Below are 121896 nucleotides of genomic sequence, written 5' to 3'. Positions count from 1 at the left end.
GTTTCTCCCATTCTTCTCTGCAGATGCTCTCAAGCTCTGTCAGGTTGGATGGGGAGCGTTGCTGCACAGCTATTTTCAGGTCTCTCCAGAGATGTTTGATCGGGCTCTGGCTGGGCCACTCAAGTACATTCAGAGACTTGTCCCGAAGCCACTTCTGAGTTGTCTTGGCTGTGTGCTTTAGGGTCGTTGTCCTGTTGGAAGGTGAACCTTCACCAGAGTCTGAGGTCCTGAGAGCTCTGGAGCAGATTTTTTAAAAGGTTTTTATGATCTCTCTGTAATTTGCTTTGTTATTCTCTGCCTCGGTCCTGACTAGTCTCCCAGTCCTGGAAGCTGAAGAACATCCCCACAGCATGATGCTACCACCACCATGCTTCACAGTAGGGATGGTGCCAGGTTTCCTCCAGACGTGACGCTTGGCATTCAGGCCAAAGGCTTCAATCTTGTTTTTTAGGTGCCTTCTGACTAACTCCAAGAGGGCTGCCTTTTACTGAGGAGTGGCTTCTGTCTGGCCACTCTACCATAAAGGCCTGATTGGTTTAGTGCTGCAGAAAAGGTTGTCCTTCTGGAAGGTTCCCCCATCTCCATAGAGGAACTCTTGAGCTCTGTCAGAGTGACCAAAGGGTTCTTGGTCACCTCCCTGACCAAGGCCTGATTGCTCAGTTTAGCTGGGCGGCCAGCTCTAGGAAGAGTCTTTGTGGTTCTAAACTTCTTCCATTTAAGAATGATGGAGGCCACTGTGTTCTTTGGGACCGTCAATGCTTCAGAAATATTTTGGTACCCTTCCCCAGATCTGTGCCTCGACACAATCCTGTCTCTGCGCTCTGCGGACAATTCCTTTGACCTCATCGCTTGGTCTTTGCTCTGACATCCACTGTCAACTGTGGGACCTTAATAGACATGTGTGTGCCTTTCCAAATTATGTCCAATCAATTGAATTTACCACAGGTGGACTCCAATCAAGTTGCAGACACATCTCAAGGATGATCAATTGAAACAGGATGCACCTGAGCTCAATTTCGAAGTCTCACAGCAAAGGGTCTGAATTGTTGTGTAAATAAGGTATTTATTTTGTCATTATCGGGTATTGTGTGTAGATTGCTGAAGAAAGTACATATTGAATAGATTTTTCGAACAAGGCTGTAACCTAACAAAATGTGGGAAAAGTCAAGGGGTCTGAATACTTTCTGAAGGCAGTGTGTATGTGTATGCTCAGGGAAGCCATTGTGAGCTGGTGTGTGGTGTATCAGTGGGTACCGATTCAAGGCTTGTGGTTGATAAGACTCAGTGGCTTAAATCACTGGTACATCAGAAGTTAGGAAGAAGGCTTCTTCCCTATGCATGCAAAGCAAACACCCTCCCTATATCCAGGGCTTACTCACTGCAATGCAGATATGAATCTACCCACAACATAAATTGAACTCAAAGTCGCACAATTTAAAAGTAGTCTCATATTATCTAGGCCTCTTCGTTTAAATTCAACCTACCACAGTCTAAAGTCAATTTAGGTGGATCAAGAGATAACCCTAAATGTATCTTTCAAATCGGTGTGCTTATACAGTCTTCCTATGCTAGTGAGTCTACAAAAATAGGCCAACCTACCACGCAGATATTTTCTTTCACTGAAACAATATATCACTATTTTACCTTTAACACCACAAGTGAATTCCACTGTATCAAAAACAATAGAGTAGGTTACAAACATATCCTGTATTAATGCAACTAACAAATTAATACACTTTGCTTTTACCAATCATTACAGAATAAAAACGTAATTACACCTTCGTAAAGATTTTAATATAGCTAATACATGTTTAATGAATGATTAAAAAAAAAAAAAATGCCATGGTGTTGTAGCGAACGCATGGAACGGGAAGCTAACTGGGTCTCTGGAAAGGCAAAACACCGTATGCATCGCACCAATAGGGTAAACTCACTTTGTGGAATTTTAATATGGCTCATTAAACGAGGGCTACACTGCCCCATTCGAAAAGGAAGGTACGTACCCGTGCTTCAACTAACTTCAGCCTCACGGTGCAATCCCATGGCCCCACTTCTGACACCGATATAGCTAATTTTGAGCGTGGGAAGCGAACCCGGGTCTCTGTGAAAGGTATACACCCTACGCATCTTGCCAATATGTTAACTCGGTGGGAATCGTATAGCGTGGGTCGCTACAGTATATTACTTATAATTACCTAGGGCAATTAGAAGTTAGACTAGTTCATCTAGGCTATTTGTTTGAGATGTATCTGATTCCTCTGTCTGTAACTGCATGCATTCCAAACGGCTTCTATCTACGACGTGCGTAAGCAGGTTTGAGAACCTGTCTGAATTGAATCCAAATGATAACACATTGATAGTCAATATGTTGGCGAATATACAAGTGTTGGGCCAACATGTCATGTCGTCGTGTATGTCAACCGAATATTTGATTTAGTATAGTATCAAGAACTTTGTGCTGATGGAGACAATAGTAAATAGTTCATTTAATGCGGGAGAGACCATCCACAGGCACTGAAAGGTGTATCCATGAAACGACCGAGGCGCAAACGTCTTGGTTTTGCTCCTAATGGAACACAGTCCAGGAAATAGGCTCTACTTAGGAGTTAAAGAAGCAATTGGAGGCTTTGCTTATCGTCATCGCTCGAGAGGAATCAAGCTCTTAGTGCATTGAATACTTGGGAGACCGATGACTATCCCCGTGTCACAGTGGTTTCGACTCACTCAATCATATGCACTTCAACATACAGCGCATGCTTTCACCTTTTGCGTTCGCCTATTCTTCGGGAGTGCTTCCAGGATATGTTTTGATCACACACTTGCACACAGGTACGTAACAATATTAGATTACATTGATGTTTTGCTTCCGTGTGTTTGGTGAGGGTTCTGAATGGCAGCCGAGTCGAAGAGTAGGAGTTGGAGCAAATACGAACCTATTAATTTAACCTACGTGAGACTATATCAAACAAACACAACAAACATTCCATTATCAATAGTCTGGATCTATAACAACATGCGTACGTGGTTTATATCGTATGGGTTGGATAGAGCTGCCCTAATATAGGCTACCTTTGCTTTGTCATATTCTTGAAATGTGAAGTTGAAAAGGTTGTTCTGTAATCATGCAACATCAAAACCCAAAGGGATTAATCCGATTGGAGGAACGTTATTGGAAGTGCATGGTTGACTAGATTCATGTTTGTTGTTTTTATAATCGTAGTCAATTATTAAATGGATATTTAATCGACTTTGTTGTTTGTTCCTTAAAACAGGCAGAGACAGATGAAAGCACATCCATATTAGGAAGTCGAATGTCCTACACATAGGTCTAATGGACATGCCATAGCTGTCATTTAGTGAGAGGAACATGACACACATTTCATGCGTTCATAATAACTGATTTTGAGCTCGCCGACTCAAAAGTCGCCAACATGTTAAATAGCCTACCAACAAAATTAATTGGAGCTCATTACAAATTCGAGTCTATGGTGGGGGGGATGCAAAACATGTGGCGGGGGTGTGGAGTCGAAAGATGCTGGGTGGGGGGTGTCGGAATCAGATGGAGCACAACTTTTGAACTATGTGTCTTATTGTCCTTTATAAACTTCAATGCGCCATTGTAGACGAAGGTCCTATGCTCTATATGGGGAAGCCTAAACAAACAACTATTCTCCCGTTCCCCTATGCATGGAGATGTGTGTGACATTGTGGAAGGAAAGAAAGCAGGAGGGCTGTGACGTCACAATCACAAAGTAGTGTCCACGTAGGGCAAGGGAGCAAATCACACGTCTGCGCACAGATGTCTGGTAGAAACAATTAGGATACGCTTAGCCTATTCAAACCTCATATATTTAAAATATATATATATATTTTTTAACATGTATTTACTTATTTGACTGGTTTTATTTACCTTCAGACTACAAAGATTAACATTCGGTAAAGGCTATAGGCACAATACCCAAATCTATTGCCGTATAGGCTAACAAATGAAATATGAAGTTCCAAGCCATTTAAGCCAGCTGTAGGCTAGTATGCGATGCATAACGTTGCAGGGACGTCACGCCGGGGCTCTACATTCTTAGCGCAAGTGACACGAGAGAGGAAGAGAGCCGGTGACAGAGGGTGACAGACAAACAGACAGGGACAGAGAGCATTGAACCTGTACAGTCCTACGGCAACGAGACCACCGCGAGTAAAATACGCCAGAAACGTGCCATGCAATGTAAATAAGTCATTAATAGAATCAAAAGATGAGTGGAACCGGCACTCTCAAAATATAGTGCCCCAAGTAGCCTTAGGCCTATCTGGAGTCATTCCCTCATATTGCATAACCATACCTCTCCTAAGGGGAAAACGGTTGTCCGTCTTACTGGGAAAGGAGTCGTTAAATACATATGATTGTTGCTGGTTGCAGGTCGGAATGGTATTATAGCCTCAGACAAACGTATTTGACTCCGTGTGAATACAGTGTTACTTGATGAGGAATGGGAGTGGTCATTCAATTAGGCTACTATTTTGTTTTATTTGCCTGTGCCCTGATTTGAAGAATGTCATAACATCAAAACATGGCTGTTTTGTTTCGAGGACATTGCAACAACGTATAAGTATAGCAGTGAATTTGTCTGGCTACATTTCGTTGGCAATGTAGCGTAAAATCAGAGTTGATTGTTTTGAATGACCCTGCGTGCTGAAAAAAAAGTTACGATATAGTTAGAAACTTGAAAGGTGGAAAATAATTTGACGTAGTTGATACAAAGCAGGCTAATAACGGTGCAGAATGCAGCATTGGGGGACAGTGCCCTTAGACTTCCCACGTGTTTTACAGGAGGCAGTTGTTGTCTCTGGCGGCGTCAGGTTTCAGACGTATAGGAAAATTGTATTCACCTTTCAAAAGTCCGCTGATGAAAATAGTTTTTTTTTCTTTTAGATACACAAAATCATCCGTGACTTTTGGACATGATCGTAACACACGACGTAGCCTAATTGTATTCTCCCTCAGAACTGAGTAGCCAACGAAATTAGAATGATAATCCACTGGAGTCCACCAGTCGTAATAGGCCTACATATTATTTTCAAATTCATTACAGTTAAAAACGTTTCAATCCAACCTTTTAATGCGAGTAAAAAAACATGTCATGACAGGCCTGATGGAAACGTCACATTTGTTGGTAAGCTTTCCAAATGTTAACTAAACAAATACACTAAGGCATGGTGGGATCTTTTTGTGTTGGCACAATTAGTGATGCGAGAAATGGCTCTGGGAACGCTTTTGTGCGCAAATATTGGTATAATAACCTTTATATCGAAGTACATTTGGAGTCACGAAATGACATGTTATTTGATGCTCCCACTACGATTCGGCAACGCATGCAGTTTCTTAGGCTACAGATGAAATAACAGATTGGTGAAAGTGCAAGGTGGCAAGCTTGATGCACTTTTCCAATAAATATCGAGGGTCTTATTCTGGTGACATGATGATCAATACTTGGCTGCAGTTTGACAAATAAAACTATTTGGTAAACTCGCTCTTTTGTCTGTACTAATCTCATCATGTGGACCATACCTGCCCTGTTGACTTTTTTTTTTTTTTTTAAGTAGGGAGGTCAGTTAAAGAACCAATTCCTATTTTCAATTAAGGTTTAAGAACAAGGAACACCGGCAGAATGACAGATTTTTGCCATGTCAGCTCGGGGCTTCGATCTTGCAACCTTACGCTTACTAGTCCAACGCTCTAACCACTAGGATACCTGCCGCCCCTACACGCAAGATGTTGGCTAGAGCACATGTGAGTGTGCCAATACCGGAGTGGGCACATTAGCTAAATAAAGCAACAACAAAGAATGTGACAAAACCATCAGTAGAGTTGAAAATGCGATGGAAACCCATTTCATTTGTATTTTTTATTAGGTACATGGGAATTTAACTGCAAAAGTTGTTCTTATGTGCACTACTTTTATGTGCACAAACACTTTTATGGTTACTACATGATTCCATGTGTGTTATTTCATAGTTTTGATGTCTTCGCTATTATTCTGCAACGTAGAAAATAGTAACAAAATAAAGAAAAACCCCTTGAATGAGTAGGTGTGTCCAAACCCCTGACTGGTACTGTATATAAATGTTCAGAGATTTGTGATGACATGCATGTGGCATCTCCAAATCTCACAAATATAAGTTTAAATATATGAAAATAGGAACACGGTGGCCATGTTTAACATGCTTTTCTCCATCGTGATTAAATATCTATTTATTTAAAGATCAACGTTGTAGCAACATACTGTACCGTGATCCACAGCTGATCATGTTGGGGCTACAAAAATGCACAGCTTCACAGAAGAAAGCCACTGGTGGAAAAGCCCTGTTTGCAATGAAGTCACACAGTAGCACATACATGACCCAACAGAGATTGTATTTGATTGGGAAAGAGGGATACCTAGTCAGTTGCTCAACTGAATGCGTTCAACCGAAATGTGTCTTCCGCATTTAACCCAAACCCTCATAATCAGAGATGTGCGGGGGGGCTGCCTTTAAAAACAACCACGTCATGGGCATCCAGGGAGCAGTTGTTATTGTCTTGCTCAAGGGCAGAATGGCAGATTTGTCCAACTCGCTGGCTCAGGGAGTTACTGGCCCAATGCTTTTAACCACCAGGCTACCTGCCTTTTACCGTCATGCTTTTTAAAAAAGATCTTGACTCCAAATGAATGACGAATAAATTGAAATGTTAGTCTTCCTAAAGTAGATTGTGTGCTTACTTTACTTTCCATCTCTTGGCCTATCACACTTAAACGTTACACACTGTGCCATGAAATGTCTTTCAAAGACGTTTTGTCATAGTTCCCCCTCCCGTTCTCTATCTGTAGGAGTCAAATTAGTGATTTCATTTTTTGAGCCGAATGTGTTCTATCGGCCTATGTGAAACAATGAGGACAAGGCAGGCCTTTGTGGTGGCTGCAATGCATTTTTTTACCCATGTGAATGGTGCCTCACATTCCACAGCAGCAGGCCCTAGCTGAATGGCACCAGTAACTCCCTCTGTTTTCATTACTGATTACTCCTATTGGGCTTTTTGAACAACACACACACACACACATACACACACACACATCTTACTATGTTTTATATCATCACATTATGGAAGATCCATAGAACCCCATTTGGTTATGCATCTTCATTTCCTGTGTATCCCTTCTCTTTGTCCGGATAACCTGAGGTGCAACACTCAACAGTTGTGTGTCTTTTGTTTCCTCAATTTTTGTCTACCATGGCAACACCTTAATGGGCTAGGCTGATGTGGTAAACACACCACACCTCTACTACATTCTAAGAGATTTAAGATACGTAATGTTGTTGCATAACCTGTATCCAGAGTAGAAAATACTTCCTATAGTCTTTTATCCATACACACAGTGTTGACTCAATTTTTTTGTGTGGCTCACTTGGTTTGGGTAAAACCGCTAAAACAGCTATTTGTTTTTATTAAATTAATTTACTGTAATGGAATCTGTACCTGGCGGCTGTCTACAGACAATCCCATAATTAGTTTATCGGCAGACTGATAGGTAGTGGTACCTGGCTGTGTTAGTTTGTGGCCATGGCATTGATTTCAGCTGCACAGTAAGACTCCTCCTGTGAAAGGGCAGTCTCTCTCTGCCAGTTCAGAAAGACTGTGGCTCCTGGATTAAATTATAAATGAGCCCCTCCATAGGAAACTCATTGCTTATGTCCTCAGTATAATCAAAAGGAATGTATTTGGCAAAAAGACTGACTGCAGACCCTTTAAGGCACTGCTGTATCTTCTCTCATCATCACTACACACACACACACACACACACGTGTTTTCTCCTAATTCTGAGCAAAGGGTAACAGGTGGGTGTGTAATCCCCATATTTGGGTCACACCTGCAACCCCATGGCTGGATCAATGAAATGCCATGCTACGTAAGCATGGGCTTGATAGTAAGCTATCTAGCAAGATATCTGGCCAAATTAGACCCGAAGAAAATGATTTAGTCATCGTGGGATTAGGGGTTAGAGGAGAGGAGCGGGGTTGGAATGAGGTCGGGGGGAGGCTGGGGCCGAGGGATTTAACATGGCACATTTGAGACTGCATGGTTAGCTAGTCAAGAGGCTGTGCTATTGTGATGGGGTAACATGTAATATGGTGTATTGGTAACCCTTGATAACACACCTTCATGAATAAGCATTAAAAGTCACATTTTCATGATTTATTAGAAGCATTGTCAAAAAGTGTTACCGTTGTGTTTCAGGGACTGTTGTAGTGAGACTGATTTTGGAATGCTGAATCTGAGATTGAATGAGGAGTTTCAACGGAACATTTGATTGAGTGATTTCGAGACTACCTAGTGTGTGTTTAGTGTCCTTCTGACACATAAATGCTTCCCTTCCAATTAACACATCATGCCTATTATTGGCCATTCGTCTCACATAAGAGAGTGAGAGAGAATGCTTGAACAACACCATGTTGATTGTGCATCAGCCCCACTCCTGGCGAGTCAATAACCCCCACAGCAGATCACAAATACATTCATAAAACACTCCTGTGATTAATACTCACAGTAATTATTTGAATCCCCATCGGTTGTGGTATGCTGTAGTAAAGGAGCATATGTCTAATAGATTGTTTGCCTGCTCTGTGAACCAATGGTGGCATTGTTGCTCTGATTGCTAAGGGATTAAAGAAGACAAATACGATTAGGGAGAAGTAGCCCTGAGTCACGTGGATGCAATCAGGGATTGGAAAGAGACTCTGTGTCGTGTGAGTGTGTGTGTGTGTGCGCGCTGGGGCGAGCTCATTGTCCAGCGCAGATGTCACTAGCGACTAGCTCACTGGTATTATCGATCCCCTTTTTTTATAGACCCACTGCTCAATAGAATAATGGCATTATAAGCAGACGTTGAGTTGAATAAAACCAACATGATACAGTTAAAAAATGACTGTGATGAAACGCTCGCTAATAGAATCATATTTTGTCTTTGATCAGTTACCTTCTTCCATTGCCTTTTTTAATTCAAATGACAAAGGTCATCAAATGAAATTGATTGAATTAGGCCTTTAGCTTTTGAACATGACTTTTCCATCAACAAAGAAAACTTTTTGGTAAAAAGTCCCAGGCGATCAAATGAAAATCATTAAATCAATAATAAGTGGGATATGAAGGAGGTCATTGCTCCTGTTTTGTCTACATGAACAGGTAATATGTCCTCGATATGTTTCTTTTAGCCTTTGGTATCTCTCTATGCAGATAGAGATAAAAACATAGGTTGTCTGTCATCCCATCTGGTAGGGACTGTCTTGACCGCATCGAATCGATGTACAGAAGCTAGCCAAGCTAGCAAGCTAGGCTAATTGACGCTATTCTGTTGCACTTCCCCATCCTTGTCCACCACAACTCCATTCAGATGAAACAGCAGCCTACCCGGGTGCTGCTCGTTGTAGCCTACTCCTTCTCATTTAACTAACTTCATTCTGTCATTTTAATTCAATTTTTTTGCATTGATTAGAGATCTCTCACGTCGGCTGCTACACATGGAGCCACTGACGGTACCACTTTGATTTGCCAACAATAACAACGAACGTGTGACATCTCTGTAGGTTTCGCAAGTGTTCAAACGCTAATGTCCGTTCGGTTGTTCAAATAACCGTGCCCATCTCTACCTAACACTAGTAGTGGCCTGACACTATTCATCCTGACACTGCCTTCCACTGGCCATGCCTCTGCGTCTGTCTCTGCTGTGTGACGGAGGCTGTGGCCTTCCTCACGACCTTGTTCATATTTGATGAGCCACCGCGAGTCGCTAAGCCCCAGCCAGCTCTAAACACCCAAGCGTAAGGTCTGAAGAGAGGAGAGGTGGAGGGTGGGAGGGGTAAAGGGGTAGAGAGGTGGAGGGATAGAAGGGTGACGGGGTGGAGAGATGAGGACACTACGAACTTAATCCAAACCCTGTGTTCTGAAGGTCAACAAAGTGGGGTGGGGGGTTGGGGCAACGATGGCTTCAGCCTATATCTCATTCGAATCTCGAGAGGCGACCCCCTTTTTTAAAAACAACGCTGGTTTAAAAACACATGCTACTGTTTTTCTGCCACGAAAGTGGTGCTTCGATTTTCCTTTGAATCCCAGTCGGGTACTAGAGCTCTTATACTTGTAAGCAAACACGTCATTTAGCTGAGATTTATGTACAGTGGGACAACTAGCTGGCATGTTATTTCTGCTGGTCCATGAAGTGAACAGCAGGAGACGTGGTCCTGCTGTGAGTGAGGCTGCTTCGTGGTGGTTAGTGAATGCTCTTATTAGATTAGATTAGCACGGCATCGTAGGCTGGACAGGCTCACACAAAGACCACACCCAATAGTCACAGTCACACATACAAACAGCCCAGCAGACTCATTGAAGCATATTTAAAGTGGCTATACAGAACTTTTGCCTCGGGGTTGCTCTTGAGCCAAAAGGGGTCACGTAAAACAGACGGAAATATTGTCAAGAAAATACCTCATTTGAAAGAAAGGGGCATATATTTCCACACCCGTGAGCCAAAACATATGTTGTTTACCTAAAACAAAGGATCTGCTTTGTCATCCCTAATAATTGTGGATGACAAGTAACTCGAAATAGAACAGAGTTATGTCTCTGCTTTCCACTTAACTTGAGTTCTACGAGGATGATCTAGTTTCTAGACGAGGACACTGGGTAGATGTGTGCTTTTGAGAGTGGAACAGGATGGATGTAGGCCTAGTTATTGTGCTCTTTGAAGCCTGGTGATGTTTGATGTCTGAATGACTTAGGGAAACAAGCTGGAAATGTCTCTGGGCTACAGCTGATCATTCACTAAAGAGGACCTGATCGTTAGCCACTGATGTCAACCCAACCTTGCATGACGGAGGGCGATATTTATGTTCATATTTGTATGGGTGTGTATTGGGTTGTGTGTGTGTGTGTGTACATGCGTGTGTGTGTGCGTTCATGCTTGTGTGTGTGTGTGAGGGAGGGGTCCCCCAGTAACCAGGCCCAGCTGTGTTTAAACACATTGCTTCACTAGAAGTGTGTTTCTGTGTGCCTACGTACGCAAGTGTGTAATAAAGTAATAAAGTGATAATCAATGTTGCTTTCATGCACATTATAGTATCCCCCCCAAAAAAAAACAAAACCTGAAATGTTCGTTATGGTTGTGTTCTCTCTTAGTAAGCATCTCTCTCACAAAGCTACTCATGTGGAAAAGCCAGACGGAGGGAGAGATAGTCTAGGATGGTTATTTGATTTCTCTGTCTCTGTCAGCAGCTGTGTCTGCATTCTCAGAATGAGGGAGAGAGATGGAGGTAGGGAGAGGGAGAGAGAGAGAGAGAGAGAGAGGGAGAGGGAGAGAGAGGGAGAGAGAAAATCCATATTTATGCTTATTTATTTTAACTTTTGTACTTGAACTATTTCTACAACTTACACCACTATATATAGACATATGACACTTTTATTGATTATTTCACTTTTGTTTATTATCTATTTCACTTGTTTTGGCAATGTAAACATATATTTCCCATGCCAATAAACCCCCTTAAATTGAAATTCAGAGAGAGAGCGAGCTGTGGAGAAGGGAGACAGGGGCAGACTGGTTTTGAGGTCACTGAGGATGGTGGTGAGGATGATGACTGCCAGGGGCTAATGAACTTGCCCCATAGCCACGTGTGGAGCTGAATGTAAAGCTGGACAGAGGTAGCTACCACATGATCCACTGCCTTTGCTGGCCTCTCTCCACTACATCAGCCAAGGCAATGAAACAAAATGAAAGATCGCTGCTTCCTGAGTGGCTGTTCTCTTCCACCCCCCCATCCTCTCTCTTTGTCTCTGTCCCTGTCCCTCCCTTTCTCTCTCTCTCTCTCTCTGTCTCTCTCTCATTGCTGAAAGGCTGCACTATTGTCCCAAACTAGGCTTAATCTGAGTCTGGGAAACCGACCCTCTATGTTTTCCACCTTCCTCTAATCCAGATTCTGTCTTCTACCCTCTGCCTTCCATGGGCTACTGCAGCCAGCGGCCAGTGTTATCCACTGGGGATGCACGTTTCCCAGCTGCTGCCTCTATACCTCTTGCCCTGGGTGTAGCTTGTTGGTGTAGTAGCGGTTCAGAGAGGGGAAACCAAAGTCAGGGAGCTCTTAGCAATGACCCCCAACCCCCCCACTCGCCCCTCCTCATTGGTCCTTGGTGTTTTGTAAAGACCTAGATCTCCTTGCACTCCCCCATACGCTCCCCTACCCCGCTGACCTCGGTGTCCTGTTCCCACATTATATCCAGATGTGTGTGTGTGTGTGTGTGTGTGTGTGTGGGGAGGGAGGGGCCCCCCAGTAGCCAGGCCCAGACTCAGATTATCTGAAGCTGCTATTAAACACACTCATTCACTAGACTTCTCTGTTGACCCTACTACTGAGAGAACGGAAGTCAGATGTCATCATGGTGAACTGACTACCATGCCCTCTTACACCACTTTCAATTTACATGTATTTACATGTATTTCCATTTAAATAAACACTTTACATTTTCCAGGGTCAAGAAGGAACCTGCCAGTAAGCATTTCGTTGGAAGTTGTATACCATGTATGTGTGTGTATATATACTGTATATAAAAAGCGTACTTCCTTCCTCCCTTCATTGTAGTAATCACTTATCTGGCATGACAAGTGGTGAATGGAATTCTTGCTGTCACAATTAATGTCAGACCAGTGATAACTTCAAGGGTGGGAGAAAGGGTATATATTTTTTAAGTATTCAAACAGGGCCCTGGAGATATCTAACCTAGCTTCTCTTAGCTCTACCGGGTTATAACACTTTAGGAATCACAATAAACACTTTGTCGTGATTTGTTTTGTTTCTGTGATGCACAGTAACTGAACTAACTTCAAATAACATAATAATAATTATCTATTTTTTAAATAGAAAAAGAATAAATGAGGTATAAATAGAAGTATAACAACACATGGAATAAATACACAATGAATAACTTGGCTATATACACAGGTTACCAGTACTGAGTTGATGTGCGGGGGTACGAGGTAATTGAGGTAAATATGTACATATAGGTAGGGATAAAGTTACTAGGCATTGGGATAGATAATAAACAGTAACAGCAGCATATTTGATGAGTCAAAACAGATTAGTGCAAAAAAGGGTCACTGCAAATATTCTGGGTAGTTTATTGGTTAACTATTTAACCAACTATTTAGCAGTCTTATAGCTTGGGTGTAGACGCTCTTTGGGGTCCTGTTGGTTCCAGACTTGTGGACTTACCACTTTCCGTGCGGTAGCAGAGAGAACAGTCTATGACTTGGGTGGCTGGATTCTTTGACAATTTTTAGGGCCTGCCTGGTATAGAGGTCCTGGATGGCAGGAAGCTTGGTCCCAGTGATGTACTGGGCCGCACGCACTACCTTCTGCAGCACCTTGCAGTCAGATGCCAAACAGTTGCCCTACCAAGCGGCGATGTAGCCAGTCAAGATGCTCTCAATGGTACAGCTGTGGAACTTTTTGAGGATCTGAGGGCCTGTGCTGAATCTTTTCAGCCTGCTGAGGGGGAAGAGTCTTTGTCGTGGCCTCTTCACGACTGTGTTGATGTCTGTGGACCATGATAGTTCCTTAGTAATGTGGACACAAGAAATTGAAGCTCTCGACCTGTTCCACAAAATCCCCATCGATGTTGATGGGGGCGTGTTCGGCCCTCTGATTCCACATCCGACGAGTCGGTGTAGTATGACTCGATCTTGGCCCTGTATTGACACGTTGCCTTTTTGATGGTTTGTCGGAGGGCGTAGCAGGATTTCTTATAAGAGTCTGGATTAGTGTCCCGCTCATTGAAAGTGGCAGCTCTAGCTTTTATCTCAGTGCGGATGTGGCCTGTAATCCATGGCTCCTGGTTGGGATATGTACTGTATCTATGGTCACTGTGGAAACAATGTCATTGATACAGTAATTAATGAAGCCGGTGACTGATGTGGTAAACTCCTCAATGCCATCGGATGAATCCCAGAACATATTCCAGCCTGTTTTAGCGAAACAGTCCTGTAGCTTAGTATCCGCTTCATCAGACCACTTTCGTATTGAGCGGGTCACTTGTACTTCTTGTTTCAGTTTTTGCATGTAAGCAGGTATCAGGAGGATAGTTATGATCAGATTTGCCAAAAGGAGGGCGAGGGAGAGCTTGTATGCGTCTTTGTGTGTACAGTGAAGGTGATCTAGAGTTCTTTTCGCCTCTAATTGGACAGGTCATGTGCTGGTAAAAATGAGGTAAAACGGATTTCAGTTTTCCTGCATTAAAGTCACCGGCCACTAGGAGCACCGCCTCTGGGTGAGCATTTTCTTGTTTGCTTATGGCCCTATACAGCTCGTTGAGTGTGGTCTTAGTGCCAGCATCGGTTTGTGGTGGTAAATAGACATGTACGACAAATATTTCCATGAGAATCGTAGAAATTCAGTTGTTTGGTCTCCAGCATTGCTTCAAGTTGGACCTATGTCACCACAGGAAAACCGTGCCATGCAAAAAAACTACATTTTGTTTTTGCTGAGCCCACATATGAATGGAATCTAATAGACCTCGGAGAATCAGGGCTTGTTGTCAGAATATTATTGATTAGAGGTGACACACACACACACACACACAGACTCTCTCTAATACCACTATCTTGCTCGGGAATAATTGTTGTCATGGTATTCCCATAACAAAGTCAACGAGACAGAGGCTCTTTGCTCTTGAGGCTCCTGGCCGTGATAATCTAATCCCTGGCCACAGAACTCTATTTAAAGAGCAAACTAATCCCATCAGATTATACCTTGCCGACGACCACAAAATCACCCAATTCATGCCCCATGACCGTGGGTGGAGAAATCTGTTCACCGCCATAACCGAGAGAAGCTACAGGAGGGCCGTGTTCATTTGAGCATGAAGCATAAAATGTTTTAAAACATTCCGTAACAAAAAACAAAAAATGTCTGTTTCTTATTGGACAAGTCGAGGTAGTCCCTCCCTGGTTCAGTCTGTCTTCTCCTGTTCGGTGCCTAATGAACACGACCCTTGCTGTTAAGGCAGAAAGGGAGTCAGTTTACAGAGGGCTGCAGACAGGTGTCATTGGCCCAGATAATGCTAGCGGACAATTGTGACGTGAACACTTCTATTGTCTGCAGCCTGTTCTGTTGTGCTGCTGTTAGAGTGCTTCTTTGTCTCTGTGGATCTTTACAGTCAGTGTACCACCACTACCTTATACTGTATGTCTTCAACTGTCTTCAGCTGTGCTAATATGTTATTCTCTCCTCGGTGCTCATCTATTCTGGTCTAAATCACCTAATTCTGTGCAGTGCAGACATCACTGACATGAGTTCTGTGTAGGCTAGTGTATTGCTCTGTGCAGGGTGCTGTAGTACAGAGCTGCTCTGTGTGTTGCGTTCCACTGTGCAGTCCCATGCTGCTGATTTTACACAGAATACACACCCACACGACGCCCTTCTCTGTGCTTATGGACGCACACACTACCGGTCCAAAGTTTTAGAACACCTACTCATTCCACGCTTTTTCTTTCTTTTTGACCATTTTCTACATCGTAGAATAATAGTGAAGACATCAACACAATGAAATAACACATATGGAATCATGTAGTAACCAAAAAAGTGTTCAACAAATCTAAATATATCTTATATTTGATATTCTTCAAATAGCCAGAAGATAGCTTATTTGGTCTTCACTATTATTCTACAATGTAGAAAATAGTATAACATTAAGATAAACCTTTGAATGAGTAGGTGTTCTAAAACTTTTGACCGGTAGTGTACATAAGACAAACACACAGACATACAGATGTTTCTCATAGCAGAAAAATAATTCTGCAGCAACAGGCAATGTGAATTATTGTGTGGATTATTACACACAATAATTCACATGATACATTTTTTTGTTAAGAGATATCAAGTCGGACATTATATATATATATACAGTGGGGCAAAAAAGTATTTAGTCAGTCACCAATTGGGCAAGGTCTCCCACTTAAAAAGATGAGAGAGGCCTGTAATTTTCATCATAGGTACACTTCAACTATGACAGACAAAATGAGGGGGAAAAATCCAGAAAATCACATTGTAGAATTTTTTATGAATTTATTTGCAAATTATGGTGGAAAATAAGTATTTGGTCACTTACAAACAAGCAAGATTTCTGGCTCTCACAGACCTGTAACTTCTTCTTTAAGAGGCTCCTCCGTCCTCCACTCGTTACCTGTATTAATGGCACCTGTTTGAACTTGTTATCAGTATAAAAGACACCTGTCCACAACCTCAAACAGTCACACTCCAAACTCCACTGTGGCCAAGACCAAAGAGCTGTCAAAGGACACCAGAAACAAAATTGTAGACCTGCACCAGGCTGGGAAGACTGAATCTGCAATAGGTAAGCAGCTTGGTTTGAAGAAATCAACTGTGGGAGCAATTATTAGGAAATGGAAGACATACAAGACCACTGATAATCTCCCTCGATCTGGGGCTCCTGCAAGATCTCACTCCATGGGGTCAAAATGATCACAAGAACGGTGAGCAAAAATCCCAGAACCACACGGGGGGACCTAGTGAGTGACCTGCAGAGAGCTGGGACCAAAGTAAGAAGCATTTCAAGGTCCTGGAGTGGCCTAGCCAGTCTCCAGATCTCCAGAGTTGAAAGTCTGTGTTGCCCAGCAACAGCCCCGAAACATCACTGCTCTAGAGGAGATCTGCATGGAGGAATGGGCCAAAATACCAGCAACAGTGTGTGAAAACTTTGTCTGTCATAGTTGAAGTGAAAATTACAGGCCTCTCATCTTTTTAAGTGGGAGAACTTGCACAATTGGTGGCTGACTAAATACTTTTTTGCCCCACTATATATACACACACACACACACACACACACACTTTTTTTCCTCCCCAATTTCATGATATCCAATTACGATCTTGTTTCATCACTGCAACTCCCCAACGGGCTCGGGAGAGGCGACGGTTGAGTCATGCGTCCTCCATACCCCCATACCGTGCTCTAGCGACAAGGAGCGCAATGAGCCAAGTAAAGCCACTCCGGCAAACCCTCCTCTAACCCGGATGACACTGGGACAATTGTGCACCTCCCCATGGGACGCCTGGTCACTGCTGGGATTGAACCCAGGCCTGTAGTGACGTCTTAGACCGCTGCGCCACTCGGGAGGCCCCAAGTTTGACATTTTGTAAGTGGGGGAAAAAAACGTGGAAATTGCTAACTTTAGAAGCAGTTTTAAACCTTGGATACACTACACCCCTCAAATGCAAATATGGACCTCGAAGCCAGTGCCATTGCGTTTTTTTCATTATTCCCGTGTAATCAGGGACTGATTTACACCTGGGACACCAGGTGGATGCAATTTATTATCAGGTACAAAAGAAAACCAGCATTCTCCAGACCTCGTAGGGTAAGAGTTTAATACCGTTGCACTACATGTTTGCATTTCCTGCAACAACCGTGGGATCAAATTTGAGAACGTACACCTGTACAGGTCTTGTTGATGTCTCCATCAGTAATGCATCCTCACACAGCTACGGTATATACAGTTGAAGTCTGAAGTTTACATACACTTAGGTTGGAGTCATTTAAACAAATTTTTCAACCACTCCACAAATTTCTTGTCAACAAATTATAGTTTTGGCAAGTCGGTTAGGACATCTACTTTGTGCATGACACAAGTCATTTTTCCAACAATTGTTTACAGACAGATTATTTCACTTATAATTCACTGTATCACAATTCCAGTGGGTCCAGAAAATTATGTTATGGCTTCTGATAGGCTAATTGACATCATTTGAGTCAATTGGACGTGTACCTGTGGATGTATTTCAAGGCCTACCTTCAAACTCAGTGCCTCTTTTCTTTACATCATGGGAAAATCAAAAGAAATCAGCCAAGACCTCAGAAAAAAATTGTAGACCTCCAAAAGTCTGGTTCATCCTTGGGAGCAATTTCCTGAAGGTACCACGTTCATCTGTACAAACAATTAGTACGTAAGTATAAACACCATGTAGCCGTCATACCGCTCAGGAAGGAGACGCGTTCTGTCTCCTAGAGATGAACATACTTTGGTGTGAAAGTGCAAATCAATCACAGAATAACTGCAATGAAACTGGTGAAGATGCTGGAGGAAACAGGTACAAAAGTATCTATATCCACAGTAAAACGAGTCCTATATCAACATAACCTGAAAGGCCGCTCAGCAAGGAAGAAGCCACTGCTCCAAAACCACCATAAAAAGCCAGACTAAGGTTTGCAACTGCACATGGGGACAAAGATCATGCTTTTTGGAGAAATGTCCTCTGGTCTGATGAAACAAAAATTGAACTGTTTGGCCATAATGACCATTGTTATGTTTGGAGGAAAAGGGGGAGGCTTGCAATCCGAAGAACACCATCCCAACTGTGAAGCACAGGGGTGGCAGCATCATGTTGCTGGGGTGCTTTGCTGCAGGAGGGACTAGTGCACTTCACAAAATAGATGACATCATGAGGATGGATAATTATGTGGATATATTGAAGCAACATCTCAAGACATCAGTCAGGAAGTTAAAGCTTGGTCACAAATGGGTCTTCCAAATGGACAATGATCCCAAACATACAGTACTTACAAAGTTGTGGCAAAGTGGCTTGAGGACAACAAAGTCAAGGTATTGGAGTGGCCATCACAAAGCCCTGACCTCAATCCTATAGAAAATTTGTGTGCAGAACTGAAAAAGCGTGTGCGAGCAAGGAGGCCTACTAACCTGACTCAGTTACACCAGCTCTGTCATGGGGAATGGGTCAAAATTCACCCAACTTATTGTGGGAAGCATGTGGACGGCTACCTGAAACGTTTGACCCAAGTTAAACAATTTAAAGGCAATGCTACCAGATACTATTTGAGTGTATGTAAACTTCTGACCCACTGGGAATGTGATGAAAGGAATACAAGCTGAAATAAGTCATTCTCTCTACTGTTTTTCTGAAATTTCACATTCTTAAAATAAAGTGGTGATCCTAACTGGCCTAAGACAGGGAATTTTTACTAGGATGAAATATCAGCAATTGTGAGAAACTGAGTTTAAACGTATTTGGCTAAGGTGTATGTAAACGTCCAACTTCAACTGTACAGTAACGGTCGTTGTTGGTGGAAGAAGGTGAGGACCAAAGCGCAGCGTGGTAAGTGTTCATGATGTTAATATTTAATGAATCAAACTGAACACTGAAATGCAAAACAACAAAGTGAAAGAACGAAATGACAAGGAAACAGTCCTGTCTGGTGAAGACACACAACAGAACATAATCACCCACAACTCAAGGGTGAAAACAGGCTACCTAAGTATGGTTCTCAATCAGGGAGAACGATTGACAGCTGCCTCTGATTGAGAACCATACCAGGCCAAACACAGAAATTCCAAATCATAGAAAAAAGAACATAGACTGCCCACCCCAACTCACACCCTGACCATACTAAAACAAAGACAAAAACAACGGAACTAAGGTCACAACGTGATATGTACGTGAAACCATGCTAGACATCTAGCCTAAATGCTGCAAAAGCACACTCCCACTCACACACACACATATACACACAGACAGAGTGTGTTGTGTAAAGCAGGGCAGAAGCTCGGCCCGATGTGAAAATAATAAAAGGAGTAGCAAATCCTTTCGCTTATTTGTTGTGTAACAGGACTGAGGGTTTATCATCGCTTGGGCAGACCGAGAGAGAGAGACACGCACAGCCCAGGTCTCTGTCGTCACGGCAACCTGGCGGCCCGCCTGCCAGGTGAATCCCGTTGGAATCGCTGAGCTCCGTCACTGACTGTCTTGAGTTCTCCAGAGAACCTGTAGACGTGCCGTAATCACCGCTGTTTACCTGTATGGTAATGTGCAGCTGCGTGTGTTCAGCTTCAGTGTGCATAGTAGTCCGCTCAACCCTCCGATGACATCATTGTCTATGTTACTTTACCTTACTCATCGTTTACCTCCATTACCATACTAAAAACCATTGCAGAAATCTCATTATCTCACCCCAGGTATATTTATAATATACCCCACCAGGACATTCTGTTATAGGTGACTGATGCACTGTTAAAAGCAAGTGTTTTGTAACACTAAAACTAGTTGCAACTAAGCTGCCACCATTGTTTTAAGGAGACGAAACCTTAACTTTCCTCGAGTTTTGAAACGCATGGGTGTAAGGGGGTAATGATACAGATTTACGGTGTTCTGAAACATTCATCCTGAGGTGTTCGGAAACATGACATAGTGTGTTGTAACACCACTTAATCAAGAGTTGGGCAACATCTTGCAAGAGACTGGGAAAAAGTTGAGTACACTATTATCGTGTTTCGAGTCCTGTCTAGTGCAGAATAAGATCCCTTCTTCTGAAGTTTCCAAATACTTTAAATGGGAGTCCCTCCTCTTGTTGTATATTCCTTGCTCTTATACGGTGTGCTGATAAACGCCTCTTTGGTCATTCCCAAAGGTCAAATGTACAGTATTATGCTCAAACAAAAGATGCACGAAAATATAGTTTTGTGAAAATACAAATGATTAACGTTTGTCCAGGATAATAACTCATGAGCACAAAATGTGTTTTTCAGGACATGATTTTGAAGCTTCAAATGCTTCCTTTTCTTTGCAGATGTATGTGTTCTGCTACCTCGTTTTACCTCTGCTATGACTTTACATAGCCCTAAATATTTTGGATTGTAGCATCATTTATAATCTCACAATGGGCCTGGCAACTGTAGCCTGTAATTAGTGCCATTGTCTACGCTAGGAAAAATATTCAATTCCCAGTGTCTTCTTTAAAATGTTAATTAAAGAGTCAATATGTACGCTATAAACTATTAGCATTTCAAACCATGTGATTGTATTGGGACAGTTTGCCAAAATCTGCTTTTTGTGTTTTGATGTGGCCTTTTACATGCATTGAAACACTAACAATGGTTTTCACAAGACGGCCTTTAAAACATTCCTATTTCTGCGTTTCAGAGTACTTCCGTTCTGTTTTCAAATACATTCAGTGGTATTATAACACTTACATTGGGTTTACATTCAAACACCGTCCGTAGATTTACAACCAATTATCTCAAAACGACCCCTTTGCCCCCCATACATCAGCGTTTCCCAAACTCGGTCCTGGGGACCCCAAGGGGTACACATCTAGTTTTTTTGCCCTAGCACCATACATCTGATTCATATAATTAACGAATCAGTGGTAGTGTTTGGGCAAAAACCGAAACGTGCAACCCTTGGGATCCCCAGGATCGAGTTTAGGAAACGCTGACGTATGTCTAAGCAATGTAGTGAACTTTCCACCAAGCTTATCGAAGGGCAAGATGGATTTAGAACCATATCACCCTCGTCAATTAAATCCTCTCTGATCGTCACAGTTAATTGTACCTTTTAATGCAACAGGGAGTCCCATTGAGACTGAGGTCTTTTTCACAAGGGAGGCCCAACATTTTACAATTTCTACAAATTTTAGAAAATAAAAGAGAATTAAAAAAATACAAGTGCACAGGTCATAGGTCGATTTTTGGATTGAGCGATGGTATTCCAGAAGCACTGGTAGTCGTTGTAGGAGACGCTATGGCTCTAGTGTTCTCTGGCGCAGGCAGGTTGTGGCTCCAGACTCAAGTCAATCCACCAGCCCAGGTTCCTCTCTCTCTCTCTCTCTCTCTCTTAGAGAACAAAGCAGGGTGGAGACCTCGAGGGGCTCGAGGCAGACCAATGTATCGTGCTGGTCTTTTTGGATCAGACACGTCCTCTGAAACCACCTGTGACAGCCATCACTACGTCCTTACTTCTGCTTGTTTTTAACCTCGTATATCTGAACGTTGACCTTTTAGCATTTCAAGTAGAAGGGGCCTCCAAATCAAACCATTTGAATGTATCTGTATTAGCAAATCCCACGCAACACGAGGAGACATTTGGGTAGATGCAGTATCAAACTATGCAGAGTCATGATGTTATATACTAACACACAGTGACTCTGGTGTTATTCTGTGTTGCCTTTGGGATGCAGAAAGAGACTCCTGTCTTCAACATGCATGTAGCACCCATAAGCCATAAGCTGACAGAAAGAGGAAGCCTAATCCTATCAGATTCTACCCCATAGGAGCTTTCTGGGCTAGGAGTGTTTGGCGATTGGAGAGCATGTAGCATTTCCTTGCTGTGGTTGGAGCCTGTAGTTCAACCTCTCTCTATCTCTCTTGCTCAACCATTCACATAATCTCTTGTTTTGTCTTTATCTCGTTTCTCATACTATTTTTATCTATATATATATATATATATCTCACTCACTCACGCTCTCTCTCTTTTCAGAGGGAGCTTTCATTCTTAGTTTATACTTTCCACTTGGGGAGTTAACAACCAAGGCTGATGTTCACTAGCGGGAATCAGTCAGCCCTGTAAAGACATGACACAGATGTCCATGGTTCTGCTATCAATCACATCATTGTAATGTCTCAGAGGCAGTTTGAAGGAACTATTTTACATGTTGATTCCTTGTAAACAGACCTGGGTTCAAATACTATTTTAAATCATTTCAAATACTTTATCTGAGCTTGATTGATCTTGGCTGGTCCAATCAACCAATAGAATAGTTCCAAACCTTGCCAATCCGGCACTCCTGGAAGGCAAGAGCAAACGCTCAAGGTAGTTGAAAGATTTCAAGTAATATTTGAACCCAGGTCTGCTTGTGAACTCCTTGTAAAGTCCTGTGTGAAACTGTGAAATATCAAACACCTAAAGTAGTGGTTTTCCTGTGTGCTGGTTCTGAGGCCCCGGGCAGATGTTTCTCTCTGTTCCCAGACCAATAGTGAAGTGGACTCCGTGTCACAGTAACAAGGTGTTTGTTGCGAAGAAATTGGATTTCACCCACTGGTTATTTTATTTAGGTTGTGCTATTGTATTTGTTTTGAACAGTTTGAACCAAGTTAGTGTTTGAGCATCCACAGTCTCCATTGAGAGAGAGAGAGAGAGAGAGAGAGAGAGAGAGAGAGAGAGAGAGAGAGAGAGAGAGAGAGAGAGAGAGAGAGAGAGAGAGAGAGAGAGAGAGAGAGAGAGAGAGAGAGAGAGAGAGAGAGAGAGAGAGAGAGAGAGAGAGAGAGAGAGAGAGAGAGAGAGAGAGAGAGAGAGAGAGAGAGAGAGAGAGAGAGAGACTTCTTTTTCTATAACGTGTACATGCTATGTTTGGCACAGCTATACATTGATAATGTCCTTCTTTCCATCCATTCTTTTTGTTCCTGTTTTGTTTGTGGCCACGTGTGTGGGGCTGGCTGGAAGTGTCTCTCGTGGGCCTGCGCTGTGGAGGGGGAATGTACGGGGAGTTCAGTGACCTAATTGCATTCCAGAGAGGCTCATTTAAGTTGCTGTTCCAGGGGTTATTCTGGGCTGCCTACACAGGGGGTCGTAGGGAGAGAAGACCCTGGGACAGACCCTGGGATGGAGGTTTCATATGGGAGTCTCATCGCAGCCTACTACGCTCTCCCTCACCTCGGTCACAACTAGTCCACAAGAAACCTGTTAGAACTGGTTTGGCAAAGAGCTCAACACGAAAGTGTGTTTCCAGTTCCAACATCTTCTATTTTTGTTTTCATTTATCTGTAAAACCAGATGTCTTGTCTTGGGAGCTTAAACCTTGTCTCGGGAGCTTAAACCTTGTCTCGGGAATTGCCAGGGACCTCGCAATACGATATTATCACGATACATAGGTGCTGATACGATATGTATTGCGATTCTCACGATTGCAAGTCGATATTGCGATTTGATGTCCCGAACGAATTGTTCACAGTATCTGCTGCACAGAGACAAAAGATAGAATGAGAAAACTAGTTTTGATCAGTCAAAGTATTGAAAACATGTTGGCTCACTATTCTTTAAGGAAGACGGTGAACAAGCTATGGGATGGACCAGAGTTTGGCTCAAGTGCAGTCGACTAGCGCTAGCTAACAATAGCAAAAACAAAAAAAAGAATAACCATCCGATTAGCAAAAAAATAAATATAGATACAAATGTTCTCCTCTGCTCCTGACTGCATGTGCTGCCATTCAAGTCAGTGATGGCATAATGGGTGGACTGGCGGCCATTGTGAGTGTATCTATAGGGCCAAAGCAGGAAATAAAAGCAGGAAGTGTACCCATCAATATTTGTTGATTCAACTCATCTGACGTTACAAAAAATACATTCCATTACATGAGCCATATCAGTTTACGAGGGTGCGTACGTACATTTGCTCTGGCTATCTACTCCAATTTCAGAGCACTCTCATCTGAGTGAGGTGTTTTCTCATTTGTGTCTGGAAGTAGCTAGAAAGATAGCCAAAGTTAGCTTGGGTGCTTGACTACCATTGTGTGATCAGAACACTCTGATCAACCCTACTCCTCGGCCAGAGGGTCCACTCTGAGCACTCCGAGAGCAAAACACTCTGAATTTCCGAAACAGACAACCTGACAACGCTCTGAGTTTACCAACGCCCGGAGCGCACTCGGGCACTTCAGAGTGAGAGAGAGAAAGCACCCTACATCAGTTGAATGAACATTCTAAATGATTGCATCACAATACCAGGCAGCTATTGCGAGTGTACCCATGGGTTTACCATTCTAGATTACCATGGAAATGATTGCGTCACGATACCAGGGTGCTATTGCGAGTGTACCCATGGGTGTGCCATTAAAATGCCCACGGTTATCGGTTCCATGTCTGTTCTATTTATTCTAATTCTATGTGTGCTGCTGCTGCATTGTGGATGTCGTTGCAATGTCAACCAAAGGCTTGTTTGCTACAGCCCCTCGCTTGTTTCAGCAAGGAACAACAACGTTTCGTCACATTGCTAAGAGTCCATGTTACCGCAGTAACTGACTTAATTGCCCGGCCGTCCTTTCTTCAGTCAGCTGTTAGTTGATGCAATAATTTCCATGGTGATGTAGACATTTCACTCAAACAATGTGAGCTGATGTGGCCATAACAATGACCAAACAAATCAACTTAAAACAACGGCAGTGGATACTTGTTTGCCTGTATGTTGGGCTGTCTAATCCAAATGTGAGAAGGATCTGAAAAGAAGGGAAACACACTAAGGCTGCCCACTTATGAAAGACAGTCCCTTAAACCCTGCAGATGTGAGGTTGCAGTTAACTCCAGCGGGCCGTGTGTGTGTGTGTGTGTGTGTGTGTGTGTGTGTGTGTGTGTGTGTGTGCTTTCTTCTTCCACCCTCCCCCCACCACCCCTGTCTGTTTTTCTCACACCACTCGTCAACCACCAGCTGCTCCCCCAAAAAATGAAATAAATATATATATGTGTGTGTGTTCATGTGATTTAGGCAGTTTCTGCGGACTCTTAACATGATAAAACGTTGATGCTCCTTGCTAAAACAAGAAAGGTGTTGTAGCAAACTAGTCTTCAGTTGCCTTGGCAATTCCCCCCACAATGCAGCAGCATACATTGAAGTATAATTATTACAACAAACTTGGAAATTTGAATGGTAAAAAACAAAAACATATGTTTACATTTTATTTTCCTCCATAACTGTCAGTTGATCAGTTATGTTCATTGTGCCAGCCCGAATCACTACTTTCAATGTCAAGTCGCTGCTGTATCTCTCAATCTCTCTGGGTGGTTTAGCTCAGTAGTAGTTAGTCTCTGGTTAAGTTAGGTGGTCAACTCTGCATCTTTGTGCGGGAATGCTGTCATGAGTAGAGGTCACTCAGATTTATACAAATAGGGCGTTCCTGTGGGAGCAGCTAGGGCTAACGAGTGGTGTGAGAAAACAGACAGGGGGAGCACACACACACACACACACACACAGCCCTCTGGAGTTAACCATGCAGATGTGTGGGCCAGTCGGGGGACTGTTTTTCCACCAAGGGGACAGCCTTGGACTAGACAGCGCAACATACAGGCAACAAGTATACAGCACACTACACTCTTAGAAAAAAACGGTTCCAATAGGGTTATTGGGTTCTATGTAGAACCTTCTGTGGGAAGGGTTCTACATCAAACCCAAAAGGGTTCTACCTCGAATCAAAAAGGGTTCTTCAAATGGTTGTCCTTTAGGTTCTAGATTTCACCTTTTTTCTCTAAGAGTGTATTGTTGTTTTAAGTTGGTTTGTTTGGTAATTGGTATGGTTTCTTACAAGAATGTAGTAAAATTAAGAATTAAGGATATTTTTTTTTATCAATGAGCAAACTAGACAATGATTCCCTAAGCAAAATAGAAAAATGTGAGAACAACTCAAACAGATTCCAAAGTGTCCAGAACAATTCAATTTAAGGGGCTTTATTGGCATGGGAAACATATGTTTACATTGCCAAAACAAGTGAAATAGATCATAAACAAAAGGGAAATAAACAATAATGGGAAATATTACACTCACACACGTTCCAAAAGAATTAAGACTTTTCAATGTCATATTATGTCGATATACAGTGTTGTAATGATGTGCAAATGATGTACAAAAGGGAAAATAATAAATCAACATAAATATAGGTTGTATTTACAATGGTGTTTGTTCTTCACTGGTTGCCCTTTTCTTGTGGCAACAGGTCACAAATCTTGCTGCTGTGATGGCACACTGTGGTATTTCACCCAATAGATATGGGAGTTTATTAAAATTGGATTTGTCTTTCGATTTCTTTGTGGATCTGTAATCTGAGGGAAATATGTGCCTCTAATATGGTCATACATTTGGCAGAAGGTTAGGAAGTGCAGCTCAGTTTCCACCTCATTTTGAGGGCAGTGAGCACATAGCCTGTCTTCTCTTGAGAGTCAGGTCTGCCTTTGGTGGCCTTTCTCAATAGCAAGGCTATGTTCACTGAGTCTGTACTTAGTCAAAGATGTCCTTAATTTTTGGTCAGTCACAGTAGTCAGGTATTCTGCCACTGTACTCTCTGTTTAGAGCCAAAGCATTTATGCTCTGTTTTTTGTTAATTCTTTCCAATGTGTCAAGTAATTCTCTTTTTGTTTTCTTATGGTTTTGTTTTGTCTAATTGTGCTGCTGTCCTGGGGCTCTGTGGGGTCTGTTTGTGATTGTGAACAGAGCCCCAGGACCAGCTTGCTGGTTTATTTCTCTGTAGGTGATGGCTTTGTTATGGAAGGTTTGGGAATCGCTTCCTTTTAGGTGGTTGTAGAATTTAACAGCTCTTTTCTGGATTTTGATAATTAGCGGGCATCGACCATGCATTATTTGGTGTTTTACATTGTACACAGAGGATATATTTGCAGAATTCTGCATGCAGAGTCTCAATTTGGTGTTTGTCCCATTTTGTGAATTCTTGGTTGGTGAACGAACCCCAGACCTCATAACCGTAAAGGGCGATGGGTTCTATAACTGATTCAAGTGTTTTTAGCCAAAATCCTAATTGGTATGCCAAATTTTATGTTTCTTTTAATGGCTTAGAAGGCCCTTCTTGCCTTGACTGTCAGATTGTTCACAGCTTTGTGGAAGTTACCTGTGGTGCTGATGTTTAGGCCGAGGTATGTATAGTTTTTTTTGTGCGCTCTAGGGCAACGGTGTCTAGATGGAATTTTGTATTTGTGGTCCTGGGAACTGGACCTTTTTTGGAACACCATTATTTTTTGTCTTACTGAGATTTACTGTCAGGGCACAGGTCTGACAGAATCTGTGCAGAAGATCTAGGTGCTGCTGTAGGCCCCCCTTGGTTGGGGACAGAAGCACCAGATCATCAGCAAACGGTAGACATTTGACTTCAGATTCTAGCAGGGGGAGGCCGGGTGCTGCAGAACAACTGGTTTTGTTGTTGTTGAAAACCCCTCTCTCCTTTCGTTGACCATGCGGTCACCCCAGCAGCATGGCCCACTCTGAAATCTAACATGACATTGTTGACCCGAAACACCTGCTCTGGTCCCCGTACCCTCCTACAGCCCTCGTACACACACCCAAGCAGTGGGTCCTTTTCATTTGTAAGACCCTTCTCACATAAATAGAGAGACCCCCCCCCCCTCTCCTCTTCCACCCACCACCCTCCTCCCACCTCACTCTCAAGGGTCTCGAGACAACCAGAGAGAGAAAGAGAGAGGGGGGAGAGAGAGAGAGAGAATCCCTCCATTGTTTTGTCTCTGCTGACACATTCATGGTGGGTTTCTGTTGGGGCTGTGGCTGGGGTTGGGTGGGGGGTATGGTTGGGGTGAGTATAGGGGACGGAGAATGGGGGGGGAGACAATGGACGCCGTGAGCCCCCCGCTGGTCTCCCTGTCTGTGAGCGTGACCTGCTTTGACAGTCCCAGGCCTAGGCCCAGCCAGTCCACAGGGTGCTGGGCTGTGGGACTTCTCTGCTGCCCTCCAACCAAACACTAAATGGGCCTGTCCCACCCACACACAGTGCAGGGCTCACAAATGCATGCATACACTCGCACACACACACACACACACACACACACACACACACACACAGCAGGACTGGGACTACACTAGAACGCAAAGCCTCATTATTGTCATTCAAGCTAGTACATTCAGCTATATAAACAGGGAGCATGACAAGAAAAGTTAAACAACAAAGTAAGCTACAGAAAATCAAATTGATTCGATTTGTGTTTGTATGCTACAGGCGACACCAATTGGTCATTCATACATGTACATTAACATGCACTCCATACATACATACAAAAGTCCTCAGATACCATAACTCCACTGTCTAAAAAGTTGCATGCAGAAGTAATAGCCTGTGCTTTCCCTGTCTTCTTGTCGTTATTTATCCCTCTCTTCTTCTCGTTCTCTGGTTCTCTCCATCACACGGCTTACAGCAGGGCTCTTTGTCTGCATGCCGGGAATGGGGAGGCGAAGCACAGTTTGTTCATAATGGATTATTGATTGGTCTGAGAATCTGCTGGCTTGGGGTTGATGGAGGGAGAGGCGAGGTGACGGAGGCTCTGTCCACACCACTGCTGTCCTGCCCTGAGCACTGAATGTGTCCACTTTATGAGCCCCTGTCTCTATAACGTGTGTGTGTGTGCGTGCGTGTGTGATTTTAAAGAGTTCTCTGTGTTTAATGCCCAAAGCACACATGTGACTGACTGTGAAGCTCTCAGTATGTACCAGTCGCTTTCAAAGCTTACTCTCTCTCTCTCTGTATGGAGCAGTGTTAAAATCTCACAGTGTGCATGGACCTCATAGAAATCTGTGTGGATAACTTTTGTAAAAGCACCCCTCTGTTTGGCAATGACATTTTTGTGTGCGTGTGCAGGCATGTGCGCGTGCGTGTGTCTGCGTGTTTTGTGCATTTGTTCACGCACGCGCGTGTGTGTGTGTGTGTGTGTGTGTGTGTGTGTGTGTGTGTGTGTGTGTGTGTGTGTGAATAAGCAGACCACTTTTCATTTTCTATCCGTATGTGTTCTTCTTAAATGCTGTGCTCTGTGTCTGAATGAGGCTACAACAGACAGCAGGGCTGACGATGCCCCACACTGAAATGGCCCTGAGCCATTTGTTTTAATAAAGCGTATAGTGGTTTGGAAGGAGTGTGTTTTTTAACGGCCATATCACTCCACCTCCTTCCTCTGTGTTTGGAGATGTGTGTGTTGCACATCTCCGTCTCTCTTCACGGTGTTTGCTGTGATTGAGAGCCCTCCCTCTGGCTGACGGTGTCGTCCATCACAACGACGAGAGTGCAGCTACAGCCCTCCGCTCTCCTCACCCTCTTGCCCTCCTTCCTCGCCTCTCTCCCTGCCTGACACACAGAAGAATGTGCTGCAAGACCAGCTCCAGATGTCTCAAGATCCTCCCTGAGATCTGAGATGGAAATAGGCCTCCTTTCTTTGAAGGGCTCCGGATCGATGGGGGGAAAAAAATAGGAGCGGATTTCCTCGTTTCGCACAGCAGCTAGACCTTCAGCTGCCTGAGTTCAACATTTTTGCGGGGGGAAATGTGTTTTTGTCTTCCTCCCCACTAACAGCCCCTTTTTATCTCAGCTGGGAAGGTTTATGTGGGTTTTAAACTCATGGTACGACATGTTAAAAGTGCATCGGTATATCTGACACATTTATAGAGCTATTATAGAGCTACGGTATAATAGACTTAGCCCTTCTCAAACCATGCATCTGTATCAAGGTTGGGATCAACGCTAGCAAGATGGAGTGGGCTACATGACAGCCAAGGCATTCAATTCAAGGTTGGGCTTATCATAGGCTATGAGGAGCTTTTTGGGTCAGCGGGGTGGGGGGGAATGAGGGTGGGGGGAATGGGGGTGGACATGTTGAAATCGAGTCTTTGACAAGAAACCCGTGGTGGGTGTAGTTTTTTGCATTACTCAACACTCATCACAGAAGTCCTAATAATGAATGGTAACATTGTTCCTCTGGACACACGCGCACACACACACAAAATCTTATACAGCTAACCTTGTGGAGACACACAATTTAGTCCCATTCAAAACCCTATTTTCCCTAACCCCTAAACCTAACCCTAACCTATACTCTTACCCTAACCTTAACCCAAAAACCTAACCCTAGCTTCTAACCCTTAACCTAATTCTAACCCTAACACTAATTCTTACCTTAACCCTAAACCCCCTAGAAATAGCATTTGACCTTGTGGGGATGAACAAAATGTCCTCAGTTGGTCAAATTCTTGTTTGTTTACTATTCTTGTGAGGACTTTTGGTCCCCACAAGAATAGTTAAACACGTCCACAGAGACACACATACACACTATTATCCAATTTGTCATTTTTTTTCTTACTTTGTGTTGAGAGGGAAGCACATTGTTTCTCCTTCAGCTAGGCTAATCTCATTACAGTTTAATTTGGACATGTGACCGTCTGGTGGATGACAGGCTTAATGCTCGCTGAAAACTTACCCAATCAGCAAACCCCATTTAATAACAAATAAGATCATTATCCTCTTTTTTTTAAACACTTAAACAGGAAGAAATAAACCAGGAAGTATTAAAGGGTCAATCTGCAGTTCGAACAATAACAAAGTGAACACCCCACCACTGATTTGGTAAACAGCTGAGGAATGGGGCTGGAGAAATAGTAACCACTCTCAGACTAAATGGGGAAAGAGACAGATAGGAGGGATATTAAGGAAGAAAAAGTGGGAGAATGAAGATCTGTTCAGATCTAGGTGTTTACTTGTCGGTCCTTTCCAGCAATGTGAATTCCTTATGGGCAATTCTAAGGTATTGACGCTTTGACTTTAAAACGGATGCCAAACAAAAACCATTGATTTCAAAGTACAACTCTATGCACAAGGAATACTTTTAACAATTGCTACAGAAAATTCAACAAAAACTCATTTATTGGAAGAACTGTGCAGATGCAAACTTGTGTAACAGAGTTGGGGTAAAATCTCCCTCGGGTTTTTATGTGACCATGTTTTTTCCAAAAGCTCTGTTAAATATCTGCCCCGAATTAAAATTCAAAGATGTCTGCAGAGAGAGTGGGGTGTCAGCTATGACATGGTACCTTGAATTTGAAAAAAAAAAACTTGGTTATTGAACTACAGTAACTGAAGTGGATATACACCCGGTAACGGAATTACGGTAACGGAATTACATGACCTGTACTGCACAGAAATGCATAGTTATGTATCTGAATCTCATTCTCCTCATGTTTCACAAGTTTGGACATCACAGCGCAGCACAGCAGAGCACAGTAGAGTGCAGTGCAGTTCAAAACAGCACAGCAGGGTAGTAGAGTAGAATAGATTAGAGTAGGGTAGAGTAATGCAGGGTTGAGTTCAGTAAAGTGCAGTAGAGTTCCGTACAATACAGTAAAGTGTAGTTCTCGTATAAAAAGAAGAATACTCCAAACTTGTCAATCATACGTCTATAATAGGTTCGGATTTGGTCCAGTCCCGTCTGTCTGTGGACGTTAACATCAACTCCAGTGGGGACTGACCACATTTCAACTACTTTTCAATGTCCATGCACGTCCAGTGCTTAGTGGGTGAGAACGCTGGTTACATTAAATGGAAAGAGAGGTGCCTTGTGGGTAGGTGTCAGTAAGTGCTGGGAGAGGTGACATTAACTGGAGAGAGAGGCTGAGAGAGAGAGAGGGGTTGTTATCAACTGAACATAACAGTGTGCCAGTGGAAGGGAGGACAGAGAGCTAGTTTGTGACTGACTACTCTGATTTCCCGTTGTAGCCAATTCAGTTGCGGTAATTTCGTTACTGATTTTGGGTAATTTCGTTACCAATTTGGTAAAGGAATTATGAGTTTGAATCACTTAATACTTCATAAGCCAATGGAAATGCCCTTATGTAATTAGCTTAAGGCTTGTTTTAGTGTGATTTAGTCAAGTTTATAGTCTCTTAGTTTTTTTTGTGATTGCTAATATATTTTCTTTGAGGCTCAATGCTTTGCCAGTAAAATCATTCTGTCTTAGACTTGACTTTAATCAAATCAAAGTGTATTGGTTGCGAACACAGATTTGTAGATGTTGTCGCAGGTGCAGCCAAATTCTTACGTTGCACTAATATCTAGCAATACAATAACAGTCCACACATAATCCAAAAAGTTAAAAAAGGATAACAAGAAATATCAGAACACTGAGCGCACAAAACATTAGGTACACCTGCTCTTTCCATGACATAGTGACAAGGTGAATTCAGGTGAAAGTGATGATCCATTATTCATGTCACCTTTTTTAAATCCACTTCAATCAGTGTAGATGAAGAGGCGGAGACAAGTTAAGGGAAGCATTTAAAGCCCTGAGACAATTCTGACATGCTTTGTTGGTTTGTGCCATTCAGTGTGAATAGGCGAGGCAAAATATTGAAGTGCCTTTGAACGGGGTATGGAAGCCGGCGCTAGGCACACCGGTTTGTATCAAGAAGTGCAACACTCGGAACAGTTTCCCGTGTGTATCAAGAATGGTCCACCATCCAAAGGACATCCAGACAACTTGACACAACTGTGGGAAGCATTGGAGTCAACATGGGCCAGCATCCCTGTGGAAGACTTTCAACACCTTGTAGAGTCCACGCCCCAACGGATTTAGGTTGCTCTGAGGGCAAAAGGGTGCAACTCAATAATAGGTGTTCCTAATGTTTTATACACTCAGAGTATATAAATGGTGTGTATAGACAGTGTGGACAGGATATGAATATAAAAGTTGTGTACAGCTCTAGGTATATAGAATAAGCCATGACTACAATACAGTATATCCGTATAAAGTTAGTAAAAACAGTATGTAAACATTATTTAAGTGTCCAGTGTTCAATGGCTGTGTACATAGGGCCGCAGTCTCTTAAGGGGGAGGGTAGAGTGCTTTGATGCACCTGTACTGTTTCACTTATTTAACAGTGAGTGTTTAGCATTTTAGGCTGTGCCTGGCATTCAGACCTTGAATCTTTCAGTAATCCTCAATGAAACATACTGTCTTCAGCACCTTCGAGAACACCACCACTAGCGCTTCATTTTTTTTGGGGGGGGGGGAGATAGAGGTGAAACCAAAGTCTTCAACCGGTTTTAACTTTAAGCGGCTTATGTTTGTAACATGTGGACCAGTGAAATCTTGCGTCTGAGATATTCTCTCTCTGATACAAGTACAATGGGCTTTCCTCAATACGTATCGCATTCATGCCTGACTTGCTGTTGACATATTGCTCAATCCGTATGATGTCCATGTGCAGCAGATGAGAACTGCTTTGTGATAACTTGCACAGGCACAGTTAAACTGACATATGGTGTTGTACTCTCCCCGTGTTAAAGCAACACCATTTACTCACTGTGATGGCTGTGTGTGTGTGTGTGTGTGTGTGTGTGTGTGTGTGTGCGATTTGAGAGCCCGTCATTTCCCACCTCATCCTCGATTATACACTTATAACGATAGTCAGTCACTCAGCCCGGTGAGCTATGAGCTGTGGATGATGTAATAACCTGTAATCATGCTGTCAATCATCCTTCCTCATAACTCCAACTCACTCCTCTATCATTCTCCCTTTCTATATATGTATTATTCCTTTTAGTCTCTTCTGGTATCTTTTCAAATTGAAATGAATCTGAATACAGTAAAGGGGATTTCCCAGGTAAAAAAGTTCAGATTAATTGGTGCCTTTGTCCTTTGTTGGTATGTGTCCTGCACTTCAATTGGGCTTTTGTTGAGTCCACATTCAGAATTGTGGAACTTGCAACAGTGAGATTGAGACATGAGAGAGAGTGTAAAGCAACTCATAAATGATCTCTCTCTCTCTCTCTCTCACTCTCTTTACTCTGGAAGAGTAGAAAGAGCCACTTCCTGTTGTGTGCTTAAGATCCCTGCCATGTGATAGTGTCAGTTGAAGCGGGCGTGGGGAATATGGTGGCTAGGCTCAGGCTGCTGGCGCTGATCCTGCTGATGTGAATGAACGTTGCACTGCGGTGCGATTGTGTGCAAAGTGTCGACTCAGCTGGAGTGGCGTCAGTGGCAGCGCCATGCACAATCACACACAGTGTGGCCCTCTCGGTCTGACACTTCAACAGACCTACATATGATATCACCCCAAACACACGCTACTTACATAGAAACGTATGCACGTGCGGCATGCTCTGACACATACCTGGAGTAATGAATATGCAAATGTGTAACGGATCACTGTGGGTGAAGTGGCATGCTTTGGCTATGCTTACGCTGTCTCTTTGTTCTCTCTCTTGCTCTCTCTCTCTCTCTCGCTCTCTCTCTCTCTCTCTCTCTCTCTCTCCTTTTCTGTATTGCCAAAATAACTATGTTGATTATTGACAATTCAATAAGATATAAAAGACATTTAGAAACATTTATCAGAATTAGTGAGTACTCAATTTCATTTGATCTCTCTCTCTCTCTCTCTCTCTCTCTCTCTCTCTCTCAGGGTGAGGACCTGCACAGGCTGTGCAGAGAGCTCACAGAGAGTGATGCAACCTGGAAGCTGCTGATATGCTGAAAAATAAAGCCAAAGAAAGGCCAGCCAGTGAACTGAACAGGAGAGGAGACATGGAGTAACAGTGTCAGCCAGAGATAGAGCTTGTTAATGTGTTGCCATATACCATGACTGATTCCTTCTGACACAGTGTACGGTACCCAGAGATGTACGACTCCCGATAGTGCTGTGTAAGCTATTTTACAAAGGGCCGTATAGCAGGTACAGAGACATTGACAGTGTTGGATTCACTGACTGTCAGGGCATGGATGAAGACAGATAGATGGCATACTGAAGATAGATGGCAAAAGACTGTTGAACACGGGCTAAATAACACTGGATGCACCCTTACAGTTGGCAGTGGATGAGCACAGACAGATAGCATTGGGATTGGCTGATACAGACGGAGAACGCTAGAGCTAGATGAGCTACTGCAGATAGCAGTGCAGATCCACTGTTAGCGAGCTAGCGCAGGCAGGGAGTGGGAGTGGGAGGCTTAGCACCATGAACCCCAGAGAGAGCGGAGGAGGAGGAGTGGAGGCCATGGAGACTCAGGCGGGAGGGCTGGAGGTGGGGGAGGAGGGAGGCCAAGCCAGCCACGGAGGAGATGGAGAAGAGGGGGAAGAAGACAAGGCCTCAGCCTACGACTGCAACGTGTGTGGCCGCAGCTTCCCCTTCCAGAGCTCTCTGTCGCAGCACATGCGGCGCCACACAGGCGCACGTCCCTACAAGTGCCCCTACTGCGACCACCGCGCCTCCCAGAAGGGCAACCTCAAGGTCCACATCCGCAGCCACAAGCTGCGCACGCTCACTAGCCACCACCCCGAGGAGGAGGAGGGGCCAGAGGAGGAAGAGGACGGGTCAGTTGAAGTGGGTGTGTCTGAGGGCCTGGACGGTGGAACCAGTCCGACGAAGAGCAGCTCGGCCTGTAACAGGGTCGTCAACGGAGACGCTAACACAGAAGAGGGCATAGGGAAGACGGCGGTGAGGAGCGTCAAAAGGGAGAAGTCGAGCTCTGAGCAGCGGCCATATTGCTGCCGTCTGTGCGGGTACCAGACCCAGCGCGAGGACCAACTCCTCAGTCACATCGAGAAGGTCCACATCACAGCCGACATGGAGGACGAGACTAACCCAGTGAGTCAGGAGGCAGTGGCAACAGAGGGAGAAGCAGGGACTCAGGTCACTGATGGGGCCTTCCCCTGTGAGACGTGTGGCCAGGTGTTCACACAGGCCTGGTTCCTTAAGTCCCACATGAAGAAACACGCAGGCCTCCTTGAGCATTGTTGTCGGGTGTGCGGCCGCCGCTTCAGGGAAGCCTGGTTCCTCAAGAGCCACATGAAGACCCACAATGGCTCCAAGGCCTCCGGCCGGGGGAAACCCAAGGCAGACTCCCAAGAGGCCGCGGCCACCATCAACGACGTGGCCCAAGACCCAGAGACCAATGTGACCTCCACAAGCCTTTACCAGGTTTGCTCCAAGTGTGGAAACCTGTTCCATGACCGAGAGAGTCTGAAGGCCCACGAGAAGAACCACAGCCAGGCTAAGCAGCTGACACAGGGCCAGAGAAGACCTAGCGATAACGGGGACTCTCTCGGTGCCAAAAGGTGCCTCTTGGACTACCTCAGCCTCCGGCCAGCTGTCGAAGAAAAACCCCAGGAAGAGAAGAGGCGCTTAGGCCAGAGGATCCCCGAGCTGGACCCAGTTTGTAGCTACCAGGCCTGGCAGCTGGCTACGCGGGGCAGGGTTCTTGAGCCTGTGGAGGCATACAGTATAAAGGCAGGTGGAGAAGGGGATGACGTCCTGGCTGGAGGGACCGTGGTGTACGAGAAGGAGAGCAGCCACTACATCCTGGAGGGCCAGCAGAGGGAGCGACGTTCAGGGAGACGCAGCAGCACCAGCGGGGGAGGGGGTAGTAGCCACCACACGTCCCCTGGGGAGCACACTCCCGAGAGCCTGAGCGACTCAGAGTACCGTCCCTCCTCCCGACAGGGCCGACGTTCCTCCTCTTCCCAGCAGAGTCAGTCCAAGTCCACCGAGTGCTTCGAGTGCGGAAAGGTGTTCCGCAGCCGCCACCAGATGATTGTGCACCAGCGGGTCCACCAGAGGCGAGACGGGGGCAGGGGTTCCGGGTCCGGAGGGGACAACAGGGCAGGGCAAGGAGGGGACCGCTGGGGATCCACCAGTGATCCCGAATCAGGCTCCCCTAGCAGGCCCAGCACCCCAGGGTACGGGAACTCACCACCAGCCTCCACCCTGGGAGAGGACGCCCCTGAGATGGGCACCGCCAACGCAGTCCCACTGACAGGTTAGTGAACATACCTCAACTGTTATTTAAGTAGTTACTGACCCTAATTTAAGCCCTCTGTCGTGTGACCGTAGTTGGATTAGTGAGGGGGGAATTGTGCAATATTTGAGAGGAAATAGAATGTGAACAAACCCTTTCTCTGACAACAGCAAGATATTTAGCTCTGTTCTCAACAGATCCAAGAGATAAGCTTCAATGTAAGGACTATGTTAAGCATGCTGTAGGAGCTCATTCCTTTTCAAGCTCTTTCAAGGCCCCTGTTCCTGACAGTCTCCCATTAGCAAACATCTGTTGGTGAGATCCCTATCATTGTGATTCCATCTCGTCAACTCAGCCCCACATGGAGTGGGGACATGAGCCACCCTGTGGCGATAGTCGGAACTGCTCAGGATCTGTTTTTGAGTGTGCTTTACATAAACAAGATGATCGACTGTATCATGTCAGGTCATTATATTCTCATTTGTGTTCAAGCCACTGTTGAAAACAACAAGACGGTTGACAAAAGCAGACCAAGATGAAAAGTCAGTGGGTGGTTTGATGAAAGCTTATGCTTTGAAAGTGCCTTTACAATGGAGATGGAATTTTTGGAATGCCTATCATTTCTTCACCCCTTTGAGCAATAAACACTGGGAACAAATAATGATAAACATATAGATCTTGGTTGATTTAAGATTCAAGATGGCTTGGTATGTATGTTCTTCAGTAGGGTACAGACAGGTATTTGAGTGGGTGTCAGTGTTGGCACTAACTTGTTGAAAATATGTCTCTGCTTATCATGTTTTCATACACAGTTAAGAATCAGAGCTTACTCTTTCACTCTCTTCCCCGGCGGTTTAGAATGTCAGAAATAGAAGTAGCTTTTCTTCGTGCTGGAGCAGTGTGCTATTTCAGCTTTTCCTGTCTCAGGAAACCCCCCTTTTATCTGTGTGAATATGTTTTTTTCTCTCCTTTTTCTTTTCTGTTTTTACATTAAAAGAAATCTGTCCTTTTTCTCCCCTCTCAGCTTTCAACACGAGTGTTTAAAAATGGAGCAGAGAGAAATAGAGAAATAGCACGCAACTTCACTAGACTTAAAGAAAGAAAAGAGAACGTTTTTTGTTCGCCGTACTGTCCACACGCAAGAAAAAAAGAAAACACCTTTTCATGTCTGTTGTGAACTTCCTGTTTTGTCATTCATGTACTAAATCCTCAGACAGGAACATTTACTTAGTCAGTTAGTATGCAGAGAATGGATCTTACTTATCATGTCCCTTAGGCTACTGCACATAACATCCTATGTATGAGAACATTAAGAATATTAACTCGTACAGTCAGAGCCATGGGTTCCTGGTTTCAGAACTGTTAGTGCAGTATAGACAACTCAACATGTTTGTCATCACAATGACCATAGGAGTTGGCAAGACAGCACCAACAGATCTGGGACCAGGCTAATGAGAGATTGAGGAGATTTTAAGATCACAGCAATGGATTCTGAGTGAGCATGTTTTTTTTCCTCCCTCATTGCAGTTTGTTTAAAACAGAACTCAGGGTCATGTTCATTAGGTTACACAATGAAATACATTCTTAAATGTTCTACAACTGAAAATGAGCATTTCTTATTGGACAAGGACAGGTAGTCCCTCCCTGTTTCAGTCAGTATTTTTCCCATTTGATGCCAAATGAACAGGACGCAGGCCGTGGCAGTGATGGCCACATTTTTACATTTTAGTAATTTAGCAGATGCTCTTATCCAGAGCAACTTACAGTTAGTGCATTCATCTTAAGATCGCTAGGTGGGACAACCACATATCACATAGTAAGTACATTTTTCTTCAATAAAATAGCTATCAGCAAAGTCCGAGCTAGCTACTACAAATACCTAGGTGTCTGGTTAGACTGTAAACTCTCCTTCCAGACCCACATCAAACATCTCCAATCCAAAGTTAAATCTAGAATTGGCTTCCTATTTTGCAACAAAGCATCCTTCTCTCATGCTGCCAAACATACCCTTGTAAAACTGACCATCCTACCAATCCTCGACTTCGGCGATGTCATTTACAAAATAGCCTCCAATACCCTACTCAACAAATTGGAGGCAGTCTATCACAGTGCCATCCGTTTTGTCACCAAAGCCCCATATACTCCCCACCATTGCGACCTGTACGCTCTCATTGGCTGGCCCTCGCTTCATACTCGTCGCCAAACCCACTGGCTCCATGTCATCTACAAGTAAGGGGGGAAAAAAGTTCACAAAACCTTTTTTTATGTGGGGGGGGGTGCTAGGAGAGGGGAGTGCTCTGGGATTATTTAAGATACTCTTTGAAGAGGTAGGTTTTCAGATGTTTTTGGGAAGATGGGCAGGGACTCTGCTGTCCTAGTGGGAGGGTCAAGGGACCTGAGGTGGCAGAATGGAGTGCTCGGGTTGGAGGTGTAAGGTTTGAGTACAGCCTGAAGGTAGAGAGGGGCAGTTCCTCTTGCTGCTCTGTAGGCAAGTACCATGGTCTTGTAGTGGATGCAAGCTTCGACAAGAAGCCAGTGGAGTGTGCAGAAGAGCGGAGTGACACGGGAAAACTTGGTAAGTTTGAACACCAGGCGGCAAAATTCTGGATACGATTCAGGGGTTTGAAAGCGCAAGCAGGGTCCTAGCCAACAGCATAGTCCAGACAGAAGATGACAAGTGCCTGGATTAGGACCTGCACCACTTCCCGTGTGAGGTAGGGTCGTCCTCTACGGATGTTGTAGAGTATGAACCTGCAGGAGCGAGTCACTGCTTTGACGTTTCCAGAGAACGACAGGGTGTTGTCCAGGGTCTTGCTAAGGTTCTTTATATTCTCGGGGCGGGGGTCACCGTGGAGTTGTCAACTGTGATGGAGAGGTCTTGGAGCGGGAAGGCCTTCCCCGGGAGGAAGAGCAGCCACACCTTGTCGATGTTGAGCTTGAGGTGGTGGGCTGACATCCAAGCTAAGATATCTGCCAGGCACGCAGTGATGCGTTTTGCCACCTGGGTGTCAGAAGGGGGGAAGGATAAAAGTAGTTGAGTAGTTGAATGATAGGAGAGACCATGAGAGGATATGATGGAGCCGAGTGACTTGGTATATAGAGAGAAGAGGGCCTAGCACCAAGCCCTGGGGGACACCAGTAGTGAGAGTACTTGCAGATACAGATCCTCTCCACGTCACCTGGTAGGAGCAGCTTGCCAGGTAAGATGCAATCCAAGCGTGTGTAGAGCCTGAGACACCCAGCCCTAAGAGGGTGGAGAGGAGGATCTGATGGTTCAGTGTTGAAGGCAGTGGATAGATCTTGGAGGATGAGAACAGAGGAGAGAGAGTCAGCATTGGCAGTGCGGAGAGTCTCTGTGACACAGAGAAGAGCAGTCTCGGTTGAGTGAACCGTCGTAAAGTCTGACTGGTTATTGTCAAGACGATCGTTCTGAGATAGATGGTGAGAGAGTTGGTTAGAGACAGCACACTCAAGTGTTTTGGAAAGAAAAGAAAGAAGGGATACTGTTCTGTAGTTTTTGATGTCAGAGGAGTGTTGATTTCTTGAGGAGGGGAGTGACTTGGGCCCTTTTGAAGTCAGAGGGGACGCAACCAGTGGTCAGGCATGAGTTGATGAGGGAAGTGAGGAATGGTAGAAGGCCTCCAGAGATGATCTAGAGGAGGGGATGGGGTCAAGTGGGCAGGTTGTTGGGCAGCCGGACCTCACTAGTTGCAGGGTTTCATCTGGAGAGAGGGGGAAGAACGCAGTCAAGGCATAGGGTAGTTCTGTGTGACCACTGGATAGGCTGAGTGAATGAGAAGCGGATGACGTCAGTCTTCTTTTCAAAGTGGTTGACAAAGTCATCTGCAGAGAGGGAGGAGAGAGGGGGAGGGGGTGGAGGATTAAGTAGGGAGGAGAAGGTGGAAAGAGCTACCTCAGATCCCCTGTCAGACAGTCAGGTAACAGGGCCTGGTAGGGCGTCCTCTGCCCTATCTATACCCTCTATGTTCCACTGGCTAGTTACCTAATCCCCGCTGACGCCATCCAGCCACCCTGATGCCTCTCCTGCTCCCCCACGTCTCAGGGATTTGTTATTTATAGAGACACTACTAATGGACACACATACTCTCAGAGGACACACACACCTAGCATGCACCAGCAGCATTCCACCCTGCATCCCACTGATGACTTGCCTCTGAAGCTGAGCAGGGTTGTACCTGGCTGGGAGACCAGATGCTGCTGGAAGTGGTGTTGGAGGGCCAGTAGGAGCCACTCTTTCTGGTCTAAAACAAAAAGTCGCCCACTGCCCCAGGGCAGTGATTGGGGACATTGCTCTATGTTGGGTGCTGTCTTTCAGATGGGATGTTAAACGGGTGTTCTGACTCTCTGTGGTCACTAAGGATCCCATGGCACGTATCATAAGAGTAGGGGTGTCAACCCCAGTGTCCTGGCTAAATTCCCAATCTGGCACTCATACCATCATGGCCACCTAATTTTCCCCAGCTTCCAATATTGGCTCATTCATCCCATTCCTCTGCTCAGTAACTCTTCCCCAGGTTGTTGCTGTAAATGAGAATGTATCGTGAGTCAACATACCTGGTCAAATAACCATCAAATAAATGCATGTGCACACACAAACACATGCACACTCCCAGAATTCACTTGAGTGTACTGACACAGGTGATCTGGTTGGAAGGTGAGCAAAGGCCTAGATTCAATCAGATCAAGTGTTAACCGGCGATAACCGCATAGCTGATGTTTTGGAGGTGTCGGAGGTGGAACCACCTTGGAGCTGTCAAATGTGACCATTGTCACGAAGCCACACCAGTCCCACTCGCAATAGAAGTTCACAGCGAGACAGTTGTATAGAAATAATGAGGCTCAAAATGAAAATCATTAAACAAAATAATAAGGATTTAAATCAGCCTAATGAGGGTGTAGATTACATCTCACATTCCAGTTAACAAGGCTGCATGGCTGCAAGATTTCTCTGAATGCGACTCCGTGCAACCAATGGCCATGTCCGGTTTAGGTATACCGTGAGCCTCTTGTGGATTTGACAGCTCTTACGCCGTTCCAACTCAGACACCGTCAAAACATCAGATAGGCGGATGTTGCTTAAAGTGGATTGGATCGAATCCATGGAGGTGAGGTGACAGAGACGGTATCTCAAGGCCTTGTTTTTAACCTATTTACTATCTACAGTACATACTGTACAGGAGAACATGATCATTTTCAGGCCGTTACCTGTGAAGTGTGGATCGGCTTTCTAAATGGCTGAGTAATGTACGTTTAGAATGTTTGTATGGCTACTGTAGGCGCTGGATATCTAGTCTCCTAGTCCCACCCAATTGTTAGCCTCTTGCGACAGACTGGCGAGCGCAAGGAAGATTTGGTTTCTGGGTTCCAGGATCACCTATATGTCTGCAGCACATGTAGAGGAGAGGAGCTACAGTGTCAGTCTCGATTGCCTTCACTGCTGAGTGGGAGGGAGGGAGGGAGCAAGGGAGGGAGGGAGGGAGCAAGCGAAGGAGGGAGGGAGCAAGCGAAGGAGCGAGGGAGGAGTGCAGTTAACGGAGGATATCCCAGCCAGTGTTTGTTTATGTCAAATGGATGTTATCCCCCCCCTCGTGGTTTCCCCTTGGCAGCAAAGCAGGTTTTGGCACCGACAGCTCTATGGGAACCAGGTTCTTTCCCCTTCTCAAACACAGACATGCACACCACCTACTGGTACTGACTTATGTGATGGTACATTTTTCCTCAGTCAAGAAGCCAACTATGTATGACTGAGATATGTGGTTGTCTCACCTAGCTATCTTGAGATGAACGCACTAACTATAAGTAGCTCTGGATAAGAGCGTCTGCTAAATGACTAAAATGTCAAATGCAAAAAACACACACATACACACACAGGGATTAGCCTCTAGCTCAACCCTGGCTGGGTGTTAGCCACTGCAGTATGTGGACAATAGGGAAGCCAAATGAAAAGCAGATGGCAGTGGCATGTTCTAATTACGAAGTGTGTGTGTGTGTGCGTCCATTTGTTTCGGTGGGCAAGGGAGTTCTTGTACATCAGAAGGCACTGGCACATCCTTCTTAATTAAAGGGGGCAATCTGGAGTTGCTACATCCATTTTTGTAATGATAATTGAAGGATGTGTGCCCATTAGATTCTTGAAGGATATAACTTATAAATGCCCCATGAGCTTAGTTCAACTCCGGTACCCCAGCATAACCCAAAATATAAGCTTGCTTGACTCTGTTTGTAAAGAAAATAAACTTAAATACACACTATAGCGTCAAAACATGGTTAAAACTATCATTTTGATGTCCTGCATGGTCAGTCCTTGCATCCATTGCTCTGTCTATGAATTTGAGAGTGGTTGCATATCTCCAGTCCCATCTCCGGGGGCGAGGAGCACGCGTTGTTATTGTTTCAACTGCTGATTGCCGCCTGAAGGGGCCTCAGGAAGTATTACTGAACATTTGTGTGTGTTTGTGTTTCTTCCTGTAAGAGGGAGAGAGAGTGAGAGGTGGTGGATCAATGCTCTGGAGTAGTGTGGGTGTGTGAGTGTTTTTGTATTCATGTTTGTGTGTGACAGATTGTGGGGTTCTGTTTATGTGTGTTCAGGGGGGGACTCTGTGTATATGCCACCGTGTGGTGAACATTGACTACTGCACTCTACAAACCAGTAGAAATATATACACTGAACTAAAATTTAAACGCAACATGCAACAATTTCAACGATTTCACTTGAGTTACAGTTCAGATAAGGAAATCAGCCAATTGAAATAGACCCTAATCTCTGTATTTTACATGACTGAGAATACAGATATGCATCTGTTGATCACAAATAACTTTAAAAAGTAGGGGCGTGGATCAGAAAACCAGTCAGTATCTGGTGTGACCACCATTTTGCCTCATGCAGCGTGACCTCTCCAGCGTGCCAGGGCCATCGAAGGTGAGCATTTGCCCACTGAAGTAGGTTGCGACGCCGAACTGCAGTCAGGTCAAGACCCTGGTAAGGATGACGAGCACGCAGATGAGTTTCCCTGAGATGGTTTCTGGCAGTTTGAGCAGAAATTCTTTGGTTGTGCAAACCCTCAATTTCATCTGGGTGACCTCGTGCTCCAATTGGTTTTGAGAAGGAGGCAAGGAGAGGGGACGTGAGGTATCAATTCAGATTCTCTCCATATATTCTTACTGTTTGGTATTTAGGCCAACACTGCCACCAATTGGTCATGAGGAAGCACATTTTTTAACTAGGCAAGTCAGTTAAGAACAAATTCTTATTTTCAATGACAGCCAAGGAACAATGGGTTAACTGCCTGTTCAGGGGCAGAACGACAGATTTGTACCTTGTCAGCTCGGGGAATTGAACTTGCAACCTTCCGGTTACTAGTCCAACGCTCTAATCACAAAGCTACCCTGCCACTCTACGTTTTGCTTTTCACAATTTATGAAAGAATGGATAACGCAAGTCTTGCCGCTATAGACTCTGCTCCTTCAGTGTAGCTCACTGCCCAAGCAAAGCGTCAACATGTAAAATGACCTGCAAGCAGTGAGCGCTGTAAGCTATAACCCCCGCCCCCCCAGCAGGAAACACAGAACCTAACAGGTGGCGGCTGGGGTGGTGGTGGGAGCAAAAGAAGCAAAAGCATACTAGCAGTAGCAGCAAGTGGTAGCAGGATATGTGAGTAGAACTGGTCAGCTTAAATAGACCGCCAAATAAGGAAGGCGTGATTGTTCCTGGCATCTAATTGGTGCAATCGCTGAGGCAGGCTCTCGGGTTCTGGCTTCGCTTTATTCATTTTTTTTTGAGGGGGGGTGGTGTATCTGTACTCAACTTTTCCTTTTGATCCACTACATTCCTAAGGAAAATATGTACTCTCTACTCATACCGTACATTTTCCCTGACATCCAAAATGCTCGTCACGTTTTGAGTGCTCAGGCGGGGGAGCGATATGGTCCAATTCGCGCACCTATCAATATAACGTTTTGACATCCCTACTACCTCTGATCTGGACGGACTCACTAAACACAACCGCTGGATTTATTACGATAAACATTAGCTGCTGCCCAGGCAGCCTGTCCTCTTCCTGGCGTCCAAACAGGAATAACGCAACAGATGGCAACAAAAAATATTGTCTACATCATTAATATAACAACACATCACACGGGACATTGTGCGCTATACAAATGTACACTGCTCCACCATCACACATTTACAATGTACAACGGTGTGTCTCTTTGTGCCACAAGGTGCTGTTTTATATGTTTTTAAAAATCGGATTTTATTGCTAGCTTGAGCTACCTGATGTGAAAGAGTTCGTTGTAGTCATGGCTCTATTAGCTACTGTTTGTAATAATGCCTGAGTGTTGGAGTGTGCCCCTGGCTGTCCGTAAGAACATGTAAATAAAATATCTTTGTGCCATCTGGTTTGCTTAATAAAATATAAAGAATTTGATGCATTTACTTTTTACTCAAAATGTATTACTTTTTCCACAAGATACTTTGACTTTTACTCAAGTAATATTATTCTGGATGACTTTCACTTTTACCTTATTTATAGAAAATGACTCAAGTATCTTTACTTTTACTCAGGTATGACAATTGAGTGCTTTTCCCACAACTTGTTGAATGTTTCAGAGAAGTGACCAAACAATCTCTGTTCTGTTTTGCCTTCCACAGATGAGAAGCCTTACGTCTGCAGCCTGTGTGACTTTGTCAGCACAGAGTCCTCTGCCTTCCTGTCCCATCTACGTCTCCAGCACACCAGTGACGGCCGACCTATTCCCGACCCCAGCTCCAGCTCTGAGAGAGGCACCCCGAGTAGCTTCCCCAAGCTGAAGAGGGCTCTCCTCCACGGGCTTGCTCAATCCTCTGCCCCCCACCCTTACCTCTCTGCCCGACCGTCGAGAGACAGATGCACCGCCGAGAGCAGTTCACCCACTGACTCTCACCGTGTTGCTCCTCTAGACCTGTGTGTGAGGGCTGAGGGCCACAGGGGCCCGGCCTCCTCAGCTCTTCAGCAGAAGGGCCTGCCCAGTCATAAGTGCTCCTACTGCTCCCACTCCACCCACTACCTGGAGGTGCTGTGGATGCACCAGACTGTTGCCCATCGCATCAACAGCAGCGCCCTGGCCCCCAAATGGGCCCTCCTGAAGAATGGCTTCAAGGGCCCCCGAGAGGGCTCGTCCTCCAGGAGACGCACGGGCCCTCCTCCCGCTCTGGATGGGAGGGAGTGTCCCCCATTGCCCCCTGTGGTGCGCACCCCCCGCACACGCCCCCCATCGTTGAATGGGGGCCAGAAGAAAGACAGCAGGGACAGGGCAGCCAGTCAACCCAGCACCTCTTCCTCCTCTGCCTCAGGCCCCCAGAGTGTGCGGCCTCCCAGGGCAGGCAGCAGCAGACAGAGAGGCGAGGCTGTGCCAGATCAGGGCCAGCGCTCTCGCTCCAACTCTAGGCCCAGGGTGGAGATCTACCCACGGGGAGGCTGCTCGACCGGCTCCCTGGAGAAGAGCACTGCAGCCAGGGCTCCCCAGCGACCCTCAGCCCCTAGCCCCAGTGTCGGAGGAACCACCAGGCTGGTGGAAAGGTACATGTTGCCTCGGGAAGGCCTGGGATTCATGCTGTCCAGCAAACATGGCCTTGCAGAGTACAGCAGAGCCAGGAGCTCGCCTCAGCCCCAGCCCAAGCCCAAGCCCAGGAGCTCCCAGTTCCACACCCAGTCTCACCCGCAGTCCCAGGGCAGACCCAGGGCAGAGCGCCCAGCCCACAACACCACCACGGCAGGCCAGGGCTATGGAGCCTCCCACTCCCAGACACATGGGAGGGCCGTCCAGGTATCCTCCACCTCCTCCTCCTCCTCCTCCTCAGCCCAGCGTGCAGAGGTGAAACAGGAGGAGGCACGGGGGGTGGAGACACCAGAGCTGCCCATGGACATCCTCAGCTTCCTGAAGAGCTGCAACTCCAATGACCTGGCGACACTCTACCACCGCTGGGGCGCCGCCAACCCCCTACTGGACCCCACAGGTAAGAGCCAGGGCAGAGCTGTCAAACAACCGTAGGTCTTTAAATAGATAGGAAAGTATGTTTAGCGAACTGGGGGAAGGGAACGTCCACTCATTGTTTGCCACTCTGACAAGATATCTTTAATGACTGTAAAGTCACCCTCTGGTATAAAAGTCACCCTTTTCACAAACACTACTATAATATTCAGATATGTTTCTAGTCGGTGTTTTGTGAGTAGCCTGTCAGTGCTGTGATGAGAAGGGGAGACAGTCAGAAGGGCAGTAGGGATGATGATAAACACGCCTCGGGATCATGTGTTTAGAGGAAAGGCCAGATGCCAGGAGATGTTGAGCAGCCCTTTTTTGGCTCGCTGATTGACAGCTCATATCACGTGTGGTGGGCTGGCGTCACTGGACTGGATCTACCAGAGGGACTGGCCCCTGAGGTGGTCAGTACGAACACATAGGCTCAGTTGTACGCACGCACACGCACGCACGCCTACACACACACACACCATCTGGCAGAAGATGATTGATAGACAGGACGACTGGCCAGACTGACAGGGGCATAAATAACGAAAGGGAGATGCATTAAAGTAGCTGTGTGTGTGTGTGTGTGTGCTGGCCGTGTCAGAGTGTGTGTGTGTGTGTACGAGCACAAGAGGTACTTTATATTGTAAAAAAGCTGTATCTGGGGCAGTGTGTGTTCTATATGTAGGGAGATGTGGCGGCTGGTGGGAGGAGCTATAGGAGGACGGGCTCGTTGTAATGGCAGCAATGGAATGGTATGAAACACATCAAACATATGGGAACCACATATTTGAATCCGCTCCATTGATTCCATTCTATTACAATGAGCCAGTCCTCCTTATAGCTCCTCCCACCAGCCTCCGCTGGTAGGGAGTGATGTTATAACAGTGAAAGATGTGGCAGGACCTTCGTGGGTCTCTGTTCTGCAAGGCATATCTCCACTCTCCCGTTGACCTGTCGCAACTGTTTGGATCAGGGCTCCGGCTGATGATACTCTCACAGGTGGGGGGAGAGATAGAGGGGGAGACAGAGAGATAAAAAAAGAGAGAGAGATATGTAAAAAGAGAGAAAGAAAGAGAGCTACAGATATATATAAAAAGAGAGAGAGAGCGAGCGAGAGAAGGGCAGGGAGAGAGAGAAAGAGAGGGAGAAAGATTGAAAGAGAGAGGCAAAGAGCGAGAGACGTGACATAATAATTAACCCAGCAGCAGCTGCTTTAGAAATGGTGATTACCAAAACATCCTATATTTCCCCCGTATTCTGCTGCTACTTTCCTAAGGTCAAGTGGGCCTCTGCTTAAGACACCCAGCTGCCAGGCTTCTATTCCTCCCCATGTTCCAGAGAGAGAAAACAGCCTGGGAGGCAGACGTATGACATCGCTGTCACCCGTCCAGGCCGATACCGTCACGCTCCGCCTTAGCCCTTTGAGTCAGATGCTATAAAGTGACCTTTTTTGAGAAAGCCAGGATGTGTGTGTGTTGTGTGTGTGTGTGTGTGTGGCGAGGGGGGGGGGTGTATGTGTGCATTAGTGTGTTTAGTCCAGCTCACTTGTCTTTCATTAGTGCCTCGGCGAGAGAGAGAGAGGCTTGTGAGTCTGGCTGGATGTTTCCAGGGGCCAGGCAGGGTTAGGCCTGCCAGAGACACTCTCAGTCACCTCCACTCCCCTGTCACCCATACCACCAGCGGGCACCACGAGCCCAGGTACATGCCAAGGCAGGGCTGGGAACTTACTCCCTCACTCACTGCACACACCCCCGGGGCTTTTTGGCTGGTAGGGGAAGAGGTCATAGGAGGGGTTTGGTAGTGGCGGTGGTGGGGAGGAAAGGGAGTTATGTGACGATGGATGGACCAAGTTGGTCTCTCTCGTCTTCCTGCTGTCTCCCTGCATCCTGCATCACCGGATGACACGTCAAAGATCTTTTATATTCCCCTTCTGCACATGTACACGTACAAATAAACAGAACACACACTCTCTCTCTCTCTCTCTCTCTCAAACACACACCTGACATATGATGACACGCGGGCTGGTCGGCGGAGCGGGCACATCACAGCCGGGGCGTTTTAATTGGCTGTAATTTATGCGGCGGCCGTGTAGCTGTGTGTGTCTGCCTGTCAGAGCCTGAGATGATGCTGTGTGACAGCTGCAGTCCAACCCCTGGAGCTAGCCTCCCATAATGACACATTAGACATACTAATGATGCTTCCCTCTCTATACTCTACTCTTCTCTACTAGAGTTGAGGCTAGCTCTCTCCAGCCAGAGACGAGAGACTAGTCTGACCATGTCTGTCGGTGGCCCTGTGTTCCATTCATTTACATCCATCCATCCAATCAATCCATCAATCAATTACTTCAATGTATTTCCAAAGTCCCTTTTACATCAGTAGATGTCACGAAGTGCTTACACAGAAACCCAGCCTGAAACGCCAAAGAGCAAGCAATGCAGATGTAGAAGCAGGGTTGCTAGGAAAAACTCCTTTCGAAAGGCAAGAAACGTAGAGAGGAACCAGGTTCTGAGGGGGAGCCAGTCCTCTTCTGGCTGTGTAGGGATTATAACAGTACATAGTTTACGTCATTTTATGTGTTGTTCCCTCGTATTGAATCCCTCCCAAATAAAACCGCTCAAGGGGAGAGTTCTGCCACCACCTGTCCTCTCTGGAAGGTCACGCCATCTCTGCCTTGACCTGTGCCGGTGGATATTATAACAGTACATGGCCATTTAAAGGCGAGATCGTTCTTCAAGATGTTCAAATGTTCATAGATGACCAGCCGGGTCAAATAATAAGCACAGTGGTTATAGAGGGTGCAACAGGTCAGCATCTCAGGAGTAAATGCCAGTTGGCTTTTCATAGCCGAGCATTCAGAGGTCGAGGCAGCAGGTGCGGACCGTGTGCACTTCATCTAGGTCTTCCCGGCTTTTCTCCCTCTTGTTTTCCATCCTCCCATCCATCTCTACATCTTCATTTTGGTCATCAGGACTTTTGTGTGGATTTTCATTTTTTTTTCTTTTTCTCACAATTCCCAATTTACCCTTACTCTTATTTTATCACCCTGTCCCTGTTACCTCTCTCTTTCCCCCCTACCCATATCCTTCTCTCGGTGTCGTCCCGGATGACGTGCGTTTTAAGAGGACGTTTTAATCCTTGTTTCTCTCTCTCTCTCTGTTGTAGGGATGCTGAGGCCTCTGGTTCGACAAGGGGAATACGGCTGCCAAGAGTGCGGGAAGAGCTTCAGTCAGCCCAGTCACCTCCGCACACACATGAGATCCCACACAGGTAAATGGGGATTAAAACACACACACACACACACACACAAGCAGGTGTGTATACAAATGCACATGTGTATATGTATGTGCGCAGAAACACAAATGCCCGTACACACACACGTGTACACACACATACATATACACACATACATATATAATGCATACAATAACATATCCAATACTGAACATCAGTAACATTCAACTACATTATTTGTTCATTTGCGCTCCTCAGCCTGTGGGTCCATTCTTTGCCCTTGACCAGGATAGCTGTAGCTTTTTAAACTAATATGATTTGCTGACCTGTGACAAATGGTGTACGTTATTAATCACGTGCCAGATAGAGAGAAGGAATTGTGCACGCTAGTGAACTGTAGCATTTGTCCATCATGCCAACATATGTCTCCATTATCACGCATCCTTGTTCAGCCGCCAAACCAGTTATTGTGCCTCCTTGCTCTCCTTTGTCCTCTTTCTCCTCTCCTCTCTGGTCATGTCCATCAGTGGGGGGCAACTGTAATAGTGGTAGACAGTGAGATAAGTAACTTCTTTAAGGAGAGTGTGAATGATATGCGGCACAGCCAGTGATGCTAAGTGACAGGAGCCAAACTACAAGGGATGCAGAGGGAGTCCTCCCCCCCCAGCATCCACTGTAAACACACACACCCTACACACACACACCGCACAAACACACACACACACACACACACAGAGAGTGAGCTGTAATTAATGTTGTCACCGATGGTTTTCTTCAGCGTGGATGTCATCCCTCACGCGAAAGGCCAGTCACCCCGAAGCCTCCCATTAGCATGTCTGTGTCATATTAAATCACTGGCTTCACTCCACCAGGTCTCATCATCACCATCATCATCATCCAGTTCCACTCTGCTGTTGTTGTGTTTTCTCTCTCTAACTAACTGGTTGCTGCTGTGGTTGACGGTAGCGTTTGCTAATGGTGATGCAGGTGAATGGAGACTTATTTTTTAACAAGTACCCCACCCCCCACCCCCCCACCCCCACCCCCACCCCTCACCCTCCTTTTTCCCCACAGTCGTGTTTGATTATAACGGACTCCGAGGTGCTGACGCTCAAACCAACTCCTCGGAAGCTCCCAAACAAGTATGTTGCTCCCCTAGATTCACATTGGGTTGCTGCTTCCCGTATCCTCATGCCCGTCAGTTTTGTGTGCATGTGTGTTTTCCTGTGTATGTTTGCATGCCTGCATGTTTGCTGGTGCTCCTGTCCTTATTGTTTTTACTCATTCTGTCATTTTCACTATGAGTTATGTGTCCTTCCGGGAATCATCCGCTTTCAGACTCCACATATTTCTTGATGTCACCAAGTCACTAGAACCATAGACGGCAACAATACAGTTTGGGTAGTCTGTCCCCGTGTGAAGGATTGGCCCTGAGAACACACAAAATGTCTCTTTTCTCTCTGCATCAGATGAATGTTTTCTGAGAGAAAGAGAGGGGGGAGAGAACGAGAGAGGGTTGGGTGAGGTAAATCTCCTCTGCTTTGACATTCGGAGAGAGCCAGGTCCGCAAGCCGCACCTCCATCTTAATGAATCACCCATCCGCAAATGTATCGCGACGCTATGAATGATGGGAGAAGAAACAGCGTCGGGGTCCAATTAGATGTAGTGTTGGCGGTGCTTTACGGTGACGATAACCTTTAGTGTAATTTAGTGCACCACTCCGATCCAGCCTCCCTCCCCGCCTCGCCTCCTAACAGGACGACGGTGTCCTAGAGGTGCTCGCTTTCCGCTCACGTCTCAACCTGCCCGCCTGATCGCCTGGCTCTGCTTTTAGATTCTTTTTTGATTCATTGTGTATTTTGTTTTTTTTATTTCCCTCATGATAATGATGTATGATAACACACATATTTTTCTGCCTCTTCTTCAGGTAAGAGAGAGGGAATGAGAGGTTGAGGGCAGAAGGAGTCATTTGTTTTCCCCCATTTTATATTCTTCCATTTATCATAATGATAATTAGGCGCAATAAAACGCATTTGAATTTGTTTAGTTCAGGTGTGCCGTTGCTTATTTATGTGATTGGCGCCAGAGCCCATTTGTGGGTCAGTCTAATTAGCAAAGCGAGTGGGTGGAGCTGGCTGACTTGAGGGAAAGAGAGAGAGAGAAATGAATGGTCACAGGAGAGGAGGGCAGGTTCATGTAGGTTAGAAAAGAGGAAAGTTGACGTGTTGCTTTTGGAATCAGGTGCAGTATATTTTAATGGTTAGACTGTCTGTTGCCATGAAGTTTCATGATTTGGGGTTAAATTTGTTTATGTGCCTGTTTGTGTTATAACTGTGTGTATGTATACAGGTCTTCTTCATTGTGCTGTTTACCTACAGTCAGTCCCAGCATGGTTTACATCATTCTATGTATTGTTCCTTGTATTAAATCCCTCCCAAATGAAATCGTTCCAGGGGAGAGTTCTGCCACCACCCGTACTCTATGAAAGGTCATGCCATATCTGCCCTCTGTGTGACCTCTGACCTCTGTGTGTGTGTGTGTGTGTGTTGCTGTGTGTGTCCCAAAGGGGAGAGACCATTCCGATGCCGCCTCTGCCCGTACCGAGCCTCTCAGAAAGGGAACCTGAAGACCCACGTCCAGAGTGTCCACCACGTACATTTCGACAACGCCCAGTACCCTGATTACAGACCACCGGGACTGGACCACGATCAGGAGGAGGAGCCGGGAGACTGTTTCTCACCCAACACCACCGACCCACCGCGACCTAATAACAGACCCACCAACGTGACATCCCCAGGGCCTAAGATAGAGCTGGAGACTCCATCCATATTCCCAGCCCCTCCCCACAGACAGCAGAGAGAACTGAGAGCTGTGTCAGAGACACCACCTGACAGGGTGACATCAGCGTGAACTCACCCCCGTTGCCGTTTTGGTTTGAAATATTACCAGGATTATTTGAAATGTGTTTAAAAAAGAAAGAAAAGGGTTTCTTGGAAAGAGAAGAAAAATTGGACGCAAACAAATGCTGTTTTTTCCCTCTGCGGACCCATGGGCAAGGACGGCATGGCGGCGTCCCTATAGCTTTCCGTTTTCCTATTTTTCCCCATTTGATTTAGATTGTGATGAAATGGTTTTGTGCATTCCTCAGGACACTGATCCCTTAAAAACACACGGCAGAAGGGAGCAGCCAAGTTGGCGATGCTTACACTGACTGAACTGAACACACTTGGCTAACCCTCCGATTGCAGCTAACTTGACAAGCTTAAGACGGTGTGTGTGTGTGTGTCTGTGTGTGTGTCTGTGTGTGTGTGTGTGTGTGTGTGTGTGTGTGTGTGTGTTCTATCCTCTCGAGGACCACTATAATGAGTCCAGTATGATTGGCTGAAGTGGAGTGACCACTACACGATCTGACTCCGAGGCTGTTTGGCCGGTCATTAAGGAGAGAGAACGAGAGAGAGAGGGAAGGAGAGAGGGCTAATGACAGTGTGAGAGGAGGTGCCTGCTTTACTGCTCATTAAAAAGAGTGTGTGCTTTTAATGGGGGGTATAAACGAGCTTAACGGTCGTTCAATTATTGTGGAGGAGAAGAAGAGGAGGCCGTTTTTTCTGATCCCTCTGATCCGAGCGTAGTCCTCCTCCCACACCCACACCTCCAACCTCAAATTATACCCACTTACTGAAACCTCTTAGCAGGAACAAAGTGGTCGGACTGTTTGGTTCAAGTTGCCCTTGCTCTCCTTTCTACTTGAATAAGACTAAACTCCTAAAAGCTAGTCCTCACAACAGTGGCTTTTGAGAGGTCAGGCGTCTAGAGCTTTCAGGGAGCATTGATGAAGACAGTGTTTTGCTTCTGATGGCTGCAGCGCCGTCGTAGGGTTGCTGTGTGTGTGTGTGTGTGTGTGTGTGCGGCTTGTGTGTGTGCGTGTTTTGCCCCTTCTTGATTACCTCTGCGTATTAGACTCCCTTTAGACGCTTTGCATACTACCTCCTTTGCAATAAAAGCTTGTTTTGGTTTTTGTATGGCCAGGTGTGAAGTGAGGACCAAAGCCATGCTTGCATACTGTATATGCGATATAAGGAGAGGCTTCACTGTAACCATATGTGTGATGTTTTTTTTTCTTCTCAAAGTTGCCCTCATAAAACGCCTCCTGGATTCATAGCCATGCCTATGACTATTGGATTACATTGAAATGTAAGTACCTGGGTCCTGTTTGCTAGGGCAGACACCAAAAAAACATTTTGCAACGGGAAACAAAAATGAGCGTTTCTGATTGGACAAAACCAGATGGGCCCTCCCTGTTTCAGTCCACTTTCTTCCATTTGGTGCCTAATGAACACAGCCCAGGTGAGGTGACACTCTAATAAGTTAGCCATTCTTGTTTTGGTGCATGGATGTCAACATGTTCGTTCAGACAAGCAGACGATTGGTCAGACGGTCTTTTTGAGCAAACGTATGCACGCAAGGCCACGTGCACTGTACATGACACTGCAAATGTCCAAGTGTGAGACAGAGAGCCAGAGATAAATAGGAAAATAATGAATAATTATCAGCTGTTTAGAATAATATTTTTGTGTGTGTGTGTGTGTGTGTGTGTGTGGGGGGGGGCCTCAGTAGTAGTTTTTACATGAACACAAGATGAAAGGATTTCTGTGTCGGTTACTTGGTGTGGTTGGTTGAATATGTATACATCTGTGTGCTTGAATATAGCTACACTTACTGTATGTGCATATTAACGATGAAGATAGGCAATATTATCCGCTTCAAGTATTTGACTATCAAGTAGTGTCCTTAATAATTAGTGCCCTTCAATACCGTTGTACAGAATGACCCTTTTTAAGATGAACTCCTAAAATACACATTTGTACTCCTAAGTGTGACTTAGCAGATATGAGCAGACCACGCGGAAGTGAGAGAGTGAGTATTTGTGCGTGCATATGTAAGTGTGTCTGTCTGTATTTTAATCTTACCAAACCCGTTACAGCGTTAGATACCAAATGGCATTTCCGGTGCTCTTAGACTAGGTTACTGCTTTAACACGTTTAACTGTCTTCATTTCATTCAGTCTTTGACTGGTTAAGGTGGTCCAGTTCAATGTCACCTCTGGTTTTTAATGATTATTATTCTATTATTATAGATATAAATGATTTCATTTCATTTGCTATGTGTTTTTTTTTGTTTGTTTTTTTGTATTACACTGCTTAGTTCAGTTTTCTAATGGAAAATGATAGGCGCAGAAATATGTTTCATAAAGAGTGTGTTTTTAGTCTCTCTCTCTCTCTTTGCTTAAAAAAAAGAGGACTTGTTCAGTAGATTATCCAAGGGTGCCCTCCCAAAGAACTTGGAAGTCGTTATTTCTATTTCGTTGGGGTTTTAACAAATCCTCCAAGTCATGTGTGTCTGTTGGCTTTTTATTTGTAATTAACAACATTGTCATTTTCCCGTAGATGACACTGTTTGAAATGTATCTGGTTGACAACTGTATTTATTAGTTACAAGGATCAGAGCAGAAGCAGACAGGAGTTGATTCATTTGATTCTTTTCTGATTAGTTTTTATACTTTGTTTTCACTGTCTCCGATGTGAAAGCTCTACCTCGTCTGAGGCCTTCTCAGTTCTGTTAAAGTTTTGTACATCGTTGCAGAAAATGTCATGTCACCATGTCCACATTAAATACACAAAACATGGCACCATTCAACCGGTTTCATCAGTCTCCCTTCCTCGCATGTGACAGAATGAGCAGCATCCTGTAGGGGAAAGAAGTGTAAATTGTGCCATTTGTTGTTGTTTTTTTACATTAAGGATCACTCCGTCAAGGGAAATATAGTTTTCTTTCTAACAAAGGTATCGACATATATTTCAGGATGTTGTGTATCCCTGGAAATAATCGGAATTCATGTAAACATTACAGTTTTGTAAATATAGCTTGTCCAATAAAGTGGTCTCTTGGCACAACTTACCCTGGGTATGGGTTAAGATGCCTACAAATTCTTAGACTGAATGAAATATTCCCACTACCTTTTTAAAACCATGTCTATGTTATTTCCCAAATTCAATTCGACATCACTTTTTTTTTGTCTTGTAATCATTTTAAGCATAATTTAACACAGGGTTAACACCTAACAGGCACTATTTAAATCCACTTTGAACATCATTCCAGTGATAACGCCTTGCATTACACCTGGGGAGAAAAAAAAAACACTTCAATTTGCTCAACTTGCCATTGGCTCAACCGTTGGTTAAATTTAGCCCATGGCCACTTACCACAAGGCAAACATTTTGACTATATTAGCCCACACAGCTACAAGGATGGACAAGTAACCGGAAGGTTTGCGAGATCAAATCCCCGAGCTGACAAGGTAAACATCTGTCGTTCTGCCCCCTGAACAAGGCAGTCAACCCACTGTTCCTAGGCCGTCGTTGTAAATAAGAATTTGTTCTTAACTGACTTGCCTAGTTAAACAAAGTTGTTGTTTTTTTAAACAGAATAAATTAGTTTTTGAACCTGACTTGCTTACCACTTTCTCCATGTGGTTGCTTCCTTCACCAATTCCATGACATGATTACCTGTTCCTAACGTTTTTGTCAAGTCATTCATTATGTGTGTGGTTCCTTAGAAACAAGGGTTGTTCAACTTACCCCTTTATCTCAACTTATCCCACTCTCCCCTACAGGTCCAGAGAGGTACTGGGTCATGTTCATTAGGCACCAAATGGAAGAAAATGGGGAAGAACTACCTGAACTTGTCCAAAAACAAACACTCATTTGCATAAGGTTCTAAAACGTTTTTGTTTTGTTTCGTGCCTTAATGAACACGACTATTCAACTATTCTTATAATACAGAGAACTGACTTTCGACTTAGTAACATTAGGCAGAAACCATTTTCAGATGCAAGTATGGTAGTAGACTAAGAAGAAACAAAAATACCTTTTCAGGGGTGGACCATATTTTTTTATGAACCACATGTGACACTTGAAATTAGATGTTTTCTGACATGTGTGATGAAAGGCCCAGTTCAGTCAAAATTCATTTCCCCTGTGTTTGATCAGTGTTATTTCCTGATAGTTGCTGTTTGAAAATACAATCTACACAGGGCCTTCTATAATCAGAAGGTTTGCTTGGGCGGACGTTTCGGCTTGGCTGGTGGCATCACCAGGTGGTAAATTGGTGTTCCAAACCTCTCTGCCAGTCACAACTAGTTTTCCCCTCCCCACTTAGACCACTCCCAGACACACCTAGCAAAATTCTTGCTTGAGCATTTCTTGTTGTTGCTAAAAAGCTATTTCTGCCAATTTTAATTAAAAACGAATACAGTAGAGAATGATTTGATGATCAGAATGATTTGATTAAAAAAATGGCTGCATTTGGCCTTTAATGTGGAAAAATAGCTTGAGCTTGTTTCTATTTCTGATGTTTTGCCTAGTTACGGCCAAAGTCCATTTGAGGCGATGTTCAAAAATGGCCTCCCAGTCTCCCACCCACCTATTGCAGAGACACACTGACTGCCCTAGGACTTGACAGACCTGCTCCTCACTTTTTCCAGTCCTTTTCATGTACTAGCCTGTGACTGTGTGCTTTGAGACCTAACTGACTGAAGGACTGACTGACTGAGTGGTGAGTGACAGGTTTTCCCAGAGAACATGGCACATGACGTTAATGCCAGTGAGGCCTGCAGGCCGGTGGAAAGACAGAGAGACAGCAGCTGCCTGTCGCTCTCCCCCCTCCTCAGTAACATGACGGCCACGCAGGCAGCACTCACTGAGAAACCTGTTCCCTGACATCTCTGCTTTCTGTCTCACTGACGGGAGAGAGAGAGAGAGAGAGAGGAAAGAGGATCAACCTTCAGGCAGCAGACTCCATTTTGATGACTGATATGATATGTGCCTTCTGAATAGATTTATCCATTTGAACGTGAATAAACTTGTGAAATGCCGTTTTTGCAGGGTAGAGTACTACAGGGATTATTAACTTGATTCAGCCACTGGCAGATTTTCTCTGGAGCGGATAGTCGGGGGGGACGGAACATCATTACAAATCATTTGTAGACTTCAAATTGACCTCAAGAAGCTCAAACATATCATATTTGACTAAAACATAATCATTTCAAACCTTGCTTACATTTGTTTACGATCACGTGTCTATATTATGTGTTAGAAGTTAAATCACTTGGAGCTGATTTCTTGGAGTTTTTACAGGCTTTTAAGTCCAACCAATGAAAAACAAAGACAAATTGCCAATTAAAACCACCTATGGAAAGAAGTCATTAGGCCTATATTTTATAAATGTTTGTGATCATACAGTCTGTTTTCACCCCACAGACAGACACAAAAGATCACGTTTCCCTTTACAATACACAGCTCGGACCTTAGTGGGAGTATTACTGTATGTACAGTATACCTTACAGCTCACACTCACAGCCATATCTTCAGTGCTCTTTGCTGTTGTTCTAGTATGTAAACATGTCTGCACCGTCTCTTCAGACTATCTCTCCTATGTGTCTCTTGTCTCTGTTGTGGCTGTGTCCGTGGGCATGCCACCAGAGGGCAGCATTCTGCTCTAATGGTCACTAAACTACCATCTTCAGGAGGACAAGGGCCACATCGAACACCAACCCAGACCAAATGACACTTGTACCGTGTGAGGGTGTGTGAGTGGGTGGGGGGGGGGGGTCTAAATAAACTTAAAACACACACTCACATACACAGAACAGTAGAGCTCTGCTCGGGAATCCAGGCAAAAGGCCAAACACATTTTACAACACTTCAAGTGTCGGCGACACGAGAATGCCCTCTCCACCGAGAAATATGTAAATATTGCACTAATCAAAGGGTTCCGGAATCGCCAAATGCCACAGAAAAGGTTATGACCTGGAGCCTGTGGTAATAGGAGAGTGAAGGCGCTCTGAGGGGGGGAGGTCGGGAGGGAGAGGGGGTCAGAGTGACAGCTTCCACAGGCACCCCTCCTGCCTGAGGAGGACCTTCACACGGTGACCTCTGCCCCCTGTGCTTCCCTGCGCCTCCTGCAACTCCACCAACGTTGACAGTAACGAATAGGAAGGGGATGTATATGTACCACAAGCAGAAAGAGAAATAAGAGAGGGAGAGAGAGACAGAGAGAGAGAAAGAGAGAGAGGGAGATGAGAGGAGAGAGAGAGGGGGGGAGAGGGGGAGAGAGAGAGAGAGAGAGAGGGGGATAGAGAGAGAGGGGGGGGGAGAGAGAGCCAGAGAGGGAGGGGGAGAGAGAGAGAGAGGGGAGAGAGAGAGAGAGACAGGGGGGAGAGAGAGAGAGTGAGAGAGAGGGAGAGAGAGAGAGAGGGAGAGAGAGAAGAGAGAGAGAGAGAACGATGCAGAGCCCTCTGTGCACTATGCATAGGAGGACTGTGTGGACTTCGCTTTGGTGATCTGTCAAATAAAATGTCATGTTTGTTGTTTTATTTTTCATGGATGATGTTTCAGACTTTGTTCATAAAACTAACAAATACGGAATTGTGAATAGTGATTATTTCTTAAAGATATATCAGTCTGTTTAATAGTTTTACCCCAAACCAAAGCCATATATAAGCAACTATATACAGCCCTGTCCTAAAACACTGCAGGGTACTAAATTCTGAGACAGAATCAGGAAATACATACATTCCAGTCATGTAATTTTTTCTTAGGCGGGATGAATTATTTTTTACACTGACGTGATTGGTCTTAAATACCCCTGGAACCTTAAAGCCAAAAAAAAGGAAGAGAAGCCTGAGTGGAATTATTCAAGGGAATGACATTCTCGTGATGAGAAGCTCAAGAAAATAACCTTGAGCCAGCGAACAATGAGCAATCAGCCGCCAAAGAACGTATGTGTTTTTTAACACCACGTGTCAACATCATCGGTTTAGCGCTCTGGTTCGTTTTATATCAATCCTGACAAGAATTCAGTTGGATCTTCAGTATGCAAATGAGAACCTATTCTGCCCCCCCCCCCCCACACACACACACACCCTCTGCATGATTCCCTGGACAGACCATGACATTTAACATCGCCTTCACTAATTTGCGCTTAATAGCCAAAAAGTGATTAGAATTAACATGAATGACATTTCATATGTCTTCCCCACATTCATTTCCCCCTTTTCTACTGATACTTAACCAGCTAATGCTTGTGGCTGCTTCTTCCTACAGCTTAAATTTAATGGAACACTTTTGGCAAAAATCCTTCAGTCGCTTTAACTTTTTCTCTCCCCAACAGCCACCCTGCTTCTTTCGAGGAGTAACAACAAGGAAGGAGAAGTGAAAGACTTAAAGCGAGAGATTGTGGATTGTAGTAAAACCCCTTTTAAGTTTCGAATCTATTCTGTAGGTCGCAAACTCTTCACCAATTGGCATCAGCGTCACCAGAGATTAAGAGCAGGGTCTCGCTTTCTCTTGTCTCTTCTGTGCACATCTCTAATTTTAGCTTCCGCTCCCCCTCTTTAAACAAATGCTGTCCGATACCCTTCAAACTCCAACTCTGCGGCGTGCCTATAGTCTTCCTCTCAAAGCCAAATCACACAATGGATATAATATCAGCGGAGGAATGCTGCCATGTGTTCCTACTCATTCTTAGGACTGCACAGAAAGAAGAGAAACATGGACATTGAGCACTGAGCAGCCAATCCCTTCCTGTGTCTTGGCAGTACCATGTGTTCTTTGTGTGTAAACCAAACGTGCAGATGAACACATCAGCATTGCCCGGTGACTGAGTGTCAGAGCAGGAGACAGCGAGGACAGCAGCTGAGCACATCTCCTCTTGTTACATCTAATCTCTCTAACTGGTCACTCTCCCCTGGGGGAGGGAGAAGAGGAGAGGTGGAGGGGTGATACAGGGGAGGGAGGGGGATGGGGGAGAGGTGGTGGTGGGTGCTCATGGGTAATGGCAGGGGAACTGGCGCTGACGGACAGCCCAATCTCCCGCCTGGACAGGCTCAAGAGAGACGTGTCACTCTCCTCAGGCACCCGGGCTGGCCGAGCCGCTACAGTGCTAAATGTATATTGGCAAACTGTCCGTGCCAATGCCATTAGCCAGCAGACTTAAATTCCCTTGTAATTTTCCATGGGCCCCTCGTTATTGGCACCTCTGACGGGTTAAGTATTTGAGTCCAGGTTCAGCTTTAATGGATGACTGCATGGTGGTGGGGAGCAGGGGAGAGACTCACGATTTACCCCCCAACCACTCTCTGTCTGCACGTCCCAATGAGACAATCACTGACACTACCCAGCATCCCTCATTACACCAACAGAAGAGATCTAATGGAGGAAACCAAGGGAGAAACAGAGGAGATCCGGATTGGACAACCCCCTGTTTCTTCTTGACTTACTGGAACCAACTGTCTCCTCTCAAAACTAACTACACTGAACAAAAATTTAAACGCACAATTTAAAGTGATCATCCCATGTTTCTTGAGCTAAAATAAAAGATCCAAGAAATGTTCCATAAGCACAACAATTTTTTTCTCTCAAATGTTGTGCGCAAATTTGTTTACATCCCTGTTAGTGAATATTTCTCCTTTGCCAAGATAATCCAACCACCTGACAGGTGTGGCATATCAAGAAGCTGATTAAACAGCCGGATCATTACACAGGTGCACCTTGTGCTGGGGGCAATAAAAGGCCACTCTAAAATGTGCAGTTTTTTCAAACAACACAATGCCACAGATGTCTCAAGTTTTTAGGGAGTGTGCAATTAGCATGCTGACTGCAGGAATGTCCATCAGAGCTGTTGTCAGAGAATTGAATGTTCATTTCTCTACCATAAGCCACCTCCAACGTCGTTTTAGAGAATTTGGCAATACGTCCAAACGGCATCACATCCACAGACCACATGTATGGTGTCGTGTGGGTGAGTAGTTTGCTGATGTCAACACTGTGAACAAAGTGTCCCATTGTGGCGTTGGGGTTATGGTATGGGCAGGCATAAGCTACGGACACTGAACACAATTACATTTTATCGATAGCAATTTCATTGCAGAGATACTGTGAGGTCCATTGTCGTGCCATTCATCCGCCGCCATCACCTCACATTTCAGCATGATAATGCATGTCACAAGGATCTGTACACAATTCCTGGAAGCTGAAAATGTCCCAGTTCTTCCATGGCCTGCACACTCACCAGACATGTCACCCATTGAGCATGTTTGGGATGCTCTGGATCGATGTGTACAACAGCGCGTTCCAGTTCCCGACAATATCCAGCAACTTCGCACAGCCATTGAAGAGGAGTGGGACAACATTCCACAGGTCCCAATCAACAGCCTGATCAACTCTATGTGAAGGATATGTGTTGCGCTGCATGAGGCAAACGGTGGTCACACCAGATACGGACTGGTTTTCTCATCCACACCCCTACCTTTTGTTTTAAGGTATCTGTGACCAACAGATTCATATTTGTATTCCAAGCCACGTGAAATCCATAGATTAGGGCCTAATGAATTTATTTCAATTGACTGATTTCCTTATCTGAACTGTAACTCAGTCAAATATTTTTTGTTCAGTATAATAGCAATACCAAATAGGCAAAACTGGTTGCTAAACCTCAATTTGGTGTCTTTTATGACTTTATGGTCAAGTTGTATACTAGTTGTATTAAGAAGGTTTGTTACCATCTTTTTAGCAACAAGAAAAAGCTGTCTTTATTGAGTTGTAAATCAGTGGCATTTTTTAACAATGTAACCTTTATTTATACAGGTTTTTCTCATTGGATAAAAACTATTTTTCAAGAGCGATCTGGTCCAACAGCAGTAGAGGGAACAACGTTTCAGACAAAAACAACTTACACAGACGAACACAACATTGAACAGAACTATAGACACACATACAGTACAACAATTACATAATACATAAAGAAACGCAAATGTCGTAACTAAAAAACAGCCGACCTAAAGACAATTACACTCTTCTATGATAGTAACATCAACCAAGTGTTTAAACTCCACCAACGTGACGAGATCATCACCTTTTCAAATGTTCAGGAGAGAATTCCAGGACCACAGAGCTGAATAATTAAAACTATTTCCAACATGACCTGTTCTAATTCTTGGTACTGTCAAAAGCAAATGAGAATGGGACCGTAATTTATATTTATTTACTGACCTGCTTAAAAAAAGAACAGAGATAAAGTGACATTTTACCCAATATGGACTTATAAATCTGTGTATTCATGGTGGCCAAGGGAAGCCAGGCTTACCCAAGTACTTGTTGAATAAAAAAATACAAATGATAACACAATTATTCATTCTCCTCTCTGTGTTTTCATAATTTCCCGTACATTTGCAAGTGGCTGAATCTCACTGGAGAAATCATCTGAGCGAGGGAAGCGGCACCTCTCTGTCTCAGTATGTGTAGCCCATGCGACAGATTCTATGTGGAACAAAATAGTATTTGATTGACGCCAGCAAGTGTTTGGCCTCGCTTGATAAAAAAAGTGTAAATAATTAGCCAATCAGCATTGAGCTGAGCTCAACTGTGGGTTGTCTTGGTGCAGCAAAATGCCCCCCAACGGAGGCGAGTTTAGATTTGGCTTCACACCAATCAAATCACATCCTAAGCAAAACTTCATTACTGTCAGATAAACCTGTCTGTTTCCGGTCTGCTTGCGTCGATGTCCTGCAGTATCTAGCTTGCTAAATCAGCCCTTGCCTAAGCCATGGATGGAGATGTGCATTTGGATTTGTGGTTTTGACAATGATGACGACTGCGATTCTGATCTAACCATACATTCATATGTTGTGCCACTGGCCTAAGACGACTGAAGTGCAATATGTAGCCTAGATGTAGTCCCCAATTTTTTACAACTTTCATAAGCGTGCACACATGCACACACACAGAGAGAAATCAGTACCATGGACAGCCACATGCTACTTAGCAACATTCATTGGACTAAATTGTTTTTGGTATTTTCACATTTGTTTTCAGTGTACTAAACTAAGCATGTACTGTATAGCCTTGTCGGTTTGATGATGTTTAAATGTTTAAGTTGAAATGGGGCTGGAATATCGGAGGATTTACTCCTGATGTCTTTGTGCTGACTTGCAGTAACTACTTCGTTCTAAATCAGTAGTGTTTTAGTAAACCGTGGAAAACAGGAACTTCCTCGACCATGCTGCAGGTCACATAACAGTTTGTTTTATTGGAATGTTTGCTTTGTGGACTTTGCTCTCCGGGTTTTGTGATGAAACAAACGAATGCGTGGTTGAATTCATTCCGCCATTATGTGACTGTTGTCTTTTCGTTGTCACGGCCTTGTCGTTTATCACGGTGGCGTATGAACGAATGTGCTAGAGAGCAAACAACTCAATTATCACAGCATAGGTTGTAATATGCCTTTTTTGTTGGCTTGGCTTCTCCACTGATTTTGTCTTTACCTGCATAACAGAGACCAATTGGTTATAATCTGGTTACAAAATGTCTTCATAACCTGAAATCCAATTTACATCCATGTTGCCTGCTGTGTAGGGACTAGGAATAGAACTGTCCCTGGGTTAGTGATTAGTGAAAGATCAAATACACTCCCACCAATGATTGCCTGGCAATAGAGACACTATGAAATCGTTATTTACAGAGCCTTATTAAAGGCTACAATACATGTTGAATGTCATATCATCAACTATAAGACGGGTCTATTGTGAATTGTGGTCCTATAGATGTTTGAAACTAAACAGATGTATCTTTCTCTCCCCCTCTTTTTTTATTTCTCTCTTTCTCTCACTCTCCCTCCTCTCTCCTCTCTCAACCCCCCTTCCCTCCCCTGCCCTGTTCCTATGACATTGCCCACAGTGTGCCGCTTTGCGCCAGGGGACTAGGCTTTGTCAGGGCTAAGATAAACAATCCACGGAGGTAAATAAATATATAAATAAACAAGAGCAATTTAGGTCTATTGTAATTTGTATAACGTTTGACAACCTTGCTGGAAAGTTTCACCCCAGAAATGCTAAGTACTCCCAGCAGGAGTCAGTCAGGGAGAAGGGGCTCTTTGGTTTTTAATGTATTCCTAGGCTGCCGAGAGGCCTCCAAAACGGCAGAGATGTGGCGATGACATACACAAGCATATCTAAAGCTAGGCACTGAAGGAGTGTTGCTAATGGGCCTGTTTTTAATGAGCCAAGAAAGAGGAAGGGAGGAGTGACCCGACGAAGGTGAATCTCCCTCCCTCCCTCCCTCCCTCTCCCTCTCCCTCTCCCTCTCCCTCTCCCTCTCTCCCTCTCCCTCTCTCTCTCTCTCTCTCTCTCTCTCTCTCTCTCTCTCTCTCTCTCTCTCTCTCTCTCTCATACACACATACACACACGTGCTAATACTCAAACATACACACACACACACACAAGTGTGCTAACAGACACATATGCACACACATAGATTTATCTCTGATTGTAAGGTTTATTTTCCATTCTGTGAGAAAATAGAAAAGATAATCATTACAAACTACTCCAAAATACAATGTGGTACTGTATTTCAAAATGTGCCGCTTTCATCATCATCAGCCAACAAGATCTCATCGTTTCCCTTCGAAATTCAACGTATGATGAAAGAACGTCTTTTTTTTTAAGGTATTAATTCCACGTGGTTACAGGGTTAAAACAGAAACAACTCAAAGGTTAACCATTTAGGCATTGATTCTGAGTGGTTAAGGTTAGAGCTCTGGTTTGGGGAAGGCTTCAAACGCTATAATAAAAAGAACTATGCACTATTACCATCAAGTATCATCAAGTATTCTGACGGCTTGCTAGAGCACTGTAAAATGTGTTGGAGCAGTGGTCTAATCAGCATGCTCTGGGTCTGAGCATCACGAGTTCTCCCCCAGTGCTGGGAAATCTTTTTCCTTTGTTTTTGTGAGAGACGTATTTTGAAACGTCTGAAATCAAAGTCTATTTCTAGTGATCAGGCTGCATCACAACTCACACTGTTGACACAGCACTACCATTCAAGCTACAAGTTGCAGAAGATGCTTCTATTTCTTTCAATTTACCATTCCCATTAGTCCAACATGCATCCCAAGATGATGACACCCATTTCACTGGTGTTCAGTCATTTTTAGCTCCATTCATTTTCCAGGTAGAAGAGAGATGAGCTCAACATGGTGCAGTTCTCCAGATGACCAAAAGATGGCACACTGTGGTAAGAGAGTAGCCTGTAGCCTACAGTATACTACTGGTAGGACTGAGGCATGTGCTACTGTTGCTGTTACCGCTCTGTAGTTACATGTTCGGAATGGTGCAACACTACAGCACGCTCAGATAGAAATGCGTCATGTAGAACCAACCCGATTGTCTGCCATGTAGAATAAGGGAATCATGTCCGCTCTGGTCATTCCATTTCTATCTGCAACATTCTGACAGAACTTTTGGATGGAAATGTACTGCGTAGAACCAAGCCGATTGTCTGCCATGTGGAATAGGGGGATCATGTCAGTTCTATTCGTTACATTTCTATCTGCAACGTTCTGAATGTTTCACCTTTTTGAACACACCGCTGGTTAGGTTTCATAGAGGAAGAGCAAGAGAAGCACTTGATGTGAACAGATGTAATGTGTACATGTAATATCCTTGCCCCTGTTGTTTAAGCTCGGCTGCTTACACAGTGAAGGACTGGAGGTCATTCTACCATGGCATTGAGGGTATTTTCTATCTAGACACTGGCACAGTGGTTAGAGCATTGTGCCAGTAACCAAAAGGTTGCTAGATCGAATCCCTCAGCTGACAATGTAAAAATATGTTGTTCTGCCTTTGAACAAAGCAGTTAACACACTGTTCCCAAGGACATCATTGTACATTTAAATTTGTTCTTAACTGACTTGCCTAGTTAAATAATGATATATATACTAGTCCATTTCATCTAGAGAGGAGTATAAGTGTTGTAGTTTTGAGTGCACACGTCACTATCTTATTCGTCTTTCATATAAGTGAATTGTCAGTGTCTCTAATTTAGTTATTCTAATCCACCCCAAAGAGAGGAAAATGTCATTCTTTAATCGAAGGTAATATTTTACAGTGCCAGTATCTTGTAATTCTGATGTACTCTTTGTATCACCTGATAAATAACATAGTTTTATTATTATAAAATGTATCAAAAAGCACATTCTCCTTTTAAATGGCTTTTTCTTCCATTGTCCAATTAGTTTTATCTAAGCACAGCTTCTGTTGATTGCAGTTTGTAATTTTTCCTTTTTAGACAGCCAATTGTATTTGCAGATAGGGATGATCGGAATGTCCCCATTAAGTTGGGTTAATTGCATACGGATTTGGGTTTTGGGAATCACTACATTATCACTGGCAGAAATATAATCTGAGGAATGTGCGCTCCTTTTGCTGTGTCGGTTCGTCCACTGTGAAGATTTACAACCGTGGTGCTGTCTTCTTAGCACATCAGTTAGAAATAGAACCAAGGCAACAACAATTTTTTTTAAATTATATTTCTACAATTCAATCTAATTTCATAATTTGAATGAACCTTCCTTTTTATAATTAACCATTGTCGGCTATATTTATACAGTACTATCCTTTATAAACGTTTGTAAATGAAGCCTCTCTTATTTTGCGTTTTTGAATGCTGTCACAGTGTATCTAAGCAATGGGTTTGTGGTGAGTGCAATGATCGTTTCCCACAGCCTGACTACAGCTATTCTGTCCCCAGTACACCTCCGTAGCTCAGGTCCCTGCCTTAATTTACTCTACTCACACACACACACACACAAACACGAGACTGCTGAAAATCAATGTGACAGGTTTCAGTCTTCCCTCAGCATACTCATCCTCTCCCAGATCCTCTTCTGATATCTGATCCATTACCTCCCCCCTCCACACACTCACATGCACTGGAACACACAAGTGTACAAACACACTCACACACACACACACACACATGCATGCTCACGCGCACAAACACACACATAAACGCACACATATAAACACACACACACAGAGACGCACACACACCCTCCCCCTGGCCGTTCTAAGCCCCTATGAGCCATATGAAATGTACTCTGTGCAGGAGAAACCAGATACTGCTCGCTGTGTCACATCGTGTTGCCAGAAAGCGTCAGGGCCAGGCTTGTTTGACTGCCAGGCATTCTGACAGTGTCAGTCATCTGCTCAGAGAACCCAGTGTGTACCCACAAGCAGTACAGAGACAGACAGACAGGGAGCTGAGAGCTCTCCACAAGCTACATGGATAATGGAGTGATTGTGTGTGTGTGTGCGTGTGTGTGCGTGTGCCAGTGTTCGTATGTGCATGTACAGTAAAAAGTTTGGATTATTTTGACTATTTTCCACATTGTAGAATATTAGTGAAGACATCAAAGCTATGAAATACCACATATGGAATCATGAAGTAACCAAAAAAGTGTTAAACGAATTAAAGTAGCCACCCTTTGCCTTGATGACAGCTTTGCACACTCTTGGCATTTTCTCAACCAGCTTCACCTGGAATGTTTCCACATACGCTGAGCACTTGTTGGGTGCTTTTCCTTCACTCTGCGGTCCAACTCATCCCAAACCATCTCAATTGGGTTGAGATCGGGTGATTGTGGAGGCCAGGTCATCTGATGCAGCACTCCATCACTTTCCTTCTTGGTCAAAGGTGTGTTTTGGGTCATTCTCCTGTTGAATAACAAATTATAGTCCCACTAAGCACAAACCAGATGGGATGGCGGATCGCTGCAGAATGCTGTGGCAGCCATGCTGGTTAAGTGTGCCTTGAATTCGAAATAAATCACTGTCACCAGCAAAGCACCCCCACACCATCACACCTCCTCCTCTATGCTTCACGGTGGGAACCACACATGCAGAGATCATCCGTTCACCTACACCGCGTCTCACAAAGACACCGTGGTTGGAGCCAAAAATCTCTAATTTGGACTCATCCGACCAAAGGACAGATTTCCACACGTCTAATGTCCATTGCTCGTGTTTCTTGGCCCAAGCAAGTCTCTTCTTTTTATTGCCGTCCTTTAGTTGTGGTTTCTTTGCAGCAATTTGACCATGAAGGCCTGATTCACGCAGTCTCCTCTGAACAGTTGATGTTGAGATGTGTCTGTTACTTGAACTCTGTGAAGCATGAAGCTGCAATCTGAGGCTGGTAACTAATGAACTCATCCTCTGCAGCAGAGTTAACTCTGGGTCTTACTTTCCTGTGGTGGTCCTCATGAATCCTCACGAATACTTGAAGAAACATTCATAGTTCTTGAAATGTTCCGCATTGACTGACCTTCATGTCTTAAAGTAAATGTGGAATGTTGTTTCTCTTTGCTTATTTGAGCTGTTCTTGCCATAATATGGAGTTGGTCTTTAACCAAATAGGGCTATATTCTGTGTACCACCACAACCTGGCTCAAACGCATTAAGGCACACGTGTTAATTGAAATGCATTCCAGGTGTCTACCTCATGAAGCTGGTTGAGAGAATGCCAAGAGTGTTCAAAGCTGTCATCAAGGCAAAGGTGGCTACTTGAATAATCTCAAATATATTTTGATATGTTCAACACTCAGATGGAGAGTGAGTGCAGTATGTTGGCCCAGAGGAGTAGAGAGTATGACACACACATGCACAAACCCACACAACACACACACACACACCAAATGTGATGGCAACCTGGTTTGTCAGTCTTTCCAACAGCACTCAGCAAGGTGAGGTCCCACGTGGGCCTGCAGATATCCGAGACAGGAGGACAAGGAGACCTGGATACCAACACCTTCTGGCCTCTATCCTCACTCCTCCCTGCCTCTCCTCACCCCTCACCGCATGCCTGACTCTTACATGCAGAACAGCCATCCTCTGAAGGGCCTGGCGGACTGAAGGTGATTGACAGAGAATCTCCAGTGTGAACTCGAGAAGAGAAGAGTGACCTCATGATGTCTCTTTCTCTCTCTTTTTCTCTATCTCTTTCTCTCTCTCTGGGAATCACTACATTATCACTGACAGAAATATAATGTGTGGAATGTGCGCTCCTTTTGCTGTGTCAGTACGTCCACTGTAAAGATTTACAACAGTGGTGCTGTCTTCTTAGCACATCAGTTAGAAATAGAACCAATGCAAACATCTCATTTTTATTATATTCCTACAATTCAATCTAATTTCACAATTTCATTTTTATTATTAACCGATGTTGGCTATAATTATACAGTACTATCCTTTATAAACGTTGGCAAATGAAGCCTCTCTTTTCTTGTGTTTTTGAATGCTGTCACGGTCTACCTAAGCATTGGGTTTGAGGTGGGTGGACTGCTCCTTTCCCACAGCCTGACTACAGCTATTCTGTCCCCAGTACACCTCCGTAGCTCAGGTCCCTGCCTTAATTTACTCTACTCAAATACACAGCTCTCCTTTCCAGACTGACACACACGCACGCAAGCAAGCACGGACGCACGCGCACGCACACGCACACGCGCGATACTGCTGAAAATCAATGTAACAGGTTTCAGTCTTCCCTCAGCATCCTCTCCCAGATACTCTCTATCTCTCTCTCAGGGCAAAGTCTGTCTGTCTGTCTGTCTGTCTGCCCGTCAAAGCGCCAAGAGGGGGGAGTTCTTCTGACTTCTAACTATCTGTTGAAGAAACAGGTCCTAGCTTTTACGAATGATTAATAAACAAATCTGTTAACAATGCAGCAGACATTTTACAGAAAGGTTCATTTTAGGAAACACAATCTCCCTTTTGTTAATAATGTCCATTAATCACGGGAGGATGTCACTTAACGCAAGGTTAATGAAACATTGTTAATGCCTCGCTAATCTATTCCGAGTCAGAAAGCCCTTAGAACTGTAATTCGTAACCCCTAAAACTATTTCCTGGAGAATTTTAAGTGGCTGATTGATGGGTGTAGGACAGGGGATGTCCATTATTTTTAAGTGGAAACACAAAGGCAGCATGTGGGGGTCAACCTGGGCAGAACTCAGAAAGCTTTACCTGTCCAAGGCCATAATGAACCAATGCAAAGATATATGAGCAACACTTTGGAGAAGAATTTAAGTAGGACGTAACAGCTTCGTAATGGATTTACTGTGGCATTCACAACCATTCATTAACAATCAGCGATAATATCCACTGTCGCCTTCCATAATGCTCTGCTTTGAGATGTGTTGTCCTACAGTATATTCCATCATGCAGATAGTCTGTGACTTATACACCACTTACATGACTGAGGCCAGGATTTTATCCAGATGGCGGAAGAACCGCATTGTAGCACGGTTGTATTGCCTTTAAATGGTGAATAGCCGAAAAAGAGCAACCGGTTGGATCCTGGGGAAGGACGTGATCAGGTTGGCATGTGATATAGTGTTTAAGTCTCGGAGATATGACAACAGTCATACTAACCTGTGTTTGGGACACATGCCCCTGTCTCCGGGCCATAAATCCTTTACTCTAATAATTGTTCTTCCGCTCCCCGGCCCATATTCACAAAGATTCTCAGAGTATTGCTGATATAGGATCCGTTTAGCATTTTAGATCATATTGATTAGGCTTATATGGATAGGGGTAACCTAATCCTAGATCAGCACTCACTACTAACTTTGAGACGCTCTGTGAATTATGGACCCTGAGCTCAAACCACTACTTCAACTTAAACAGAGTCATAGTTTGTGTGACAATGGTGTTAGCATGGAGTGCTAACTGCTTAGCGTTACATTAGGGGGGACGTTTGTTGTAGTCTGGCTCGCTGTCTGGTTGCAGCTCAGCTGCTCAGCTCCTAGGTGTTTGGAGAAGCGGATGACTGTTTGATTGATTGTTTGATGACAATGTGAGGCTTGCATCTCTATCCCTTTCGTCGGCGTCTCCGAAGAGCCGTGACATTAGATGCTTGATGTCGGTGTGTCGATCTGATGTGCAAACACAAACCAGACCAGGCAGCTTTTTTTACACAGCGTTTGGTGTTTTTATCTGTTGTTTTGAGAATCTAGTCAAGTTTTCCCTTCTGTTCTTTGAAAGTTTGCATTGTTTTTAATCAGATATTTGCCCAAATTGAAGTGGTTAAAAACAATTGTCATTTGGGGTGAATTACTTTTTTGGAATAAATGTTTTCCATTGGAAAATCTCTTGGTTTTCAATAAGATGTTGGTGTGTGATGTTGTGACGCAGTCTGTATGTTTGTGTGTGTGTGTGTGTGTGTGTGTGTGTGTGTGTGTGTGTGTGTGTGTGTGTGTGTGTGTGTGTGTGTGTGTGTGTGTGTGTGTGTGTGTGTGTGTGTGTGTGTGTGTGTGTGTGATACAGAGGGGACGAGGTAGAACAGATTCTGGTCAATAGGAGCTCTACTAAACCAGGAGTTCATTTCCACCTTGCTCTCCCCCTGGCCAGGGGCCACTCCATATACAAGTCAAATCGGCTTTTTGCCTCCCAAAGCTCTGTGATTTATGACCCACTTCCATTGACCAGACCAGCTACTTTTCATTTTTGTTAAATCATGCTGGCCCCTAAATGAAACTATTGATTTACAGTCAACTTACTGAGGATTTAATTTGTATTTGGAAAATTAAAGCAGGTAAAGCGTTATAATTTCACACTACAATGGAAATACCAGTATAATCCCCCACCAGTCCAGTATCCGCATACGCTGAAGCATCACACTGCCTCCCCCTCTCTCCTCTCTTGTTCTCTTTGTGTAGCCATTAATGCATTTTTGGAATGGGAGATGAGGGATTTATGGGCCTGGGAGTCATAGTTGGACTGTCCCAGAGGTCTTGGCCTCGGTCCAGACCTGTGGAGAGCTGTGGCCGCATGAGCACCGGACTGTCGACCCTTTGTCCCTCTTTGACCTTGACTTGCACTGCCGCCTCTAACCCCCCTCGTCCCCGGGAATCTTCCCTGGAATCCCCACCTCTTCCCTGGGATGAGATGGACAGCGTGGCAGCCTCACCTCCCCTCATCCTGGCCCCGCTGAACACTCTCTTCACCAAGCCCTTCATTAACTCCCCACCCCCACCCCTCTCAACCCTCCTCTCACTGGCATTGAAAAGGCACTGTCTGTAAACCTGTCCTCATCCAGCGCCCTAGTGTTAAGGTTTCAATAGGGGCCGTGCGGGGGCGGGAGGGTGGATCGTTCTCTCGCCCCCTCGCTGGCGGCTTATATTATATTTAGTCATAATAATCACAGCTATCTGTGGCCCGGCTCCCCCCTCTCCTCTCCCTTTTTTTGTTTGAGTCTCCCACTCGCAGGCTGGTAGGATGGGAGCGCTGTCTCCGTCGCCTCCTCACCTCAGCAGGGCTGTGTGGTGTCGCTCACAGGCCCATAAAGGAGAGGGAGGAGCGGAAGGACGTGAAGCTCTAGGGTGTCATTAACTCCTTTCTCCTACCCAGGAGGAAACAGCGGGTTGACTAGCGTGAGCCTGACCCCCCCCTCCTCACCCTTTCTCACCCCTCACACAAGCCCCTCGCGACCTCCACCCCCCCAAGCTCCTCCATAAGTGTTTATTAACATGTCGTTGACTTCCCCAGGGTCTTTAAGCTAAAGCTGCTAATGCTATACCCCCTCCCACCATCCTCACTCACACAGTTGACGCTTGTGCTGTTATCAGGGTGGACCTGCAGAATGTCGGACTCTTCACCTTTCCTCCGCTTCTTTTCTTTCTTTTTGCTTTCCATTGTTCAGTGGGGATAACACAGCTGACACCATAGATGTATAACAACACATTTAAATGGCTAACTTAAAGGCAAATGTCACTGTGCACCATTTAAAAGACCTGTCTCGCTTGCCCTTTTTGAAAAATGTATCTAAAAAGAGGTTCGCCAAACATTTCTGCGAGGAAAACATTTCTAAAATAAACAGCTTTTTTTCTTCTTCTTCGTGACATCAAAAGCTGCAGCAGCCTCGTCCCAAACATGGAATGGAGGGCTCCGGTCGGTCGGGGGGGAAGGTTTTCTGAGAAATTCTGTAGTGCAGTGGGGACATGAGGCAGCTGGCGGCGAGGGAAGGGCGAATGGATTCTGGATGGTCCGGGACAGTTCAGTCCTTGACTGTGTGTTGATCCCCGAGGGAGGGGCGGAAAGGGTTGGAGAGAGGGGGGGTGGAGGCCCCATGTCTTTCTCCTCCCATAAACATCATGAGGGGTGATGGCTTTAAAAAGAGCTGAATGACGTCTGTGAATGGAGGAACGCCAGTGATTAATCACTGATTGTCATTAATGATTCTCATGGAAATCGAGAGAGAGAGGGGGGTCACAACCGTGTGAAACCCATTTCGGGCAAATACTGGGGAGCCTGATTGCTCACAAGGGGATTTTTATGTTATTAAAAAAAGGGATTCTGTGAGCACAACGGGCTCCTCCCCTGCAGACGCACCACAGTTAGGGAGTATTTTAAATCTATAGCTTATAGATTAGAGGGACGATTCTGATCGTTCCGCATATTAATGTCACACTCGGAGCGTGAGCGAAGCGGTTTGGCTCAGTTACTAATCGTATGGCATTCAATGAGCCAACACTATAGCATTAGAAAAGCCGAGAAAATGAGTCACGGGCTCATATACTAGTACCGTGCTGTGGTCCTCAGTTGGTTATAACGTGGGGAAAGCAACGTGAAGGCTGTGGGTTAAATTCCCGCAGGGATCACGTGCTTACACAAGACATTTCGAATGTACTGTATGTGCAAATGTATATTTCAGTGTACTGTAAGTGCCTTTGGATAACTGTATCCGCTAAGGCATATGTTTCCGAAATATTAATTTAGTATAGGCAGAAATATGGAACACTTGAGACCCTTAATGTCACTTCCTGTTCCCATCAGGTGAATTAGCTGATGTGTTGTTGCAGTTAGGGGGGCTACAGGCTGCAGGTGGGAGGGATGGAGGTGTTGGATGGAGTGTCACTGCCTTAGATTTCCCTGTGGGGCGGTTCTGCCTGCTATGCTGCTGGTTCCGTATTGACTTGAGTATTGTCCTCTAACAGGTCATTCAGATCTCAATGATAAATATTGTTTTTCCCACAGACAGAGATGGATCTGTGTGCAGAAATCTTCAAATATATCTCCGGCTGCCATTTCCTGAGCAATGTAGGAATTCATACCGGTACCTCTTCGTTGACAATGCCTCCAAAAGTTACGGCTGACACGGAGAAATGAATGAAAGTTCAATAGAATTTTGAGTGCTTGTCAGAGGTTGCGTTTATGCAGTTCCACGTAACGGCCTTCCTGAACCAATAAGTCTATGCCAGCATTAATAGCAAATAGCCAAACAGAAAAATATGGTTGGAGGAAATTTGCCAAAGTGAGAAATTGATTTTCTTCTGGCTCTGGAGAGTACTTCATTCTTGGTCACAGCAGTAGGAGGGTTTAGAGACATGTTTTACTAACGGGAAGTGCAAAGACACTGATGCAAAACCCTTTTTTTTTACGGTGCCTGGGAAAAATCGACTTCTCCTGTACGTCAATATTTTGTGGGGGGTGCGCAGGTGACACAATACTTTCCAGTCACACGTCACCTACAGGAGCACCTCATGGCCACCTTTCTGATTTAAAGCTACAGCAGAGCAACATGCTACCCATGTTATTATCAAAGTAGCATGGGCCACAGAGAGAGATGGTTTAGGGGATGTTGGGTTGGCTGGTACTGTGGTACGTTTACCAAAATAATTATAACCCCCATTGAAGTGTCAACAATGCACAGGACCCTAATCCCTAACTATAAACCTAATACTTTTCTGACATGACTAAACATAAACTTACCCTACCCAAACTTACCCTACCAATACTCTTACTCAGAGGATGATGATGACGATGATGTGGAGCGGCAGGGGTAGGAGGAGGAAGGTTATGTTAACAATGACATATGCAACGATGAAGGAGAGGACAATGAAAACGATGAGGGCGGAGGTGGTGACGCCAATCATAAGGATCAGAATGATTCTGATTAGTATCATGACGTTATCATTTGAGACACGATCATGACACGCTTGGAGAACGATGCCACTTTCACTTTGAGCTGTCACAGTGTCTGTCCACCTCAGCAGCAAACCTCGGTTTTATGAGGGAATAAGGAGAGGAAAATGTGAATAAGCGAATTTAGGAAAGCCTGACTCCTCGTCTGTACTGATTTGGTGTGTGAGCTAAGTGCCTGCGTTTTATGTGAGCACCATTGTTTTCCTAACTATGCAGCAAACAATCGCTGTTCGGAGGCAAAGAATGACACAGTGTGAACAATGGAACAATGAAGGCCTTTTTTTCTCTGTTGCTGCCTGGAGGAAAAGATCCCAACAAAACAAAACTGGGCTGGTATAATTGTTTTCTAAGGCTTTTGATTCAGGGATGTTAAATATGGCTGAAAGAACAGACGTGACAAGATAGACAAGCCAGAACATACAAAAGAAGCCAGAACATACAAAAGAATGGTCTGTGTGCCTGTGAAAAGCATAACGTCTGAAAACAGGCTTCTTAAACCTCAAACAGAGGAGGAATGAGGAGTACATACATAAGCACAAACATATACATACATCAATGCACGCATACACACACCGACACACACACACCGACACACACACACACACACACACACACACACACACACACACACACACACTTCGACACACACACTTCGACACACACACACACACACACACACACACACACACACACACACACACACACACACACACACACACACACACACACACACACACACACACACACACACACACACACACACACACACACACACACACACAGGGTACCACACATTTCAGACATTCCTGGGTGATGCCATGTGTGTTAGTGTGTATGATGACAGGGATCAGTGATGTGTGGGAAACCTTTCAGCCCTCCTCCCCATCCACAGCCATGCCATTGACAGTGTGAGACCCGCCGCTGTGCTCCCTAACCACTATCTATCACTGGGAGCATGCAAAAGTCAATGCTACAGTGGACACACACGCAAGCGCCAACACACACACACACGCATGCACAGACACGCACACACTCACACACGTGTGCGTAAATATACACACACTCACACACACAAACACAGCCATAGAAAGCAGACACACCGTACACAATAAAACAATCAAATAGTTATTTATGTAGATGATGTGATGTTAATACAAACCAGTGAGCTCACTTTAAACTTCAGAAAGCATTCATACACCTTGACTTATTCCACATTTTATTGTGAATTCAAAATTGAATAAATATATATTTTTTGGTAAACAACTCCAGTGTATATTTGGCCTTGTGTTTTAGGTTATTGTTCTGCTGAAAGGTGAATTTGTCTCCCAGTGTCTGATGGAAAGAAGACTGAACCAGGTTTCCCTCTACGATTTTGCTCCATTTCCGATTTTAACCCTATTCCCCAGGCCTTTATCTGTAAATGAACCGATGATATCAAGCCACACCCAGCCATGACACCTGTGTGTCCTTTGAAACTATATAAACTAGTGACCCGCAGTGTTTGTCATTATACCCCCGATGAAGACCGCTTGTCTGTCGAAACGCTGGTTACTAAATTATTGCATCTGAGCTCCTTGAGTGTGCGGCTCTCCTTTTCTTTTTCATGTGGTCTACTCCGCTAGCCAGCACCTCGCCTAGTACTCAGTAATGTATTGGATTGGATTTGCCCCGAACATAACACTTTGTATTCTGGACAAAAACACATTTTTTTGCAGTATCACTTTAGTGCCTTATTGCTAACATGTTTTGAATGTTTTTATTCTGTACAGGCTTTCTTCTTTTTACTCTGTCATTGAAGTTAATATTGTGTAGTATGTACAATATTGTTGATCCATCATCAGTTTTCTCCTATCACAGCCACTAAACTCTGCACAGTAACTGTTTTAAAGTCACCATTGGCCTCATGGTGAAATTCCTAAGCATTTTCCTTCCTCTCTGGCAACTGAGTTAGGAAGGACACCTGTATATCTTTACAGTGACAGGGTGTATTGATACACCATCCAAAGAGTCCATGCAACTTATTATGTGACTTGTTTAGCAAATTGTTACTCCTTACTTATTTAGGCTTGTCATAACAAAGGGATTGAAAACTTAATGACTTAGGCCATTTCAGCTTTACATTTTTTTATTAATTTGCAAAAATATAATTCCACTTTGACATTATGGGGTATTGTGTGTAGGCCAGTGAAGCAAAATCTCAATTTAATCTATTTAAAATTCAAGCTGTAACACAACAAAATTAGGAAAAAGGCACTGTATATCCTCCATCACGTGTTCATAGTACGTACTGGTGGGTACGTACTGGTTGAATCAACGTTGTTTCCTTGTCAATCCAGTGGAATTACGATGAATTGACATCTGTGCCCAGTGGGAAGGCCTGGTATCCACCTACTAGCATGTCTCTCTTTCTCAGATGATCCTACAATCGCTCTCTCAGCCAATCATAAACAGAGAGCACTCTAGGGTGTTGTTACACATACACAAAAACACATAATATACATCACACACACACACACACACACACACACACACACACACACACACACACACACACACACACACACACACACACACACACACACACACACACACACACACACACACACACACACACACACACACACACACACACACACACACACACACACACACACACACACACACACACACACACACACACACTCGCTTCCAAACACCATTGCAAAACTATCCTTTAGTTGCTCTTGTCATGTCTATTTGTGATATATGGTACAATACAACACAGTATCTGAGACACACACCCTGACATCCTATACAATAACAGCACACAAAGGAATTGACACCCTGTACTTTTCCATTAGGGCCTTTCTCTAAATGGCCCCACTACCCATTTCAACCCCTGTAACACATACAGCTGATAATAGCAGACATGAATCTGTGTCTCTCTGCACTAAACAGATGCTGGCTGTCCATAAATCACATCACCTCCATTTTGTTTGAGAACAAAAAGCAGTGTGTTTCAGCGGGCCTGGTAGGAATCCCATTGCCTCGCGTTATGTTTTGTCCCTCTCTCTTTCCTCTTCTCTCTTTCCTCTCTTCTCTCTGTCACGCTCCCGCTACTCCAGACGTAGTACAATAGGGGCAGCGAGGTGATGAATATTTGTGTCCGGCCTGGCGTTAAGATTTCATTAATCACGCAAAAGACTACTGAGAAGCAGCATACCTGGTCCTAGCCAGCAGGCCTTGCACCAAGCTCTCGGTATACATAAGCCTTACAGACCACTTGCAGACCAACCATCTTCTTTTTTGTTGTCGTTGTCTTCTCCTCTCTTTCTCTCTCTCATCCCCTTTCTATCTGTCCTTATCTGTCGTGGCATGATGGAGTGACAGAAGAAAAGAGACAGAAAGGAGGGGATGATAAGGAGGTCAAATGTGCAACATTTACTCATTCTTTTCATTATTGTCTTTCGCCCTGGGAGAAAAAGGGAAGGAAGGAAGGAAGGAGGGAGAGAGAGAGAGAGAGGGAAGGAGTGAAAACAAACGGGTGGGGTACAAGGACACCTGTGCCGCCAGGGCCTCGTTCACAAACCACTCAGCCTTGATAGGATTCACCAGGTGCCAAGGATACACACCAGTCGTTCACTCTCTCCCTCGCTCTGCCTCTCTCTCTCTCTCTCTCTCCCTTTCTCTCTCTCCCGCCCTTACTCTCCCTCACACTCACTTTCTGTCTGTCACTCAATTTAGTCTTGCTTTCCCTGTCTGTGTGTACCCTCCCTCCCTCTCTTTCTTCCTGTCTGTAGCCCAGAGAGGTGATGGATAGACATGTGCCGGCGTGCAGAAGAACCTATTTGGACTGGTGTGTCAGCCCATCTTTATCAAATGTTGTACAGGTATATTCTCTTGTTATGCTTCATTACTCTGGAATGGTGTGCCTGAAATGTTTGACTGCTCTGTCTTCTTCTCAGACCCCTCTGCCTCACCACTCCCTCTTTCTCTCTCTATGCTCCTCCTCGCCTCCCCCCTTCTCATTTAACTCTTGTGGTTCCCTGTGTGTGAGCTACGCTGGTCGAGCTCCAGAGGGACAGGCCGAGCGTTGCCTTCTCTACGCGGTTAGGGGAACATGGCACTGCCTGGGGGACAGATATTGATTCCACTGCCTGGCTAACAATGCTAACAATTCCCCACCCTCCCCTGCCAAACAGCTGCCATGCCACTCTGTCATTGGCTGCTGATCAATGTAGACCCTGCCAATCAGAATTCCTGAGAGGGCCTTGTTCCCTGTCAATGACCTCAGGATGACACACACCCGAGAGACATGTGAGGGCATATTTTAGGACAAAAAGATGTCACCTTACACGACAGATTCAATGACCATTCAGCTTATGACCGATCAAGTGAGCTAGGTATCTTTTGTTGACCATGTGTCGTTCCAAGATTGTAGAATGTTGCATATATTACTTTTCTCCCAAGATTGAACCTTGGGTCAACTTCTATGAAGCGTGTCTCAGAAAACGACCCTGTCTGTCCAGTTCCATTATACCGTATATCTGGGCTGCACACCTTGACTGCAAAGCCCCCGTGTGTATGTGTGGATGAATGTACCAAGCCAGAGGAAGTGGAGATCAATAGTAAATCCTCTTGAGCTGGTGGATATTTCTCCAGATAGGAGGGGAGTAGAGGGGATGGTCTTAACCAATCAATGGGGAGTACAGACACACATCCCTTGGACTTGATGGAAGTTTGAACTGATATGAGATATGACTCAGGCTGGTGCTATACACCAACTGGAGTAAGCAAGAGTGGGTCATCACATACTGTGGATTGAGTCATCGTTTTTTCAGCCTCTATTAAAGACAAGCTGTCACGCCCTGGTCAAAGTATTTTGTGTTTATCTTTATGTATTTGGTCAGGCCAGGGTGTGGCATGGGGTTTTTGTAATTGTGGTGTGTTTGTCTTGGGGTTTTGGTGGTGGTATTGGGATTGTAGCTTAGTGGGTTGTCTAGCAAGGTCTATGGCTGTCTGGAGTGGTTCTCAATCAGAGGCAGGTGCTTATCGTTGTCTCTGATTGGGAACCATATTTAGGCAGCCATATTCTTTGAGTTTGTCGTGGGTGATTGTCCTTAGTGTCCTATGTGTACTCGTTGTTAGTTTGCACCAGATAGGCTGTTTCGGTTTCGTTTATTGTTTTTTGTAAGTTCGTGTTTTTTTTGTTATATTAAACATGGATCGCAATCGACACGCTGCAGTTTGGTCCGACTCTCTTTCATCACCACTAGAAAACCGTTACAGAATCACCCACCACCAACGGACCAAGCGGCGTGTCAACAGGCAGGAGCAGCCGAAAAGGAGATGCTCACCAAGGATTTCTGGTCATGGGAGGAGATCTTCGACGGGAGAGGACCCTGGGCTAAACCAGGGGAGTGTAGCCGCCCAAAGGAGCAACAGGAGAAGAGGCAACAGAGGCAGCAGCAGCAGGAGCAGCAGCAGCTACAGTGGGAGAGGTTGCACCACCTGGAGTTATGGACATGGGAGGAGGAATTGGACGGTAAAGGACCCTGGAATGAGCCTGGAGATTATTGTCGCCCCAAAGCCGAGCTGGAGGCAGCAAAAGCAGAGAGGCGGCATTATGAGGAGCTAGCACGGCAGAGCGGATGGAAGCCCGAGAGTCAGCCCCAAAATTTCTTGGGGGGCTTACAGGGAGTATGGCTATGCCAGGTAGGAGACCTGCGCAAACTCCCTGTGCTTACCGGGGGCTGGAGAGACCGGGCAGGCACCGTGTTATGCTGTGGAGCGCACGGTGTCTCCAGTGCGGGTGCACAGCCCGGTTCGGTATATTCCAGCTCCTCGTATCGGCCGGGCTAGAGTGGGCATCGAGCCAGGTAAGGTTGGGCAGGCTCGGTGCTCAAGAGCTCCAGTGCGCCTGCACGGTCCGGTCTATCCAGTACCACCTCCACACCCCAGCCCTCCGGTAGCAGCTCCCCGCACCAGGCTTCCTGTGCGTGTCCTCGATCCAGTACCACCAGTTCCAGCACCACGCACCAGGCCTTCAGTGTGCCTCGCCTGTTCAGCGCAGCCAGCGCTTTTCTCCTCTCCTGCGCTGCTGGAGTCTCCCGCCTGTTTAACGCAGCCAGAGCCTTCCTCCTCTACAGCGCTGCCGGAGCCTCCCGCCTGTTCAGCGCAGCCAGAGCCTTTCTCCTCTACAGCGCTGCCGGAGCCTCCCGCCTGTTTAGCGCAGCCAGAGCCTTTCTCCTCTCCTGCGCTGCCGGAGTCTCACGCCTATCTAGCGCTGTTAGAGCTTTCCTCATCTCCAGCGCTGCCGGAGTCTTCCGCCTGTTTAGCGCAGCCAGAGCCTTCCTCCGACACAGCGCTGCAGGAGTCTCCCGCCTGTTCAGCGCAGCCAGAGCTGCCAGTCTGCATGAAGCAGCCAGAGCTGTCAGTCTGCATGGAGCAGTCAGAGCTGTCAGTCTGCATGGAGCAGTCAGAGCTGTCAGTCTGCATGGAGCAGTCAGAGCTGTCAGTCTGCATGGAGCAGCCAGAGCTGTCAGTCTACATGAAGCAGCCCGAGCTGCCAGTCTGCATGAAGCAGCCAGTCTACATGGAGCAGCCAGAGCTGTCAGTCTACATGAAGCAGCCCGAGCTGCCAGTCTGCATGAAGCAGCCAGTCTACATGGAGCAGCCAGAGCTGTCAGTCCGCATGGAGCAGCCAGAGCTGTCAGTCCGCATGGAGCAGCCAGAGCTGTCAGTCTGCATGGAGCAGCCAGAGCTGTCAGTCTGCATGGAGCAGCCAGAGCTGTCAGTCCGCATGGAGCAGCCAGAGCTGTCAGTCTACAGGAAGCAGCCCGAGCTGCCAGTCTGCATGAAGCAGCCAGTCTACATAGAGCAGCCAGAGCTGCCAGTCTGCATGAAGCAGCCAGAGCTGTCAGTCTGCATGGAGCAGTCAGAGCTGTCAGTCTGCATGGAGGAGCCAGAGCTGTCAGTCTACATGAAGCAGCCCGAGCTGCCAGTCTGCATGAAGCAGTCAGTCTACATGGAGCAGCCAGAGCTGTCAGTCCGCATGGAGCAGCCAGAGCTGTCAGTCTACATGAAGCAGCCCGAGCTGCCAGTCTGCATGAAGCAGCCAGTCTACATGGAGCAGCCAGAGCTGTCAGTCTGCATGAAGCAGCCAGAGCTGTCAGTCTGCATGGAGCAGCCAGTCTGCATGGAGCAGCCAGTCTGCACGGAGCTGTCAGTCTGCACGGAGCTGTCAGTCTGCACGGAGCTGTCAGTCTGTAAGGAGCTGCCAGTCTGCAAGGAGCTGCCAGTCTGCAAGGAGCTGCCAGTCAGCACGGAGCCGCCAGAGCGGTCAGTCTGTAAGAAGCCGCCAGAGCTGTCAGCCTATATGGAGCAGCTAGTGCCGCCAGTCTGCCCAGCGCCGCCAGTGCCCCCAGTCTGCCCAGCATCGCCAGTCTGCCCAGCGCCATCAGTCTGCCCAGCATCGCCAGTCTGCCCAGCATCGCCAGTCTGCCCAGCATCGCCAGTCTGCCCAGCATCGCCAGTCTGCCCAGCACCGCCAGTCTGCCCAGCATCGCCAGTCTGCCAGACTCTTCCAGATCTGCCAGTCAGCCAGACTCTTCCAGATCTGCCAGTCAACCAGACTCTTCCAGATCTGCCAGTCAACCAGACTCTTCCAGATCTGCCAGTCAACCAGACTCTTCCAGATCTGCCAGTCAACCAGACTCTTCCAGATCTGCCAGTCAGCCAGGATCTGCCAGTCAGCCAGGATCTGCTGAAACCACCAGCCAGCCAGGAGCTGGTAGATCTATCTACCTGCCTGAGCTTCCTCTCACTCCTGAGCTTCCTCTCACTCCTGAGCTTCCTCTCACTCCTGAGCTTCCTCTCACTCCTGAGCTTCCTCTCACTCCTGAGCTTCCTCTCACTCCTGAGCTTCCTCTCACTCCTGAGCTTCCTCTCACTCCTGAGCTTTCTCTCACTCCTGAGCTTTCTCTCACTCCTGAGCTTTCTCTCACTCCTGAGCTTTCTCTCACTCCCGAGCTTCCCCTCAGTCCCGAGCTGCCTCGGTCCCGAGCTGTCCTTCAGTCCCGATCTGTTCCTCAGTCCAGTGGGGTTCTGGGTGAGGACTACTAGGCCATGGTCGGCGGCGAGGGTGGACTATCCAGGGACGAAGGGAGAGGGGACTAAGACATTAAAGGAGTGGGGTCCACGTCCCCGCGCCGGAGCCGCCACCATGGACAGACGCCCACCCGGACCCTCCCTATTGTTTTGAGGTGCGTTCGGGAGTCCGCACCTTAGGGGGGTTCTGTCACGCCCTGGTCAAAGTATTTTGTGTTTATCTTTATGTATTTGGTCAGGCCAGGGTGTGGCATGGGGTTTTTGTAATTGTGGTGTGTTTGTCTTGGGGTTTTGGTGGTGGTATTGGGATTGTAGCTTAGTGGGTTGTCTAGCAAGGTCTATGGCTGTCTGGAGTGGTTCTCAATCAGAGGCAGGTGCTTATCGTTGTCTCTGATTGGGAACCATATTTAGGCAGCCATATTCTTTGAGTTTGTCGTGGGTGATTGTCCTTAGTGTCCTATGTGTACTCGTTGTTAGTTTGCACCAGATAGGCTGTTTCGGTTTCGTTTATTGTTTTTTGTAAGTTCGTGTTTTTTTTGTTATATTAAACATGGATCGCAATCGACACGCTGCAGTTTGGTCCGACTCTCTTTCATCACCACTAGAAAACCGTTACACAAGCTCTGGAACTTTGGTGACTAGTAAGTATTTTTTGAAGCCTCCCGCTTTGGGATGGATGTGTCAATGTGTAGTTCATACATGCATAATCTATGAGAAGATTAACCACAAAATCCCTAGTTTGAAGGTGAATGTTTACTGGAAGCTGTGCGGTGCCATTTCCCCCTACATTTTCCCTCACGTGGGCCAGCCCTCTAGCAATTCGAGTTCCAGGCAATGAGCTTCCCTACAGGACTCCAATAGGACTGCTTCCAAAATCTGCTATTATTTTTCTATTGGATTCTTGTATTGAAATCCCATAGGAGTCTAATGCATTTCTCTTTCCATTTTGGTGACCCCCTAAATCAAAATGCATCACCCCTAAAAATGCAGCTGGTTGTCTTCAGCAGGTTGTCCTTTAATGAGTGATTTAACAATATTTCCAGTTTCCACGTGGTTTGTCCCCAGTCATAAAAAACAATCCTATTAGAATCCAATAGAAACTCTTATCAGATTTTGGAACCTATCCTATATGATTTTATCCTATAGAATTGGTTCCAGAATCTGATAGGGTTTTTCTATTGGATTCTTGTACTGGAATCTTATCGGATCCTATAGGATACAATAAGTTACAAACCCCTAGGAGTCCAACATGACTGACTGACCAACATGACTGACTGACCAACACGACTGACTGACCGACTGACTGACCAACATGCCTGGTTCCAAAGTCTAATAGGATTTTGCTATTGGTTTCCAACAAAGCTACTTGTCTAATTTCCCGTGGGTGGACCACGTTGAAATGAGGGTAATTTACGCATCCTTTTCCTACCTCAGATTAGAGATGTTAGTGTAAACGTTTATAGTCATCACAAGGACACAAAATCGATTGCTTCAAACAGACCAGCATCATTGGTTTTGTACTGTTGAGTTTTCTCATGCGACCGTCTTCAGCAAATTCCCCTCCATCGAGTGATATACAAATGACTTGAAGTGTGGCCTTCGAACTATGTTGGTTTAAACGGTGCATGCACGGTCAAACGTCTTGTCGCCGCTCCAGGGACAAACTTATGTCAATATGAGTGCTGAAGAAGATAGCGTTGTATTTAGCTTTCTGTGTTGGCGACCCACTTGAAACAAAATGCAACAATCCAAAATGGAGCTGATTCCCTTCTACAAGTTGTCCTCTAACCAGTGATATGCATACTATACACAGATTCGGTGTGCTTTTTAAGCAAGGTTAGTGTGAATACTACGTGCAACCCCCCAAAATCAAAATGCGTCACTCAAAAATATAGCTGGTTGTCTTCAGCAGGTTGTCCTTTATATGAGTGATGTAACAATATGTCCAGTCTCCATGTGGTTTTTGAGTTGTGTTAGTTTCAACAGCACATACAACCTGATTTCCCCCCTAATCAATACGATGACTCATTGGGTTGTTTTTGTACATTTTATGTTTAGGTTTTCAATATATCACAAACTGTTTATTGATTATTGATTTTGTCAACGGGAAGCAGTAACTGAATAATTTTCAACTTATGTTTTAGGAATATAAATGGAACCTTCAACATTAATTTCCAATAGTGGTGGTAGTGTGATGGTTTTGGGATGCTTTGCTTCCTCAGGACCTGGACGACTTGCCTTAATAGACGGAACCATGAGTACTGTTCTGTATCAGAGGATTCTACAGGAGAATGTCAGGCCATCAGTCTGTAAGCTGAAGCTGAAGCGCAGCTGGGTCATGAAGCAAGACAATGATCCAAAACACACCATCAAGTCAACATGAAAATGGCGAAAAAGCAACACATTTGACATTTTGGAATGGCCTAGTCAAAGTCCAGACCTAATCCCAATTGAGATGTTGTGGCAGGACTTGAAACGAGCAGTTCATGCTTGAAAACCCACAAATGTTGCTGAGTTAAAGCAGTTCTGCGCGCAAGAGTGGGCCAAAATTCCTCCACAGTGATGTGAGAGACTGATCAACAACTACAGGAAGCATTTGGTTGCAGTCACTGCAGTTAAAAAGGTGGCACAACCAGATGTTGAGTGTAAGGGGGAAATTACTTTTTCGCACAAGGGAATTGGGTGTTGCATAAACTAAAATCAAATGACATTTGTAAACTCAGGCTCCCGTTATCAAGTATTAGGTTTTGGTTGAAGATCTGGTTAACATTCCGTATAAAATAAATATGCAAAAATAGATCAAATCTGAAAAGGGACAAATACTTTTCACAGCACTGTATTTAGCAATAACAAACAAGATGTCTCATCTGCTATAACAATACAAAAACAAGACACAATTGGCTACAATTTAGCTCGCTAGCTAGTCAGCTGACAGGCAAAATGTGGCTAACAGTAGTTTATTGGCTAGTAAAGAAACGGGTACATAAAATGCTGCACAATGACAAAATATTGACAACTTATCAGGAAACATGAGGAAACAAATACTGTACTCACAGTTCTTGGATTCACAGTATTTGCATTCACTGAAGGACAAAACAACTCGAATGATAATGTTAGAAAACGTGAGATTCTCTGCACAGACACGGGTGAAAGGGACAGGCTCTCTTACAGTTCAATAAAACGGAAATGAATTGTACTGGAACGCATGACAACAACAAAAAACATATCATTGAATGGGTTCAAAACATAAGAAAGAAAAGTTCTAGGATTCTGATTAGGGTGACAAAATCCTACAAGTCCGATAAAAACCTATAGGATTCAATTGGATTACTTTTGATTTCCAATAGGAAAAAAGTAGTCCAATAGGATTCTGATAGAGGTGACACAAAATCCTATAAGATTGTGAGAATACTATAGGATTCTATAAGAAAAATCACTAATCCTCAAGGATATTTAATGGCGCCGGAGGGGATGGTTGCTGTTTTACGGCCTCCTAACCAACTGGGCTATTTTGTGTATTTATTTCACATTGTTTGTAACTTATTTTGTACATAAAGTTGCTGCTACCATCTCTTATGACCGAAAAAAGCTTCTGGACATCAGAACAGCGATTACTCACCTCAAACTGTATGAAAAAAATGTCTTTAATGAGTCCGATGTGAAGGATATGGTGTTGTCTGGAGACCAGGCCCAAATACCCGTCATTTGCGCGAAGAAAAGGCGGAGATACAGAGGGAGAAGGTTGGGGTGCCTTGTGATGATTCGGAGGCGAGTGAGTTAATCGCCACTACCATTGGCCAACGTGCAATCACTGGAAAACAAACTCAATGATCTACGGTCGAGACTATCCTACCAACGGGACATTAAAAACTGTAATATCTTATGTTTGAAAGGCAGGTCATGGCTCACATCAACACCATCATCCCGGAAACCCTAGACCCACTCCTATTCGCATACCGCCTCAACAGATCCACAGATGACACAATCTCAATCACACTCCACACTTCCATTTCCCACCTGGACAAAAGGAACACCTATGTAAGAATGCTGTTCATTGACTACAGCTCAACGTTGAACACCATAGCACGCACAAAGCACATCACTAAGCTAAGGACCCTGGGACTAAACACCTCCCTCTGCAACTGGATCCTGGACTTCCTGACGGGCCACCCCCAGGTGGTAAGGGTAGGCAACAACACATCTGCCACGCTGATCCTCAACACTGGGACCCATCAGGGCTGCGTGATTAGTCCCCTCCTGTACTCCTTGTTCACTCATGACTGCATGGCCAGGCACGACTCCAACACCAACATTAAGTTTGATGATATAACACAACAGTGGTAGGCCTGATCACCGACAACGATGAGACAGCGTATAGGGAGGACGTCACAACAATCTCTCACTCAATGTGACGAAGACAAAGGAGATGATCATGGACTACAGGAAAAGGAGGGCCGAACAGCGGGTCGAGAGTTTCACGACAACACCTTTTCCCCCTCAGGAGACTTAAGAGATTTGGCATGTGTCCCCAGATCCTCAAACAGTTCTACACCTGCACCATCGAGAGCATCCTGATCGGTTGCATCACCGCCTGGTATGGCAACTGCTTGGCATCCATCCAGGACCTATAAACTAGGCAGTGTCAGAGGAAGGCCCAAAAAATTGTCAAAGACTCCAGTTACCCAAGTCATAGACTGTTCTCTCTGCTACCACATGGCATGAGGTACCAGAGCGCCAAGTCTAGGACCAAAATGCTCCTTAACAGCTACATGTACAAATGACCTCAACTTACCTGTACCCCCGCACATTGACCCCCTCTATATAGCCTCGTTATCGTTATTTTATTTTGTTGTGTTACTTTTTATAACATTTTTTACTTTAGTTATTTGGTAAATATTTTCTTAACTCTATTTCTTGAACTGCATTGTTGATTAAGTGCTTATAATTAAGCATTTCACGGTATTTGTTGTAATTTGGAGCATGTTGACAAATAACATTTGATTTGATTTGATTTTGACAAGGGTTCAGCTCTTTGCCATTTGTGACAGCTAGCAAGATGCACACACAGCAGAGCAAGAGAGAGCGCAATGACTTGTGCACATACAGTGCCTTTGGAAAGGAAGTTTAATCCATTTCAGAATGAGGCTGTAACGTAACAAAATGTGGGAAAAGTCAAAGGGTCTGAATACTTTCCGAAGGCACTGTATGTGACGTAGTAAGCAAGACCTCCCTGGGAGAATCTCAATTTCAATTCCTTGACTCCTTGCGTCCACTCTCCTCACCTCCTTCTCAAAACTCATATAAGGAGAAGGTCAGAGGGGAGGGACCTCTAACTTTTTTATCCAATGGGTTTTGTCAAGGAAGCGAGGAGAGAGGATGTGAGGAGTCAGGGAAACGGAATTGAGATTCTCCCACTTTTACGCTCCCATTCCACTCCATTTGGATCTGTATGCACGGTAACGTCATGGGCAGTGCCTTTTCAAAGGAGCCAGAATGGCCCTATAATCTATGACAGAAGGGGACACTATGGGATTCAAAGCGAAACTATGGAAAACATAGCAGCCATAACTTTCTGGGTTAATTACGTTTGGAGTAAATGTCAGTGCACCCCAGACGTCTGGGACTCATCGGGCCTCCTCGTAATACCAGCTTTTGTCATTCTATCAAACAAAATCACATTTGGACCAAAATATTTAGAGAACGTGCACGTTGGGGATTCGCTCCATGCTGTGCAGTAAATTAGCAGAGAAATGTAAACTAGGAACTCCTTTATGACATGCGCAGTAAACATGCTGTAAATTGGATTGTCAATGGTTGAATGATTTTTCATGGCTGAGATGCTAACGATGAGTGTAGGGCGTTTAAAGGGAGTGGTTGAGTTGATGGTTGTGGTAGAAGAGTTTCTGAATCGAAGTGAAACAAAAAGGATGGTCCGTGTGTCTGCGATAATTATGATTACGCTCTGTTTTGCATAATCACCAGGAAGATAGAAAAAGCGGAAGAATAGAGGACAGAGCTTTATCAAAATGATGCGATCTTCAAGGGTGTTATCAATATATCTGTTTCACATCCTGATTTCCGTTCCATGTTTAGCTCATTTAATCTTCTTTGTCTGTTTCTCAACTGAAATTGCGGCGTGAAAAAAAACAAGACTTGTATTAGCATGAAAAGATGCCTTTTTTTCTGGAACAATAAGCAGTCCTTGAACTCGACATCATTAAAGGGAACGCCATCATTTCCTTTAACGAGGATGACTGTGTGCAGACACATATTGCGGTTGTAAGGTGTAGCAGCAGCAGCAGCATCAACAGCAGCAGGAGACTCATTTAAAACCTCCCTAATCTACAAGATGATAGCTGTAGCATTTAGAGAGTTTCGACTGACTCCCTCTCTCTGAAAATGAGTGTTAGGAGGTTTTGTCACTCAGCTATGAGCACAATATTTTGGCAAATAAAAATTGCACGCAGAAACTAGCTATTTGGTAACATCACTCCTGAGACATGTCCTGTTCTATCATACATCCTCTATTTGCCTCAACAAATCTGAAAATGGCCTTGCTATTTTGTACTGTGTGCCTACTGTATGGAGAGAATATATCTATACTCTGCTCTCCTGTATCCACTGTCCACGGGCAGGAGTCTGAAAGACTATTGTAGGAAGAACGGACATGGACATAAATATCCTCACAAGGTGCTTTGTAATAAAAAATAACAATGTTATGAAACGCAGTGAAACATAGAGAAAGGGCTGGGAAATATCCATCAAATTAACACGTCAGTGACTTTGATTGTAATCTCTCCGGCCCTGCCGCGGCTCTCTCTGCCTCACAGAGAAGCAGCCAAACGTGATTTATCAATGCAAACCTAATAGCATCAATATGAATCTAACTAAAAATCAATATTTCATTACCAAATTGTTAGCGAGAATGAAGAAAAATGGCCACCGTCAGTGCATTCTCCAGGGTAGGAGCATCTGGAGTTCAATGTGACAAGATGAGCGATGCGTGACTCGGGGCTCGAGGAAGGACACCACGAGGACAGGACTCAGTCTGTGCACACTTTGAACTCTCTCTCTCTCTCTCTATATATATATGTATTCCTCCTCTCTCTCTCTCTTTTTGCCCCTTTCTGTTTCTCGCTCTCCCACAGTTTATCACATTACTCTCTGACCAATTTCATTGTTTTCAATGTAATTTTCCATCCTTTCATATCTCTCTCTCCCTCTCTCTCGCCATTTCCTCTGTCAATCTGTGTGTGTCAGTTTGGTGTCAGTCTAGGACCACACAGTTTTTCAACTCTCTTCCTCAATTAATGGCACTCAATCTCACACCACCTATTTCAATTATTTTTTCTCCTTTGAAGACAAGTCAGTAGATTTTATTAAAATCTCTCCCTCTTTCTCTCTCTCCCAGTAGATGTTTCTCCCAAGGCTCATCATGCTTTCTCTGAAGCAGCTCGGCATGGCTTCCTCGGTAATGAGAGAGAGAGGGGTTGCTGTGGTGAGGATATATCTACCTGGTCTAGATCACACCTCCCACAGACATTCACTTTATTTGTATTCACTGTGTTTTTTTTCATAACAAGTATTCATTAGCAGGAGTTGTGATTGTGGCACTTCTTCAGGTAAGTAATGATGCACTTGCTTGTGCAGCAGCCCCCATTCGCAATTAAGAACAAACTCTATTTCCCCTTCTCTGCATCGATGAACATTCTAGCTCCTAGCTAGCGTTTCCTTTTTTCTCCTCCTGCTCAACCTGGACTCAGAGGTAGACATAAAACATCGTAAATTTAAACCAAGGCAAATTCAATTTGTATGGTATGTTACGAATTGCAATTTGTGCAATTCGTTACACGTTTGCAAATTTATAATATGTTACGAATTCCAATTTGTTGTAGCTAATGTTAGCTAGGTGGCGAACGTTAACGTTAGCTAGTTGGCTAATGTTAGCTAGGCTAGGGGTTAGGGGTTAATGTTAGGGTTAAGGTTAGGGTTTGGAATTAGGTTAAAGGGTTACGGTTAGGGAAAGGGTTAGCTAACATGGTAAGTAGGTGCAAAGTAGTTTAAAAGTAGTAAGTAGTTGCTAATTAGCTAAAATGCTAAAGTTGTCCGGGATGAGATTTGAACACGCAACCGGAGCATGTTATACGCCCACCCATCCACCCCGACCAACTACCCTACTTTAATTTTTGCCTTAAATAAACTTGTCTCTTATGTAACCTACCAAACGTAACATTTCATGCTAATGTTACGTCTAGTCTATGAGACCGGGCTGCCCCGCTGGACATTTGGTCTCCTCAATGTCACTCTCTCATTTATGTCTCCCCTGGGACGCGGTGGTAATTTCTGAGAAGCTAATATCTCTCGGGCTGAAGTGGATAGGTCCACTCCTCCGAATGAAAAGGAGAAGGGGGGATAGTAAAACGTGTCATTACGGTGTCAAAACAGCACACCACACAATGACTCCATCCTTTGATGATGTTTCGGGGGGAGAAGGGATTCATCCTGTAATTTATGCCTAGCGAGATAAGTGTTTCCGTGTGGTCCGAACCGCAAGGAAAGATATCATACATGGGGAGAAGAGATCACACTAATATGAATGCTAAGATCACTTGTGACATACAGCAAATCAACCCCGTGTGTGACACATATGCTGCTCTGGATACAATGTGCCTGTTTCCTTTGCTTGGAGATTAACCAGTTTTTTTGTATTTTTATCAATGTTTACTTATTCCCGAGCGTGAGTGTGGGAACATATGAGGGTGGAGGAGATGTTCTCACACAAACACATTGTAACTGGTAACGTGCTACAACCTCTACTAGTGTCAGGTACACCTTTCCCCAGTTCACACGTACAGAAAACTACAAGCAATAGCTAGTCAATGGTGTGAACAAACAGCATTAATGATTGATAACGTAGTTAGCGGGTCACTAAGTAAAAAAAAAAAAAAAAAAAAGTTTTACTTGACAATGCTACTATCGCTGTTGAGCTAGTTGACGTTAACTGTGACAGACACAAAGAAGATTTTTTTTTAAATACAGTGTGTCTCTGTATTCAGCATAAGCAAAGATTGGGTCTGGAAAATGAGGCTAACAAGACTTTCGTTTTCTCTTGATGAATCAATTAGACCAGGTAATGCATAATACATAGATAATCCTGTGTTGGGTGGAGTGATAGATAATACATATCGTTCATTATTTATTTAATGACATTAACTTGGTTGGAGGTTTTGGAGCCAGGAGTCCACTGTTAAAGGGCATGATGAGAATAGCGATTATCTGGTTGATTCTGTCCAATATGACTGATGTACTGGCGATGAAAAAAAACTATGAGAGAATTGGTATAAAACTGCACTTTCGAGATGTACTGTACGTCAAAGAACTACTTCCTGCGGAGAACAGGCAATCATATTCAATTCATGTATAGTGAAAATGTCTGGTGCACTTATCTGTGGGTCTACTTGAAAAGGGTGAAATATCTTTATCATCTGACCAGCACGTACATATCTACTATGTTGGGGTCGTGATTTCTTTTCTTCCACTTGACACCCTCATCAGGTTGGGTGATCAAACCAAAGAAATCTACATAGCTACTCAGTAAAAATATTATGGCCCAAATCTGGCCCACATCTACAAGGTTACTGCTTTCAACTTGGTCCAGTTACAACTTTTGGTACTCTATACAGTGCATTTGGAAAGTATTCAGACCCCTTCACTTTTGGCACATTTTGTTACGTTACAGCCTTACTCTAAAATTGATTTAAAAAAATGTTTTTCCCCCTCATCAATCTACACACAATGCCCCATAATGACAAAGCAAAAACAGGTTTTTGGAAAGATTTTTTTTTTTAAATATCACATTTACAAAAGTATTCAGACCCTTTACTCAGTACTTTGTTGAAGCACCTTCAAAGCGATTACAGCCTGGAGTCTATTTGGCTACAAGCTTGGCACTAATGTATTTGGGGAGTTTCTCCCATTCTTCTCTGCAGATCCTCTCAAGCTCTGTCAGGTTGGATGGGGAGCGTCGCTGCACGGCTATTTTCAGGTCTCTCCAGAGATATTATACTGATATTATACTAAGTCCAGGCTCTGGCTGGTCCACTCAAGGACATTCAGAGACTTGTCCCGAAGCCACTCCTGTGTTGTCTTGGCTGTGGGCTTAGGGTCATTGTCCTTTTGGAAGGTAAACCTTTGCCCCGGTCTGAGGCAGGTTTTCATCAAGGATCTCTCTGTACTTTGCTCTATTCATCTTTCCCTCAATCCTGACTAGTTTCCCAGTCTTCTCTGAAAAACATCCCCACAGCAGGATGCTGCCACCACCATGCTTCATCGCAGGGATGGTGCCAGGTTTCCTCCAGACGTGATGCTTGGCATTCAGGCCAAAGAGTTCAATCTTGGTTTCATCAGACCAGAGAATCTTTAGGTGCTTTTGGCAAACTCCAAGCGGGCTGTCATGTGTCTTTTACTGAGGATTGGCATCTGTCTGGCCACTCTACCATAAAGGAATGATTGATGGAGTGCTGCAGAGATGGTTGTCCTTCTGGAAGGTTCTACCATCTCCACAGAGGAACTCTGGAGATCTGCCGTTGGGTTCTTGGTCACCTCCCTGACCAAGGCCCTTCTCCCCATTTCCAGGAAGAGTCTTGGGGGGTTCCAAACTTCTTCCATTTAAGAATTATTGAGGCCACTGTGTTCTTGGGGACCATCAATGCTGCAGAAATGTTTTGGTACCCTTTCCCGAGATCTTTCCCTCGCACAATCCTGTCTCGAAGCTCAACGGAAATTCCTTCGACCTCATGGCTTGGTTTTTGCTCTGACATGCACTGTCAACTGTGGGACCTTATATAGACAGGTGTGTGCCTTTCTAAATCATGTCCAATCAATTGAATGTACCACAGGTGGGCTCCAATCAAGGTGTATAAACGTCTCAAGGATGATCAATGCAAACAGGATGCACCTGAGCTCAATTCCGAGTCTCATAGCAAAGGGTCTGAATACTTATGCAAATAAGGTGTTTCTGTTTTTCATTGTTTATACATTTGCACACATTTCTAAAAACCTGTTTTTGCTTTCTCATTATGGGGTATTGTGTGTAGATTGATGAGGGAAAAAATGTAATTGATTCCATTTTAGGATAAGGCTTGTAACGTAACAAAATGTGACGAATAAGTCTGAATATTTTCTGAATTCCCTGTATAAGTAATTTTTAGGTATTATCAAAGGTTTTAAAAAATATAATACTGCAGCATACTGTAAATTAAGGTTAATTGTAGAAAAAAAATGCTGTATTTTGAATGGTACTATAATTCCACCCCACAGAATATAGTACCATATCTTTGGAGCACCAAGAACCTTTTAGCCACTAGCGGATAGTATTGCTATCTCTGGCTCATTAACATATTTTGAGGCATGCCTTGTAAGGGGCTATATTTGTTGCACCTGTAAGTGAGAATGCTGCACCAGTGGAACTCTTATGTGGTTATAGTGCCCGATGAATGTATAGGGTAATATAGGGGTCAGATTCAGTGGCAGCAAGTCTTAATCCTTAAACAGTAGAGCATTATGCCATGTCCTTTTGGTCTGTTGTGCCCTGTAGTTGCTGTCAGTTAGGAAGCCATTATTAAGGCTTCTAGAAGTGCAAGTGATATAAAACACCAAATCCATTAATATACTGTAATGTGAAAAACATTTTACCTAGCAGGCAACCTGCTTGCACCAATCCCTTGTAATTACAGTAAATACTGTGAAATACAAACCCCTCCCCTTACTGAATTTAATTAATTCATCCATTCATCCATTCATCCATCCATTCCTCCATTCGTCCGGTAATTTGTTCCAATTACCGTATCATTTCCATTTTTACATTATAATACAGTCAATTTTACGGTATTGTACTGTGTCATTACACAGTTCTTGCTTTGGTACTGTATTTAAATTACAGTAGGTGTACTGCAATATGAAGTACAGGATGTGACTCGCCACCGAGCTTCCTGTAAGATACTGTCAAATTCATGTGTGTACATTCGGAGCAGATAGGGCATATGTGTTGCCGTACCAGCACTGAGCCATATGTGCTGAAAGTACTCATTTACAGTGGACATTTCTTTCGTATGGATTGAAGTGGGATCTGCATTGATATGGGCTTAACAATGTAACAGAAATACTTACGCATCCATTATGACTGACACCCTACTAAACTGTTGTGAAAATCAATGCAACATGGAAGCAGTGTAGCTTCACTGGACACGGGAACGTTTAATTGAGTCATTCCACCAGCAGCAGTATCCCCCTCTTCTCATTTCATTTCCCATGTAACCGATTACAGGTTTTAATCGGGCGTACAGCAAGAGACCAATTAATCGTGAAATAAATTAGCGAGCATAGTCAAGACCTGAACACTCAACAATGGAAATAGCGGCTCAGATCTGGGGACTGATGGCGGACGGTGTGACACGGGTAATGTACTGTACGTGGCTGGCGGGTCCTTCAAATCAAATCAAATGTTATTGGTCACATGCACATATTTAGCAGATGTCATTGCGGGTGTAGCGAAATGCTCGTGTTCCTAGCTACAACAGTGCTGTAATATGGAGCGATTCACAACAGTACACACAAATCTAAAGTTAAAGAAGATCCATACAGAGGCACTGATCGGTGAAATGTAACCACAATTTGACTTACATGGGTCGGAGTAATCAAACTACCTCCTATGTTAAAGACAGAAATCCTGTTACTTTTCAAGTAATCGTAGATATTTTGGTATTTTGTTTAGTTCATCTCATTGTAACTATATTCAAACAAATCCATGTCTTTGTTGGCATTTCCCAGTTTCAAGACAGAGCTATCAACCACCATATCACCATAAAATCTTTTTAAATCTTTTTAATCTTTTTAATTTTTTTAATTTAATCTTTTTAAAATCTCACCGTTTACCTGCGGTGTCCAACCAGTCAAGCACTGGTGTGCCTATACACTTTATGGCACGAGGGGGGTGGGAGTCTCTTAGATTTTTATCACCAGCACATTCAGAGGGTCTTGGGGGAAAAAGGCGAGGCAGAATTTAGCATAGACTAAGGCAGTATGACTAATGTGGGGAATGGGCTATTTCCATAGTAGAGAGAGGAGAGGCAGACTGCGGTCCCTCCCAAAGGTATGGTTGCCTGACGAAGTGATCTGTTGGCTGGCTGTCCTCAGGGTGCTCTCTCTCTCTCTCACACACACACACACACACACACACACACACACACACACACACTGCCACTTCATTTCCATGCTCCATTTTAGATCAAGGCCTTTCTAACATTTCCACATTATCCTAGAAGGCAATCTGAGATTGGAATTTGATACACTTTGAGGGACACAATGCTGCAGGTATATACCCGTCCCCAGCCCCTATGGAAATAGTTTTTTTGTATTTCAAGACTGTATCATTTGTATGGTTCAATCACGTCACACTATGTTGATTGATAATTGTTTCTCAATGGTGTCAACCTATGGCAAGCTTATTGAAGGGGTAGTTCAGCTGAATCACATGCATAGATATTTGTATCCTGAAACCTTGAAAGCAGTCACTCCTTATCCATAGACTCCTTTCAAGGTAAAGGAAACAAATCAGGAGTTGGAAACAAAATAATTTTTCTATTGTTTCGTTCCATCATTTTTTTGCGTACTGTTCCGACCAGTAAATTAAAGTTCTGAACCGCTTCAAACCCCAAAAAGAACGGTTTATATCTTTCCTTTCTGTTCCTTTTTAAAACTTCTGATATCTGCTTTTTTTGTTAAATTTTGCCTGACATTAATTTACTTCCCCTATCAGTGCAATAGAGCAACTTGCTATGGAGCGGACAAGATATTTACATACATTGGACAGGCAACTGTAGGGCGCAAGATGCGACTGACATTTTACGGGTGGCGAGAGAGCGAGAGGGTGAGAGAGGGTGGAGCAGGAGGCTTGGTTTGAAGCGCGGAACATCTTGTTGTTATGACATGCATTATCTGAATTAGGCCCACATAATTATACCAGAGGAGCGGCTTCTATGAAGGAACAGTGAATGTTTTTAAACTTCAGAGAGTTGGCTTAACGTTGGACTGGCGCTAGCTAGCTAACAAACTTGTATGTGCACAGCAGCACCAGAATTAAAATAAAAAAACATCTTACCTTTTTGTAGTTAATAAATTCAATACTATAGCATCCTTTACTAGCATTTCTGAATCACGCTTATAATGTCAGTAGGATACAGTACACTATGCTTCAGAGAAGAGGGGGGAGGAGGGCAGGTAGCCTACACGCACACATTGGCAAAGATCTTCAGCTGGCAGGCTGACACTGAAATCAATTTATGAGTGACAGAGTGAGGGCTTTGCATAGGCTCTTTGTTGAGTTTTTTGTTGGACTGGAAAAATATGCCTTGAATGTAAAAGAACATTATTATCAGTTCACATGCTTTGCAAATAATGGTTCTGTTCTGGAACAGTATAGATCACTTTCGTTCCCGGATCTGATTCAGTTCCTCTAAATGTTATGTTATTTTCCGGTTCTCGGTTCTGTTCTCGGTTCTGTTCCCTGAACTGGTTCTGACCCCTGAAACAAATATCTAAATATGTAATTTCGCTGAACGGGGTGAGTGACTGGTTGACTGGTGACTGGTTGCCGGGAAGTCAGGCACAGGAGAGCAGAGATGGGTGATAACAGGAGAACGTTAATATACATCCTGGCCCAAAGGCACAGGCAAGGCAGCACAAAGCACAACCACGGTAACATTAACCGGATTAAACAAAACAAACAAACCTAGGTTTGAAACAAACCTAACGCAAGCCAGCCTGTAGCGTAACACCCTACACAAATAACAATTCCACACATAGACATGGGGGAAACGGAGGGTATTATACATTTAGTCTGATGAGAGAATGTGAACCAGGTGTGCGGGAAAACAAGACAAAACAAATGGAAAATGAAAGGTGGAGCGGCGATGGCTAGAAGACCGGTAACAAGGAGAGGAAACCGACGTTGGCGGAAGTCGTGACAGAACTGTTCCTTTAATAGATCAAAAGAAACATGTCATGATATAGACTTAAAGAGAGGGAGTGGACAATCCATTGCAAGGATTATAATAAAATGAACGAGAACAACCTCTTGTGACTACCATAACTCATTCTGCAAGAAGTCATTATTAGCTGCAAAGCCTCTCAGCTTGAAGATTATTGGTGCACATTAAATAGCATGCGCCTTTGTAATTGTACAAGGGGAAAGCAGCAGGATAGAGAGTAAATTAGCAAAGTAGAGGGAGAGACACAGAGAGAGAGAGAGAGAGAGAGAGAGAGAGCAAGACAGAGAATGAGAATCCATTGGAAAACAAGAGGAAGGCACAGCAACAACGTTTCTCTCATTGAACCTCCTCCGCTCTTTGGTGCCATTCTGCTGTTGTTTTAATTTAGACGTAGGTATGGGAGGAAGGGTACAGGTGAAATGGATGAGGCGTGAGATGTACTGTAGGTATGATAGTGTCCCCTGTGTGTCTGTGACGGCAGGCAGACAGTAGCTGCAAGCTAAGGGCAGACTGAGGAGCTTATGCAGATCCTTGTGAGTTTGCCAAGTCACACTGAGGAGTGTCGGAAGCCATCTCAAACTGACCAAACTGTACCGCTTTCTCACAGCTAGTGGTTGAATTGGAACAGGAAGATGTCCTCGCATGAGCTAACCTTGCAGATTATGACGCAACACTAGAAAAGTCAATACAATACCAGGTAAAAGGCAGAGGAATGGCGGTAAAGGAAAGTAAGAACAATCTATCGAATTACATACAGTATATCACAAAAGTGAGTACACCCCTCACATTTTTGTAAATATTTGAGTATATCTTTTCATGTGACAACACTGAATAAATGACACTTCGCTACAATGTAAAGTAGTGAGTGTACAGCTTGTATAACAGTGTACATTTGCTGTCCCCTCAAAATAACTCAACACACAGCCATTAATGTCTAAACCGCTGGCAACAAAAGTGAGTACACCTCTAAGTGAAAATGTCCAAATTGGGCCCAATTAGCCATTTTCCCTCCCCGGTGTCATATGACTTGTTAGTGTTACAATGTCTCAGGTGGAATGGGGAGCAGGTGTGTTAAATCTGGTGTCATCGCTCTCACACTCCCTCATACTGACTGGTCACTGGAAGTTCATCATGGCACCTCATGGCAAAGAACTCTCTGAGGATCTGAAAAAAAGAATTGTTGCTCTACATAAAGATGGCCTGGGCTATAAGAAGATCGCCAAGACCCTGAAACTGAGCTGCAGCACGGTGGCCAAGACCATGCAGCGGTTTAACTGGACAGGTTCCACTCAGAACAGGCCTCGCCATGGTCGACCAAAGAAGTTGGAGTGCACATGCTCAGCGTCATATCCAGAGTTTGTCTTGGGGAAATAGACGTATGAGTGCTGACAGCATTGCTGTAGAGGTTGAAGGGGTGGGGGGTCAGCCTGTTAGTGCTCAGACCATACGCCGTACACTGCATCAAATTGGTCTGCATGGCTGTCGTCCCAGAAGGAAGCCTCTTCTAAAGATGATGCACAAGAAAGCCCGCAAACAGTTTGCTGAAGACAAGCAGACTAAGGACATGGATTACTGGAACCATGTCCTGTGGTTTGATGAGACCAAGATAAACTTATTTGGTTCAGATCGTGTCAAGCGTGTGTGGCGGCAACCAGGTGAGGAGTACAAAGACAAGTGTGTCTTGCCTACAGTCAAGCATGGTGGTGGGAGTGTCATGGTCTGGGGCTGCATGAGTGCTGCCGGCACTGGGGAGCTACAGTTCATTGAGGGAACCTTGAATGCCAACATGTACTGTGACATACTGAAGCAGAGCATGATACCCTCCCTTCGGAGACTGGGCCGCAGGGCAGTATTCCAACATGATAACGACCCCAAACACACCTCCAAGACGACCACTGCCTTGCTAAAGAAGCTGAGGATAAAGGTGATGGACTGGCCAAGCATGTCTCCAGACCTAAACCCTATTGAGCATCTGTGGGGCATCCTCAAATGGAAGGTGGAAGGAGTGCAAGGTCTCTAACATTCACCAGCTCTGTGATGTCGTCATGGAGGAGTGGAAGAGGACTCCAGTGGCAACCTGTGAAGCTCTGGTGAACTCCATGCCCACGAGGGTTAAGGCAGTGATGGAAAATGATGGTGGCCACACAAAATATTGACACTTTGAGCCCAATTTGGACATTTTCACTTAGGGATGTACTCACTTTTGTTGCCAGCGGTTTAGACATTAATGGCTGTGTGGTGAGTTATTTTGAGGGGACAGCAAATTTACACTGTTATACAAGCTGTACACTCACTACTTTACATTGTAGCAAAGTGTCATTTCTTCAGTGTTGTCACATGAAAAGATATACTCAAATATTTACAAAAATGTGAGGGGTGTACTCACTTTTGTGATTTACTGTATATATCTCTATGGTGTATTATAGGATCTTTATGGTACAATCCACCACTGAAATGTACTTCCTGTACGGTGAGCAGGCTAGGGTTGGCAGACTGTGTGGGGTAGAGGGGTGGGTTGTTGAGAGGCAGGCAGGGGCAATGTGGCGACAGGGGACTGTGTTTGGCAGAGAGGAAATGGAAGCGCGGGCGAAGCCTCCTTGACCTGCCACGTTGACTATGTGAGTGTAAGGGCGGCCCTGGCTGGGCTTGGGAGCTCTCTCCTTGTTCAGACATGGCAGCTCAATTGGCAGGGGCCTCACCCCGGGGTTGGAGGGCCCCCACTCTACACTGGCACTGGAGTTCATGGGTACATCCTGATATGCAGAGTGTGTGTGTGTGTGTGTGTGTGTGGTGTGTGTGTGTGTGTGTGTGTGCTTCTGTGTGTGTTTTCACACTTCTGTGTGTGTGTTTGTTTCGTGCTCAAATGACGAACACGGTAGTAATGCCTGTTGGCAGATGGAGACCTCCACCACCCCTCCCTAACAGTGGAGAAACATGGAGACGAGTGTTTCGGGAGAGTCTCAACACACTGACCCCACTGCCATATCCCGGAGGCCCTCTCACCCCACTGTCGTATCAGAGGGGCCTTACCGACCCTCTTGGGTGGCCTCCACCAGTAGAAAGGCCATGAGGGGCCCCTCTCTTCTGCCCCCAAGGGACCCCTCTCTTTTACCTGGCATGTGTGTGACAAAGGGGGCACCGGGAGTCACCAGAAAGCAGAGTGTGGCTGGACAGGACGGAAGAGTGAACAGGCTAGGCTACATGCTCATGTTCCCCAAATTGACATGAAAAACGCTGTTCCTGAGAGCTTCTTTGACCTCGTTTCACTGAAAGCAAGAAATCGCTACATCCAGTAACATGTTTGATGTTTTAATGTGCACATGTAACGCCCACTGCGCCACATTAAAAATGAATGACCTTGTCTTTAGAAGAGCTACAGCGAAGCAATTTTGTACCTCTGATTTCCTTCTTCTCTTTTCCCAAAGTCCTGTACTTTTCCGTTCGCCTCTCGGTACACACGACGTCCATGACACGTTTATAATTGTAACTCTAAATCAGTCTTTTTCTGTGGAGGCAGAGGAGGGTACAGAATTGGCATTCCTCACCTCTGTGTGCCAGCTAGCTTTCCTCTCCTCTGTCAAGTGAGAGTTTGACAAAAGGAGGAGAATGGAGCCAAGCGTTCGTCTCCAATCCCACATCCCTCACTTAGCCCTGGTCTCTGATGAGGAGGAGAAGGCGAGATGTGTGTTTTGGATTAGTGTGCCACAGCACAATAAATCTTTGTTGAACCAATGCAAAGCAGATGGCACCGCGTGTCTCCGCGAGGAGAAAAACACGCCTACTCCAACATTCTCATCCTCCGCATGCACACTCACTCACGAAGTGAACATACATTACTGTCGTGTATTGAGTGAAAAGATGGCTGGAATGACGCACCTCACTCATGTAAGGCAGAGGAAGAGCAGGAGAAAAAGTGACAAGAAAATATAGATGGAAAGCCAATTCAATTCCACGCTTATCAGAGAGAGAGAGAGAGAGAGAGAGAGAGGAAAAAAAATGCCTGTCATGTGTATTTGATGATTTAGTGGCATGCCCGACATTCTTTTGCTCAAACACATCAAAAAGAGGACCATGGCAGGACCACTGCAGGACAACAGCAGGAGTACAGGGAGGTGAAAGGATTACATTCTGTCTCTACCTTTTCATGTCTAGCTGGCCTCTCTCTGTAAGGCCAGCTTGCTCTGGCCCTGGCTGTCTTGGGTAGTTATGGATCCTTTTCAAAAGCTTGCACGTTCTCCACCATGAGGAACGAAAATAGCCAGGGGCTATTCTGCACAGCACAACATTACCAAGATGGCCAGAGACGATCCCGCGGTGAGACTGATTTGGTCTTCAGGAAGAGACGTGGAGAAATCCACAGTGACCATCGTGGAGATCAGACAACTCTTTGAGACAGCAGGGGTCTAGCTATTGGATTCAGGACAAATATGCACAATTCTGTTTCTATTTCTCGATTAGTTATTTTTTGCTCATTATAATATTCAACCTGACATCATGTCCAGTCGGCCTTGAGTAACCCCAGTGAGGAATCATCGGATACACGTTTAAAAATAACAAGAAGAGAGGCCGAATCCGTAATTATGATGATAGGTGACAGTGGCAGCAGACCAGACGTCATTGCAAATGACAGTGGCCTGTGTGTTTTTACATTTGTAAACAGCAGCAAAATACTGTGGGAAGTACAAAGTGCCCCTTTAAAGCACAACAACTATTTCCCAGAGACATAAATCTTCCCTGACACTAACTATTTCCCTTTACGTCTAATATATTTCCCCCTCATTGACTCTGGCTTGTGATTAATGAACTTAAAATCTCTTATACTCCCGAGACTTGATTACTCGCAGCATCTCATGAAGCCGAAATTCTGTTGAAATTCTTTACCAACGATAATATTAACATCAAGGTACACTTCTCTTATCACCGTACCTCCAAACGTTTCAGTCCCACCGCACTATATTTAGAATCCACGACACAACTGATTGGGAGGCCGAATTGAACCACACGCACTTCAGCACTCCCTCTCTTCTCCTTTCATCTTGGCTGCAAATGGAGGGAAAGCATCCACTTAACATTGCAGCTCACCAGACAATTACCTGAGTACCTGTTCGCACTGCAATTACAAGCCAAAGACAAATAATTAGTCTGACAAATGACTGCCGGGCACGTCGCCCTTGTTGTGGTTGAGCCGTGTAATTTGGAGCCAGAGCAGAGGATGCTGGCACTGTGGTGGTAATTAGCGATCGGTGCACTGGTAACTTTACACCTGCAGTGTGTAAAGTGGAGTGTGTGTGTTTGTGAGAATGAGCACTTGTTTGTTTGTGCCTGTGTGCGTTCTTGTGAGGATATACACTGAGTGTACGAAACATTAAGAAAGCTATGATCCCTTATTGATGTCACCTGTTAAATCCACTTCAATCAGTGCAGATGAAGGGGAGGAGGCGGGTTAAAGAAGGATTTCTAAGCCTTGAGACAAATGAGACATAGTTTGTGTGTGTGTGCCATTCAGAGGGTGAATGGGCAAGACAAAATATTGAAGTGCCTTTGAACGGAGTATGGTAGTAGGTGCCAGGCACACCGGTTTGTGTCAAGTAACTGCTCAACAACGTGTGTACTGTATCAAGAATGGTCCACCACCCAAAGGACATCCAGCCAACTTGACACAACTGTGGGAAGCATTGGAGTCAACATGGGCCAGCAGCCCTGTGGAATCCTTTCAACGCCTTGTAGAGTCCACGCCCTGATTAATTGAGGCCATTCTGAGGGTGCAACTCAATATTAGGAAGGTGTTATTAATGTTTTGTGTGCGTGTGCGTGTGTGTGTGAATGTGTGTGAGTGTGTGTGTGTGTGTGTGTGTGTGTGTGTGTGTGTAGGGGCGGGAGCGTGGGTCAGGGTAGGGTAGTCCCCCACAAACACCCTTCCATGTTTCTGGAACTCCAAGGCCAGTGGAAGCAGCACCAGGAGCTGACAACATATCTGAACTATCCTTCCCTCATTGCCAGATTGCCAGATAGTCTAGACCATGGCTATGATAACTAGTATCTCATGAAACATACTGTACCCACAGCCTTCCTCCGAAACATTATTTCTTTAATTGTCTTTAATTGACATTCGCATGCACATACTCAAACACAATCAAACACACACACACACACACACACTGAAACACACACATGGCTCAGCATTCATATTATGTATACACATTAAGACAGTAAACAAACAGTTTCTCCACATGTTTTGGGGGGTTCCCCTGGGGCCTCTTTAAGAACATTGGGTCTCTGTAGTAAATCAAGCGCAGGTGTTTCTCCTCCACCAGGGAGAATGGAGTTTCTCCAGGACCAGAGAAGAGACCTAGCCTCTCTGTTGGGGATTAAGTGCAGGTGAAGCCTGTGTGTGTGTGTGTGTGTGTGTGTGTGTGTGTGTGTGTGTGTGTGTGTGTGTGTGTGTGTGTGTGTGTGTGTGTGTGTGTGTGTGTGTGTGTGTGTGTGTGTGTGTGTGTGTGTGTGTGTGTGTGTGTGTGTGTGTGTGTGTGTGTGTGTGTGTGTGTGTGTGTGTGTGTGTGTGTGTGTGTGTGTGTGTGTGTGTGTGTGTGTGTGTGTGTGTGTGTGTGTGTGTGTGTGTGTGTGTGTGTGTGTGTGTGTGTGTGTGTGTGTGTGTGTGTGTGTGTGTACATAGGCTGTGTCTGACTCCCCACAGTGAGTCACGGAGGGCCCGCGGCCCTTGAACACAGACCACCAACCTCTACCTCAGGGAGCAACACACATCAGCACACAGCAACACAGAGCAGCACACAGCAACACACAGCAGCACACAGCAACACAGAGCAACACACAGCAGCACACAGCAACACAGAGCAACACACAGCAGCACACAGCAACACAGAGCAACACACAGCAGCAGCAGCAACAGCTGCAGACGGCAAGCCTTCCCTCCCTCTCTGAGACTGTTACACAGATGTGGAACCAAGCAAAACAACAATATTCCATAATTAGGTTACTTTTTTAAATCTCTTAATCTATCTTATTATCTGTGGTGTAAATACAGTGGTTTCATATGTTCTGATTATAATGAGACCATGTTATGTTGTATAATAAGGTAAAATAGCGATGGAGATCATGTCAAAATATGAATGAATTAAATTAAACGGACAGAATTCTGTTCAATGAATGCTTTTCAGTAATTTACTTACATGTATTTACCAATGCGAGGACATGTAAGGGCTCATGTTAGGAAACAATAATAATAATTTATAATAATATTAATACCCTTGGTAACACTTTATAATAACTTTCATGAACAATCATTAGAAATACTTATAGATGTTTACAAATGACATTACATACTTATTTATTAATAGTTTATTTAAGCAATAATGCATGAGGGGGTGTGGTATATGGCCAATATACCACGGCTAAGGGCTGTTCTTATGTACGACGCAATGCAGAGTGCCTGGATGCAGGCCTTACGCGTGGTATATTGGTCATATACCACAAACCCCCGAGGGACCTTATTGCTAATATTAACTGGTTACCAACATAATTAGAGCAGTAAAAATACATGTTTTGTCATACCCGTGGTATAGGGTCTGATATACCACAGCTGTCAGCCAATCAGCATTCAGGGCTCGAACCACCCAGTTTATAATAGCATTTCATTCATTCTTATATATGAAAGTTGTTATAGATAATAGTTGAAATGCATTACAGTTATTATGTTACTGTTTGCTCATTGAGATATTATTATAAAGTGTTAACAGACCCTTTTATTGGATATTAGTACCTTGTTATCAGATCAGTCTACTGTATTTCTGTCTCTTAACAGCTATGATCTCACACTTCAAAGTTGTGCAAATGAAACATGTTGGACTTTGGACAATATCACACCGGTTTCTCATCAACTCCTCTACTTTTGTTTCACACGGCAGAAAATAACACACCCACATGTGACAAAGTCCACCCACATCCATCAAAACTCTCTCCAATCTACCAACAGTATTGTGTAACAGAAGTGAGTCTGTTGCGGGCAAGACAGCATCGATTCATTTCCACACAGTTAAACAATGAGTGAGTTTGGAAGCATATAGAAAACAAGGTCATCAGTTAAGTTTCCTTTTGCTTTACTACAGTAGGTTTCCCTGCCAAGTTACCTATCTTAATATCTTTATAACACTTATATGTGTGACACCACTGCTTGATAAATGCATTGGCGAGGTCTACACTATTAAAAACACTGACCGATTTTGTACACTGAATACAATGTTCTGACTTAGGCATCAACAACGGTGATGATCCCATTGTTTTGAGGAAAACTTCAAAATGTGACGCATGTAACCTGATACCGGGCTGGACAGCCCTTAAACAACCCACATAGACTAGAGACCTAGTGGTCTTCCGCATGACATTGTTGGCACGTCTGGCATGATAAAATACAACCCCATACTGCGGTGACCGGTCTCTATCGTAACGGTGCTATCTGGTTGCACGCGGCAGGATGAGAAAAGGCTGTGGTCGACCCTAAAACAACCTCAAATAAACGGTCTGGTCAGCTTCAGGTCGATGTAGAGAGAGGAGTTATGTTAGAAACCCAACTCAACCAATTCACTTCCGTCACCTTTTCCGAAGCAGGAGTAGTTTTTAAAAACATTAGACACCGTTAGAGACATCTCTGGGTGAGATTCGGGTGACCGGGGTTAGAGAAACAAAGGCACTAATAACCCAACAAGAGAGTAGAAGGTAAAAACACACACAGGAAGAAAGAGAGAGAGAAAGGGGCAAAGGTCAAGGTAAAATGGACAACAGATTTAAAATGGTCATCCAATCAGGTATTGCCATCAGCTATTAAGCGTTCTGCAGTGGACATCCACACAAATCCAGGTCGGGCGGTGTCTCACAAAAACCTCCTTATCGCACCTGTCCACCTGTCCCACTCACTCGTCCATCTTCCGGGCTGGCGTGGCGGATGATTACATCTGAAGTGTTACTGCCCAACTGACAGCGCTGGTGCAGAAGCGACATAAAGTCCGCCATTAAAAAGTGTATTTATTATTTGCGAAACAGAAGACGACAGCCAAGAGGATTGCTACTTCATTGGACCTGTGTGGATGTAGTGAGGGATGTAGGGGAGGTGAGAGAAGGTTACTGATTCAGGTGTGAACAGATTCCAAAGAGAGACCCTGAGTTATATTACAAATGGGATGTCAATATGGGATTTGGTCAGTCAAAACAAACACTTACACCCTTATGCCTGAGACGTTCTTTGTTGTTCAGTATCGATTTTGTCTTTAGAATGCAAAGGTATGTAAGAACGACATACATGTTTTTCACACCATCCAAGTGAATGGATTTTTTTCCTCTACGTATAATTGTATGGCTTTAGAGGTGTAAAGATACTGTATAACGGACAGATTATTTATGGCAACACACAAGGATGTATGTTCCCACTCCACATTTTGTTTCTTCCATTGCATACAACCACAGCACACTATTCTGGGGCCACACAATGTTGTTCTTCCTTTCTCGCCTCCCTCAAAGTGTCTGTATGGGCTTTCGTCTTGCTGAGCGCCGTGGGGTTAAAGGGCGCTGAAGTCAACGGGTGTCGTGCTACTTTAGCCACCCGTCCCTGAGCCCTCTCACGCCCTCTCACGCTTTGCACAACTTATCGACGGAGGATGCGGTTCCACGTGTTTCACCAGACAAGCCTCGTCCTCCTCCTTCCCTCTCCTCTACTGTGGAGGAATCCATGGTAGCAGAACAAGGTCAAGCCTACATAATGACCCTAACGAGTCAAGATGCGCTGGATTGGATTATTTCAAACCGTTTGCAGAGCTTCCGTTTTGACAAAAAATATCCCCGAGCAAGAGAGTGATGGTCATCCCGTGGCTGCTTCTGACATGGCAAAAACAATGTGTTGATTTGGATTTCACGTTCAGCCGCTCGCCACGTCCACACGGTTTACTCAGAGAGATATGTCATTCCGGGGGTTAGGCTAATTTCATCCGGGCCATTTTAGATGATGTCAGGGGAAGTGGGAGAAAATGGAGCTGACCTCCCATGCCCTGCGCTGCTACAGAGTGTTAAAAATGCACCGCACCAAATCAGAGCCAATCTGCCACCGATTATTCCCCCAACGTCCACTTCATTACGAGGCGTCTTAGAATCCGGGTGCACCGTCCCATGACACATCACCAGCAGCCCCTTCTCTATCCACCAGCAGCTAACTCTGCTGCATTCCCCCTAATGCAATGCGATGGGAAGCAACGTGAGTGTTTGGTTCAGAAATAAAACAAATCTCTTCCACTGTCACTCCTGTCTTCAGGAGCCATTTGGTTAGAATGCAGACCTAATCTGCCTTGTCTTTCCGTCTAATTATCAGCCGTGTAAGAGAACCACGTCTCTTCCTCCTCACATTGGGCCTCTTTTGTCTTTTGGTTTTGCTCCTCTGTATTTTGTTCCCTCCACTGTCATTTGATTTCACCGGTTTGAAGAAGAACAGCCCTGATTGTCTCGCCTTGAGGTAAGATTTCACATGTATACATATCAAAGTCTATAAATAGATAAGAGCTTTTGAAAGGGGAATGTGAGAGGTGTGTGTGCGTGTGTGTGTGCGTGTGTGTGTGCGTGTGTGTGTGCGCGTGTGCGTGCGCGCGTGTAGGTAGAGGGAGGCGTTCCCTCTTGCGTACATAGAGAGAAATCAACCTCCATCAAAAACAAAAGGGATTATGGCATTTCAAGGGTGTTGTGTTGTGTTTGACTTATTTATTAACATAGCTCATGGGCCTGTGTTGTACCTGTTCTGAATGTCAATGCCCGGGAAGGAGCACGCTGCAGTGAAAGATAAATATGAGGAACAATGAACCTACATTCAGGCTGGAGGTGGAGTTCTACTCCTCCCTCGCCACATCAAATAACCCTAAAAACTGCTGACGCGGTCGTGCTGAAAATGTGAGGCTGTTGCCAGGTATATCAGAGGTCTCCTGTTGTGCATGTACTGTAGTATATAGCGGCAGTGTCAGGAAGACTGTGTATGGTAGACTGGGGTATTTATCAATGAGAATTCCATTCTGTGTCCTATTCCAAAGCCTGGTTCAACCCACTTACAATGAGTAAAACCATCACAATAACGATGACCTAACATGCTGGCCAGACGGAAAGGCGCGTGCGTCTTTGTACGTCATCGCGCGCATGTTGATTTTGTCCCCCCACACACACCAGACGTGATCAGGACATGCAAGTTGAAATATCAAAAACGAATTTGGGGACAGGTCAAGAAGCATTAAACATTGATGGCAATTTAGCTAGCTTGCTGTTGCTAGCTAATTTGTCCTGGGATATAAATGTTGAGTTGTTATTTTACCTGAAATGCACAAGGTCCTCTACTCCGACAATGAATCCACACACAAAAGGGTAAAGGTTTGTTTCTAGTCAGCTCTCCTCCAGGTTCCTTCTTCTTCGTTGGACTTTATGTGGCAGTTGGCACCAACTTTAAAAGGTGCATCACCACAACTGACTGGAGTGTGGACCTCGGTTCATCTTTCAATCACACACGTGGGTATATGCTCCTGAAAAACCAATGAGGAGATGGGAGAGGCGGGACTTGCAACACGTTGAGCGTCACAAATAGAACCATGTTCTGTTTTAGCGTCTGGCTACGCAGACGCTCGTTGGCGCGCGAGAGCCATGTGGGCGCAATGATTGAATAACATGTATGTGTACATTTATTATGCCCCGCTTGCGCACGCGACGCTGGCTGAGTTGGTCTGGTCAGCATGTAAGAAAAAAAATTAACTAAAATAATTAGCAATGACTAAAGACGGAGATGATTTGCATAAACAAATGATGTCAGAGACAGAGCAGGTGCAGTGTGCTGTAGATAACATCAGCATATACAGTACATACTGTCGTATACAAGGCTATTATAATTATCGTTTCCTATTTGACAAAGTAAGCTTAAATAAATATTCAAATTCTGAGTTATACTGTATCACTAATGTTCAACCTGTTTGTTATAACCATAGCAACCTTAACTTTAGGTTAACCACTTTTTTTCTCCCTTTTTTCCTGTTATTTTTTTAGCATTTCCACATTCCTAATTACACTTTCATTCGTCAATGTTGATTAATAGGTCCTGTGGCACGCCTGCCTCATTTTACTCTCAATTAAGCTGCTTGATGCATGTTCTCATCAGGCAAGATGCATTGGCCTGGTTTACTTGAGGTGCTATTAGTGGACACAGTAATTAGTATCCCACCACACAGAACTGCCTCCACCTCCTTCCTCCCCTCTCCTCTCCTCTCCTTCCTCCCCAGCCCTGGCCTCTTTTAGTGTCTCCAAAATAATGAAGATAACCAAATAAATGAAGGAAGAGAAGGAAGAACGGACATTAATCATCCTCCATCTTGGATTTTTCTGTTTGAATTATGGCGTGTAAATCAAGACCTACCCAATGCCTTGACAGACCTCTATTGTGTGGTGGTGGTACAACCACTCCAGCTCCTCCCTGCGTTTCCTTATCAGCCCCAGATATGCGTCGTTATCGCGTTTCACACTAAAAAAAGAGAACAGACAGCCCGATATATTTGCCTGGCTAAATGTGGGGCTTTATCAAAAATATCAGTCTAAGTTGCCGGCGTTAGCCTCGTTGCTCTTTGAGGAGACACTTTAAATCGGGCTGATTACACGCTTGTTGCCGTTGTTGATACCAGGCTCCAGCATATCATTGGAGTCTCTCTCATTCCCTCCCTCCCTCCCTCCCTCCCTCCCTCCCTCCCTCCCTCCCTCTCTCCCTATCCCTCTCCCTCTCCCTCCGAGGTTTTCCAGAGTGCAGTCCCCGACATGGACTCCATCCCTCCCTACACTTCACAAGGAGTCTCAGAGGAGGGCTCTGGGGCCCAGAGCAAAGACACTCATGCCTCAGACAGAATGGGAAAAGGGGATAGTGTAATAAAGCAAGAAGAGGCAGAGGACAGAAAGAAATAAAGAAAGCCACGAACAGTCTTTGTGCTGCTTGTATGCGAGAGGGAGACGGAGAGAGAGAGAGCGAGCGAGCGGCAGCCATGTCTGGTCCACATGTCTGCGTGGAGGACTCCCATGGGCCTCTGCGCAGAGCTTGTAAATGCTAATTGGTCCTGTTAGGGTCAGCAATTAGCCGGCTGCTATTGAGGGATCGTGACAGCTCAGCCTTGCATAGGGCTGTCATTCTTTTAAGGCAGGGAGAGAGAAAGAAAGAATAGACTAGCAACAGTACAGAGCAGAAAAGCCTGATGCTGCTCAAGCCAACAGACAATGAAGAGGAGGAAGTGTACTCTACAGTAGGCCTTTCTCCCAGAATGCAATGCACTGCATGTGTACGTGTGTCTGTGTGTGAGGCAACATGGATCCCACAGCTCAGCCAGAGCTGAGATGACAGACTAGGTCTAATGGCGCTGTGGCAAATGATGCAACTCTCTCCTGGTAGAAATAGTATGGCTCAACCAGCACTTTGTTTCACACCGAACTCTACGAAATGGTATGAAATATACCAGAAAACTCTCTGTAAGTGGTGCATGATGAAGTGCATTGTCTTGTGCATTTTCTTGTGCTGTTTGTGTAGTCTGACATACACACACGTCTCTCTGTCTCCAGGCTATGCGTGTGTGTGCGTGCGTGCAATTCTGTGTGTTTTGTGACACGTCTGTCTGTTTCAAGGCCGTGTGTATGTGTATGTGTGTGTGTGTGTGAGCATGCGTGCGTTTGTGTCTGTGTGTTTTCTGACACACACGTCTGTCTGTCACCAGGCTGTGTGCGTGTATGTGTGTCAAGTGTGAGGACGATGCACTGCTTAGACATCCGGCACAGGTGCACTGTGCTGTCAGGTGTCAATGACAGGCAACAGCAGCCCCATCACCATGACTACCTGCACAGATGTTGATGAGGCGCTCTAATTAATGTAACTCTAGGTCATTAGGAGATTTACCCCACACAACCACAGCTGTCTATTAGCATAAGCCCTTTCTAAGGGATTTCTATATCATAAGGTTTAGTTAAGTCTCTTTGAGGTTAGGTGGTGTTTTCACTGAACCATGGGCCCCTGTGTAACCCAGGCTAGCGCTGCATTACTCAACACTTAAAATGCAATATTCATAGAAAAATAATGAGTAGATTGATATCAGTTGTATTGAACAGCATTTAACTAAATGAATAGCTACAATTCAGAAGGAACTGATATTAACGGATGTACAATACAATACAATACAATACCCAGGTGAAAGGAATTCGACACAAACCATTTTGTTCCTGAAGCCCATTCTGTCACGACACAGAGAGAGTTGTGAACGAGAGTGTCTCAACACAGTGAGCCCTTATGGTCATGGTGGTGCAGCGTGGTTGACTGGTTGACTAGCCTCTGATAACAAGCCCAAGGGGGAGCCACTGTGTTTCCTATTACTCAGGAGGCCATGGTTCTCAACCTGTCCATTCCCTCTATACAGACAGAGGAAAGAAAAAGGAGGACGAGAAATAGAGAAGTTAAATGAAGCGGGAAAGAATTTTTAAAATTTTTAAAAATGTTATTTCACCTTTATTTAACCAGGTAGGCTAGTTGAGAACAAGTTCTCATTTGCAACTGCGACCTGGCCAAGATAAAGCATAGCAGTGTGAACAGACAACACAGAGTTACACATGGAGTAAACAATTAACAAGTCAATAACACAGTAGAAAAAAAAGGGGAGTCTATATACATTGTGTGCAAAAGGCATGAGGAGGTAGGCGAATAATTACAATTTTGCAGATTAATAACACTGGAGTGATAAATGATCAGATGGTCATGTAGAAAAAGGCAAAGAGAAGGAAGAGCAGGAAAATGGAAGAGAGTTGTACTGTAGTTGTCGTAGCAACAAGGCCTTCTTTTGGTTGATGTTTTGCTCTTTTAATTAAATAGCGTGTTCTGAAGGCTGCAGTGTTTGTGCGTGCATACATGTGTGCGTGCGTGTGCGTGTGGACCTTTGGCTGATGTGTGGGGAGTTGTGAGAGGGAGTGACATGAGACACGGTGACAGGTTGGCACAGGGATTATAACTACATGTCCGCGAAACTAGGGCGCTGTGTCAGTCTACCAACCACTAGAGCGAAAACAGAAAGAAACACTAAGAGAAGGTGATTCAAATAGGAGCAGGATTGCAGTTTAGTTCAGACATGTAACATAAACCGGGAGCAAAGAAAATCTAGAAATGTAGATAGTGGTGCTGAATGACACTGAATGACACTGAAAGCCGGTGAGGCGAGGCTTCAGATATATGTTGGGTTTATAATTCAAGCATCCATTGTAAAACAACATGATTGGTTATTGGTTCACATTCAATTCAATTTTGAGTTAGAACATTTTAACATGATTTGTAATGTTAAAATCAGGGTTGCGGTCAATACGAATTGAAGGCAGTCAATTCAGGAAGTGATTTGAATCCAACAATGGAAAAACATTTGAAATAAATAGCTTCTAATTCTCAGTTTACTGAGAATTTTTTTTAAATATATGTCATTTTTTTAAATTACTGAATTGGAATTTCAGTTCTTCCTGAACTGACTGCCTTCAATTTCCTCCCTGGTTCAAATGTAAATGATCAGATATGATACACAAGTAGAGGGAGAGCGCAGACCGATTTGAATGCATGAATGATCAATCTACGTTGTCCACTTCCACCATCATTAATTATTACATCTCCATTGCCCGAAGTCCATTTTTCAGATTCAAGTTCCATTGGAGTTAACCAGAGGCACTCCCTCCATCCTAAGATGGAGCAGTTTCATCTTTCACATGGACCAAGGGAAAATTTACCAAGTTGAAAAGCCTTTTTTTTCACAACTCCCTCTGAGAATAAACATCAATAAACATTACTTAATACCCTTACAGCACAACCCCGCAGGGTTCGATTTAATTTAACTCATGGAGAACGCCTAAAGTGTGAAACTTTGAGGAGGCAGATATTTTCTCCCCTTGAGAGAGAAAATTAATTAGCTCAACTTAGACTGTTTTATACGGAAAAAGTCCAACGCAAGAGCAGCATTTCTTGTTTAAAGTTCAAGTAGACATGTGACCCATGGTAGGTAGAAACGCAGACTCTCAGACCATAAGGAAGTCGACACTATTAAGAAGATGGACATGCAAGTTACAATTACAGAGGAGATGGATAACACAATTTTGTAGTTTAGATGTCTAACACTTGACGGCCAGATTCAATATTCCCTGCCCTGTTTTGTTCATGTCTTTGAGATGCCTGCAGACTTTCAACACACTCCAATTTAAACTTAAAGATGAAGAACAGTATGATATAGGCCTACTGATATAAAGACGACACAAAGGATCATGTAATGACTTTTGCGACTTACTAGGTAAATACAACCCTGTCTCATTTTGGCACAAAATTGCAACATTTAATTCTCTGACTGAGTGAGTTGCTTCCAATGATGTATATAAACCCTGGATTGCTGATGCTACAGAATGTATTGGCCAATGAGAGGCTTTGAAACCACCTGTCCTCCATCGGAATTCATGGAATTCTACAGTATTTCATGTATTTAATTCCATGTACGTAGTGGGGAAAGTAACATTTGTTATCTAAAAAAAAAGCTATACTTTAACGAAACATATTTTTTATTCATATTTTTTCATGTTTCGCTCACATAATATAATAACAAAGTATGCATTAAGGTGTCTGTAATAGAATACATGTGGCAAAAACGAATGTAAATGCATTTATATAGCTTCCAAAATATTTTATTTTACAACGGGAGTGCCAAGATGGCGGCACGGTGGCTTCAACACAGCGCCCCCTATCAGTCAACTGGAATACTGTAGATATAAACGATTGTTTGCTTCCAGGTGGGCAGGGTAATGGTCGGTGCCTGGGATTGGTTTCGCCTTGCCTGCTGGGGGATGCTGACGGACAAAGTCGGTGGCTGATTCACGACTCTACCACCTCTGATTAGCGGCATTCCATTGATCTTAGAGTAAGACACTCATGTCCCGCTCATTTCCAAGTCCGCTGAAATCATATAATAAACTCCTGTGAAAATAGACCACTGTTATACAACGTGTCATCTAATATTTAGCTGAGGACTGGTCTCTAACACAGTCGTTAATTGAAAAACAACGTGGTCTCATTAGAACATGTCAAATGAGTGATATTTAACCTGTTAGCTGACATACCAGTCATATGTCACCAGTAAGGACATATTACTTCAATGTCTAATCAATAAAAGCAAGTCATTGCGTATTGTCAAATGCAAAGTAGCACACATAGTCACATGTAGTTGTAGAAGGCTGCCCTCACATCTCTCTGATGTGATGTCATGTTTCTAAATGGTCAGAGAGGTTTTACAATACTCTAAATATGTCACTGGGAGAGAACATGGGGCGGCAGGTTAGAGCCTAGTGGTTAGAGCGTTGGACTAGTAAACCAAAGGTTGCAAGTTCAAACCCCGAGCTGACAAGGTACAAATCTGTCATTCCGCCCCTGAACAAGGCAGTTAACCCACTGTTCCTAGGCTGTCATTGTAAATAAGAATTTGGAGCCTAGTCTTGGCAGTGTGGTCATTTTTATGGCTTTGGTCAAGGAAGCCTCAAGTGTCGTCGCCGGTGAGAATCCTAGGGCTGACAGAGGAAATCTGACCTCAACAGAATGGTATGTAAACATTATGGCAGCAGAGCGTTTGACATCAACGGTGCACCTAAGATAAGGTATGTACACTGAACAAAAATATAAACGTAACATTTAAAGTGTTGGTCCCATGTTTCATGAGCTGAAACAAAAGATGCACAAAAAGCTTGTTTCCCCTCACATTTTGTGCACAAATTTGTTTACATACCTGTTTGTGAGCCTTGCTCCTTTGCCAAGATAATCCATCCACCTGACAGGTATGGCACATCAAGAAGCTGAATAAACAGCAGGTGCACCTTGTGCTGGGGGACAATAAAAGGCCACTCTAAGATGTGCAGTTTTGTCACCCGACACAACCGTGTAACCATGCCTGCCGGCTTCTTCACTTGCGGGATGGTCTGAGACCCGCCACCCAGACAGCTGATGAAACTGTGAGTTTTCCGTCAGAAACCGTCTCAGAGGAGCTCGTCTTGTGTGCTCGTCGTCCTCACCAGGGTCTTGACCTGACTGCAGTTTGTCATCGTAACCGACTTCAGAGGGCATATGCTCACCTTCGATGGCCGCTGGCATGCTGGAGAAGTGTGCTCTTCATGGCTGAATCTCGGTTTCAACTGTACCAGGCAGATGGCAGACAGCATGCATGGAGTCGAGTGGATGAGCGATTTGCTGATGTCAACATCATGGTGGCGGAGGGGTTAGGGTAAGGGCAGGCATAAGTTACAGAAAACGAACACAATTGCCTTTTATCTATGGCAATTTGAATGCACAGAGATACCGTGAAGAGATCCTGAGGCCCATTGTCGTGCCATTCATCCGCCCCCATCATGTCATTATCATTATCATTATCATTATCATGTCATTCAGCATGATAATGCACGGCCCCATGTCGCAAGGATCTGTACACAATTCCTGAAAGCTGAAAATGTCCCAGCTCTTCCATGGCCTGGACACTCACCAGACATGTCACTCATTGAGCATGTTTGGGATGCTCTGGATCGACATGTACAACAGCATGTTCCCGTTCCCGCAAATATCTAGCAACTTTGCACAGCCATTGAAGAGCAATGGGACAACATTCCACAGACCACAATCAACAGCCTGATCAACTCTATATGAAGGATATGTGTCGCGCTGCATGAGGCAAATGGTGGTCACACCAGACACGGACTGGTTTTCTGATCTATGACCCTACCTTTTTTAAAGTATCTGTGACCAACAGATGCATATCTGTATTCCCAGTCGTGAAATCCATAGATTAGGGCAAAATGTATTTATTTAAATTGACTGATTTTCTTATATGAACTGTAACTTTGTTGGATGTTGCTTTCATATTTTTGCTGAGTATAAAAACTAAATATGTGACAATAAAACAACAAAGCAATATACCACAGTTCACATTAAAAAAGGATGACTGAAAGAAATGCAGACAATTTGGATCGCTGAGGCTTCTGATTGGCTATAGATCTGAGCAGCTGATTGGCGTTTGATTTGCTCAGCGGAGTAACACCTGTCCTCCCCAGCCTGCCTTCCCAGATGCCCCGGAGACGTTATGAACGAGCGGCGCTGGCCGCATTCCAAAAGGCCCTATGTGATACACCTCCCACATCCCAGCACAGCCATAAGGACAATGAGAACTGAATACAGTATGTCACACACACACAAGCATGTACGAGCTCGCACACACCGACATTTGCAGACGGGCGTGCGTAAATACACACACGTACTTACACAAACACAAACAGATTGACACACAAACCCACATTTGCAAACACACACAAACACATGCATATATAAACACACACACAATAACAAACACACAGGGATAGGAGGAGGGCAGCACATTTTTTTTTTGTCCCTACTATTGCGGCATGTCTGCCAAGACACACGCACACACACACACACACACGCACACAAACACACAAACACACACACACACACACACACACACACACAAACACACACACACAAACACACACACACACACACACACACACACACACACACACACACACACACACACACACACACACACACACACACACACACACACACACACACACACACACACACACACACACACACACACACAGAGAGAGAGGGAGAGCAGGGATGAGAACCAAATCCCTCTGCTCACTCCCCCTTCTTAATTCATCACCCCAGCCACTACAACAGAGATAGATGAGGGGCTGAGGGACAAAAACAACGAATGGGAAGTACAATATATTGTTCTGTACAGTCTGTTCAGAAGACTGATCCTGAGCATAATAGCCCTGTTCCTGCTGGTATTAACAGTGTTTTGTAACTGCTTCAGTTGAGATTCTAGCTACTGCCATTGACTTACTCAGCTTAGCTAGGATACAAACTACATGCTCTAGAACTTGGTTCAAAATGGTTAAGCAACATTCTTTTCTAAGTGTACATTTTTTTGCCATTGACATGATTTCAGTCACGTTATGTGAGCAGCTTGACTGGCAGGCCTGGTGTGTCTAATAGAAAGCTGAAAGGGAAGCGATAATGTTATCGTTGGACTTAATACAGGAACTGCCTCAGAAACAGCACCAAATACAACACAAAATACACCCCCAGATTCACACACACACACACACACACACACACACACACACACACACACACACACACACACACACACACACACACACACACACACACACACACACACACACACACACACACACACACACACACACACACTAGTGGAGGCTCCTCAGAGGAGGAGGAAGGGAAAACCATCCTACTCAGTTAATTTAATAAAAATAGTGAAACACTATAAACACTATAATACTACTATACTACTACTATAAACACTATAATAACACTATAACACAGGTTATCCTTTTTTAGATAGAAATATACTACATATATACACATATCATCAACACACAGTCTTGCAATGCAATAAAGGCCTACAGAAGCCTCAACAGCACTCTCTAGGCTAGCACCATGGTGTAGCCGGAGGACAGCTATTTTCTGTCCTCCTCTGGGTTCAATGAGTTCAATTTTAAAAAATGAGGAGGCTCATGTTTCTCACCCCCTTCCATAGACTTACACGGCAAGGATGTCCTCCAACCTATCAGAGCTCTTGCAGTATGAACTGACATGTTGTCCATCCAATCAAAGGATCAGAGAATGAATCTTGTACGGAAAGCATAAACTACAGCTAGCTAGCTAGCTAGCACTGCAGTGCATAAAGTGTGGTGAATAGTTGACTCAAAGAGAGAGAATGACAGTAGTTGAACAGTTTTTAACAAAATGAATTTGTTCAAAAATTAAGGAGAAGCAGTGGAGAGAGAGAGAGAGAGAGAGAGATCTACTGTATATTTGTCCTTGAAATCCCTATCTCTTACTTAGCTAATGCAGCTCATTTTGCCTACTCAACAACCTGACTCAAACAGAGAGGAATGCTATTTATGTTAGCTAGCTGGCTAATTTAATCTGGTGACATCGCTTTAGGCTGTGTAGCGGCTAGTGGTTATGGTATGAAGGTTTGGCTTGGAGAGGCTTTTACATCTGGTCAAAGACAGCTGTTGTGTTTTGCATTGAAGTCCACAAGCGAAGGGAAAAGGTGAGAGGAGGAGAGCGCATCAATGGGAGAAGGAATTATACAACAAGCAAAGGGATGATGCTGTACAGTATGTGGTTGCTATGAAAGTGAACTGTGTGTGCGGGTGATCAGGTGTGTATTCATTCCACCAAAGGGAGGGACCTACCTGAATTTGTCCAATAGAAACTCACATTTTAGTTGCAAAACGACTAATCATTACACCCAAGGTCAGCTAGATGCAGGCAAGAGTATGCCAGGCGGTATTGAATGTGTCACTGTCTGTGACCTTGATTACTGTAATTTGTCTCCCGACCTGCGCACCTACATTATAAACTTTCATTTGTGGGCTAGCAACCTGGTGATGGGTACAGGGAAAATTAAAGTCTCATGTAGTAGCCTAAACTTATTGATGTTACAGTGAGCAGGGTGAATGACATATGAATGATAGTCAGGGTTGGGGAGTAACGGATTACATGTAAAACGATAACTGTAATCCGTTACAAGCGGAAATATTGTAATCAGATTACAGATACTTTAGAAAAACGAGATGATTACTTCGAGGATTACTTTTAAATTCAGAAAGGATGTTTGCGGAAAAAATCTTTGACACTTTTCTGTTTTCTCAATGACATTCAAATCAGCATTGAAAAAAGGTGTAAGTTTAAGTTTGTTCCACCTGAGCGAGTCTGACCACAAGTCAGAGACCACTATGATGACACACCAAATGTGTTTGATAGATCACGAGAAAAGAGCAGGAATGGGCTTTTGTAGGCTACAGTCCAAACTATGTCTTCCAATTGTGCGACTGCTGTCGGCATCCAAAGATGATCCAACTTGAATAAACGCTTGGAGAGGTGAGGTGTAGTCTACGGCGATACGGATATCACTTATTATTGATATCTACATAGCGCATAGATGTGAATCACACTGCTGCTCTCTCATTTAGCTACCCACGCCTTTCTGATTGTGGTTGTTGTGGATGCCTGTTCACAAATCTAAATGTATATTTGAACCCAATAATGGTTGAATTCAAGAAGTTTCAGCTGCCTATCAATCATTGTTTTTAAAACCAGTGGACAGACAGTGAAAATGTGCTTTTGCAACAGCTGCACAGTGCAGATCCCAGCCTATGGAATAACAGCTGCACAGTGCAGATCCCAGCCTATGGAATAACAGCTGCACAGTGCAGATCCCAGCCTGTGGAATAACAGCTGCACAGTGCAGATCTCAGCCTATGGAATAACAGCTGCACAGTGCAGATCCCAGCCTATGGAATAACAGCTGCACAGTGCAGAT

The 121896-nt window shown here is 44.6% G+C and overlaps 1 protein-coding gene across 4 annotated transcripts; it reads left to right on the top strand.

Moving 5' to 3' along the window:
- Positions 1 to 1916: 1916 nt before the first annotated feature.
- LOC112246628 (zinc finger protein 516-like) lies at positions 1917 to 56104 on the top strand. 4 transcript variants are annotated; one of them, XM_024415091.2, is made up of 6 exons: positions 2185 to 2829; positions 34818 to 37170; positions 45821 to 47164; positions 50341 to 50445; positions 51484 to 51551; positions 52977 to 53172. In XM_024415091.2, exons 2-6 carry the CDS (start codon positions 35370 to 35372, stop codon positions 53034 to 53036), a joined length of 3378 nt encoding a protein of 1125 aa, XP_024270859.2. In that variant the 5' UTR covers positions 2185 to 2829; positions 34818 to 35369; the 3' UTR covers positions 53037 to 53172. The 4 variants fall into 4 exon arrangements, with proteins under 4 accessions (XP_024270858.1, XP_042169214.1, XP_024270857.1 ...); XM_024415090.2 differs by lacking the exons at positions 2185 to 2829; positions 51484 to 51551 and adding an exon at positions 1917 to 1995 and having other exon boundaries at positions 52977 to 56104; XM_042313280.1 differs by lacking the exons at positions 2185 to 2829; positions 51484 to 51551 and adding an exon at positions 2006 to 2110 and having other exon boundaries at positions 52977 to 56104.
- Positions 56105 to 121896: the final 65792 nt, after the last annotated feature.

Source organism: Oncorhynchus tshawytscha, linkage group LG03 (assembly GCF_018296145.1).
Source record: "Oncorhynchus tshawytscha isolate Ot180627B linkage group LG03, Otsh_v2.0, whole genome shotgun sequence".
NCBI lineage: Eukaryota > Metazoa > Chordata > Actinopteri > Salmoniformes > Salmonidae > Oncorhynchus > Oncorhynchus tshawytscha.
Note: the sequence above shows the minus strand (reverse complement) of the source record. Positions and strands in the feature narration are given on the sequence as shown.

Excerpts from the sequence above, each read along its gene's own strand:
- LOC112246628 (XM_024415090.2), top strand. The coding sequence starts at position 35,370 with ATGAACCCCAGAGAGAGCGGAGGAGGAGGAGTGGAGGCCATGGAGACT. Across the intron at positions 47,165-50,340 it reads CCCCCTACTGGACCCCACAG|GGATGCTGAGGCCTCTGGTT; the intron begins GTAAGAGCCAGG and ends TCTCTGTTGTAG. Across the intron at positions 50,446-52,976 it reads ACACATGAGATCCCACACAG|GGGAGAGACCATTCCGATGC; the intron begins GTAAATGGGGAT and ends TGTGTCCCAAAG.